This window comes from Sitophilus oryzae, unplaced genomic scaffold, assembly GCF_002938485.1.
Source record: "Sitophilus oryzae breed Bouriz unplaced genomic scaffold, Soryzae_2.0 scaffold_1508_pilon_pilon, whole genome shotgun sequence".
Taxonomy (NCBI): domain Eukaryota; kingdom Metazoa; phylum Arthropoda; class Insecta; order Coleoptera; family Curculionidae; genus Sitophilus; species Sitophilus oryzae.
The window spans coordinates 3,896,905-4,041,083 of record NW_022146179.1 but is presented as its reverse complement, the minus strand read 5'-3'; the positions used below and the strand labels follow the sequence as shown (position 1 = coordinate 4,041,083).

The following is a 144,179-nucleotide window of genomic DNA, read 5'->3' as shown; positions in this document are numbered from 1 at the left end:
CAACAATATTTCCCGGAAACTGGAGCATGAGAGGCTGAAGGAGCGTAAAAAGCGTCCCTGAATTTTGCCAAAGGACCCATCGAAAAAAAGTGCCCGTGCATGTCTGCAAACAATGTAGATATTCGTCGTTGGTAACGTTATAAGTGCTTTTATTGTTTCAATTTTTATTCCGTTTTCTATTCAGTTTGCTTATTGTGATGTAAGAGAATATGTATCAGATATCTTGCAGCTTTCGAATCAAATTCAGCAAATATTCGAATAAAAAGAACAAAAGAGGGAAACTCCACACAAAACCGTTTCCGTAGGTCATTTTGTTTATTGTTTTAAGTATTTCTGTCTTAACGTAACTAAAGATCGTAAAATATAAATATTTTATCAAGTATGAAAAAATTGTCAAACATTCGGTCAGAAATGAATAATTCATTTAAAATAAAAAATTATAAATATCTTTCTTCAATTTGTTTATTTTTACATGTCATTGATTGGCAGGTATTATATTTTATTTTTTTCCATTTAAATATTAATTTCTGAAAATGTTATATATTTTTTTTGGAAAACCATACTACATTCTCCCTTATATTGTATTGTATTGACTAAGAGTGGGTCCCATGGGACCCTCCACTGCGGCCGCGAGGGCCTATTGTGGCTCAGTTTCTACAAGCTCTAATATACAAGAGCATCAAAGTTCACCCTCGAGACCCAGCCTTTTAATATGGGCCGTTATATCTGAGGGCGATATGTCTCCTAGGTCTGATAGGTCTAGCATGGGTTTGCCAAACATCTCAAACCTGGTCCTGCCCCCAGCGGGGCAGGTACACATAACGTGCTTCATTGTTTCGTCATCTTCCATACAGAGTCGGCATTTGGCGTCTTCCACCAGGACATGGAGAGGTGGCATGTTCAGTTACTGTAACTAGAATGTATTTACCAATATATAATCTAAAAATAACATCATAAAATTAAAAACTAATTACATTTTCCAATAAGAACATGTCCCATCCTCTGTAGGTGAGATCTCAGCCGGCAGTGGCCCGTGTAGACTACAGTGAGCGTACGCGCTCTATTCCTACTGGCCTTTAGGAGTTCTCCTGTTCTATGTTTGGATGGCCCTGCTAGGATTTTCTTGGCATGTTCCATTCCGGGACTGTCATTCCAGTCCCGGAACGTCGCACCCCTAACCCATTCACAGAGCCTGTCTCTTGCGAGATAGGAACGCTAAGTGTCGGTTCTGGGCCCACGAATGGCGAGCCTGCACCAATTTTGGCGAGGGAATCAGCACGTTCATTTCCCTCTAGGCCGACATGTCCCGGTATCCATATTAGCGACACTTTGTTATCTTTGTTATCTCCCAGTATATTGAAGAGTTTCTTACAATGAAAAATCGTAATAGACGCGCTTTTCGTTGCCTCAAGTGCTTTCAGCGCGGCTTCACTATCCAAAAATATGCATATTGTTTTCCCGGTGTATTGCTGTTCTTCCAGCAGTTGCACACAGGTTTCAATAGCATATAGCTCAGCTTGGAAAATCGTGGTGTGTTTTCCAAGACTGTGGTAGATCTCAGTCTTTGGACTGCAGCAGTAAATTCCTGCGCCAGATCCTTTTTCATTTTTGGATCCGTCCGTGTACCAACACATTTCCGCATGTAATAAACCGTTTCCCGGCTTATCCCACTCGTCCCTATTCGGAAACAGGACGTTGTAGGTGCGCGTCAAGAGTTGGACTGGTGGTGTGAGATCCGAGACCATTCCCAGAATCACATCCGATTGTAGTTCTCCTACTAGCCGGTTTTGTATGAACATGATTGTTCCTTGGCTTCCTCGTGCTATATTTAGAAACCTATATGTAGCCCATCTCGCCTCTCTTTCCAAAAGAATTTGAAGAAGAGGTAGGTCGAGTAGGGTTTCCATAGCTTTTGACGGCGTGGAATGGAAGGCACCAGTCACCGCTAAGCATGCTTGTCGTTGTAGTTTCGACAATTTATTCTTTGCCGTTGTTTGATTGGCTTCCTGTCACCAGGCAACTGCACCATACGTGATAATAGGTCTGATGGCCGTCACGTATAGCCAGTACATGTTTTTGGGGTTTAATCCCCAGTTTCTACCACAAATTCGGCGGCATGCCCATAGAGCATAGCAAGCCTTTTTTGATATTTTTTCCAGATGAGAGGTCCAGCTAAGTTTTTTGTCCAGGTTTAATCCTAGATACTTAACCTTCTCCGCAAACGGAATTTTCTCACCAAGAAGAATGGGCGGTTTCAGTTTGTCTGTTTTCCTTCTTCTGATGAATGGTATTATCACGGTTTTCTGTGGGTTTACACTTAATTGTTCCAGTGCGCACCAGCCGTGAATTGCATCTAGGACTTCCTGTATTGTTGAGGAGATGTTCTCCTCTTTGTGTCCTTTTACTAGGATTACCAGGTCGTCCGCATATGCTTGTGCTTCAACCTCGTATGCATCGATGATTGCCATCAGGTCGTCCGCTAACAGGGTCCACAGAAGAGGAGAGAGAACTCCTCCTTGAAGGCATCCCCTGCCCGGAACATTCTCCCTACAAAGATGCTAAATATAGGTATTCTTTAAATAGAAAATAGTTGGATTTATTATAGGAAATTATTATGACTTCTTGTTTTATTATTGGAAAATGTAATTAGTTTTTAATTTTATGATGTTATTTTTGGATTATATATTGGTAAATACATTCTAGTTACAGTAACTGAACACGCCACACAAGTTTTATAAAGAAATGGAATTCGTACAACAAAAAAATATGGTTGTAATTAGCAAAAAAATACATTTTCGTACAGTCAATCTGGCATGAAAAAAGGCCTAGACTTCCATCAAATTACCCCCGCTCTCATACTTTTCCAGTCGTAAGTGGCCATCTGGACAAGCTTAAATTCGAAAATTCGTATCTCCCCACCTCACCGTTTTTGAGAAATTAAAAAAAAATTGGATTCGATTTTCTAGCTGAACCGTAGGTCCCACAGAATATTTTATGGAACAAAAAATGAAGGTAATTAAATTCTCTATATATTTATTTCTAACAAATCCCCAAAACCTACGACAAAGTTAGAGGGCGCCAAAGTCACTCAAACGCAGTTTTTTGCATTTTTTTCGGGTGAAACCACTTTTTTACTGACGTAAAATTTTCAAAATTAAATTTACGTTTCGCTGTTTACGAGATATAACGTTACCAATGTCGCGGGCTGCTGCGCGAGTATTCCAGGACGCAGCTACCGCTCGGCCTATTGTCTTGTTCCGTCGGCATTTATACATTCCGTACATGTATACGGCACCTAGCACAATCCCATTCGTGAGATTTGGATTTTAAACCAATTAAACTCCGAGTGCCATACCCGAGTATTGAATGTAAGACAGTGTCATGCGCACTTACGGAATGTACCTGGTAATTATACTTGAAGCAGGAAGTAACGCCTGGCTATACTATTATCTTGCAAGAGTAGCTGGGACTCAGTGACTGAGGTCATCGCTTCGTGAACGAGAGGTCCGTAGTTCAAATCTTACGCCGGACCATAACTTTTTTATATTTTTTTACAACTGTTTTTATTTTTTAAAAAAAGCTGTAGATATTTAATAGCAATCAAATACGGATTGCGAAAAAGTGAAACTAACTTTTTGGTGGGGTTAGATGGATTATTTGGTGGAGTTAGTTGCGTTGGTTAAGATGGTTATTTGGTAGAGTTGATTGCGTTGGTTAGGTTAGCTATTTGGTGGGGTTGGTTTGGTTTTGGTTGTAATGTTCTATAACAAAGCGATAATAGTAATATCTAAGGTACATTCCGTAAGTGCATATGGCACTGTCTTACATTCCATACTCGCGTATGGCACTCAGTGTTTAACTGGTTTAGAATTCAATCTGACCAGTAGGATTGTGCTGGTTCGCATTCCAGCACTAACTAGTCAATCAGCTGACGTCTTTTGGTAATGTATATGTGGGGGTTTTGACGTAACAAGCAAATTTTTGTGTGCGGACTAAAAACTTTGCGGGTTTTACAGCTTTGCTACTGAAAAAAAAATGAAATTATATAGAATTGAATTTTCTTCATTTTTTGTTCTATAAAATTTTCTGTTTAGCCAGAAAATAGAATCCAAGAAATTTTTTGAGTTTCTCAAAAACACTACCTTCAGCGCATATAAACAAATTTCAAAACGATTAGAGAATGTTATAACGATCCCCAGTTCGAGTGAACATCGTAATCCGCGATGGTAAATTGCAGTACCCTATCGACCGTCATTGAATTCATGAAAGTTTGCATAAACATTGTGGGAATGAATGCAATATATCTCGTAAACAGTGAAAATTAAAAAATGTTATACATCAATTTGATAGGTTTTTTTTATGTTTTTTACTTTTAAAAACTTTGCGAGAGTAAAAAAATAGTTTCACCCGGAAGAATGCAAAAAACCGCATTTGAGTTTTAAAGGTTTGTTACTTAGAGAAATGTAAATGTAAAAAAAATTAAGTTTCCTTTTTGCTGCGAAGGCTAATCTTGGGGGCCTAGATTGTCTATGCGGAATCCGAACCGCAGTTCTCTACCATATCATGGTCAATAAATTAACCTAACCTAACTGAACTCATCCCGCCTCGAACTGACGTGAATGAACAGTGTATGTCAATAGATCTTACATTACAAATACTAGACAAATTTTCTTTAAATAAAGTATTTAATGTAACGACGTGAAAAAATTAGTTTACACATTTCAAAAGAACATATATTAAAAAGGGAGCAGACTGTGTTAACAAAAATTTAGCTATTTTTCAAGGGAGATATACTACTGTCGAGATCTATATTAAAAAAAAGAGCTCTGTTATGCAAAAAAGCACTTTACAAAATACTTTGTTTCCTGACTAATACATCTTCGTTAACAGACATAAGAGATAATGAAGAGCAGGTGGCCTAATATAAAGTAATCTACCACGTGCTTTTCATGAATATTTTATTTTTTTTTTATTTTTAATAAATAAACAATATAAAATTATTTAATTAACGGTAATTTTTAACTTATAATACAGTGGTCCCAATATCAAAATTGGATTTCTCGCGAACCACTCGTTCGATTTTGATGATTTTTTTTTAATTGTAAATTAATTCAGAAATTTTTATTCTGAATATATTTTGAGCATATACAGGGCACAACAATAAGACGGAGAAATGCTTCGCAGGCAAAACCGCGATTCATCCGTGAAAAGGACTTTAGTCCATTGTTCAATATCCCAATTCATATGTAAACGCGCAAACTGAAGGCGTGCTCGACGATGTCTTGGAAGTAGCTGGGGTCTTGTGGCAGGCCTCCTTGCAGACAAGCTGTTTTCTTTTAGTTTCCGTCGGATTGTTCTCTCACTGGCTTGAGTTCTATGCAAGGCTTGTAGCAGATGTTCATTCTGAAATGCTGTAATACTACGATTTCTTAAAGTATTCAGGACAATAAAGCGGTCAACGCATTTGTCTTTCGTTTTCTTCCAGAACCCACTCGCCTGGTTAAATTTTCCGTTTCCATAAATATACCGATTCCAGGCATCCTGCCCAAGTAGCCTTTGGACGTTATCTAACGTCGGGTATACGTCGCGTTCAATAAACCCGACGTCGGGTACCAACGTCGGTTCGACCGCCTGACGACCTTTATTTGCACCAAAATGGGGAATACAGATTCCGGTCACCTCGACGTCGGTATCTGACCTAATAGGGAATGTAATTCTACCAATTACCAACGTCATATTACGTTGAATTTTAGTCACTTAAAATTCATCGGTAGGCACTTACGTTACGTTTGGTTTCATATTCGCTACCAAGAATACATAAAAACCTAACCAAACTACCTAATTACAAATGGATTCATAATCACTCCTCGAATATAACTATAAGTGCCTATCTAATTTCATATTATAATAATCCAGACATCAGTTTTGTCAACGGAAGTCACTTTTTTTATATATCTGATTAAAATACTCCGGAAAACAACGAGCGCCTTCAAAATTAGGTAGATTTATGAAATAAAAATATCTATAAAAAAGTAACTCGCAAAATATTTTTTTTTATTTTCTAGCTGGTTTAATCATAAAACTGTACTGTGGTTCCCCTGAAACTCAACCTTATCAATATTATTCTACTAGAAATCGGAATGTGAATATAAATTTTAAAAACAAAAAACGATTTTAAAATGGCTGACAATCGGATACTTGTTAAGAATGGCGGATTTCTGTGTCCGACTTAATATGAACTACCAATATACCAATTCCGACCGGGTCTCCAACATTAGTCGTCTCACACGACCGAAGTCATCAAACCGGACGACCGGCAATCGTATTATGAATTATGACGTATATAATTCCAACGTACGCCACGTAACCTCACTTTGCGTATCAGTGATTTGTGGATCTGTGCAACTATATTTTAGTTTTTGTTTTCTCCTTCAAAAAATGGGTAGCCACTTTTTTAAGATAGTATATATCCAAAATTTAAAAGAATTGGAACCAGTACCTCACATGTGGGAGGAGGATGGGGTCTGCTGGTTTCCTAAGCTAAAAAATGAAATTAAGATGCACCAGTGTAATGCAGCATCTCTTTCGGATAAAAAGCATTCGTGGGTGGAGGCAAGACATCACTACTACTATTATTATTTTGCAAAAGCCTCGACCTCTTTCTGTAAAATTTAGATGAATGTCTAAATGCCTTTTTAGTGTTTTTTTAGGTACAATAAAAAAAATTAAGTTTGTTTACAAAAACTTTTTATTAGGTTATGTTCATGATGTTCATTAGGCCGCAAATGCTACTTAATGGGTTGTATTTATGGACGTAAATAGAGGTTATAAATATGAACATAAAATACAACAAAATATAATTAGACGTTACTTTAGGGATTATCAGTGAGACGTATCCTATTCGGACAAGGGGTAGACGTCGGGCTAGTTCAAGTATATGTACGTCGTGCAAGCCAACGTGGGAACGACGTTGGGAAATTAATAAAAATGGTACGTTGTTATTTTGTACGTTGACAGATCGTTGAATTTACCAACTCGGATCCAACGACGTCGCTTTTAATAGGAAAGCGACGTCACCGGTCGTATCACCAGCACCCGACCTAAATTTGCACGTCGCTTCAGGTCAGATTTAGTTCGAAGTCAGATAGATGCTACTTGGGTGCACTGTTGTTCGAGATATACCCAGGGTATCGGGTATATAACCCGAACTTCGGCCATCCTCAATTAAAGCCACAATACGAGCAACATCCGTCACAAATAATGGCATTTTTTTTTAATTTAACCATCGTTGTTGTCATATTGCAAATACTCATAAATCCGTTTTCCCCTCTATCTATGTGTATAAAACTTTCTGCCTGCGAAGCATTTTTCCGAGACGTTCGTTTTAAAGCAGCCTCCAATACAAACAGAGATAATGTCGTGATTAAAAAAACAAAATGCTCACAAAAGATGAGGCTACAATGCGATTTGATTTAGAAATAGCTACTACAGCTGCCGCACCCTACAGATTGTTATAATGTTCGGGCAAAAAAAATCGTCTTATTGCTGTGCCCTGTATATGCTCAAAATAAATTTGGAATAAAAATTTCTGACGTAGCATTTGTTAAGAAGGAATTAATTTACAATTTAAAAAAAAAATCACCAAAATCTAATGAGTGGTTCACGAGAAATCCAAGTTTGAAATTGGGACTAGTTTTAAGTGGCCGGTTTTTTTTGCCGGTGAGTTTATTTAATAACGGTATTTGGTAGGTGATATTTTTTTACAAATTAGCGTTACCATAATAGTTTTCAGATACCATTTACCCTTTAAGCCTTACGAATGTTTAAGTAAAAGAATTTACCGTTTAACGTTGAATAGGAATAGTGTTTAACACTTCTATATCTAGCCGAACGTTTCTATATTTGGCTCCATAATGTATTCAAATATTTTTCGGTTATATCAGAGAGCTCGCACGTATAATAAAACGTTGTAAACTATCCTCTATGTTCGATATGGCCTGTTCTGTGTCTGTTTTAAATCCCATCAGGCTCCAAAGATATATAATTCAAATGAGTTTATAGCCCAATTTGAATACAGTGAACTGAATGCATATCAATTAGGTCAACTTACCACTTGGATATATTCAAGGCTAATTTTAACGACTCGCTATTAGTAACGATTGTGGGCTGTTTAAAATATATATCTTTAGAAAAATAATATGATTAAAAACAATATTTCTTATTATATCATAAAAGTGTGCCCTTTTTATTTTCAATGGATTTAGAATACCTATGAAAGATGTTAAATATTTCACATTAAACATGTTTTATATTTTATATTTACAATTTATCATAATACGATAACCATTTTTTTATATAAGAGTGGTTTAAACCTATAAAAGCTGGGAAAACACCTCATCGAAAAACAAATGACGACCTAAATAGAAGTAAATTAAAAAATTATATTTATATTAAATTTAATAATAATAAATATATGAATCATAATATACTATGTATACAGAGTGCGTCTTAAATAAGTAAAATATTTTCAGGGCTGGTATATCTCAATAAAAAGCATATTTTCATTAATAATACCCCAGTGCAGTTATGACATTCACCATGTTGAAATTGCAAAAATTTTTAGAAGGCTGCGACCATTGAAAATAGTTAGCCTTAGTAACCTTTATTAACATACTAAAAGTCCCCATTTGCCCGATGTGTGCGTCATCAAAAAAAATCGGCCGCCATCTTGAATTTTCGTACTTTTTTGGAAAAAATGTAAATAACTCGAAAACGGTTTGTTATAGCGAAAAACTTCAAGAGGTAAAAATTAAAGAGAATAAAAAACTCTATTAGAGTCAATAAAAAATAGTTTATTATCCGAACGCAATAACGTATAAAAAAATTTTGAAAATCGAGCAATTTTTAAAAGGAATCACCGAAATGCAAATTACTAATTTTTTAAGCTTATTAACAAATAACATGGATATTTAGCATCAATTCAACTGAAATACAATCCTTGTGACATTTTCAAAAAATATTTTTTATTGGTGGGTTAATAATATTTCAAAATTAACAACAATTGTAAAAGTTATCCTTTACTAAATACATGTGTACTAATAATGTGCGAAAGCAGTCCTTGTCCCGGTCGGGGCTATTTGAACTTAAACCAAGGTCTTATTGTTACCATTTTGTAAACAATTTGTTTTTAAAAATACAGTGACAGTTTGAAAAATTAGGCTACAGGTTGGAAGAAAAAAATAAAATGTAATGTAAACTGGCGACTTTCAAAACGTTGCAAAAAGATCCTCATTTGCGACAAATTACATCCGTTTTTTTAGATCCTGCAGCACTGAGCTAGTCGAAGCTGGAAATACATTCTTATTTTCATTATATGGTCGACATAGGCTAACAAAAGATTGAGATCAGTTGAGGTATTTTAAATATAAAGCCCTTACATCTCGTCAGGTACTTACAGTAAAAATTTTGATTTAGCTACCTTACCTCCAACAACTAACGCAGCTGAAAATCATTATTATAGAACTTATTTATAAATGCAGTATTGGCTAAATAACGGAGAATGGGCAACAGAATGTGGATGGAGTAAAAAAACGGATACCTTAGTTCCAAAAACAATGTCAAACGCAGTGGCACCAGAATTTGTATTGAAAATGATTTACTGTAATTGCAAATCTGGATGTAATAAACTATGTACCATTGCGATAAAAAAAAGTAGTACAAGAATTAGTAGCTCCAAATGGAACTCCTGGTCTATAAGGATATTTGAATTATATTGATTTTTTTTTTGGATTTAGCCAACAACACTGTTTTTTTGTTTATCCCTAATGCATCTGCAATGTCCCTTATGGGAACCCCATCCCTTAATCGCGTAAATATAATCGATTTTTGCTCTGAAGTTAAAGGCATTTTTTAAAAATTACGTGACACTGACACAAGAATATAGACCAGCAGATTAAATCATATTTTGTTGTACTATTTTTTTTTTAATCGCAATGGTACATGTTTAAAATCCAATATGCCATGTTCATGCTTGTGTGGTAACAGTAATGGTATTTCTTGCGAGAACAAACAAATATCGGTCGATGAAGAACAAATCGAATAAAATTGTAAATTTCATTTTTTTTCTAGAGATTTGAAAAGTTAGGTTACAAGTTGACGTTAAGATCGTAGATGATATTTATGTCAAAAACACATTCGCAAGTAGTTATTACATTTTATTTTTTTCTTCCAACCTGAAGCCTAATTTTTCAAACTGTCACTGTATTTTTAAAAACAAGTTGTTTACAAAATGGTAACAAAAAGACCTTGGTTTAAGTGAAAATAGCCCCGACCGGGACAAGGACTGCTTTCGCACATTATTAGTACACATGTATTTAGTACAGGATAACTTTGACAATTTTTATTAATTTTGAAATATTATTAAACCACCAATACATATTTCTTGAAAATGTCACAAGGATTGTATTTCAGTTGAATTGATGCTAAATATCCATGTTATTTGTTAATAAGTTTAAAAAAATAGTAATTTGCATTTCGGTGATTCCTTTTAAAAATTGCTCGATTTTCAAAAAAATTTTGTACGTCACTGCGTTAGGATAATAAACTATTCTTTATTGATTCGGATAGTTTTTTATTCTCTTTAATTTTTACCTCTTGAAGTTTTTCGCTATAACGCGCCGTTTTCGAGTTATTTACATTTTTTCCAAAAAAGTGCCAAAATTCAAGATGGCGGCCGATTTTTTTTGATGACGCACACATTGGACAAATGGGGACTTTTAGTATGTTAATAAGGGTTACTGAGGCTAACTATTTTCAATGGTCGCAGCTTTCTAAAAATTTTTGCATATTCAAAATTATTTGCACTGGCCTATAAGGCCAAAATAACCGAGTCATTTTTCTTTGAACATCTCAAAAAAAGGGATTTTTTGCTTAAATTTTGAGAACCATTGAATCTTTTTTGGGTTTTCTTTCTTATAAATTTAATTGTTACCTCTGTTGCCATATTATCAAAAAATTATGGTTTTTGCCTACCAACAGAAAAAAAATAAAAAAATTGCAAAAAAAAATTCTCGAATAACCCCTCATAATGGTGTTTCTGGTATTAAGACTCACCCCCTATAAAAATCCAATAGGGTAATTGTATATCAGTATTTCCATTTCCTATTAGAAAATTTATAAATGATTATTTTTTTACTTGATGACAAGACTGTCATTTATATTTGTAGGTATCAGGTGGTTGTTGTGTATTTTTTATATCAAATAAATCATATTAAATTGTTTCCCTGTTTTAGACCTGTGAGTAAATTATTACTGGAGGAGAAACAATTTTTCTCAAAATGCGAATTTTTATGGAAAAAGTTTTTCAGTTGTATTTCTTTTCAGCGCAATACATTTTGTCTTTAAAGTTTAAGCTTTTTCGTGCTAATAAATTATAATTTCTTTATTTCTTTTTTATTTGTTCAGATAAACAAAAGTTTTATTATTAAACTGATATAAATATAAAATATAACAATATATTCAGTTTTAGTATTTATTTTTCTGTTAGCGAACCTAAGAGGATTAATTTCTCAACTTTTGCTAATTTTAACAGAAGTATTAGTGAATATTTTTGAAATTTTATAATTAACTTTTATATTGCTACAAAGTCTATTGGACAATATTTGTATACAGAACTTAAATTAAAACAGGAATAAAATAACTATTTTTCTTAGATAGTTAAGTAATAGAGTAACAAAGATAGATAAAGTCTAATTCAATTTGTTCTGTAATCTTTTTAAAAAGGTTATAGCAAACATTCCAGACTCATGCAATTGTAAACTTACCTACTAACAGGTAAAAGAGCCAGTTACATATATGTCCTTTCGATCTTACAATATGAGTGAAAATTTATACAAGAATTATTATGTTACCAATAAAAAAATTCCAGATCTCTTACGAAGAACATAAAAAACAGTACAATTTTTTTTTACTTTAATCTCTATTTTCTAATTTTTTGAAGTATATTCTCCATTTTCTATTTTCAAATGTATTTCAACAAGTTGTTAAAAAAAATAAAAAAAATATAACGCAAAAACATAAGTATACCCGGTGCGTCTCAAAAGTGGCTAACCCCTATTACTTTATTATTTTTTCAGATAAAAAAACGATATTTGGTATGTTAGTATATGACATAAATTAGGATTGATTGAGATATTCAATTGTTTTTGGTCACTTCCTGTTTTACCTGAAATTTCTACAACTTTTGATTTTTAAATGGCACCCTTGGTATTTTTACTTTATTGGATAGAAAATGACACTATGGATAGAATGACCTATCATGTCAACTTTTGACATTTTCACACTAATCTTGAATCAAAGAGCCTTGGAAAAATAGATTTGATCGTCTAATGTTTTTCGTGTCTTTTCCTGGCCGGTTAAAAGATGCCCAAATCGTATTTTTAATCATATCTAAATTTTTTCGAATGGAACGAGGGTGGCTCATTAGCATATTTGAAAATGCATTTTTACGAAAAATTTGGTGCCACACAATCGGTATTTCCACCCATCACGTTATGAACCGCATGTGACAATTTAAAATAAACCATAGATATGCAAAAATGTCAATAGTTGACATATGATATGTAATTTTATTCAGGGTGAGGAATTCTGTCAAATAATATACATGACAAAAATCAAAAGTAAACTAAATCCGGTAAAGGAAATCCAGGAAGTGACCGAAAAAATCTGATTGACGTAATCAATCCTAATTTATGTCACATACTAACATAAAAAATCTCTATACTTTTATTAAAAAATATTTATTGATTCACATAGAGAGAAAGATTTTCTTTTTCGTATCATATTGATGCTTTCAAATTTTATAGGAATTGATATAACATAGTTTTTACGTCTTTATCGAAGAGAAATATCTAACTAGTTATTTCCGCATATTTCATAAGAGAGCGAAATAAATGAACCTTGCATTTCTACAAAGAAGCTATATCTACAAAAATAGCTGCCTGAGAACAACTAACAATACGTTTATCCTACAGCAATTTATTTTTAGTTCAACTGCGCTTAATAAATGTATATTCACGTGGAAAAATTACCAAGAATCTTTTAGAGTGTCTCATTAAAAGCTATGTTATAACATATTTTTTGTTAAAACACTATATATAGTACAGATGGCAACATATTGCATGTATTTTTTTAATAAAAAAATACTGTTGTCTAACAAACCGCTATATTTAAATTGATTATGGAACAGTGTAACCGTATAGCATTGTTACAATGTAGTAACACTAATAAATTCTAAATTAAGCTTTATCGTCTTTGTCCAACGCAATTATTTGATATTGAGATATTGAGCATAACGTCTAACAAGCAGGACACAAAGGAGAATATAGAATTTCGATCTCACTAAAATTTGCCTTTGAACAATTAGTTAAAATATGATGCATACATTACATATGTATAAACAAACAAACAACAAACAAATTAGCGACAGACGATAAAATTTGGACTTTCCAGGTAGGTATATAGTTAAAGTTAGATACAAACATCTAAAAAGCAAAACATGCTATTTTAAAAAATGCAAATATCTTAAAAAATAATTTAATACGCACTTTGCCAACCGGTAAATACTGGAAAATCCAAAACCAAATAGTAAAGTATCTACTACTACTCTAAATAATAAACTAATTGTTAAAAATAAATATTTTGTGCATATTTCAAGTAAAATCTTTTCTTAATTTATATGTATATCTTTAAAACAACTTATTCATAATTGGGTTTCCAAAATTATAATATACTTAATATGTCTAATACTTTAATTTTATATACTTAATATCATATACTATATAAACATTTACCTTCCTTCATCTTTTGGGCACCTAAAGAACGATATATTGTCTGTCATTCTACTTTCACAACCATCCACTGCACAAATATTTCTAGTAGATATTTTATTCACAATTCGAACAAAACAACTAAAACACAATTTTTGGTTCACCCTATGCGTCGGACCGAAAACAAAACTAAAATAAATTTGGAACGCTGTGTACACGTCGAGCAACGGATGTAGACTGACCCAAGTCTACAAGACAGGCGGGGAGCGGCGGGAGGAATTTTGATACGGGCGAAGAGTGGGCCAACTGATATATTTATATTCTTTAAACTGTGGTAAAAGCCTCCATAGTAACAAGTCTAGAACACTTCCTAACAAATACAGGAGTTAGGCAGGGATGTGCCTTAGCGCCTCTTCTATTCAATATATTTATGGCAGCGCTCTCTATTATAGTGGACAGTTAGCTGCCGGAAAGGGGAATGGGCATTAGATACAGATACGACGGCGGTCTGTTGAACATAAAAAGGCTCAGGGCAAAAACACGTACAAAATTCATCACACAACGTTTGTTCAGTACAATACGATATACTGAAAGAGAAAAGACTATAAATACGGGAGAAAAATGAGAAGTTTATTACCTATCCACTTAATCTGGATCGGTCGACAATAGAATTTGTGATATTTACAACATTATGTAATTAATTGATTATCGGTCCTATTATGTAACTGAGGATGTACGTAACTAAGTAATAGAGCATATTTTTTGGTTAGTTTATTTAATGAAGCGTACACACGGCTTTGGTTGCTGATTCTCGTGTGTCAACGTGTTCAGTACAATACGATATATTGAGAGAGATGCTGATGCTCTATTACGTAGACACGTACATCCTTAGTTGCATAATAAGACAGATAATCTATTAATTCAAAACGTACTAAAAAACGCAAATTCTGTTGTTGAACAATGTAATCAGTATGATTACAGATTAAATAATTATGGAGGGGGCATATGAAACATTAAACGATTCATCATTGTGTTAAGTTATACCACGTAATTTAACAAAAGATCAATCATTTAATGTCTCACTTCACACTGGCTCACTCCATTATTATTTAATACTGATTAGAATGGTCGACAATAGAATTTGCACTATTTACTACGTAATACAGCATATTTTTTGGTTAGTTTATTTAATGATATAACCGATAATCTACACACGGCTTTGGGTGCCGATTGTCGTGCACAGAGTCTATAGACTCTGTGATTCTATAAATGAACAAAGAGAAAAGAGCAAGAATTTTCCCAAGCGTATGAAGTTGAGCTCCGGATTAAGTGGATAGGTAATCATTTTCTCTCCCCGACTTACAAGATTGCCATAGCGATTCACTTCTAGACATGTAGGTAAATGATGACTAAAATAAACGACCCAAGATTTTCTCTTGCCGACCAGTATATTATCGTAGTCTTAAAGAAATTAGAATAAAATAAACTATGTTAAATTTATGATTATGATTAAGTGGATAGGTAATAATTTTCTCTCCCCGACTTACAAGATTGCCATAGCGATTTACTTCTAGACATGTAGGTAAATGATGACTAAAATAAACGACCCAAGATTTTCTCTTGCCGACCAGTATATTATCGTAGTCTTAAAGAAATTAGAATAAAATAAACTATGTTAAAAATGTTCATGTATACTACTGAAATGAAGATAATATATTTAAGCTAAATGTAATCTATTACAGTTGTAGTAAAATGAGTAACTAATTGTTGAAAATCCAGATCCAACCCTAGATGCCACATTTTTTGAACGTCTACTTATGCGGTTTCAAATTTTGATGCAAAATCTGGCAATACCGCTCAGAAGAAATGTTTTTTCTCTTTTTAATACATTTGATTTGCCATTAAGCTGCCTACATCACTGTCTTACACGTTAAAATCCTATACACAGAGTTGACCTGTCCCGATGTGTATATTTTTTATTAATGATTTTTATAAACTTCAAAAAATTTTAATAAGTTAATATAAAACAAAAAAGTTTTTTTTAATTTTTATTAAAAAACAATAATTCTATCACTCGGCCGGATAGCCTGGCAGCTGTGGGTATTAACTAAACTGCTACTAACCAACAATTTGTTTTGTGTGATCTGTGGTCTGTTTTTGTTTAAATGTTTCGTTCATTATTCATGTTGCGGATTTATTTTTAAATTAATGTTAATCGTTAGGCAAATTCATAGAATATGTATTTCTTTTGCATAATCAAAATTGCCACTCTAAATTGCTGTCTTTTTTGATGTCACTTGTCCTGTCATTATTCAGTTCATTATTCGAATTCTCAGAAAGTTGTTAACAAAAGTTTAATTTGAAAATAAAATTTTAATCAATCACAATTATATTTCTTTATCATTTACCGGATTAATAATACAGAAGTTAGAGTTAAATTACAAACAATTCATTATTTATCGTGATTTACAGTAATTATATTAAATTATACAAATATTCTTGTTGATTGTAGTTGTTTAGTCTTTCGCGGCTATCGTTTGAAGAAATGTTGTTTTTCGGGTTATTAGGCCGTCGTCGCACTATGGGGTATTTTACCTCAAAACCTGGCCTATAATATTTTTATTTTTTTTGCATTCTTCCGCCTTTTAAAACGTGAGAAAATAAAGAAATTGCTTCAAATTTTAATACATACCTAGCGTTTTTTTATTGACAAGATTAAGTCGAGACTCCCTCGAGTATTGACAATAACATGTCCATACTCGAGGGAGTGATTCCTCAGGTCATTTTATGGAGAAAGTTCCCATAAACATAGGTCCAGAAAAGCATTGAAGATACAGGGTGTTGAAAGTGAAAAACACTACATTTTTATTCAATTAAAAAAAAATTGTAACTGCCAAACTCGCAAAATTAGCAAAATTTCTTATCAAGGCCTTCTAAAGGAATACTTAAGCTACAAAACCACCCAGATTGATATACTTGATAAGGTTCGATTACATACTGAAAGTTTACATAAACATTCTGTTATAAATGAAATAATATGTCTATTATTGAACTAGCAGATTAATATTGTTCTAACTACAAAATAACAGTTATACTAAAGAGTAATACTCCATATTATACTCTAAACTAATATTATAAGATCAATAAAAGATTGCGATTAGTAAGAAAAACTAAGATACTTATTGTTAAGTAAATTTTGTAAAAGCACAGCGATACACAGCCCGTCTATTCCAAGAACAATTTGATTGGCGCGGATTGTAACACGGGGGGACATTGACCACTACCACCCACCCTCGAATACATTGATGTTTATACTAATAATTCCTGGTATCGGTTGGTTAATATCTTGAATTCAGATTTTTGAATATTGGCCAACTTTTTGGGTTAAATACCCCTTAGTGCGTCGGTTGGAATTGGTTCCTGACGTTTCGCTAGCACGAGTGGCTAGCATCTTCAGAGGTGTGTTTGCTCATCAGTCTAGTGTGAGCAATCGGAGTAAACACACCTTTGAAGATGCTAGCCACTCGTGCTAGCGAAACGTCAGGAACCAATTCCAACCGACGACGGCCTAATAACCCGAAAAACTCTGGTGTTCTCCGATGAAAATGCGAGTTACTAACTCTAAATTCTAATTCTGAGCTGGCAAATGAGCTAGATGCTTTACTTAGATCGTTATTTAGAAGCTACAAACCTATCGATGAAAATATGCATGAAAATTTACTTCCTAGCATACAAGGTTGGTACAATATCAAGTTTATTATAGTGATTTTCTTTAGTTTTTTTTGAGCTTATTTTTTGAGGTAGATTATCACGAGATAGCGAGATTAAATTGTTTTACAAAGGGGTAGATCTGCCCCAGATGGCTACACCGCCGCTATCACTTTTCCTCTCGGTAGATCGCACGTCGCAGCCGTCATTCAAAACCGAGAATCACGGCTTTGAATTTTTACTTCCAACGCGCCTAAAGAAGTTTCGCGTCAAAAAATGCGAGGTGCAAATGATTAGAAACGTTGCAGTGTGACCGTATAGGAAAAAATGCAGAAAGTGGAAAAAGTGCGAACGGTAGAAACGTTAGGGAAAGAAAAGCATTTATTCAACGTGTCAAGCCATCCGGTGCAAATGAGTAGCAATGATGAGAACGAATGGTGACATTCGTCAGGTCTGTTCTCTGGTTTAGAGATACCTATCTTGTCTTTGACGATTTCTCGAGAACTATTCACTGCTTTCCGACAGAAAAATTGTGGCACAATTCAAAATTTTGTGATTTTGGTTTTTTCCAACTCTTAGTAATAAAAATTGGCCGACCGTAGCTCCAGCGATAGTGTGTCGATCTGCAGAGCGGAAGGTACTGGGTTCGATCCCCAGCCAGTACGGTCGCTTTAATTATTTAAATAAAAATATTTATTTATCTAAATAGAGCGACCAACGAGCAGCCACCTCAAGGAAAGCAAATGGCAAACCACCTTGAGTATATTTGCCTTGTACAGCCTCTCAAATAGTGCCGTTCGGATTCGGTAATAAACTGTAGGTCCCGTGTACTTGTGAAATACTGACGACACACATCACAAGTACATGCGAGAGGTAGCCGACGCTCTATATAGAGTATGGCACTGTAAGAAGAAGTAATAAAAAAACGCCTTTTTAACGAGCAAAAACGGTCCCAATCAAAATTAAATCATTCACCCCTAGGTGCCATTCGGACCAACTGTCACTTTTTGATTATTGGAGTATGATTAACGTAGAAGACCGTACCAAATTAGTTGGGTCATGGTTGCGTCGTGACATTTGTGTAAGCTTGGATCATACTTTTTTGTGAAAAAAGGTTCTATTCCAAAAAGTGCCAGTTTTGTGATTTTTTTTAGAGTTTTAGAATTTAGAATGAGTGGGAGGGGGATTAATCACTTCGACCTTACAGATCCATTGTGTCCCCCTTTCTTGAATCATAACTCATCATACAGTCCCAGGGCTTTGACAAAAGCCAGTATCTGGGACGGTTTTATAGAGGGTAGTTCACCATCTCCAATATCAGTCGTACCAAAATTCATGGCACGAATGGTTGTCGTCTCGGCGCACTCAGTGATGAGGTGTACTGGTGTTTCCCCATCTTCCCCACAGAATCTGCATTCGCCGTTTCTTCTTAGTTTCAATCTACTATTCTAGGTGTTCATTGAGGAGACAGTGTCCTGTTAAAAACCCCGTGACAATCCAAAGATTGTTCTTACTCAGACCCAGGAAGATCTGTGATTTTTCTTGATCATAAGCCCTCAGAAACTTCTTCGAGTGTCTTAGACCATTGCAAGATTTCCATTCCAGGTTGCGGATGGAATCTTCCAAGTTCTTTAGTTCCGCCTTGAGTTGGTTACCACTTGGACAGTTTTGTGATACAATGGTGATAATTTGAGACCCGCTTTTACTAAAATTATTTTATAATATTTTCGAGCAAGACTGATTTTTCGGTCATTTGCGGCTTTATTTTCAAGAAAAAAGGTCACTTATTTCTTTTTTAATATTAAATACCGTATGATCGAATAAAAACGGCGTCAGCGATGGCTATGAAATGAAGATCGCTGTCATTTTATATGTAAAATTATGTGGGAAATATCATCAATCGTCATTTCATAGCCATCGCTGACGCCGTTATTATTCGATCATGACAATTCACTTTTTAAAGGCAATAGGTATTAAAAATGTACTTAAAACTATACTATCAAACCCCATTTTAAAGATTAGTTAAAAACTGGTTGTGTAAGGAAACATAAGGTCATTCAAAAATTTTCTATAGGCTCTACTGTAAAGTTTATCAATTTTGAGTTGTGCCGCTTTTGTCGGAAAGCAGCGTATTACAAGAATTCCCTTAATTTATAACAAAGTTTTGAAGTTGACATTTCACAAACAGTCTTTTAGGAGGAGTTGGACAATAGTTTTGTGGAATCTCGGATGATCCTATTAAATTTATCGAATTGGAAATTATCTCGAAAAGAGATAGTTTTAGCTTGATAATTTATTTTGAAACTAACTTGAATTAAACTATCTAGTTTAAATTTCTTAAGTCAAGAAGTAATTTGTTTATTTTTATCACTTTATTAAATTGTTTTTGTTAGTTAGACGACAAAACGTTAAACAAATTTTAATATAAATTAAATTATACAAGTACAATTTTGACAAACATTTTAATTGACAATAATTAAAAATGACATAAGTTAAAAATGCAAAACTTTTGTAAATTCTTCTACAATAATTATAAACACTCTGTTATTTTGAACAATATTAATAAATAACGCTTTATTGTACAAAAAACCAAAATAGCTTCATCGACAAAGCATTTACAAAACAAAACAAAAGCACAAAAAATATACAAATAATAAAAAATATCATACAATACAAATCAATTCAAAAAAATTTAAGTCATTAAAATTACAAATAAAACATACATGACATTGCAGAACACAAAAAAAGGCGTATTAATAAAACTTTACAATAGGAAAATTGTAAATGGATATAATCATGTAAGAGTTATAAAATATTAAATACTAGACCTTTAACCAGTGTGTGAGATGATCAAAATTTTAAAATTCAAAATTGTTCATGATTAAACATCAACAAAAAAGTCGTTTACTGCATATAGGGCTCTCTCCAGTAAGTATGATTTCAGAGCTTTGCGAAATGCGGGAAAGAATGAAAGTGATTTGATATTTATTCAAAGGCAGATGATTGTACATTTTTTTGGCATTGTACAGTATTGAGCCTTTAACTAGTTCTGAGCTCGGGGTTAGCAGATAAAGATTGTGCACCGCATTCCTAAGTGGATAGTTGTGAGATTTCCTTTCGGGAATAGCAGATATGTGCTTGCGGATTACGCAAACGGATTCAAAAATGAATAAAGAAGGAAGAGTCAGTATTTTGAAATTTTTAAAGAAATTCTGGCAGTGAGTTCTACTGTTTAGTCCCAATAAATATCGAACTGCTCGATTCTGAAGTTTGAAAATTTTGTCGCGGAGCAAGTACCGCAGAATGGAAGGGCATAACGAAAATGCGATTAAAAAAGGGCATAATAGACTATTCTAAAGGTTGATAAGTTAAGTTCCTTAAAAACTGACCTAATTGACCAGTTCAAACTGACCTTTAACGGGTTGTCTACAAGTCCTAAGATTTTCACAGAGTCCACGACGTCAATAGTGGTGTTACTAAGTACAAAAGTGGTGTTATTAAGTACAGTACTTTTATATAAAAATATATAATTATGGAACCGTAATTAATTATCATATTTTGATACTTTTATTTTCGTTTATAATTTTAGACATTCTATAGTGTATTTCTAAAAGCCTCATAGCACAAGATGTCAAAAGATGGGACCAAATTCAGTCTTCCAATGAAATTCAGACAGTTTTAACACGTTTGTAGATGGACACATCCGGTACGTTAACAATAGAGCAATAAATATATCCAACAAACAAATCTGCATATTTAAGAAAAATTAATCAACTAAGTTATTACACAATTTGCATTTTGATAAAATTAAAACGCGAGTTAATAATAGTAATATTATATAGATTTAGAAAGGCGAGTTGCCGGAAATAATTACTAATCGTAATCTATTCCAAAGAAATTGTAGCGGTCTGAACAAATATGAAAATGAAAACAGCAAAAACATTTCCAACTGCCAATAGGCAAATGAAATGGCTTTGGATATTCCGTTTCAGTCAATATTCACCAACGTTGTACAAAGATTACCCATACGTTATTACTGCTCTATTAATTCTGCGATTGGTCTTTACATAGAGCAAGATCCAATCAGAGTTTCCAGACCTTAGTTATTTCGTTACAAATAAAATGTGTGGGATAATGTAGTATATATATATATATAGGATAATCCGGGCTTGCTGCAAAAGGACTAGGCATATTATAAAACGCCGGTATTTTGAACAAAAGTACAAATTTTTACAAAGAGCGTGTTATCAGTCGTTTTGCTTTTGCATGATTAGGATTTTTACCCTAATCAGAATTAGGCATATTAACCATTAAACAATGACGATATTTATCGTACATTTGTGCAAAAAGACTGCCTGTTATACAAAATACCAAATGTAAACCAGGCAGATTAAAAAATGATCAAAATTTAGTCAGCTATGAGCATAGGCATATTGATTTGCGCTTTTTTTTTAATCCTGAGTAAAATGTTTTGTGCAATTTGCCTAGGCCTCATTAGGCATTTTGAAGAATGACTGAAAACAGATAGGCACTTTGAAAAATTTTCTTGTTTTGTCTAAAATGTCAGTTGGTGAAAATTGCAACTGCATTTTCAATATGTAATTATATTATTTAAATATTTTTTTTACTCTGATCTGAAGTATGAATTATATTATTCTTATACAGGGTTGTTCACCACATACGACACGGAGTATTGTAGCTAAAACTAATTGACACACACCCACACAAAATAAATAATATTACTAGCCCATTTGTATGCTAAAAGAAAACTATTTAAATCTTTATAAAAGAGTATACCATTAATTAAATATACCACCAGTATTTCCGCCCAAATACTAATTAACTACATACTTAATTGTGTTCGTTAATAAATTATTCTAAATAAATGTGGATTTGAATCAGAAATCAATATAATAATAAGTTATGAAAATGAACGCCTCTGTTGTTATAAATAAGCATTTGTCAACAAATTAAATATAATTTTTAAGTTGTTACTTTTTACCACACTGTCTAATACACATACATAATTCAGTTTTTTAGTATTTGGAGCAATTATTATTAATCAACGCAAACAGTCAATTAATGTAGTTTGAATACTGAAATCATATTAATTGGTCCTCTTTAACAAATATTTAAACAGTTTTTTTTTTATTTTTTAATGAAATAAATGAACTATATCGACAATATTAGTATCTGTACTCTTTAAAAATTTGGTACATCTTTAAAAATAATCTAAAATATCAGTATTCCATGGGTATATTGATAAATGAGTTCTAAATTACAAGAAAATGCATTTTCTACGGAAACTTGAAGAGATAGGTAAAAAATGGTATAATACAATTTGATACACAATTAAATTGTGCATCTGATTCGCATAAAATATACAGGGTGTTCCATTTAAATTAAACAAGTTATTGCTGTTTCAAGCTAGTAATTATTTAAAATAAATTTTTAGACACTCTGTATAAGGTAGTAAAGTTTTTATTATTGCAATACAATAACTGATCAATAAATAAATTTCAGTAAATATTTAGTATTAAAAACTTTGATACCCTCGGAGAAATGAAGCCTTAAAATTTATACTGCAATTTCACAAAATTGAAGATATTTCAAAAACGGTAAGGTTTAAGTGTAATAAACCTTAATCAAATTTACCTTTATTTTAATCGTAGAAACTAAAAATGTAATAATATATAGGGTGTTCCATTTAAAAAATAAAACTTTGATATTTTTTATTTATTTGGGACACTCTGTATCTTGTAAAAATATTTTTAAATTGTAGCTCTAATAGTCCTTCAACCAACCCAAAACTTACAATTTGTAAAAATCTAGCCGTTTAGCTACAATACTCCGTATCGTATGTGGTGAACAACCCTGTATAACAACTTGCAAAATGTCATTATCTTCATTTGATAGAAAAGTTTAAACTTTTGGTCGCCCAGGCTCAAATTCTTTTTATAAACGTTATTAAAAATACCAAAAATTATTTTATTTTTCTGTCACAAAGGATGAACCCAATAACAATGTTTTTTCTTCAATTTTTTTTATTGAGCGTTTAGTTAATCCTCTGAGGCTGATGACATTTTCGATAATAATAAAATTACTGATGAGATGACGCAGTGACGCTAACGTCGCTTACTACTGCAGTGCGCAATTGCGCATTACTTCACTTTCATGCCACTTCGCCGCTATTCCAGTTCCACTCCAGTTAATCACCATTCCTATGCCTCACTCCATTCCTTTGCCTCACCAGCGCCACATCACTTTAGTGCGCGCCTTGCCCTAGAGCTCTTTCAGACGAGGATACTGTATGCGAGATTCTGTATACGGGATAGAGAATTACAGTCGAATACTTTCGAGATACTCTTTTGGCATACTTTTTTTCAGGTACAAAATAATATTCTAGTTTAAAACAAATTTCAGTGCGGTGCAGTTGTATTATTGTATTATAAAATGAATATTGAAGAGTGCGTTCTGCTGAGGCATATATATAATAATACAAAGCTTTTTCATTATCGAAAGCGGCACGATCCATGGTTCTCTTATTTATTGTTCGAACTCACTCTCACTACTGAATTATTATTTTCCTATAATAAACCTACAATAAATATTCTATTCGCCTATGAAATCGAACTTTTTGGATCGCAAAATATGCAAGTCTGAACAGGTCCATAAGCTACTATGATAATTCTGAATCCCGGATACTCCTTCGTCGCCGGGCGGCTGAAAATTCCACATTCAAAAATTCGGCCACACGATACTGTATGCGCCGCCGAATGCCATGTGTAAGGTACAATTTAACTACATGCTTTTTCTGTATCTGAGATACGCGCGTCTGGGATACAGCGTCCTCGTCTGAAAGAGTTAGAGCGCTATCACACACGCCTGCAAAATCGGTGCCGGTGCCGTACCTGAAATCGATTGCAATATAAATAAATTAGCTCCTTTACATACCTATACTCTGATCCGATAAAACAATCGGGGATCGGCAAATACAATAGAATTAAATACAAATGTCGGAACGGGTGCCAGTGTGTGTGCAAGCGCTCTTAGTTTTTTGATCACAAAATATACAGGTAATATTGCTTTTGATCAGCATTATACAGGGTGTCGCACTTAAGATGGATACAAGCCAATATCTTGTTTGTTTGTTGAGCGATCTTTTTTATTTTTGGCAGAAGGCTGTATGGCTATAAGATGTACATTTTGCCCAGGGTAAGAAATGCGATACTTCATAGACGTACGTTTTAATGGGATTTGATATTTTTCGAGTCAAGAGTAAACTACCCGTAGGACAGTATTTATTTCAAATCTGATAAATTATATTGAATCCTCCTAACCCAAAATACTTAAGTTCTAATTTTGATAAATATTGATACAGGGTGTGTTATTAAAATAAGACATTTTTATTACTATTTTTGAAGTACTTACGACGTCACTGGATAAACAACTGATTTATTATCAATAACCAATTATCAATTAATAATCGATTTAAGTTTTCAGATAGCTTCCATAATAATTAAGATACGATAGAAAAAACTAAATATTTTCAATTTATTTTGGTTAGGTACTAAAAAAATGTTTTTTAAGTTTGCTAATATAAATGAAAAAATGAGTTACAAAATAATTTAAAACCCCAGTTTTCAATGGAATTTGAAATATGATTTTTATTCGTTTTATTTTAAAAAATCCAAATAGTTGATAAAATTGTGTAGGCTTTCACGGCCGGTTAGTTAGGGCCAAGTTAGTATTGATTATTGCATACCCTCAATATCTAATTCTGCATTACCCCATACATTATAATCGTATTTGTGAGAAAATAAGTAAGGTCTGAGAACCCTGGGACCTTGGACTAATAGGGTGCTTTTTCCGGCTTACTTTAATTTTCCACGAACTTCTAATTTTCCCTTTTAATATTATCCGTCGAACTCGATGCTTAATAGGATGCCTAAATCGAAGTTGTGACTTGGAATTTGATTCGGTAAATACAGAGCCATAAAAAATTTCCCTTTAAAAGAAAGATGGGAAGAAAAAACTGGCTGGATCTGGATATATATGTTATAGCCAGGCTGGAAAATGATAATAAAAATCAAATTTGACATACAGGGACTACTCCAAATTGTAATCAAAATCTTCTGTAGCATATTCTGCAAATAAAAATGTGTAAAAAAATTAAGGTTCACTAATACTTTTTTGGACCACCTTGTAGAAGTACTTTTTTGAGCCACATTTTAAAATATTTGCTTGAAACATCCTAGTACATATTTAGGTTTACACTTAAAGAAAATTCTCTGTATAAAGATAGATAACTTAATAACAATACGCAATTTGTTGCAGGCATGGATCCGTATAGACCCAATTTCAATCAAACGGACTGAATCGAACGCTACACTATTGAACCAGAATAGAATTACACATAGAATGGATTTCGAGGCAATCGAATAAAGGGGAGAGGAAATAGATAGGTGAAAATGGACCAATTAGTTACATTTGATCCCATCTCGTTCGATTCTAATTGGTCGACGATGGACACGTCAAATTGGACCACTACATCCGCGCCACCAAAGAACCAAGTGTTGGTGTGGGACGGTCCGCAAAAAATTCAAATTCCACTGTACTGTATCATATTTATGCTTGCCGTCGTTGGAAACATACTTATTATTTTAACTCTGGTAAGTAATACCTTTTGGCTCATTAACGTATTTGGAAAAATAATTTTCAATTGGTCAACAATTGGCATTTTCCAAATATGTTAATGAGCCAAAATTCAATTTGACTTGAAATACCATCTTGTATACTAATACAGGGTGACTCACGGCTATGGTACTTTAGACATTTATGGAGAACCGGTCATAGGATTTTTTAAAAATTTAGATTTTTGCGTAAGGGCTCTTGCTCCATCTGTCTAAATTATTTTCAGCGTTACAGTGATGCCGCTTCATACTAAAATTGGTAGCATCTTTGTTATTTTAAACAAACACTTGGTATATTATTACATTTTCCGAAATGATGTTTCTATCATAATGGTTCTATTATGCTAACCTGTACCACCAAGAGAAATAATAGCTAATTTATATAGGTAAGTTAATAATAACGTGGATGAAATCTCATTTGGTTTATTTCCTTGTGTTCATAATAGGGTTTGCGATGAAGAAGCTACAGAGAGTTCGCTTAAGTTGCCGCTTAAACGTAAACTTGAGCGGATATTTCTTTATACCGGAGTTAGCGTATCGGCTATAAAAAAAATTCACACAGAAGATAAAAAAAGGCTGAAAACTAACCCCGATAAAATGATATCCAGCTTTGGAAAGAAACGACCACGTGAGACTCTTGTCGAAAAGCTCGACGACTTTTTCGAAGTGGTCAGGAATTTGATAAATAGATTTTATCTCGAATTCAAACTCGTCCCCGCAATTAGAAAGCTTTTGCAAAAATTGCAGGAATAATCGAATTTTCCTTTTGCAAGGAAACGCTTAGGGGGTTATTAAAATCAAATGATTTTTTTTGGCGTAAATGTCAAAATAACAGATAAATATTAATGGAGCGGCCCATTATATTGCAGAGAGAGATATAAATATATACGCGAAATTCGAAAATATAGCCAAGTATTATCTATTTGGATGAAACATATGGGTAGTCAATGACCTAACCTTTAAAAACTGCTGGCGGAGCGATACCATATCTGGTGTAATAGGCAATATTGGATCTACTGGTGAGTAAAATTATGTTTTGTTTGCGCTTCCAAAGTTAATTATTTTCAAGATTTTTTTTTGCTGGAAATAGTTATATCTAAAATTATGTATTATAGAAAAAAATATAGTTAGTACAGATATATAAATAAATATACCTCAAGACTCAGTCTTGATCATCTGCTGATGGCAGACATGGTTAGCGAAACGTGCGTCCAGTGTAAAATTAAAAGTGTTTTGGTGTATTGTACTGGTTTAGTGTTTTATTTTGCTGTGTAACACCAAAGGTTCCAACCCCCAGCTGTAATTATTTCTTCTATTATATTAACAACACAATAATAAAATGATTCAAAATATTTAAGGGAGCTTTAATAAAAGCTTTTAGTTTTATCTGCTAACTCAACAGTAACGATTCAAACATCATAAAGTTTTTTGAAAAAAAATATTAATCTGAGTATTATATTTATGATACACATTATTTTCATATAACACCGTACGCCCATGCTTATTTTTTAGAAAGAAATTGGGCGTGTTTTGTTTACAACTGCGTTCCCCTGCCGATACCCCGTAGCTACAGATCCGTTGGTCACACTATACAGGTTATTGCCGAATCGGAACGGCACTATATGAGGGGCTGTACAAGGCAAATATACTCAAAGTGGTTTTCCATTCCCTTCCTTGAGGTGGCGGCTCGCTGGTCGCTCTATATAGATAAATCAATATTTTTATGTAAATAAATAAAGCGACCGTACTGGCCGAAGATCGAACCCAGTACCATCCATCCCATCTCTCGCACCGCAGATCAACACACTGCAAATATTTATAGGGGTAGTATATTTGGACCCCAGAACAACGTTTATGAGGTTTTTTTTCGGGAAAATATCGAAATTGAAACTTTTTTATTTTTTTAAATTTTATCTTAAAAAACGTAATATCTTATGATATGGCAACATAGGTAGTAGATTACATTTACAAGAAAGAAAATCCGGAAAATATTACGAACATTATCATATAGATATGGTTCTCAAAGTTTAAGCGAAAAATTAGCCCTTCTAACTCTAATATTAAGGTGTTGATATATCCATGTAAATGGTCTAGGGAAACAAACTTGTAACAAAATAACGTCAAATTAATATACGATGTTTAATTAGCCTGAAAGGTAAACAAAGTTGTGAAAAATTCTTACTACGAGGTAATTAGCTTAACAAAAGCACCACACAATTTTCACTATAATATGAATAGACAAAAGTATAAATGTGTTGCATATACTTTAATGCATCTCATATCTATTACATATACACGTACATCAAAAAATCATATTATAATTCATTATAAACTTTACAAAAGAGAAAATAATAGTGTAACTATTTAATATGAAAAACATATTTGCAATAAACAAAAGCACAATACCTATTGTGCGTTCAAACATTTCCTTTCTAATAACGGATTATATAACATTACAGGATTGATATCTACTTAGAGCTCAAAGTAACTGAGTCGACTATTATATTATTATTTATATTCTTCATGAGCAAACGCAGAAAGATTGTCAAAGTTGTAGATGATCTAATAGAGCATTGTAAGCTTAATAATGTTAAGCATGTAAATTTGATGGGTTGACGGAGAAAGACATGTACATATTTTGGCAATCTGAAGTAGAGCCGACAGAATACATATTATGTCAGTGGGACAGCCTTTGAAAGGTGCTATTCTTTGTATTATGCACTGATACGTCACTGACAAAAAGCAATATGAAGGGATCAATCTCCAACTTGTTGACTGTAGAATGTAACTCAAAGGTCCAAAAGAGGACTATATAGTAGACCTAAAAAGGTCGTAGTGGAACCGTTGGATAAACTTGTATAACTAGAAGTCGATTTCTCTACTTGACGTTCATACAAGTTGGTGACGATATACAGGGTGGTCCGAATTGTATTCCGGAAACTTCGGCAGCATATTCTGCAGATAAAAATAAGTAGAAACGTTCGTATAAACGTATATCCTAAAATGCTTAGTTTCGGAGATACAGGGTGTAGAAGTTTCATTTTTATTTCGATTTTTTCCAAATAATTTCTGAAGTAACGTCAATATTTGGATGAAAATTGGTGGATGGGTATTTTTTGACATGAGAAATTTGATTTTGATGTCAATATGACTCTCATTTGTAGGTGGCGCCACCTACATGTGTTTTAACTGTTTTGAAGAGTAATAACTTTTCGTCGGTACCTGTATAAAACTACTGAGTCAAAAAATATACATTTACGACTTTCTTAACATAAAAAAGGTCTCTTGCTAAAAATCGCTACGAGTAATGGTTCTCGAGATATTTGGAATCGAAATTATCAATACCTGTCATCATTGATATAAATCAAACATGTTGACTAAATAGTTATTACACTGAAATCATAAATTTGAAATTATTTTGTGTCAAAAGTTCAAAAGAAACTGTTTAATCATATTTTTTTCGCAGAAAAACTTATTATTAATTTAAAAAAGTGAAAATTTATTATTTCAGTTAAATACTATACTCAACGTGTGCTTATTTTTGTCAATAATGACATGTATTGACTATTTCCATTCTAAATATCTTGAGAACGGTTGCTCGTAGCGATTTTTACCAAGAGATATTTTTGACATATAAAGTCATGGAAATGTATATTTTTTTAGTCAGTGGTTATATACAGGTACGGTCGAAAAGTTATTACTCCTCAAAACAGTTAAAACACATGTATGTGGCGCCCCCTACACACAGGAGTAATTTTGACATTAAAATCAAATTTCTCGTATCACAAAACCCCCAGATACCAATTTTCATCCAAATATTGACGTTACGTCAGAAATTATTTGGAAAAAATCGAAATAAAAATGAAACTTCTTCACCCTGTATCTCCGAAACTAAAAAGCATTTTAGGACATACATTTATACGAACTTTTTTACTTATCTTGATCTGTAGAATATGCTGCCAAAGTTTCCGTAATACAGTTCGGACCACCTTGTATATTAATTCTAATACAATATAATATGTTAATTCTATCAATAACAATCTACCAAATCTATAAAAAGAAATTATATTACCATAGAAAGGCGTTCTGATTTTTAGGACTGAACAATTTCAACTATATTTTTATGTTTTTATTAATTTTCTCGTAAAATAATATAAACAATTTAAAAAAAAAATAATATAAACAATTTATATTCTTCCCTCGCCTTCAAAATGTATCCCCATATGTCACATGTTGTTGAGATTCTAAATTTTTGTTTTTAGAGAAACTTAAATTCTCTTGTCACGTATTTTTCTTCTTATAAAACTTTGAAGCTATTATACATGGAACTATAATATAACTTTTATACTACAAAAACTTTATTCGTGAATCAAATTCTCAGACTTAAAAATGAAGATAAATATCACAGACACATTTTTTTCTTGTGGTCTGTGCGTGATTTACGGACAATTTTATAGTCATTTCGAAATATATAAAATGTGATCGGTGTAAAATTTTACCATTTCGTGTTGGTTAAAGGAACAGTTATAGCTATTAAAATTTAAACCAGAATTCATAAAGAAGTATCATAAAAGTGTAAAAAATAGAGTAACAGAAAATGGTTTTATAACAGTTGTTTCAGTGGTGTTTAAAAATCCTGCTGATAATCTCTTCAGTTTCTTCCCTGGTCGCCTCTTTGGCGAGTTTGTCCACTTTCTGGTTGCTTAATAGCAACAGCTGTGGTCTGGTACCTAGCACAGAGCGGTTCCGCCTTGACGCAGCCAGGACAGTAATTCTTAGCCTTAGTCCTCATATTTTTCGATCTCACTCCTTGCATGGTGAGGCTTCTTAAAGCACCCAAGCTGTCAGAGTATATCACGATATCTCTTTTAATAAGTTAGGTTTTGTCTGGGTTTATGCCCAAACCTTTCATTTTTGACCATTCCGTTAGCTTCTTCAGAGCAGATTCTATTATGTCACTTTTGTCACTGATGGTCTGTAAGTCTTTGCCAACGATCAGTATTACCACGTCCTCTGCAAACAGACCATGCCTTTATCCTGATTCCTTTTTTTTTGTCAAAGAGGTCAGGATTGGTCTCAGGAGGATGGGATTGGTCAGGATACTTGTTGCGTGCCTCTTGTCGCGCGCGTTTTTTGGTTGAGCTGTTTCCCATCTCCGAAGTGATAGTCCTGTTTTCCAGCAATTGTAACACTCAGGTCGATGGTTAAGTGCTCTACCTTTAGTTCCTTCATGGCTCTTTTGATCGCCTCTGTATTTACATTATTGAAGGAACTCTCTAGGTCTAAGAAAGCCACTAATGTGTATTATACTACTATTGGAATTGTCCGCTTTGTATTTTATAAATTAATTTATGGTAACTTCTGTTAGTAAAACTAATTAGATTGATATTGCTAGCGGTATTTTTTGAGGCAGATAACTAACTTACAAATTATATATACAATCTTATACGTATAAATGTTATTTTGGCAATGTTATTCTTATTTTTATTTTAGCGAACGGAATTATATATTTTCCGTCTCTTTCTTTTTCCTCCTTCTTAACTTCCGCATTCACTTACCGAGAGGAATTTTACCTGCCAAAATTAACATACATTTTATAAAATGTTTTCCGATATCCGCATATTTCTACATCCCGGAAATTAAATATCAAATTATATAAAAAGTGAAACATAAAACCGGCAGAGAAGTGGAGACATGTTGTATTTTCATGCTAGTAGTTCAATTTATTTAATCTTTCATTACTAGAAGTTTACGAAAATTAGTAAATTAAGTCATCATTCATTATTTATTAATTATTAAAGTCATAGTATCAAATTGAGCTATTGACTAATGATAAGGTTATAAATTTAAAAATATGAATTAATAAACAAAATGTAGGAGTACGTTTTAAATATACATATAAAAAATTATTCATACTATCCGTAAGCACAGTCAGGCATGCACAAAATATATACAATTCTAAATAAAAATAAACAATATAGACTAAACACACTAAAATAAACAATATAGACTACTAGCTGATATGTGCCCACTTTGCTGTGCATAAAAATTTGGAACGATATATTTTTTATAAATCAAGCAATATTGGTATACAGGGTGAGTCTTTAAAGTGGATAAATTCATTATATCACAGACAGAAATTAAACTTGAATATGTGTCAATTATTATTTTAAAATTCTCATGTACATAAAAATATATAATCTACACAGGAAGCAGATATTTCTACATAAATATTTCTTAAAAGAAGATCGAAGAATAAAATTGTCAGATTTGGAATTACTCCCTGCCATTACCCGCTGACGAGTATTCGACACGCATCAGAAGACTTTTACTCAAGGCGTTTTCTTTCATGAGCTGACTGATAAGCCCGATACGTGATGTTATCTCTCTTCTGCACTCCGGCTATTCAAAAATCTCATTACTTTGTTGCTGTAACATTTTTGCAGAGCGCAGTCATCAGCGCATTGAAGCTCTGTGATGAGGTTTATACGTATTTTTGCCCTGAGTCTTTTTATGTTGAACAGACCGCCACACGGTGGGCAAAAATCAAGAATTTGGTTGCAAAAATTCTTTTATTGTACGATTTCATTCAAATTTGGTAAAAACATTCTATGCCAGTAGCCCGTAAACCCAGTTAGTTTTGGCTGACTTGAGATTGGCTGGGGATGGTGGGGGGATTCATAAAATGGAAAAATCATCTTTTGACTAATACAGCTACCAAAATGCGGTAAGAATATTTTACATTTCACTAATTTTTACGATTTTTGGCAGAGCCAAGATGAAACAGACAAATATTGAGCAATTATTACTCCTCCGGCATATACAGGGTTTGTTAGGTTAGGTATATATATATTGACATCCCCTGTATCTTTTTTATTCGACGTTTTCGAAAAAAGTGTCTTGAATAAAAGTTTAATGGTCTGGAATACATTTTTCAAAACAGTCTTCTTTGCATATACCGGGTGCCTTAGAAATCCTGTGCGTGGCCCAACTTTCTTATTTAAAATTAGTACCCAATTTTTTATTTATTTTTTTTTATTTTCTCCTAAAAATCCTAACTACTTTTATGTAGCATATCCTATACCTAATTTGAAATAAGATAGTTGAACCACGCCCAGATTTTTTGAAGCACCTTGGATATGCGAAATAGAATTTTTTGGCAAATTTATTCAAAACCACTTTCATTTGAGACAGTTTTCGGAAACGTCAAATAAAAAAGATAAAGGGGGTGTCAATGTATAAAAGAAAACTCTAAGTATACTAATCCAGTCGAACTTTTATTCAAGATTGTTTGTCATTTGAATAAGTTGGGTCTCTAATAATACCAGACAATATGTGAACAATATTTTATTATTATATTTTAAATAAGTAACAATATTCTGAGACTTAAACCATGACGATTTCGAAAATAACAGAACTTATACCTATTAAAAATATCTAAATTTTATTTTACCACCTACTATTTATTTACTGATATTTTGTTTTATAACAGCTGGAAGCAATGGTCACGAAGTGCACATTTTTAAATCTGAAAGAAAAATCCATTTCATTTAATTTAAAAAATTAGGTACCTACTGTCAAAATTTGTCAATTTGTCAAAAAATGTCATTTGACATTTATGACATACCTCTTCGGAAATCTTGAGAAAAATGACGTAACTTTTTATTTCAAGTTCTTCTCTAGCTACTATAACAATTAATTTATGAGAAGTATCCACATAAAAGATCTTACTATACACATACGCATGGAGACATACGCTTCCAATAAGTTTAAAGTTGCGATTTTTTGTGATTTTTTTGACTTAACTTTTCTAAGATAGAATATATGCCACTATCAAAAAAACCTTAAATGATTATGTTCTACTTTGACCTTTACCTAGTTTTTATCCAAAAAATCAAAATAAAAGATCCTTTTTTACTTACCTTGACATTAAATTTACCGCAACCGGGAATCTACGTAAAACACATTATGACAATTTCACAATAATTATTGACAGCAAGCTAAGGTCATCCGATTCAATTGTTATAATACTGTGTCACTTGAATGCAACGCCTACTATTTAAAAAATTGTAGAAAAAAGGCAGTTATTGGACACAAATTAACTGAAAATGTATGTTTTGCGCAAAGTTCGTTTTACAGCCCCTCGAAAGAGACTCCGAATAAGGTTTTTTGTTAGTTTTATGTGGTTTCCTCTTAACCAATATGTTTCCAATCTAATGTTATTGCCATAAATGTTAACTGTGGATGTTATTTTTTGCAACTTGGTTTGGACATATTGCCTACTGTGCGCCGTCATACCTGCATCTAAGACCCATTCCATTTTCCTGCACTTTGCTGTCCGCTATAATAGAGAGCTTTGCTCTGCCATAAATATGATTATGGTAAAGAGTAAGGAACTTTATGTTTATAATCGGAATGTTATTCATAATTAAATTGTGTATGATTCACACTTGTCTTTTATTTTGCAACATAAACCAATTAAAAATAGAATAGAATCAATGGCTCAGCTATGGCGAAATACTAGTTCCTGATATATCACCGGATTTAAAAGTCGTTAGGCAATGTGAATATTTGGATGGATTAGCCCCTGGAAATCTTTATCGTGGCATTATTCTATGGCAAAAATTTACTTACGCATTATTCTATGGCAAAAATGTTGTCAAAAATGGCAAAAACATCCGTTTCTCCGTCAAAGATTTAGAATAAGCCCCTTCTAAAACCCGCAAGGATCTCTTGCCATTTAGATTATGATTTATGAATATTTTATTTAATATTTGGTTACCAATATATTTCCCGCCCAAATGCTGAAGTAATAATTTCTCTGGCTATTGTAATGTCCTTCCTAATTTCGTGTTGGCTTTTTTCTGTCCAATAACAATAGTTTTGTCAATTTACCCAGCTATTCAACGTAAAAAATAAATTTTAACGAATTATTAATTATTATTATTAATTTACAGATTATTTAAATGTACCTATTTTTATGCATGTAATTAACACGTTTTAATCTGACGTATTCTAGTTTATCTAACGATCAACTTTTTACTATGTTATTAACTGTTTTTTTTCCTTATGTTAACCCGCGCTTGGGTAAATCCCAAAATGAAATAATTATTTTTAACAAAAATTATAACTTCTACCTTTTCTTAATGAACTGTTCCATCAGTTTCTGTTATAAATCGAGCTAAGATAAAATACAGATCCCCAATCAAAATCGTTAACGTCAAAAGCAAACCAACTAAATTCAATCAAACAAACTTCGAAATTATTTTCCGATATATTTTCTTCGTTTACTTTTTCTGTTTGTGATAGGATAGTCCAATAACTTTGAATTTTATTAACAAAAAAATTAGATATTCGGACCTTGAACGATTTTACAAATAGATGACGAAATTACAGTCTTGTCCATATAGAGGGTGTCCCAATATTCCGTAGACATAGAACTACTGCGTATTTTTGGAATCAAAATAAACTTATTGGACATATTTGGGGACATCAAGTCTTATTTATGTCTAAATTGTTGACACTTTACGTTGTTAATACCAATACATACAATACAAAACAAAATTACTTATACTACATTACTTTTACAAGAGTTGGAGAGGATTTTTTGCATATTTGTTCATAAACTCTTTTGCCGAAAAATTGAAAAGAGGGTGCCAAAACAATCTTAAGAAACATAAAATTCAAGATGGTGGACACTTCTCCTTTAAATAATATAGGGTGAGTCTTAAATAAGTACACAGTAAGTCAATCCGTTCTGTAGCTACGGGGCATCCGTAAAGGGGGAAACAATATTCTCTCGAAGTTTCTCGTAAATAAATTAGACGACGTGTCCCATCAATAAAAATTCCACAAATTTCCAAGTAGCCAATAAAATTAGTGGGCGGAGTCTCTTGCGGTGACATACTTGTCAAGTCCACGTAGAGTCTATACCGCTTCTATTTAGGTAGCGATTTATAATATATATTGCTGTTTATTTAAATGTTTTTTGTCCGCATTCCTTTCATACACATAGATCCAGAAGACGTACTTTATAATATTTTCAGGGGTGGTAGATATCGATATAAGAACCATGTTTTCTCTTTACTGTTTTTCAAATAAGTCCAAAATATCCGAGTTATTTTACTTTGAATAATTAAAAAAATATATATTTTTGCTTAAATTTTGAGAACCACTGAACATTTTCTGGGTTTTCTCTCCTGTAAATTTAATCTACTAACTGTTGTCATATTATCAAAACTATATTTTTAACTGTATTTTTCAATATAAAGAGGCAGTCCTCTACTATAAACACTGCGACCTGTGAGGCCTATTGTGTTTGTCCCTTTTCTATTTCTGCACCCATTATCCTAACCCTTTACTCTGCACCCACTTATGCAGGTCCTTGATAGGGTGGAAGCATAGTTCCTCCGGTTCTAGCCTTGTTTTCCCAAATAAAAAGTGTCACTGGCGATCCAGAGCCTCGCAGTAACATATTATGTGTTCCGCTGTTTCAAGATCATAATTGCAAAGTCTACAACAAAGACTTCCTTGATACAGGTTGTGCTTGTTCAGGTGACACTTGACAGCAATATTTTCTGTCAAGAGGCCTGTTGTAATCCGCACTTTATTCCTGCTAAGCATTAGCAGTTTACGTCCTAAAAAACTCATAGAGATATTCCTGGGATCGAACCATACTACCCCTAAAATATTTTTACTTATTTAAGACACTGTGTATAAGAAGTACTATTTTCGCGACCTAGCTTGGGGGTTCTTTGTCAGGATCGCTTATACCAGGTTCTCTCTTTTAATCAAAACAGCCGTTAGAAAATAAATTTGTTTAGTATAAGATATACAATGGTTTTATAAATATAAAAACCATTCTTGGAAATACCAAGACTTAGAGAGTATGCTGATATGGTACTCACAACAATATCTTCATTAGTTGACGAGCTGACTTCTGACTCTTCAGCTGACTGGCTGGCTGGTTAACTCACCAACTGATTAACCGACTGCCAACTAACAACTCTTTGACTGACTATGAACTGACTAAAAGCTGATTAACCATTGGACTGACTACTTATTGGACTGACTAACCATTGGACTGACTAAACATTGGACTGACAGCAGACTAACCAATAGCTGACTAACAACCTTGACTGTCTTCAGCATACTCTTTTATATTTGTCCCAATCATCAAGAAAACTTTTTATGACGCACCCGTCATAAAAAGTTTTCTTTGTACTTTTCCATCACCGATGTTTAGTACGAGCTTGCCTTGAAACATCACGCTACATCGACCTGACTTTAATTGTTTTAATTAATAATGTTTACTACAAGAACATGTCTAGGTCGATGTATACGTGAACGATTCCCTTGGATCTACATCAAATCGGCTTATTGAAATATAATTTTTACCTAACTGATATAAACCCAAGTATATATTTAAGTCTTGACTCTATGATTTTGTCATCTACTTGTTAAAAATAGAGATTAGCTGCGCCAAAATTTTCGGCTCTCTTTTCTTGATATTTTCGTCAAATTTTAACTAAAGTTCCTGGACTAAGGAAAAGAGAAAGAAAAGACTTGTTGACTCGAGACTAAAAGCGATTACGAAAAGTAACTTTTTTCATTAAATCAAGACGAAATCGAGCTGAAATTATCCGTCGCGTCATGCGAATGTGACCTGAAACAATTTAACGCTAATATTCTTTTTTGCAGGCCCAAAATCGACGGATGAGGACAGTGACAAATCTGTTCCTTCTCAATTTGGCCGTGTCTGATCTTCTGCTCGGCGTACTTTGCATGCCCTTCACCCTGATCGGAGCGCTCCTACGAGATTTCGTGTTTGGCGGGACCATGTGCAAGCTGATACCTTTCCTGCAAGGTAAGTAAATTTAATCTGTGCGAAATGTGTACTTACGTATATGGTACAGGGTGGGCCAAATTCGACGCTTTTAAAGGGAAACACCCTTTTCTATTGGAAATAGATGAAAACTAATATCAGTGTCTGGAGCTCAATTTTTATTAAAAACATGATGATGAAAACCGTACAATGATATCTGTACCGTTTATGAGTTACGGGGTGTTTTCCAAAAATGTGCATTTTTAGCAAATCGCTGTAACTTTTTTGCTATGGAAAATTTTGTATTTTTATGAAAACATTATTTTCAAATCACATTTTTAAGCTCGGATTTAAGTATATTTTTTTTAAATCTATAATTTAAGAGTTATCAACAGATAAATTGACCTTTTATCTGGGACACCCAGTATATTTTTAATTAAATGAAAACAACTTAAAATTAGCTTTCCAAAAATATAGCTGTACTACTATATTTTGTTATAGTCCCCTTCGAAATACAGAATTTTTAAAAGTTCGCCACTTTTAACTAGTAGGCTTTGGATCCCTTATTCGTGATCTGCCCCTAATAAAATATATTTTTCCAGCAAGACGAGGCACCGCCTCAGAACGCAGAAGTTATCAGAAAATCTTTGCAGCCAATTTCTAGAATAATTCAATAGCTAACCGAGATCCCAGCCGTTGGCCATCGAGGCCGCCGGATTAGTGCCTGCTTAGTGGATTTTTATCTTGGCAGAAGAATAAAGTTTCCTATTTTTAAATTGCCTGTATAATTTAGACAACAATTAGAAGTACTTAGCTGTTATGCTAGGGTATCTTTCATCCTTACTGTTGTCAAATATGTTGTTAAATATAATTTAAATAATTATAAAATTCTGCATCTCTCATTGCAAATATTATTTTAATGTTAATTGTTGCTCTCAACTAGATTTTTTTGCAATACAGCCGGGGCCGTTCAAGTGGGCGAATTTTTAATAACTCTATATCTCGAAAGGAATATCAAGTGTGCTATATTTTTGAAAAGGTAATTTTAAGTTATTTTAATTTAATTAAAAATATACCAGGTGTACCAAATAAAATAACAATTTTTTTGTTGATAACTCTTAAACTAAAAAAAAAATTGAAAAAATAAATAATACTTAAACCAATAAATTCTACGTTAAAAAGTGCTTTGAAAATGTTTCCATAAAAATACAAAATTTTCCATAGCAAAAAAATTACAGACCTTCTTAGTTTGAAAAGGTTTTCAGTTTTTAAAATTTTTGTTTCACTGTTATTAAACAAGCTCACAAATAAAACAAAGCTCAAAACTTGGTAGCAAAAAATTTCACCCAGTTAAAAAACAAAAACACTAATCTTAAAAAAAAGCAATGTAGTATACGAAATAGCATATAAGGACTGCGATGCAGTATACATAGGGCAAACGTCGCAATATCTAGAAAATACACTCAGATGCAAAAAAAACAGAAATTTTTGGTTAAATTTAAAGTTTTGTTATTTTTAGCACTATCTTCATGATTTTTTAGCAAGCTGTATATAAATTATATCAATTTTAATTCGAAAACTCAGTTTTTTCTAAACTTTGGTATTTGTCATATTATACAGGGTTAATCGAGGGGTTGTTTTTTCCCTATTTTGAAACACACTGTACAATAATTTCGTGTGTAAATTTTCCTAAAATATATTTTTACGGTCAGAACCATGTCTCCTGAGCATTTTGTTTTTTGATTCATGTCAATACATGACTTGGGTAATTTTTAAGAGTGAAATGAACTTGCCACCAACAATTTGCAATTTTTTCAATTATCATTTCTTCTTGAAGTTATTTTTTTAATATGACAAGGCGGCTTTGGTGATTATTGTAACCTATATACTACTATGAACTGCGCATCATGTTCGAAGTTTGGGAAATGCTTGCCAGGAGGTTACGAAGCGGTACCAGCTTCATTAAATGAACTTCGCTAATGAAGATTGGGAAAACATAACACAATATGGTATATGCAGCCTCAATGACAGTATGAACGTGCCTATACAGGCAGTAATAGCAGCCAAGGGAGACAGTACAAAGTATTAGGGTAGTTTTTACATTTTTTTCTGTTTGTATGATGATGATGTTTTCTTTAATATCGTTAGTTCTGTTATTGATTAATGTTTATTAAAACCCAGGCTTTATCGTTAGTCTTTAACGTTTTTTTTTAATTTAATATAGAGTATCCAATGCAGCATATTATGACGTTATCACAATAGTCACCAAAACGATCTCGTCGTATTAAAAAATTACATCAAAATGTAAAGATAATTGAAAAAAATGCAAATTGATCGTGGTCAGTTCATTTCGCTCTTAAAAATTAACCAAGGCATGTATTGACATGATTCAAAAAACAAAATATTCAGGAGACATGGTTCTGACCGTAAAATTAAATTTTAGGAAAATTTACAAACGAAATTATTGCATAGGGTGTTTTGTTTGGTTTGGACTAATAAAATTAGGATAAAAAACAACCCCTCGATTAACCTCGTATAATATGCCAAATACTAAAGTTTATAAAAAACTGAGTTTACAAATTAAAGTTGATATAACTATGGACAGTTTGCTAAAAAATACATGAAAATAGGGCTAAAAACAACAAAAATATAACACTTTAAATTTGACCAAAAAATTCTCCGTTGCGTTTTTTTTTGCATCTGAGTGTAGAATCAAAGGCTATAAATATGACAAAAAAAATAAAACGGCCTTAACAAAACACAAGACAGTAAAAAAACTTTATTAATAATTTAATATTATTTTTTAATTTAATTACAGAATTTACGAAAATTTTTTTTCAAAATTTTAAAATTTTTAGAAATATTTTTTCATACTTTTAGCTTCAGTGTGTGTATAGCTACCCTATTTACATACGTACTCATTGGGAAATCTCAGTGACATTAGAGCTCAAACCTACACTGTCCGAGAATGTTTGTTATTAGTCACTTATTATTAGACGTCTGGGGACAGAATAGTTTCTAACGAAGCAAATTATTAATTAAACTGGCACGTGTATCGCTAATACAATTACGAGAGAGGTCGAATTGAATTGGTTTTGTATTAACGCCCGTACGATAGCAAAGGTGTTCATTCAAAAACGGTCTCTCTCAAAGAGAATTAACTCTAGCCTTTACCCTAGTTCAACGCACCTTCAATTACTAAACCCATCGGTACGTGGGTTTGACAACTTTTGAAAACGTTTTTTGACTATTAGTAATACTTTTTAAAGCAGCAAAATTTGTAATATTCGTATATGTCAATTTAAAATTGCAAAATGTGCATTAGGGTTAATATACAGGGTGCTCCGAACTGTATTCCGGAAACTTCGATAGCGTATTCTTCAGATAAAAATATGTAAAAAAGTTCTTATAAATGTATGTCCTAAAATGTATGTCGTAAAATGCTTAGTTTCGGAAATACAGGGTGTAGTAGTTTCATTTTTATTTCGATTTTTTCCAAATAATTTCTGAAGTAACGTCAGTATTTGGATGAAAATTGGTGTCGGGGAGTTTTTTGACATGAGAAATTTGATTCATTTTAAAATTTGAAAATATTAATAAACACGCTTTTAGATGTTTCAAAAAAAAAAAAACTAACTTAGTTAGTCATTTTAAGAATTCTTTAAAAACTAACCGTCTGACTACATTTTAAGGATATATAATATATTTGCTATGGAAGTCGATTTAAGGAGGTCACAATAGGGTTAATAAAAAATGTGTTTAGAATCCTCGTTGGTCGTTTACATTATTGTCGTATTTAGCTGATTTTAATATTTCTTACTATTCTAGGTAATTTAAGTAACTATTCTAGGTAATTTAAGCGTCTGCCTTTTATTTCTCTATCTAATAAATTAATTGAGTTTTCATTAACTGTGTGGCTATTTAATATACAATCAGTTGCTAGACCAAAATTTCAAAAAGAGAAAAGAACAATAAGAAATAGCATCATTACTTATTTAGAAGTGTTTGATGTCGGCCGCTAGAAAGTATCAAATTAAATTCTGTAGTAACAAAAAAATAATGTTTTAATTATTGTTACTGAGGTCCGGTTCTATGATGGCCAAAAAGATCTGAACCCTAATTGGCAGTATTAATTGGAGTTTCTGGAACCGTAGTAAAATATTTTCGTTCAATGTGTAGAGTTTGTCAATTAGCAAGCAAGGGATGGTTGTCAAAAGTAAAACCGATTGTAAAAAAATTGAATTTCAAATAAAAAAAATATCAAATTATTAAGTCATAAGAATGTAAACATGAACACAAATAATGAAGACAAGCGAAAAAAAAAAGAAAACACATTGGTAGCTTAAAAATTACATCAAACAACATGAACCAACCTCGAAACCAACTTAACTAAATTTGAAAAAAATAACATTTTTAATTAAAGATGCAAATGCCAATAAAATATAAACTCATAAATTTAGCAATATTATACTAATAAATATTTTGGCTAAAAAAAGTGTGAGTGGTTCCATTTTTTTTAAACGCTGTATATTATTGCATTTTTGGCTTTGTTCTTAATCACTTTACATAGTCCTAAGATATTATTAAATTTGTTTGCTAATTTCAGAGTTATAAATCAATGAAAAAAAAATATTTTACAGCTTTTTAAAAAAATATTATAAATATCAGATATATCTGTAATGTATACTATGTACTTGCTATAGTTGGTTTGTACTTACTTTATTATATACAGGGTAGTCCACTAGTGCGAGGAAGTCAAATAATGTCGTTGTTGGGGAAGATATGAAAAAAAGTTTTATATAGATCGTTATACTTTATAAACGGGCATATACTGAAAATATTTTGTTGTATACTGGCTCGCACAAAAAAAATATGATAAACTTTTAAGTTCTTTTAAATTGCAACGCCAATTTTTCTGTAGATAATTGGATTCTGCACTATTTTTATTTACAGCGCTATGAGGTTTTACCATTTTATTTCTTATTTACTAAAACTTTGGCTATAAACACTACAGGGTGAGTCCGAAAAGTGGTTAAAAACTGGAGTTTATTAAAAGTTAGCTATATTTTTCTAAATACCAATGTTAATGTTATAATAAATTAATATTATAATAATGTTATAATAAAAAAGCTAAACATGCTTCGCATCCACAAATATTTCTTTTCTAGAGTTCGTAGAGCGAAAGACACATTGTTATCCAATTATTAATTTTTATTAAGCATTTTGACGATAGATTATTTTTTTGATATTTTGAGTTTGGTATGTAAAAAAAAGGACTTTTTCAATATATGGGAGAAAAGAGGACAGTACGATCAGAAAGAGGACGTCCTCTGGAATAGTAATAAATAACCAATACATATAATTTAAAAATTAATTGAAACTCTTTGGTTTGGTTAGTAGTTGGTCAGTAGTTACGTATGCGTATCTACATAATTTTGATTAGTTTAACAAGTAAATTTTATAAAATACTAATTTAGTAAAATTAATATAATGTAACTATTTTTCTACATCGACATTTCCAAGCAATTACTTAAAATGATAAAGGACGTTGTTAAAATGATTAAAAAAATCAAACTTTAAAATATAATCGTGTAATACCTTCAGAAATCTTTTGACATATTACTTAGGTTAAATTATTTTCACTGACAAGATAAACTTTTAGCGTATCGAAGTTTTGACTTTTAAAAGTAATTAAATAAATTAAATGATTTATAGATTTTCTCGAATATTTAAGCGACTTTGTTAATATACAGGGTAGTCCGATTTGTATTAGGGAAACTTCGGCAACATATTCTGCAGATAAAAATAAGTAAAAAGTTAATATAAATTTATGTTTACTTTAATAGTCCTAATCTCCGTGTTACCTAGTTGTCCAATCCTCTACGTCGTGGTTTTGGTTTCTATTCCACCTTCCTTTGGTGGAATAGAAACGGTGATATAAGGAATAAAAGTGGTGAGGCAAAGAAATGGTGATTAACTGGCGTGGCACTGGTAACTCAATTACTGTGAATGTATTTATGTGAAACCTTCTGTATTGTGTTTTTTTTGTTGCTTTTTATTTTAGTAATTTTAATAAATGATATTAAGGTATTTGGAACCGAAATTGTATTGCAAATCCACTGAACAAAACAAATATAAAGCATTTCATTTGAAAAACTAAAACTTAAGTGTAAAAATATATTTGACTCACCCTGTATATCTATAAAAATATTTTTGAAATGTGGGCTACCATTACACACATATTTTGTAAAAGGTTTGCAGTGAAAATCTCAAATAGGAATCCTGATACAGACCTTTTTCGAAACACGGAGCCATTTTGTATGTATGCATTTGTATATGTTTGTTTATTTAAATACTAAAGTGAAAGCAACGCAATTTAAATAAAGAAACTTAATGAATGTATTGCATTAAAAAATAAAAAATAGCAATACAATGCAAATGAAATATGAATAATAAGTTTTATAAAAATTCGTTCACAGTAAATGAATTTCGATATTTGTATCCCAAAAGGGCTTAAAGCACTCCACTAAACTAAGGAGAAAAAGAAAAATCTGAAGAAAAACATTGTTATTAAGTTCATTCTTTGTGGCAGAAAACGTATTGAAAAACTACGTATTGAAAAGGCAACGGCAATTCAAAAGCCATGTGGTCATCAGTCGCTTGCCAGTCGAAAATTAAACTTGCCCGGCTGGCACCACTTCACTTACAAAAGACCGCTCCATCGCCACTCCACTCTTATAAGCGCGGCAGCATTTCTTTGCATTGGCTTTAGCAGATCCACTTGGTGCCGTGCCTTGCCTTAGGCAAATGGATATGCTAAAGCCTACGTAAAGAAAGTATGTCGCGCTAATAAGACTGGGTTGGCGATGGAGCGGTCTTTTGTAAGTGGCGTGGCATCAGTCGGGTGCCACTAGTCTCCAACAAGTTTAATTTTCGACTGGCAAGCGGCAGGTGACCACATAAAGTTTCAGTTATAACTGCCTTTTCAATACGTAATTATGTTATTCAAATATTGGTTACTGTGATCTGAAGTGTAAATTGTATTATTCTTAAGAACTTGCAAAATGTCGCTATCTTCATGTGATAGAAAAGTGAAAACTTTTGATCGTCCTGGTTCAACTCCTTTTTATAAACGTTATTAAAAATACCAAACGTTTTATTTTTCTGTCACAAAGGATGAACCCAATAACAATGTTTTTTCTTGATTTTTTTCTCTTATATTGAATGTTTAGTTCATCCTCTGAGGCTCATGATATTTTAGATTTGATAATAATAAAATTGTTGATGAGATGAAGCAATCTCTGGGTGGAAAGCAATATATCTTTCGTTCAGTTCGGACCACCCTGAATATTTTCAATTAGAAATAAAAGTTTTTATAAGAGATAAAAGTATTGTTATGCTTACTGCTTTATTTTAGCCCTTTGTGAACAAAACCTACCATATATGAGTTCGATATTTAAAGGTAACATCTAAAATAAATCTAGTGATTTGTTAGCTTTAACATTCTATTTTAATATCATTATCTAGATATTTTATTTTTGTCAAATGCGTTATTAGACAAAATCTCCAAACTATCTAAAGCTCTAAAATAGACTAGAGTTCACACAGTGATACTTCTGATCGAAACGTTGTTTAAGCAAAATAAATAAAGACAATAGAAGTCTGAAATTATTTTAGTTTCAATACTGAATTATTGTCTACAACATCCAAAAGCTACAACCTATAAGAAATAATCCTATATGACATCAAAATAGCTAATAACCTGTATACGTATGTACTATATATATCGCAATTAACAAAATAGTTGGTAAGTTAAGGCTCTGAAATGGGTTACGGAAATAATTTTCCTGAACGGGTAATATTGTAATTCCGACCCCTATTTTGCCCTACATCGGGGAATTCAAATATAACGCACAGAAGATAGAATCTTTATTAAATTAGTAGCTCTCATAATAGGGTAGTCAATTTATAGACAGTCAAGTTCTGACCATGTGGAAATAGTGTATTCTGATTGTTTAAATTAATTTGTTTAACACAACTAAGTTAATTATTAAATACTAGTTACAAAACTTCATATAAATTTCAGGTTTTCTATAGCGTAAATAAATTACATTTATTTCAAGAACTAGATAAATATTAGAGTTTAAAAACCTAATTTTAAAGCAACTAGCAATTAATTTATAACAATGTTGATAATATATGAAAACATCATCATTTCAAAATTGACACTAAAGCTTATAAACCTGAGTAAATGAAATTTTGGTCAAAATTTTTTTAAATTTGTCTATTTTCGTAGTTTTTTTTAATTGTACTTTTAAGCACAAACAGTTTTATTAAGAATTAAATGTTCGAGTTTTTGTATTGCATTGCTTGAAATTGTATGCTGAAAATATGCACAAGCATTTATACAGTCGAAGCAAAGAGCTTGTAGCTTCCCTGATAAACTATTTTAAACGAGAACATCAAGGATAATAACAGTCCTTTATTATCTCTGACGGCAGTCAGAGAAGTAAGTTGATTGGTAAGCCCCCACATTATACCACTTCCAAATTTATTTCTACGTTAGTTTTTAGTAAATTCTGTAATTATTAGTTTGTGCATTAATGTTATTATACACCCTCTTACTTCTTGTTACCACTTGTGGTTTTGTAAGATGTACATCAATAAATAAATAAATAAATAACCCATAATAACGCTTAGAATAATCTTCATAATGTTGACTAGTTTTTTGCCAATATATAATATCGATATAATAAGTAAAATAAGCTATAAAACAAATAAATCAATTACTAAAATATGAATTATTAAATTAAAAATCTTTTAAAAAAATGATATAATAAATATAATGTTTCCCAATTTTACATTACGATTAATCCCATAAATCCATCAAAATATGGCAGCGCTGTCTCCAAGCTTGTCACTCAAAGTTAATCACGTGCATCGTATTTTTTCCGATTACTTCATGTTCATAATACAATATGATAAAAAAACGGGGTCAGCGATAGCTATGAAATGAAGATCGCTGTCATTTTATATGCAAAAATTATATTAACAAATTTAAATTATATGGAGAATGTATATGGAAAAAAAATTCGACCAGATGAAATATACTATATTGATAATTCTGCATTTTTTCACACCCCTCGTATGACATTAAAAAATCTTATAGAAATTTTTGTGTCTGAATCTAGACACATAGTTAATACTATATTAAACTAGACATGGAAATAATAATGAAAAACTAAAAACAAAATCATGGAAGCTCAAAACAATACGAAAAAAAAATCGATCACCAAGAATTTATTAAAAAGTATCTCAAGTTTAAAAAAGCGCAACACATACTATCTTGATTAATAAGACAAAAAATATCGGCAACAAAAATATGGTAAATATGCAAAATATGGCAACGGAAATTATACATTATGAGACACACTGTACAATACGTGTTTTGCTCGTAAACATGTTTACAATCCCATTGTGTGTTTTCTAAACCTCAAATATATGACGATATATTATGTATATTTTATTTTCACAACAACCATTGCATCTAAGGACAGGTTATATGCGCTTAAAAAAATCGAACAGTTTCTTTATGTAAGTATATATTTATGAAACCTCAAGTATTCTCGAACAAATAGAACATAATATTGTCTATGCAGAGAGGGTTAACAATTTTTTTATATAACTACAATTTACGCTAACTGGCCGTTTATTAATTTACACTGGCAATTTTACTAATTGCCCTAACAATTTAAACAATTATTGTAATATACCGGGTGCGTCTCGAAAGTGCCAAACCCCCTATAACTTTTTTATTTTTTCAGATAAAAAAACGAGATTGGGTATGTTAGTATATGACATAAATTAGAATTAAATGACGTATTCAATTGTTTTTGGTCACTTCCTGTTTCACCGGAAGGAACTACAAGTTTTGATTTTTAAATATCACCCTCGGTTTATTTCTATTTTATTCGATAGAAGAGGACACTCTGATTATAATGACATATCATATGTAAACTTTTACCTAAATTATATATTTGCTTTAAAAAATGTATTTGTATTGTATTGTAATTTCAATCTAGAGTGCCATGGCCGTGTTAAAAACACGAATTTTTAATAAAGAAGCCTTGGAAAACTAGTTTTTCGGGTCTTGTCTCGGGCAGTTAAAAGATGCCCTAATCGTATTTTTAATCATATCTCAATGTTTTCAAATGGAACGAAGGTGGTTTATTAGCAAATTTGGAAAAAAAAAATATTTTTTTAAGAATAATTTGATACCACACACTTGGTAGTTCGAGTCAAATTGTCGTTATGAACTGCATGTTACAATTTGAAATAAACCATATGCGAACATATCAAAAGTTGAAATATATGATATGTCACTCTATTCAGAGTGTCATTTTCTATCAAATAAAGCAGAAATATACCGAGGGTACCATTTAAAAATCAAAAGTTGTAGTTACTTCCGGTATGGAAGTTGGGAAAGGAAGTGACAAAAACAACTGAACATGTCAATCAATCCTAATTTAAGTCATATACGAACTTACCAAATCTAATTGTTTATCTGAAAAAATAAAAAGTTATAGGGGTGAGCCACTTTTGGGATGCACCCGGTATATTACAATAATTGTTTAAATTGTTAGGCCAATTAGTAAAATTGTCAGTATAAATTAATAAACGGTCAGTTAGCGTAAATGGTTGTTACATAAAAAATTGTTAGCCCTCTCTGCGTAGACTGCCGAAACTTTTCGAATACAAGTTGGATCACTCTATACAAGGTGTCCCAGAAATAGGCGCAAGTATTTTAAGGGGTGGTAGATCTCGATAAAAGAAACATATTTTCTCTTTATCGTTTTTCAAATAAGTCCAAAATAACGGTGTTATTTTACTTTGAAAATTTCCAAAAAAAAATAATTTTTTTGCTAAAATTTTGAGAACTACTGGATCTTTTCTGGTTTTTCTTTCTTGTAAATTTAATCTAATACCTATGTTACCATATTATCAAGGAATTATGTTTTTAACTAAAAACTAAAAAAAATTCAAAAATTTTTTTCAAAAAATTTAAATTTTTCAATATTTTATATGAAAAAAACCTCATAGGCGTGTTTCTGGGGTTGAAATATACTACCAGTTAAAATACTTGCACTTATTTCTGGGACACCCTGTATATCACAATCTAAATAAAATATCAAATCAACATCAAATTTCGTTTAACGTTGTGCTTTATACTTTAAATTCTGATTTAATAAAAAATAGATTTTCTTTTGTGCATTATTTATACGTGTTATGAAAATAATACTCTAACGCATCTAAATGAATCAAATATAAAAGAAAAAATCACAATTTTAAGGTAGAACTTAAAACCATTTTTTTTTCAGTGTACCATTTTCAGATGTATAATAATATAAATTACATTAAAATCTGCTTGATGCTGTCGCATTCTTTTATTATGTCGAAAATAAATAATACATTATTTGAATAATAAATTTAATAAGGTTTTCGTTAGGTTTATGTTTAATAATTAAGAATGACTGAAGTAATTGATTTTTACGTTGCTTTCTAAACTCAACACTATATCATTTTATTGAAATTAATATTTTGTTAAAGATTAAAAAGTTCTGGTATATTATATTGACAGTTTTTATAGGGATTTAGACCACGTAATATAAAAATGTTACTACATAACAGTAAGCGCTCAAAAATGCTTATACAGGGTTCGACAATAGTGCATCGGGCATCTGTATCTTCTAAAACATAAAACTTATCCTGCATACGTGACCATCTTAAGCGGGATTTAGTTATCTTGAATTCCGCTACGTATTCCAATAATTCTTCTCTGATTTTTATAGCACTGTTAGGATTTTCCGGGGAGTGCACATGATTTTAGTTTTATCGACGTTTCGAAGTTTCGAATTTTAAGGACCAAAGTCTTGTATGCCCAGGCATATGTGTTCAGCATTTCCTGTAATTGCTGTAATGTTTTTGCAACTAGAGCGCAGTCATCAGCGTATTGAAGTTCTGTGATAAATTTTATGCGTGTTTTTGCCCTGAGTCTCTTTATGTTGAACAGACCGCCGTCATACCTGTACCTGACACCCATTCCCCTTTCCTGCAGTTTGCTGTCCACTATATATGTTGAATAGGAGAGGAGCTAAGGCACATTCCTGCCTAACTCCTGTATTTGTCAGGAAGAGATCGCTCAGTGATCCATGATGTGACACTCTCGACTCGTTGTTATGGAGGCTTTTACACACTGTAAGAAATTTGTTGGGTAGTCCAAAGTTTTGCATAATTGCCCTAAGTGCACCTCTATTTACGGAGTCGAAGGCTTTCGTTAGGTTGATGAATGCAACATAAAGTTTACTCTGCTGTTCTTTTACTTTTTCCTGTAGCTGCCGGACGGAGAATATGAATCAACGGTACCGCGGTTACTGCGAAAGCCCGTTTACAATTATGAGAGGATTTTTTCTATATGTGGGCGAAGGCGGTTTGACATAATTTTTGCGAGAAATTTTCCTCCGATATATAGTAGCGAAATTCCCCGGTAGTTTCCGCAATCTAATGCACTTCCTTTGTTCTTAAATATATTCACTATATTACACTATACTATATCATACTTACGCGTTGCGAAAGTCCTGAGGTACCTCTCCGCTTTCCCATATGACATCGAAGAGAGCCTTAAGGTGGCCAATAAGTACTTTACTTGCACACTTGCTTGGTACCTGGTTTGGCGATTATTCGACAGCTTCACTCTACTCCTCCGAAGGTAAAATTCGATAGAAAGCCTCGCTTTCTAGAAAGTGCTCACCCAACTACTCCCCGCAGCCTCCGTAAAATCCTGCCATCCTGTGTTGCGCAGTGTATTTTCTAGTGTAGTGCTACGCCATGTTGTTCATCCAATGGATCTTGTCTTTTGAAAACTTTCCTTTGAGTTTTTCTCACTCAATCACATGAACATGTATCTTAGCCAACATCTTCGGAAAAGCGGTGAGCGGTTTTGCATTAAGTTGTGAAAGGCCGTTCTGTGTCTTTCAAAAGGTGGCTGACAATCAAGAGCAGTGGATCCTTTATGTCAATACTCACAAGTACTGTCGGGGGGCGTATCCTGTGCCTATTCCATCCGTTACTGAAGGGAAAGCGTGAAAAACCTACAACTTCCACACACTGTATCTACGAAATGAATCATTTTTATTTGCAGAATATTATGCTGCCAAAGTTTCCCAAATACAATTCGCGATAATTAACTTTCCCTCTTATACAGTCTACAATTTACAGGGTCCGGCAATAGTGCGTCGGGCATCTGTAGCTCCTAGAATAAAAAACTTATGAATTTTATTTAAGTGCAAATCTAAAGTTTGCTCTAGGACGTATTCCAGGAAAATATTTTAACTTCTATAGGGTGGCTCAAAAAAGTGTGAGTGGATCGTGATTAATTTTTTAAATGGAACACCCTGTATATTATTGCATTTTTGGCTTCTTTTCAGATCACTTCACATAATGACAGACAAAAATTGACAGAAAATACAATAACTGTCACTGTCATGTATCTACTCATTAAACAACTTTAAGCAATTAAAGCTTTATATATTGTAATTAGTGCTTAATAAAGTTTTGTAAAACTTCTAAAGTGGTAGCCATTTGTAACTTTTGCTGAAAATACGTTTATTATAAATTGAATAGTTATAGTTATAATTCCCTGGATGAGACCAAAAACAAACGAGAGTATGAAACTTTATCGTTTATAATTAATTAATGCACTAACTAGTTTAATCAGCACATGCCACGGAGCTGTTATTAAAAGAGTTTGAAATCTAATAAATAACGAAATTGCTGATGTTGACTCAAAACTACTACAATGTGATGCAGTATGAATTGTAATATGGTTAATTAAATATTAATTCATTTTTAGAGCTACATTTCTTTGGATTTCTGTGTATTTCTGTGGATTTCCTTGGATTTATTTATCAAAAGTGGATTTCTGGTGTACACATTTTGGTCAGGTGTTTACCCCTCGGTTTAAAGTTTGATAATACCGCGTTTTAAATTGTGAATTAATTGGCGAAGGTGCCAGAAAAGTTAGAGTACTAGTAGTTGCATAAATTGTGTTTTATAATCAGTAGGTATAAATTGTGTGTACAGAGTGAAAAAAAAATAAATTCGTTAAGTACTTTAGCGTGAGTTTAAATTAGTGGACCCACGGAATCCTTAACAATATTAATATATATTAGTATCAGTCCATAATAATTATAACCGTTTTTAATACCATATACAGGAAGTAAAATTTTAAATGCTTGAAAAAGTACAAATTAAATCGCGATATGAACACCACTGGGAACCGTCGGACGTGAAAGTCATGAAATTATCATAAATCTGTTTTTTTTGAAGTTTTTATTTTGAAACTCATGCATGTATATTGCGACGGATGCAAATATGTTCAGTTAGAAGTTAAATTGATGTTTGTTTATTTATAGTTGTATATCGATTTTTTAAAATTCATATTTAAATTTGGAGAGTGGACGATATTTCCTGGCCAAGAGAAGGCAGTACCGCGCGTGCAATAAAGATATAAGATAATAATAGTTATTTACGTTTGCACGTGGGGGGATATATTATGTTACTTCAAAATTTCAATATCTAAAAGAATCTGTAATCTTTTTGCGACTTTGCTAAAATATATCAAAAACGTGCAATAAAAAAAAATATTTCTTTCAGTCTTTTTTAAAAAAAATTATAAAAACGAGCCAGCAACAAGACCGGTTAGAAGAAGAGAAGCATTCAGAAGACTTCAATTAATGGAAGGAATAGCTAGATCCTCTTCCTTCGAAGTAACGCCTAACGGCGGTTTCCGCGGGGAGTGCAAGCGCCAGAGAAAGAGGAGGTTTTTAGTCGGTATTGAAACCTGAGTCCGACATACCAGGCCAATCATCTGGCTCTGAGATACGCAAATGTATTTTCTTACCTCTATAAAAAAAAGACAACAATGGATCCAAATACAAGTAGACTATGTAAGGGATACTACACTACGATGGGAAATGGTTTAATAAGCTGGAAATGATGATGATATGTAACATTTATAATTCAAGCGTAATTGTCGAATATTGTTATATTCTCCGATATCAACTATTATATTATTATTATAAATCTATTAACTGCTATCCTAAAGAGTTTAGTTATGAAATTATAATTATCTTTGTGAATCATGCAAGAGTGTATTGCCGATATCGCCGATTGATATTTAATAAAAAAATGATGACCAAACATTTGCTCGTTTCAAATCAATAGCGATTCTATTAATGCGTCCATAATTTTGCCATGTATAGGCCAGACAAGATTTAGCCACAAATTAGGGTTCGATAGTTGTTGATTATAAGCTTTGATAAATATACTTCAGTATATTAGTTATTCGTGAATAGATCTAGTTTTATTTAACAAACATTAAATGTTATTGAATCGGGCAGTTCAGTATAATATTTTTGGAGGTTTGATTCAGACATAATAATATGTATGGAACAAAATTTCATGTCATTTAAACTAACTGTAATTTTATTTTGTTATATTAAAAATTGGTGTTCAACAAAATAAATATTAATAATGAAGCAAGGCTAGGAGCTGGAATGCAGTTTTTAGTCGATTGATTATTTAGTAATAATGTCAAGAGCAAGAATTTAAGTATTTATCATTAAAATAAATCACCCAGTATATTAAATAAAGTATATGTCTATAAACATAATATTTGCACAATAAGAATTAAACTAGAACAAGTTGACGTCATACTAAGATCTGAAGGTGAACTTTGTTTAATTCTTATTGTTGTAAATATCAATATGGGAGAATAATAAAAAAGTAAATCAGAGGTGAGTCGAGGGCTCTCGGGGAGAACGAATGAAGAAGTCATGCTGTTCAGTTGAGTTGAGTTCTCCAAGTATCATAATGACAGTAAAGTAAGTTTATATTTTTTATATATTTTCCCTAAGTATATTTTATTGGTCAAACGGTATTCTGCTTGACATTTCTCCTACCTAAATTAATGTATTTAATTCTTTAATAAATTTATATTTTGTTTTTATATATATTGATTGTTTTAATGATCTTCGATACCTAAAACGTCCCTAGCCGCAACCCTCTAAAACGGGGTCGCGACAATAATATAAATAAATATATAATGCGCACTAATATGTAAAATATAAAGAGATTAATTATCATTTAAACAAAATATATAATTTATGGTTTTGCATTTCCTATAATAGGAGGCTGCAAGTTTAAAGTCCTGGGCCCAAATTCTGAATCTTTGACATAAAAACGTTACTTAAAGCGGAAAGCGAAAAGTATTCAATAAGCAAAACGATCCTTTAAGGTAGCCGTTTTCAAACCGCTTAGCGCAATACGTAAAGACGTAATACTGCCATAATCATCAGAATCTCCCTCGGAATCCCCGTAATTATGGCAGTTATTTTGCACATCGTTATTTTGACTTATCGCAACAGGTCTAACTTATAATAAATAATGTTGTTGTAAAACCAAAATCCATATACATTTGAACCAAATTTTCTTGAATGAATGTCTTGTGTCTATATTAATATGATTAAATTTTCTTAAATTAATTTTTGGGCTAAGCTAAAAAGGAGTTGAAAAAATGTGTCGACGAAATTTTCAAAATACTGAGAATTTTTAATTAATCTACAGCATATTCTGCAGATATATGTAAATAAGTAAAAAAGTTCGTATAAATGTATGTCCTAAATTGCTTAGTTTTGAGATACAGAGTCTAGAAGTTTTGAAGTTTTTTTCACATGAGAAATTTTATTTTGATTTGGCTCCTACTTGTAGAGGGCGCCACCTACATATTTTTTAACTGGTTTGAAGAATAATAACTTTTTGTCCATACCTGTATAAAGCTGCTGAGTAGAAGAATATACATTTACGATGTTTTTTATGTTTAAAAAAGGTCTCTGGGTGAAAATCGCTACGAGTAATGGTTCTCGATATTTGGAATCGAAATTATGAACATCTGTCACCATTGACATAAATTAAACATGTTGACTAAATAGTTATTAGACTGAAATCATAAATTTGAAATGTTTTTGTGTCAAAAGTTTAACAGAAACCTTTTATCATCATTTTTTCAAAAAAAAAATATGATTACCTAATTTAAAAACTAAAAAGTTCCCAAATTTATCATCCCAATCTACTAAACGTTTGTTTTTTGTCAATAATGACGTACTGACTAAAATATCTTGAGAACGGTTGCTCGTAGCGATTTTTACCAAGAGACATTTTTTACATAAAAAATCACAAAAATGTATATTTTTTCACTAAGTGGTTTTTTACAGGTACGAACGAAAAGTTATCACTTTTCAAAACAATACAAATAGGAGTCATATTGACATTAAAATAAAATTTCTCATGTCAAAAAACTCCCAGACAAAAAAAATTAAACTTCGAAAAAAAATCGAAGAAAAAGTCAAATTAAAAATGAAACTTCTACACCCTGTATCTCCGAAACTAAGCATTTTCGGACATAAATGTATACTAACTTTTTTACTTATTTTTATGTGCAGAATATGCTGCTGTAGTTTCCGGAATACAGTTCGGACCACCTTGTATTAAACATCATAAGTACAAATACTACAAAAGTATTATTAATTTGTAAAAGAAAGAAAGATTTCACATGGAAGTTCAATTGCTAAGTCGAGTAACATGCAGTTTGCTAACGTAACATCTAATTCCTGAGAGCTAATGTTATTTTATGACTCAATATAAAATGCTGAAAGCAAATTCACTCTGTTTATAATCTGGGTAGTAAAGTAAGTAATATGTCGTCTATTTGGATTTAACTAAAAGATTAAAAGTAATACTCGAAGGATTAAATTGAACGATAAACATAAAGGACATAAGGTAGTCGTAATTAAATTAGATTTAGTAGATCAACGCTCTAACTGAATTTAAACAGCAAACGAATATTAGTAGCGTTCAGTGGCGCATACACAGGGTGTTTCAATAAACATGTGCCCTCGCTTGTGGGGAGATTCCTCACGTGAAAATTAGATTTATTTTTCATATTTACATTAGTCCGATTCTGTTGTTTCGTAGCTACAGGAGATTAAAATTTTCATGTTTTTTGATTTATTATAATTTTCTTCCAAGTGCTTTTAGCGATTCCAATGAAATTTGGAGGGTAAAGGTTACTATTAAATTAAAATAAAATTTAATAGCAACTTTCCCCAGCAAATTCTTGATCGATATGTTATTTCCAGATTGACAATCTCACCTTTAAATTTTATATGAAACTGATTATTGAATATTAAACATATCTGTATATTGATCCATCAATAACTTACCGAATATCAGTGTAAGAAGTTCTTTGAAGTGTTTAAGTCTTTCTTTCTCTGGTCCATTTAGATTTTTATTATTTCCAAATTAAAAAAAAATATATTGCAGAGCTAACCTCTTTATCATTATACGAGAATATTTAAAGTTTTCATTCATTGGAGTCAAAATTTGGTAAATTGGGTATCGAGTAAGGGAAGAGTCGCTGCTATAATATTAATAATACTCTATCAATAATACTCTTAGGAAGGTGTAACAAGGTAATTAAAAACTTGTGCTTACCTTAAAATCTCTTTTAAACTACGCATAAACAGAACATTTATATAGAGCTTCCGAATGATAAAACAATAATGGCTGCTAACACATACCACTCCTAGAAAAGAGAGAGGAGAGAGGACACATAAGATATACTTGGTCGATGTATCTACGCTGAGGCTATCCGCGCGTGCGCATACCTTCATTTCATGAAGGTATGCCTAGAATGTAGAAACAACAGTACACTATTACAAAGTGTCTATATAGATATTTATATTATGTGTATACGTCACATTTTTACAAGGTGTGTACTATAGGCACAACTATGATACGAAGTATCACACATACATATGACTTATACATTGTATGTCTCATATACCGACGTCAGATTTCATCATTTTAATAATTATTTGTTACGTTCCAAAAAACTCTTTAGAACCTTGAGTGCATACGGTATACAACTAGTAAACACTCTGTCACACAATTCTATCAATATAAACCTGCGTGTATCTCATACGTATATGTTAGAACTAGATGAACACTTAGGTTCACTTTAACATATTTTGTTTCTCATATGTCTCCCTTTGTAGAAACGTAATTTCATTTGGACGTGCTGTATGGGTTGCGTATTTAGATCCTCTGGCTTACGAGTAATAAAATAAAAACCGAAAAATAATTCAAATTTTGGCGCCATTTTACTCCAAGCGGAAGCGTTTTGAGTATGGTTTATAATACAAACTATCATTATTTCGGTTAGTTCTATTGAGATACCTGCAGTTATTCTAGTAAAATCTGAACCACCCTATAGATTAAAAAACTGGCTTAACAGAAAAATTCGGCCTGTTGTGTGCTTTGCTCATCCAACTCAGACCCGATTTACAAATATCAAATGACAAGCCTACACGACCCATTTTTTCATACAACCCGACTAAATCGACTCAACTTTCTAACTGAATTGGCCCATGTATAGACGGTTAGAGAAAAATGTTGCTATAAAAGATTATATTATTTCCCCTCATGTCAATCGATAGATATGACATCACACAACGCAAGGGCTCTTCGATCTTTGAACTATTACGATTGATAAACATGGAAGATATTTCCAGAACTTTCGTTCGTATATATGGGTGTTTCTCCAGAGAGGTTGATTTGACGTCTCTGTATTTTATTTATTTACCTATCAAAAGTATATATTTTTTGCACAGGAGTAAGAGTAAAGGCTTAACCGTTTAAACTGAATAAAATGTATGTATCTTTTGTGCAGCATGAACAAATTATATAAATTTTTTGTATTTATGTATTTATATATTTTTATATGAAGAAAATTTATTATTTATTTAAAAATGAAATTAATGTTTATGAAAAGGCTTATCTTTATTATTTTTAATTTTGGTATAAATACTATTGTATATTTTTGGGATTTATGTATTTTTTGTATTTGTATTTTTTAATATTTTGCAAATTTACGAAAAATAATAAATAAATGTGTTCATAAATGTAGCTTGCCTATCTTTTGTCTACTTAAAAGGATTTCAGGAGTAAGGTAGCAATTTGTTACTTTTGTTTAATAACATACTCCAGATTTCTTAAAAAAAAAAAATGGGTATTTCGCCATTGTAAGAAAATCTACAAAATAAAGTATTTATTTTTGTAAACACTGCTGCTTTAATCCAACTATAGGATTTTTTGAACAGACGAATCCGCCACAGAGAAATTGTAACATTTATGGAGAAACACCCATCTAACGAAAATAATATATTTTAATTAATTCAATACATTTTTTTTTCTATACATCTAAAGTATTACCGCTCAAATACTTCAGACGCAATTTCCTCCATAGACGAATTTTTCTTTAAATTCTCACAAATATCACGATAAAATCTTTTCATAAATATTTATCGATTTAATAAATGTTTTTTTTTTTCTGCTGCGTGACACTGTTCTCTATAGTTAGCTTAGTAATAATCACTGCTTCGGTATGTTTATTTGTTGTAGATAGTTTTTGCAATAAAATATAAACAATACGTATACAACTTAAATGCTGATAGAAAAAGCAAACATACCTTTAATTACAATTTACAAATACAAAATATATATATATATATATATATATATCGGTCTAGAACGTCTTGCGACGTTGTCCGATGCCTAACTTCCACGTCTTCCGATCGTTCTTTTGTCCCTAGTTGCTCTTGTGACACCGCTCATTGCTCTTGTGACACCCTCCTTCCAAGTCTTCTTACGTCTTCCACGTTTTCTTCGATGTTGGAGTATCCATTGCATAATTTGTTTTGGAAGTCGGGTGTCATCCATCCTCTGGACATGTCCGTACCACATAAGTTGTTGGCGTTCGATGTCGGTTGCCAAAGATCCCTCTATTCTTATTCTCTGTCGGATTTCTTCGTTTCGGACTCTATCTCTTCGGGAAATTCCTAAGGTTCTTCTATAGGCATCCATTTCTACCGCTTCCAGTTTTCTTCGGTTGGCTTCCGTGATTCGCCAAGTCTCTGCGCCATATAGTAGACTGCTCTTTACCAAATACAAAAGTAGACTTATTAATTTAAATAATAAATTCAGTTTAATGGATTTGATTAATTGCAAAAAAAATACGCAGACACAAAACATAGACACTTTGATCCTTACCAACTCGAGACGGGACATTGAAAAGTCACAGAAAAATGTCGCAAAAATGTCGCAGAAATGTATTGGATATGTCGCAATTTTGTCGTAAAACATGAATGTTTCTGTCTTGTCGTTGTTTTGTCTGCTTGGCCTGGACCCGGCATAATAATTGATCTCCACTACAAATCAGTGACATACTAGATATTACAGAAAAAAATAAGCGCAAAATAGCATTTTCAATTATAGAAAGATATTGAAAGATATAGACAAACTGTCAAATCGAGTGGTATCAATGCAGAATGTAGAATGGGAGAGTGGTATCAATGTAGAATGTAGAATGAGTAGGAGAGGATTAATCACTGCTACCTTATAGATATATTAGCTTTGTTCGGGTTCTTGTTATTACCGATTCTGAACCGTCCTAGAACTGTGATGCGTATGCGCAGAAGGAAATATGAAGACATTATTTCATTTGCGCATGCGCTGCAGAGTTCTAGGACGGTTCAGAATCGGTAATAACAAGAACCCGAAAAAAGCTATCGTGTCCCCCTTCCTTGACTTATAACTCTTCTTACAGTCCCAGGGCTTTGACAAAAGCCATTATCTGGGACGGTTTTATAGAGGGAAATTTATCTCCGATATCAGTTGTACCTAAGTTTATGGCACGAATGGTAGTCATCTCGCCGCACTCAGTGATAAAGTGTTCTGGTGTTTCCCCATTTTCCCCACAGAATTTGCATTTGCCGTTTTTGCTTAGCTTCAATCTACCGATGGGTTCATTGAGGAGACAGTGTCCTGTTAAAAACCCCGTGACAAACCGAAGGTTGTTTTTACTCAAATCTAGGTAAGTCTTTGATTTTTCTTGTTCTTAAGTCCTTCGAAACTTCTTCGAGTATCTTAGACCGTTGGAGGATTCCCATTTTAGATTACGGATGGAACCTTCCAAGTTCTTGAGTTCCGCTTTTAGTTGGTTTCCGCTTGGGAAGCAGAACGGTTCTGGTCCAGTTAGTGGAGATCCAGCTGAGTTCCAGTTCTGATCCAGTTCGCTCGTTTTCTAGCTAGATCATTTGCTTTCCATTACCTTCTATCCCTTGGTCAGCTGACACCCAGAGTAGGAAGACTTGGTTTTCTTTGCCTAATTTGTTCAGCTTCTCTGTGCATTATTTGACAAACTTCGAATTGATTGATACTGAATTGACCGCGTTTAACGCTGCTTGACTATCAGATAAGATGGATATTTATTGTTTCCGATAGTTTCTATCTAAGATAAATTTTACGCATCTTTTCATAGTAGAATCTTCGTAGATTTCTGCCTGTAAGATGCTAATGTAGGTGCCCGTTAGTTCGGAGTATTTAGTTCTTGCAATGTCTGTCCCTGCCTTGGTTTTGAAAGCATCAGTATACCAAGTTATGGTATGGTCTTTTAACTGCTGAGCAAGCATTTCTCCCTTCCAATTATTTTTATTGCTCAATACTACATTGGGGTGTTTCTCAAAGTTGTACATCCTTGGTATGTCATCCACAAGGAGTTGAAGGAGTGGTATTTCGTTTTTAAGGGTGTTCCAAGCCCCTGATCTATTAAGTGTAAAACCACTTGAAGTGTTCAGGGGAAAACGTGTACTCTTCCGTAAAATTAGTAAAATAGCGCTTATATAGTTTTCCCTCTGCACCCTTCACGTATATTCATAACTTCTTATGTTTACAACATTTTTTCAAATATTACTGAAATTGATAAAATTAAATATTTTAAATAAAAAAGTTAGACGACTTTGGAATAACAACTATTTATAAATATATTTCTAGTTAATATTTTTCTATATATGAAATATCAAAAACCAAATTTATGCAAAGCTATAGTTTGGATATTTATCAACGTCTTTGAGATAATATATTAAAAATAGCTACCTACACGGTTATTATATATAGATATCTGATATGCCCGCCATTTACTAGTCAAATCAAATCAGAGGGAAGTCGCTATCCATGCGTCTTGAAAGTTTTCAAAAGAGTCAATATTTGTATTTATATCAGGTAGATTTTTCCGGATTTTTCTGCTTTAATTCCATATTTTTTTCTGATAAAAGCAAGTTTTAACAAATAAATAGAAAAGAAAATAATAATACAGGATCCGGATGTAGGATTGTTACGCTCATCGTATTTTTAAGAAAAATCTAACTTTTACATATATTTATGAAGAGGAGGATACAATTTTAACAGGGTGCCTATCCTAATTATAATAATAATAATAACTGATTTTAGAGACGACATTAGGCTCATAACATTTTTTGATAATTTATATATCAATTTAAAACTATTTTTATCCTGTGAATGATGTTATAAGTGTGCCTATCAAAAAGTTTCCGCAAATGTGGGTTACTACGGTCCAAAATTTTTCCTACGGGCTCGGTAACAGTGCGTCGGGCATCTGTAGCTCCTATAATAAAAACTTAGGATTTTTGTGCCAACCTAAAGTATGTGCTGGGATGTATTTCAGAAAAATATTTTAATTTCTACAAGGTGGCTCCAAAAAATGTGTTTAGATCGGGATGATTTTTTTAAGTGAAACACCCTGAATATTATTTGTTTGTTAGATGAAGAATTAAAAAAATAATATTTTTTGGAAGTTTTTATTACATAATATGGCTCTTTCAACGATGAAACGCAACCAGACAATTAATATTGACCCAGATTTTCAAATACTTTAAATACAGGGTGAGTTTTCTAGGATGTTCTCTATGGGTATCTCAGACACTACTGGAGATAGAGAGTCAGTTAAATGGGGAAAGAATTGCAGTTTTGTGGGGTTATAAATATGCGCTTTTCAAATTTTCGAAAAAGTTCATGTCTTACTAGATATTTCGAAAAAAAACCAATTTTGGCTATTTTAAAAATTGTCCCTAATTCCATTATAATCTATTTTAGACAAAAAGTTTTCAGATAAAAGTTGTAGATAATCACATCCCTAATGAGACTGTGCTCTCCGATTTTTTCTAAAGCCTGTCATTTTTGAAATATGACACAAATATATGTTTTTTTAAATGGAAACCATAGTTGGCCATGGCTTCATAAATAGCGCCATTTTTTAAGCTTTTCGGCGATATAAGCTATAATATGTTTCTTTCACAAATTACTGAGTTATAGCCAATTCTTATATTTCTTGACTAATTTCACTTAGTTAGCCATGGAAACAAGTTCAATTGTCGTTGCTCTCAGAAATGTGAACTTGTCACATCCAATCTTTGTAAATTAAAATAAACAAAAATTGTAAATATATTTTTTTTTAAATGAAGAAAAGCGTGTAGGATTATTTGTTCAACTTTTCTTGACCATACAAGATACGTTAACCAGTGAAAGTTACTTACGTTTTTTAGAGAACGGTTTCCAATGGTGTTCTAATTTTGTTATGATTTATAACATAAAAAGACAAAATATATTATTAAAGGGCTCGTTACAATTTACATTACACAAACTAAAACTTAAAAAAAATAATCAATACATACACAAGTTATTTTAGAAAATGTTCAAAAAATCCGCAATTGTTTTGAGTACATAAATGCATCTATTTAAAACTGAATTTCTAGCTATCGTCACAGCACGACCGGTCTCCTTAATTAAACTTCTCCTGTTCCGCCTCTTCGAGTGCCTCTCATAAGTTCATAAGTTCTTGTGTTAACCATACCGCATAAAAAAAATCTAAAATGGATAGGTCAGGTGACCGAGGAGACCCATGCAATTGGTCCACCTCTTTCTATCCCTGAATCTACATAATTATGATAATGAAATAATTTTTAACATTTCTTATATTATGGGGGGGGGGTTTGGTGTGTCATAATGAAAGTCATGTTGGAACCACTCTATTAATGAGCGAGTATTTAAATTTTTTTCGACAGACAATAACAGAAAAAAGGCAGATGACGTCCCATACCAATCTATTTATTTCACTAAAAAAAGTTTATAATATTTTTTAAGTTAACTATGGATGAGTTTATATATAAATCCGTTATGCGTCGTATCTTGTTGTTTTTAAAAAGTTTTATTGGTTTATTCAAATAAATGACAGATCTTATTTCAATATTATTGGATGAACGACAAACGGACGCCGATGCGTATGAACTCGCCTTAAGATTTTTGAGGCTTGTCAATGTCTTGCCAAATTATAGGTTATAAATTTGTTTCAAATTATGTCAAATTACCTGCGTTTCAGAAGATTATGAACATTTGTGATTTGTTTTTGCATTTTGGTTCGTGTTATTGCGTGTTTTTTGTGTCTTTTGAAGTTAAGTGGAGAAAAAATCGAGAGAAAATGAACTATAGACCCAGAGTTTATAGTTAATATTTTGTGTCCAGTCCAAAGGTGTCCAGACGGAGAGTTTTACATACCAGTAAAGTTACCATCAGTAAAGTTTGTATACCATCTCGTATTTGGTATTTAGTACTAAAAAAGGGAGTAGCTGTAAAATAACGACATCACACAATATGTAAATAATAGATTACAGTACTGCAGAAAGATAATGTCAAAAGGTACTGGTTAAAAAAATAAAGTTAGTCAACTGAAGGTATACAATTCAGTACGTAAATGTTATTATTAATTCAATATTTTTGTTTTATTTATGTTGTGTTTTATTTATTCCTGTGCAATATTAAAAAACATTTATTTGTGCAAAAGTCATATTGATAAATATAATAATAAATGCAGGAAGTTCTTTAAAGCCTGAAAGTAAGAAAAATTTATTTTTATATTTTGTTGGTATGCGCTGTTTTGTTTAAAATACACCCTTGTTTGTTTTGTATTAACCCATATCGTAATTTTTTAATATCGAAATAAAATAACTGGATTAGATTTTTTTTAATTTTATAGTTTTTTTTTTCACAGTATTTTGAAGTAATCATTTGTCACTCAAATTTTAAACACATGTTGTTTTTATTAAAGGAGCCACATATACCCGAGGCACTGTTGCCGGGCCCGTCGGAAAAACCCGTTTAGCAACCCCTATTTGCTGCTTTTTGGGAGGCACCCTTATAGCATCATGCACAGAATAAAATTAGCTTTAATTTGACATATAAATTTGATCAAAAAAAATTATGAGCGTAATGTCTCTAAAATTAGTTATTATTATTATTTCAATTTACATTTTTTTTCGGAATTTTCGGTGAGCGAGTCCGACCGTAACCACCGTAATAACAAGGCCGAACAGCTGTGACGTAAAAATCTCGTGACGTCACCAACTGGAGGCCCAACTCTATTGAGCAGCGTTGATAATTACCCGATAAAAGTTTAAATTGTGGATCTTTTTTCACTCACCAGATATATTTCGAAGTTTTAAAATGCCTAGTATATAAAAATAGTTTTAATAGAATACGGAAAAAATCATAACAAGTCAATAAATATTTATCTCTCACTTTTTATCAATCAAATTTAATAAAGGAATATTTTAAGTTCACAATAATAGTGTATAATATGAGGAAAAAACATTTTTACATATTTTTATATAGTTTTTAAGAGTAACATGTAGTAGTAACTGATCAAATTATTAGTCATGCTTGTTATTTACTAAATTCTTTAAAATGCGATGAAAATAATAAAAAATTTCTAACTTTTATCTGTGTTCAATATTAAAGTTATTAACTTGAGTTGAGTAACAGGTTGAGCTTGAAGTAATAAAATATTGTTTTAATGAGTAAATTATGAGGTATGTTTTACTAGAGAACTTGCAAACTGATCCTCTTGACAGTAGGTTTGGAAAATATAGACAGTTAGCCGGGAGTCAGTACAGTATTTGTGTTCGACATCTATATGAAGGCGAAAAGAAACTTAAGATTCAGTCATTAATGTCCCTAAAAATAATTTAACATTTTCAGAAAACACTGATATTGAACAAAATTCACTTATAAAAAACCTTACTAAAGGCAGTCTTGGGTTTCCAAAAGATGAAATGACTAATATAGTTTTATTTGAATATATAATTTTTAACAAAGTCGTGCAAAGCCATGAGGAATTTCGCAAAATTCATAATAAAAAAATATTTTTATCAAAAATATCTTTGGATTACATTAAAAGTAATAACACCATTATTAAAATTTCCGCAATGTACTATTTATAATGCTAAGTTATTGTAAAAATTGTCATATATTCTATTAGAAATACACGTCTGAAAAACTACTCTTGTTAAAAAATAACAATAGACTTGGAAAAGGAAATAAAAGAAACTTAGACACACTTACAGCATAAATAAATACAATGACGATGGATAATGTGAGATGGGATATCCATCTGATGTTTTTCAAATTTTATGTTTAATTATTATTTATTAAAAATTCGGTGCAATTAAAGTTTATATCCATTATATACGTATAAAGTGTATTAAATGCAATCAAAGTTTAGGCCTCCAGTTGATGACGTCACGAATAAGCGGTCCGGCCTTGTTATTACGGTGGTTACGGTCCGACTCGCACTGTCCGTTTTTTTTAAAATTATATTCAACCTTTGTTAATGTTATTTAAAACTAATAGATTAATTAATTTAATAATAATTATTCTTAATTTGTAGGTTTAACTTGATACAATGTTATTTTAACAAAACGTCAACGGTTTTTGTTGATGTATCTGTTTTAAAAAAAACTAAAGTGTTAATAATAAGCGCGAATATCTGCATTTAAATAATTTTAATATTTTTTTTTCTTTATTCTCTGTATTTTTTTTGCTTCGAAAGAGATAAACTTTCCGAAACGTTAAGCATTTGTTTGTCCGTTAGGCAAATTTATTCATTTATAAGCCACTGCTGACAATTAGTCTCCGTTCGATTAACTCAGCAGTGTTTACAAAAAATAACTATTTTATTTTGCAGATTTTCTTGCAGTGGCGAAATATCCATATAGGATTTTTTTGGACAGATGAATCCGCCACATAGGTATACACATTTTTTTAATAGGTATTATATTCATTCCCATCAATAAACATTTTAGAAATTATTAGTTTATAACCATTATATTTTTTTTCAATTTTAAACAAATCAGGAAATATATTTTCTGGGCGAAAATATTATATGTTTTTTTCACTAAACGCTTTCGTCTGATGTTAACCGTAACAGGAAAATGATTTTGCATATTTCCTTCGACCAAATTGACAGCTGAAAAGGCGCACCTGTAAAAAGGAAAAAAATCGAAATGGAAGATAATCCACTGTCACTGTCAGAACAAATTTAAGTACATAAAAAATTCATACATACAAAATCCTAAAATTAAAAAATATAAATATTTATTCAAAATAAACTTTATTTGAATTACTTGTTTAATATAGAAAGAAAAATATCAATTACTTCGAATTATTATTATTGTAAACTTTAATATTCTGGTGATTTTTCAATTGATATTTTTTTACTATTTTTAAGTTGGTGTTCAGTAGACTTAATTATGAGGTCTTATGGTACAGGTATAAGGAAATATCTGAAAACTATACATCAATTTGTAATTTAAATTGTAAAAAATACAGTTTTTATATGGAAACTTGGTGGTTTCTATACTATAGGCAATTAATTGCAAATTTAAGTTTACGAGAATCCAAAATATAAAAAAAAATTCTCAGAGGGTTAGAGATAAAATATGATTTCCGATTGAAAAATGGTACATAGATACTTTCATGGGATTTTACATTCGATTTAAAGTTTTCTCTTGTGAGTTATATCATTTTTTGTGTAGACAATACTGTGTGGTCAAGAAATTTATAATTCAGAAGGATTTCAAAAATGGCAGAAGTAATAAGTCTTATATTGGAAATTTTGTTAGGATTTGTCTAACGGTCAAATTCGAAAGCGGCTTGATCATCTATTTCTTTTTAATTATAAAGCATATCGATTGATAAAACTAATAGATTAATTAATTTTAACTTGTTCGACGAGCGGTAAATTTCTGCCTAATATACAGGGTTAGTCTTAAATAAGTACAAATATTTTCAGGGCCGATAGATATCCAACGAGAGAAGTTGAATTAAAGCGACCGGTCCTTCTGCGAAAATAGGTAATAATTCAGGTTTAAAAAGATGTAACTCAAAACAATGGCGGATTTTTTGAACATTTTGTAAAATAACTGAAAGTGTATGCAGTGATATTATTTTTTTAAGTTTTTAGTTTGTGTAATGTAAATTCTAAAGAACCGTTTAGTAATATATTCTGACTTTTTATAAGTTATAAATCATAACAGAATAAGAATGCCATGCAATCTAAGTGAAATTAGTCAAGAAAGATAAGATTTGGCTATAACTAAGTATAACTTTTCTTGAAAATCGTTCTCTAAAAAACATAACATTCAACGTATCCTCAACAATGGTCCACGTATCAACAAACCGATAACACCGGTCAACGTATCCTCGAAAATGTATGGTCAAGAAAAGTTGACCCAATAATCTTACACGCTTTTCTTCATTTGAAAAATTCATATTTACAATTTTTGTTTATTTTAATTTACAAAGTTTGAATATAACAGCTTCAAATTTATGAGAGCAAAGACGATTAAACTTGTTTCCATGGCTAACTAAATGAAATTATTTAAAAATGATTGAATTGGCTATAACTCGATAATTTTTTGAAGAAAACATATTATAGCTTATATCGATGAAAAGCTTAAAAAATGGCGCTTTTTATAAAGTCATGGCAGTAAATTTCCATTTAAAAAAACATATGTTTGTGTCATATGTCAAAAATGACAGGCTTTAGAAAAAAACGAAGGACACAATCTCATTAAGTAGGTATGTGATTATCTACAACTTTTATCTGAAAACTTTTTGTCTAAAATAGCTTATAATGAAATTAGGGATAATTTTTAAAAGAGCAAAAATTTGTTTTTTTCGAAATATCTAGTAATCCATGAACTTTTTCAACAATCTGAAAGGCGCATATTTATTACCCCACAGAACTGCAATTCTTTCGCCATTTAACCGACTCTCTCTGTCCAATAGTTTCCGAGATACCCATAGAGAACATCGTAGGAAACTCACCCTGTATATAGAATGATATTTGGAAGTTAGTAGAGATTACTTGGAATTGCATAGCCAACAATGAAAAAAAATAGGTCCGATTACAAGAAGACTTTTTAAATATGTAAGGGAGGTTACCATAACTGTAATTGGTTGATTAAACTGAAAATAATAATAATGAAAGCAAGCTTTTCGTTAGAAGGAAGTGAAAAGTAATAATTATCTACCTATACTATTGGTATACTACCTATATTTAAATATTTTATATGGGAAAAGCAGTTTCATCAGTTAAATTAGATTTTCATTATTTTATTATATTTTTTGTCACACAAACTATAGATTAGAGCGCCTAGACATCATATTAGAAAGGCCGTTTGAATATTTTATCTAGCTAATTTTGTGTTGGATTAAGTTAACTACTCTGTTTATTAAGCTCGAGTTAAGCCCCGTGGAATTTAGTAAAAGCCCTTTTAGGCTAGTTATACATCCCTCTTATTAGAGCTATTATTAGAGCTATAAGTTTACTTAATTGCATTTATAATGATTTTGTTGCTGGTAATAATATCCTTATTTATTAATTTTACCAAATTTCCTGTATTACTATAGTCATCAATTCGAAGTTTTCTTGGGGAATGTTAAATAAAATTACATTAAATGGTATTTTTTTAGCATTAGAAGTTATAAAAAAGATGGAATGTTTTTTTATAAGAATTTTGTTTTGGAAAAATATTCCAAACAACTAATACTATGCGACGGAGCTGATCGCCGCGCCGGCGGTGAGCAATGGGTCGTAAGCTAGTGAAAATTAAACTGTGATACTTACGTCTTTATAAGATACTGAGTACCACTAAGTTTTTCATTTTCTTTCGAAAAGTTCTAAGTTGAAAACTGAGAAATCAACTCAGAATATAGGTATTACTTATTTTAGGAAATACGCAAATGAAACGCTGAGATAAGCTAATAACTAAGTATAATTAATAATTAAATGTAAAATAGAATAAAGTAAGAATATAAAAAATTTGATGTTTGAAAATATTTGTTGGTAAATTGTATGTCAAAATAAAACACTCTTATTAATGGTAGTTAAAATCTGCACGCTTCTGAATAATATTTTTAAAAGAATTATTCCGCGGCGATCTTGCATGCTACCAAAATGTAGGGACTCTTTATATTCAAAAAAACGTACTAAATTTCCCTTTATGTGAATAGGAGAAATATGCATAACATGTGTAAAATTAATCAAAGTGATTAAGCAATTAAATATATAATATGCCTGAAGGGCTTAATGACTTCAAATGAACTTAAATTATACAGGGTTGTGCATCACATACGACACGGAATATTGTAGCTAAACGATTTGATTTTTACAAATTGTAAGTTTTGGGTTCGTTGAAGGACTATTAGAGCTACAATTTAAAAATATGTTTACAAGATGCAGTGTCCCTAATAATTAAAAAAATCAAAGTTGTGTTAAATGGAACACCCAGTATATTATTACATATTTAGTTTCTACGATTAAAATAAAGGTAAATTTGATTAAGGTTTATTACACTTAAACCTTACCGTTTTTGAAATATTTTCAATTTTGTGAAATTGCGGAATAAATTTTAAGGCTTCATTTCTCCGAGGGTATCAAAGTTTTTAATGCTAAATATTTACTGAAATTTATTTATTGATCAGTTATTGTGTTGCAATAATAAAAATTTTACCATCTTATACCGAGTCTCTAAATATTTATTTTAAATAATTATTAGCTTTAAACGGCAATAACTTGTTTAATTTAAATGGGACACCCTGTATATTTTATGAGAATCAGATGCACAATTTAATTGTCTATCAAATTGTATTATACCATTTTTTACCTATCTCTTCAAGTTTCCGTAGAAAATGAATTTTCTTGTAATTTAGAACTCATTTATCAATGTACTCATGAAATACTGACATTTTAGATTATTTTTAAATATGTACTAAATTTTTAAAGAGTACAGATACTAATATTGTCGATATAGTTCGTTTATTTCATTAAAAAATAAAAAAGAACTGTTCAAATATTTGTTAAAGAGGATCAATTAATATGATTCCAGTAATCAAACTACATTAATTGACTGTTTGCGTTGATTAATAATAATTGCTCTAAATACTAAAAATCTGAATTATGTATGTGTATTAGACAGTGTGGTAAAAAAATGGTACCAAACACCTTAAAAATGATATTTCATTTTTTGACAAATGCTTATTTTTAACAACAGAGTCGTTCATTTTCATAACTTGTTATTATATTGATTTCTGATTCAAATCCACGTTTATTTAGAATAATTTATTAACGAACATAATTAAGTATGTAATTAATTAGTATTTGGGCGGAAATACTGGTGGTATATTTATATTTAATTAATGGTATACCCTTTTATAAAGATTTAAATATTACTAGCCTGTACATTTTGTACATTTGTTGTTTTAAAAACAATTTAAAACGTCAATATTCCATGGGTATATTAATAAATGAGGTCTAAATTATAAGAAAATGCGTTTTCTACGAAAACTTGAAGGGATAGGTAAAAAATGGTATAATAAAATTTTATAGACAATTAAATTGTGCATCTGATTCTCATAAAATATACAGGGTGTTCCATTTAAATTAAACAAGTTATTGCCGTTTAAAGCTAGTAATTATTTAAAATAAATTTTTCGACACTCTGTATAAGGTAGTATAATTTTTATTATTGCAACACAATCACTGATCAATAAATAAACTTCAGTAAATATTTAGTATTAAAAAATTTGATACCCTCGGAGAAATGAAGCCTTAAAATTTATACTGCAATTTCACAAAATTGAAAATATTTCAAAAACGCTAAAGTTTAAGTGTAATAAACCTTAATCAAATTTACCTTTATTTTAATCGTAGAAATTAAAAATGCAATAATATACAGGGTGTTTTATTTAAAAAAATACAACTTTGATATTTTTTATTTATTTGGGACACTCGGTATCTTGTAAAAATATTTTTAAATTGTAGCTCTAATAGTCCTTCAACGAACCTAAAACTTACAATTTGTAAAAATCTAATCGTTTAGCTACAATACTCCATGTCGTATGTGGTGAACAACCCTGTAGATATAAAATCAAATGATCAGACCTTTTTTTTATCCGTTTTGGTCACAAGCTGGTTGTGGTGAACTACTACCGGAACTGGATCGTGGTATAAGATGTTTCTGGACAGACAGGATCGAAAAGTTAGTTGGATTCAGAAGATTCCTTCGTTATTCCCGGCGTGAAATGTAGGGACAAACGTTGACCAATTGTCACGTGCAAAAAATGGCACCAGAAAATGCTACCATAAAATAAAATGCGTATCATAAAATAAAACCCTATACAAAGAAAAAAAGGTATTAGGAAACGTTACTTGACGTATCGTTTAAATTAAGAGTCTTACTTCTGCTCAGAGGGTTTTCCCAAACAAATTGGCAAAATACCAACAAACGCCGATAGCTCTATCGGATTCAGAACTTTAGCCACCAATATGGCGATGAAGGTAGGCACGAGGTATGTCTATACCTATACCGTCAGAAATAAAGTGACGAACAAACTTCGACCGGACTCAAAAATCTCGCCAGAAATAAACTTGAAGAAAAAATAAAAGATAATATCAATACTTAGAATGTCATCTCGGTGACTCTTATATCTAGGAGATTCAAACTGAGGGAGAGGAAACTCAAACTCACAGTTTTGTATAAAAAATTTTATTTAAAATTTTTACTATTAAAAAAATAAGCAACATGTTTCGGGAATCAGAATCCCATCTTCAGGCCCGGAAGATAAAAATATTATAATTAAAAAACAATCAAAGTAAGTCAAGCATATTTGTCAAACGAACAAAGTCAAGTAACAAAACAATAACATACGGTAAAAAAAGTCATAAAAGTTAATTTTGACAAAAACTGTGAGTTTGAACAAGACTTAACAGCCTTGAGTCTTGAGTCTCCTGTAATTCAGTAGAGTATTTTAACTAATTATGTTCTCGCATTGGGTCGCTTAACGCTTATTAGTTAAAATAGAGTTACCGGGGTACCTTAGACGGCACATTGGCAGTTTACAGGATATCAATTATTAATGATATTTTTTGTTGTTCCGTTAATCATTTTTTAGTATTTGTTCGGTATTTTATTAGTATTCATTTTACAAATTTAATTTCGCGCATAATTTTTTTCTTCATAATAAATTAATGTTCGCCCGCTACGCCATTGCGCCTCGGGCAGGAAACTACGACTCCGAGTGTAACTTCAATATAGTCCGCCGCAGACTCAACTGGTTATTTTCTGTATTGCGATATCCGAAGAAATTAAAAGACTTTTTATCCACGAGAAAGTGCAAGAACGTTCAAGGAGCTGACTTGGAAATAAGGTAGGCGAACATCTGCAATTATTCTTTTTGTTACGTTAATTGTATTTAACTTTTAATTTACCTAAATATTACTTCTTACTTTCTTAAACTAAATCAAACACCAGAACCAGCCCTAATGGATTTAGAACCCATTTAAATTTAAATATAAAATAAAACAGTATTGATACATTATTTTTAAAAAATTGTTATCCGTCTTCTTTAACTTACGTTACTAGCTGGGTATTATCGTAAATGTCCTCTATACAACAATGCCCGTAATAGATTAAGTTTTCTGAATGACATAACATATTTTTTGACGAAAAATCATATCAAAAATGAGAAATCTTTAATTCATTCTGCTCTGCAACTCTAATTCTTAACATTAAATTAAAAATAAATCATTGAATGTTGAAATTATGATATTTGTGTCTAAAGTAATATGCCAGTTTTATTAAAAACTCTGTATATTAACACGACATTATCCTGAAATAAGGTAATGAAGCATGGATGTAGTAAATTTAGAATATAATCTCTACTGCAGCAACGTCTGGAGACTGATATACCTACACACACGCAAATGTTAAGTGCTTCAACTCAGAAACAAGCATCGACTTAAATTTCGTGTATGGGTAGTTCTACGATAAGAGGTAATTTATGCGGCTATCCGTTTAAAATCTTATTTTTTATTCTCTATGTTTTTGTACTCTTTTGCAATCAATGATATTATCTTAATATACTGTACTAAATAACGATTAAATGCCCAATTCAAGCACATTTTTGAAATTCATTTAAAAATCTAAAAAATGTTCTACCCTGATCTGTCTCCTTGTCATAATTTTATTATTTTCATAATTAGTAAAATATACTTAAATATTATTAAGAATAAGTATAAAAATACAAATTTAACAGTAAAAGAAGGTGATAAGTACATGTGAACTTCAGTGAGAATTACTAACTAAATACGCAGAGAAGATTCAGGCATTCCATTTTGGGGGTTCACAAATAAGTCTGCACACGCTTGTAAATTACGTGAAAAAAGAATAAGCATCAGGTGAAGTAAAGACTACATCTCGTCAAAAAAGTCCTATAGCTATTTCGCCACTAGCAGATACTACAAGAAAATCTACAAAATAAAATACCTAGCTACTTCTTGTAAACACTCTTCCGTTAACAAACTTGTCAGCAGTGATTTACTAATAAATTTCCCCAACGGACAAAAAATGCTTAACTTTTCGGGAAGTATATCTCTTCCCGTCGTTGCGTCGGAAGCAAAAAAAAACAGAAAGAAACCAAGAAAAAAAAATTAAATATCTAAATACAAATATTCAAGAACATTTTAGTTTTTTTCAACAGATACGCCTATAAAAACCCTTGACGTTCTGGTAAAATTACATAAAAGACTACATGGCTACTGTTCGATGTCACAAAATTTGTTCTATTTTGGAGCTACGCATAACAAATATACGTTTTATATTTTTGTTACTCTTTATCAGAATTATACCCAACCCTTAAACACTTTACTTCTAGTTACCACGAAGCTGTTAAAGTACTTTAAAGGGGCTCCTGATGGTGTCTGTGCTGTTTGCAAGAGATCAGAAAACCGATTGGTCACTAGAAGCAAGAATATAGGCATCTATAAGTAATTTTTCAGATGTTGTTTTTCTTCTTCTTCTTGTAATAGGACGAGGTCCTGTCAATCCTGTCAATTATTGTCCTTTTCTGATGTTAATGTCCAGCTGTCATACCAACGTTGTAGGGACGACCAACTGGGCGTCTTCTCTTTGGCTTTTGTGTTTTGGCACACTTGGCAATTCGATCTGGACCCATCCTGTCTACGAGGTCTTCCAACAGCGGCGCTTTGCTCTTACCCATGATACCCATGATACAATAAACGACTCATGGCCCTTACCTATCATGTACGGATCATGGTGCTTACCCATCTGACAACGACCTGGTACTTCCAACTCTCTTAGGGTGTCTGTGTTGGGTATTCTGTCGAGCAGTGTAGTCCCTTTTATTGTTAGTAATATTTTCATCTCTGTTCTCATTTTGCTTTGCATGTTTCTGGGCTCTTGAAGTCAGTATGTGTCTTATACAGGTCTTATAAATTCGGGTCTTACTCTCTGCCCACATGTATTTATTTTTTCATATTACATCATGTAAATACCCTAATATTCTAGAGGCTTTTCTGCTGCTCGATGTTTCTATCCCTAAATAGTTTTCAGATGATATTTAGAGCAACTAAACAGAGAAATCATTGTTTTCTTTATTGATGACAAAAGTATCTTGGAGAAAGAAGGTGTGCTTGCTAGTACTAAAAAATATATAAAGACTTTTCCCCGTAATTTGCGTGTGCTTAACGTGTCACTAAATATTGGAGATCCAAAAACATTGCTTTTATTATGAAAATGTAAATTGTATTCATTTCAAATTTGGTATCATTACATACTCATAAATTAAATTTAAATAAAAATTTGGGATTATTAATTTTATTCATGATTTTATAGAATCAAATTCTCTACCCTTCTCTACAACCTAATCTTACCCTGCCCGATGTACCTACCCTGGCCTTCTGTGTAAATGTACATAATCGAGACAAAAATCGTAATATAAGTGTTTAATGAAAAAACTCCAACTGTTCCTCTTTGTCGTATTCTACGATTTTTGAATCATCTTATATCGTAGAATTACCCGTAAACAAAACAAAACTAGATTAACTGCAGTACTCACGGAGGACTTGATGTCTGCAATGAGATGCTCCTAATTAGCAAACTGACTAGTGAGTGAATCGTGGTTCATCATCTTATAGATAACGCTGTGTAATTAAAATTTGTTACCAAATAAAAAATTAATTAAGATTTGTTATAATAAAGAAATAAGTTAAAAAGAAGGGAAAAATAATATAATGCAGGATGTAAATTTTGATTGACTATATAAGTGTTCAAATTTATATAATAAAATGGCAGTTAGTGCCACCACAGTAACGACTTTGTTACCACCCGGTACTCCTCTACGTATACTTTTATCGTAGTTGCAAGCTTAAAGAATATCATATAAATTTAGAACTGTTCAAAACGTTTGTTGTTGTGTTTTCCTCAAAAAACCTATTTTTGAGGAAAACCTATTATTTTTTATCTATTTTTAAATTTAAACTGAACAAGTAATAATACAATCTGATCAAAAAAAAAGACGTCAGCGATGGTTATTAAATGAAAATAGCTGTTATTTTATATGTAAAATTCTATGGGGAATGTCATTGATCGTCGTTTCCAAGCCAGCTGGACGCCGTAATTTTTTCCGATCATACTGTACAAAACCGGGCAAATGCCAACATATCTATAATTTTGTCATTGTTATAATATATTTTTTTAACGTCAGACTTTTACCTAATGCGAACAAGGCTTAACTTACAAAAAATCATTTTGGAGACATTAACCGTACTATGACGTAGTAGTTAGTGTAGGTAGTACATCAAATTAGCTGTATTATACCGGGTGCGTCTCGAAAGTGGCTCACCCCTATATCTTTTTTATTTTTTAACATAAAAAAACGAGATTTGGTATGTTAGTATATCACATAAATTAGGATTAATTGACATATTCAATCGTTTTTGGTCACTTCTTTTAAATGGGACCCTCGGTATATATCAACTTTTTCGATAGAAAATGACACTCTGAATAGAATGACATATCATATGTCAACTTTTGACACTTTCGCTTGAAAAAAAATGGTATTTTAAATTTCAATCTAGAGTGCCATGGCTGTTTAAAACACTAATTTTTAACCAACGAGCCTTGGAAAAATAGATTTTATTGTCTAATATTTATCGAGTCTTGTCCTGGCCGGTTAAAAGGTGCCTACATCGAGTTTTTAATCATATCCTAATTTTTTCAAATGGAACGAGGGTGGCTCATTAGCATATTTAGAAAAAGCATTTTTTTACGAATAATTTGATACCACACACTTGGTATTTCGAGTCAAATTGTCATTATGAACCGCATGTTACAATTTTAAATAAATCATAAATATGCGAAAATGTAAAAAGGTGACATATATATCATTCTGTTCAGAATGTCATTTTCTATCAAATAAAGTAAAAAAAAATACTGAGGGTGTAATTTTAAAAATCAAAAGTTGTAGTAATTTCCGGTGAAACAGGAAGTGACCAAAAATAATTGAATACCTCAATCAATCCTAAATTATGTCATATACTAACATGCTATAATAGTTTTTTCAATACTTCTTATATTCATATTTATACATATTATTATTTTCTTTCACTTGAACTCAATTATTACATTTTAAAATTACATTTGACAATGATAAAACTATTGGCTGGTATTTACCATTACGCAGACCTTTAAAATCTCTATTTACATGTTTACTGTAAAAACCAAGAAAGAAGCCAATATTTTGACATTTCACAATTTTCGTAGGATTTCCTATGTTCCATAACCAGGTATATTAAGGGAAAAAAGAAACATTTTTATGTTTGTCCTAAACTTTATATCGATGGCCATAAATAAAGTTTTTATCTCCTTTGCCTGCTTCTGGGATGTGTGCATGCTGATATAGGTTTTCTTAAAGGAGGTTAAGGCAACATATGCATTTTATGTCAAAACAGTGGCACCAAGAGGCCACCTTTCAGAAACAGGAAATGCGAAAAATAAGAAATATATCGTGCGAAAAGAAACGCATATCTTTATTTCGGTGAGGATACTATATCATTCTCAAGGACGAAATAAGAATTTTGGTTAGAAAAACTCTGAAACTGACTTCAGACAATAAATAATGCTGCAACATATTCTGTATACGGCTCTTTATTGTACAGTATGTCCCCGGATTGTCTTTACAAGACTTACTTTAGACGTCTTTACAAGACTTACTTTACTTTTTTATAAAAAAGTCTCAAAATTTTTCCAATATACTAACCTATACCAATCTCTAATAGTTCTCTAATAGTTGTTGAGATAAAAAATAAAACATGTGTAACGTTGACAAAAATATGAACTTAAATAAGCATTGGTTAAATCATAATTTCGCTATATTGAAAGATAAAATTTGGTTTATAGGTTAAGGAAAGTCGATATATTCGATCTGTCTAAGACATCTTTTGGACTAAAAGATGTTACCCGTCCAGTTGTGGACATTCGTTAAAAATGGAAAACTATAAATTAAAACGAATACAAATTGATAAAAAAAAGCAAATTTATCTATTTTAGAAGCCTACATTGGCAAAAAACTGAATTCAATGACCTTTACTGGCAAAAAGTGAAAAACTGACATCCAATGGCAAATTGAAAAAATATATCCATCCGAATCAGAAATGCTCTTTATTATTATATTTGCTGGCTGTCATGCCGGCGCATGTCAAATGCACAGGACGATCGCAAACATTGCAATAAATGGAATTTGGGGCGATCAATTTTTTTGGCATAACAGCCAAATAAATAAAACAGTTATAACGTTTCGTCAATGGCTTGGTTGGTGGTGTTTACTGCAATTTCTTTTAGACAGAAAGGAACAGAAGGCAGGAGAGACAGAAGCTCGTTTGGCTTTTCGTTACAGCAATTAATGGAAGAGAGCATTAAAATTGAGGCCACCAGATCAAAAACGACCTAATCCACAAACTAGCAAATTTGTGCTGCATTATATTTATTTTCTGAAATTTAGTTTGTATCTAAATAAGAATAAAAGTTTTAAGCTACAAAACTTGCTTCGTTAATAGTTTCATACAATTATTAAAATTGGCATTTTTTTAGTAATCAACATTTATTATACATATACTTATGTCTAAATTTTAGTTAGGTCCTTAGGCAAATATTTCCGCAAAATATCAAAATATTGTTCGAAAATTAAAAGATTATGTGTGCTGTCAAAAAATAAGCAGGAATGCCCACAACCGGCGAGTGCTCACAACTGCCCAAGTTTGCCCTATAAATATAATTGCTTTAAATAGCCGATTACACACGTTTATTTTTCTATATTGTGACAATTTTGCTTTCCAAAATGTAGGTCTTGCCCATGACACAATAAACGGAATATAAGATATGGAGCATGTTGTTGGCGCAAATTAACAGAAAATGACTGCCCGGCTAAAGTCATGCACGTGGAGAACCGAATGAGTCTTCCCTACACTGCAGAAATTTCGAGCCACTGAACGCTACTAATCTCACCCGGAAACAATTCAGATTGATCGACGCCAGACGCTCAGCGAACGCGACGCAAACGCGACCCGAAACTTGACACTCTCAGCCTATACGTACCTTTAGGAATTTTCTATAGTTCCTTGGAATTACATACAATATTGGATTTCAAACTTTGCCGGTAACATATAGTGTACCATTACAGTTGAGGGTTGGAACCTTTGGTGTTACATAGCAAAATAAAACACTAGCTAAAATGTTAGCATCATCAGCAGATGATTATAAACTAAAAGTCTTTTAATGTGTTGACGCGCGTTTTGCTAACCATGTTAGCATCATCAGCAGATGATTATAAACTAAAAGTCTTTTAGTTTACAATCATCTGCTGATGATGCTAACATGGTTAGCGAAACGCGCGTCCAGTGTAAAAGTAAAAGTGTTTTGGTGTATTGTGGTGATTTAGTGTTTTGTTTTGATATAGTGTACCAGATAAATTCATTTTAAAATAACTTCGTATTATACCGTATGATCGAAAAACAAACAGCGTCAACGATGGCTATGAAATGAAGATCACTGTCTTTTTATATGTAAAATTACATGGGGAATAACTTAGCGATGATACGGTATAACTTACTAACAAACAAGTTTAAGCATAAAAAAATATCTGGAGATAGAAGCAGTCGTGGGAGTGAGACATAATAGTCTAGAATCATATACTAAATTGTATTTAAACCCTTCTACAATGAAGTACAGGGAGTTTTGATATAATTTGAATATCGAACGGATAGTTGAGGAACTAACTTGCAGCAGCTAGAAACTTCTCTGCTCTGTCATTGTTCAAATAGTTATGGTCTATTATCCTTGACCACGAACTTAACGGAGGCTGATCGGCATGAATATTAAGTCTTGGATCAAATCCTGTTAATTAGTTTTGTAATTTTGTGTGCTTCAGTTTTATTTTATGAATTTAGGACTATTATAATAGAACCATTGATATACGCGTTAAAAAAATGACTAAGCATTTTTACAGGCGCAAAATAGTATAATATAGATATTTATACAGACCGGGCCACCGTAGTAGTAACATAGGCAGAACCGGACGAATTAGCGTATACCCGTCCGCCGGATAAAAGGCAGGCGAAAAAATGCGACAAAATAAAAATAGGTCGATATCTGATAAGAATGTTTCAGAATTTGTATTTATTCGTGTTTTAATAGCCAAAATGAATACGTAGATTCTCGCGACAGTTCTCGTGTAAAATTCATTTTTTAAGTAAAATAATGGATGTTTATGAAGTTCGTGAGATAATTCAAATTGTAAAATGGTATTTCCAAAATAGGTCTTATCGGGATATACAAACAATTCTTCCACAAACTTTTATAAACAGGCCAATTCCATCTTTATCTACTATATCAAGAGTTATTAATAATTTTGAAACACATGGGTTGCGTGTCCCCACAAAAACACAAAAAGCCTGATGTGTTGATTAATGAAGAATATGAGTTAAAGCAAGTATTCGTTTGTGCTACCGCGGATCAAAATCCCAAATTGCTGAGGTGGTCGCTCTGCCCACAATGCCCGTATTGTTTAAGAATATTTGAATAATAATTTTCCCAACCGTTTAATTAGTGGATATGGAACTATTTTGTGGCCCGCTAGATCACCAGATCTTTCTCCCAATTATTTCTTTTTGTGGGGTTATGTAAAATCGAAAGTGTATAGTCATAATAGGGCTAATAATCTGGATGAGTTTCAAGTAAAAATACGAGAGGCTTTCCAAACTATTAGTCCTAATATGTTAGCCAATGTCAGACGGGGATTTTACGACCGCCTCTGTCTAGCACAAGAAGGTGATCTTTTTGAACACTTGTTATAACTTTTTTTTATTTGAAGTAATATTATAGTTTTTTTTGGGTTTAGATAATTTATTTATTTTTAGTTTTCGTTTGTAAACACACTCAAATAATAAATATTTAAGTATTTTTATTTTAAATGTTACCTTAAGTGAAGGTAAACACTTAAAATGAAAATAATAAATACACGGCACTCCTCGCGTCATATTCCTAGTCTGTCACGACCGACCCGTCCAAGCACAACAGCAACTGCGTACTGCCTGACCAGCCGACTAGCCGGCAGTGACTCTCGAGTACGAACGCAAAACGGGTAAACGTAAATTCGTCCGGCAACTTGCTATGTTACTAGTAGCCTGGTCTTCTCTGTATAAGCCTAAATAATATTTTGTATAATATAGGGTATCCCAGAAATAAGTGCAAGTATTTTAACTGGTAGTATAGTTCAACTCCAGAAAAATTTATTTTGCGAATCATTTTTCATTTATTTATCATTGTAGATTTTCCTAGATATTTTCATTTGCATGGTTTAATCTGAGTAGATCTTTACTATTATTAATCTGAGTAGATCTTTACTATTTACTATTATATAAAATCTAGGTGACTGACGTTACAACATAGCTGTCTAATGTGTCCAACTTACAACTAAACAACTAGTTATCATTTTGTGTCAGTTAAAACAAAAAAAAATCTCAGAAATTTGCCGAAAATGCAAACTTATCAGAGAGAATTGACATAATATTGGTGAATGCACAATGCATTCACCAACTAATAGAATGCTCCTCTTTTTATCTAGTTTATGGTTCCAGTTTTTTTATGGGTATATGTTAAAAACAGTGTTTACAAAACTCGACCAACTATTGTCGATAACATGAGAGAAATTATTTTAGCTGCTTTTCGAGATAGAACTCCACATATAAAATTTCATTAAAATGAAAAGATCCTTTTGAAAATACAATGATTTTATACAGTTAACAGGAAAGGAAGCATTTTGAGCATATAATTTCATCTAGCTAATTTTAATTCTCTAATAAATAAAATATGTTTTAAACTTGTATCTTTTTATTACCGTTGAGTATCTACTCTACAATATTTATTTTTTTGTTAAATTAACAAAAAGTATATCACAGCCACCCTAGATTTTTTCAAATAATAAATATCTACTGACGCAAGATCATAAAAATTAAAATATCTACGAAAATCTTTGTCTGAGGGGTAGGCAGCCTTAATAATATTTTGAAGATATATAAATTCCCCATTGAACACCGGAATAATTTCTGGGTGTTCCATTTAAAATAAAGGAGTAACTTTCTTTTAAAAGTGACTAATGTTCCATATTAATTTTGTCTCACTCCAAACTTTTCGGGTCAAATTTCAATTTGGGTTAACATACAATTGTTAATGTAATTAAATATCAGGCTACACAAGGTCAACTAAAATTTAGGTAGCTGTTATGGAAATTTAAAATTTACTCTTCATTTTCACAAAATATGAAATATGTCAAAATCCTTAGATTTTAAGTATATGCTTCTTTTAACTCACCTTTATTTTTTTCCTAGAATACGAAAATCAATTAATATATAGGGTGTTCCATTAGAAACAAACACAACTTCGATGTGCAATTTTTTTAAGGCAACACTCTGTATAATTCTATATATTTTTATAAAATGTTTCAGTTAACCTACATATGCTGCCAAAATTTCATTTCGATATAAACTACCGTTCTCCTTGGAGCTTCCGCGGCGTATGAGGGGCGCCACCCTGTATGTTCAAGCGAGTTGACTGTGGAGATAAGAGTGTAAGCATTGATGCTGAAAAACTAACTCATCTAAGATTTGCCGATAATATAATATTGACATCAATCTGCATTAACGAAGCAAAAGATATGGTCGAGAGACTTAATGCTGCATCTGTTGGTGTGGGTCTAAAAATAAATAGATCTAAGATCTAAGAGTCAGTTTATGACAAACATGTTGGTGGGCGAGGGTGTGTACATTGGGGGAGGAAATATTGAACAAGTGAGTTCCTACAAGTATCTAGGACACCAAGTACATATTGGCAGAGACAACCATATTGACAGAAACAACCAAAAAAAAGTCAAAAAACTGACATTCCAATCTGTCTGAAGCGGAATTTCAGTTAACCGTCCATTTACGGTTAATCTAACTTAATTAATCAAACTGACCATGTGTTTCTTTTATGTATTTCTCATACTTATTCATTTTATATCTTTGTGACTATCTATGTTATTGCTACAGAATGTCAAAATGTTAGCAATGATGAAGGCTTTGGGATAAAAATTTGTTTTTTGAAGGTTAACCCTTAACTGGTCCGGTAATAGATATGTATCATAAACGGTCCGGCGTAGTCTGTAGGACTACGCCTTCTGAAAAGTTTAAAAAACACACAAAAACTAAAAAATAACAAATTTTTATTTCATTATATATTATATTATGTATTATTGAACTAATCTAGACAAAAGTGGGTTCAGTTAATATAAACTTTAAGAAAATATAGTACAAAATAAAATAACATACATATAAATTTGATAAAAAATCAATTAGGTTTTTACTAAGCTCTAAAAAGTAAAACCAAATTACTATTTCGTACTACGGATTCGTACATTCTAGGCATTAAAAATAACTAGGACATAACATTGTCTTTAACTAGGATAAGAACTCTATGGGATAACAATATCTCCGTGGGCATGTTCTGGTTATACAGGAATTGGAAGTATTCTACCATTGTAAACTGTACTTCTCGTGGAATATTTGACATTGTCAAACGCATTTGTCTGGCAGCATGTCATATTGTCACTGTCACAGTCCTCATCATATCATTTTAATAGAGTTTCTTCATAACTAGAGTCTCCTAAACGCACTCTTTTCGAAGGCCCTGCGATATTTTACAAAAGTTTGTCACACACAAAATCTTACACAAACGGTCCGGCGTCGTCTGCGAGACTACGGCTTAAGTAACTTCTGCCAGAACTTTTAAAAAACTAATCCAGTTTGGGCATAAATATGGCTATCAGTTGTTGACCGCGAAGGGGAAGATTAGCTGGAACGCCAATCCTGTAGGCGGTCCCAGTAACTAATAAGAATGAGTTAATTATTTGGCGTAGTCTGTCAGACGACGCCGGACCAGTTAAGGGTTAAAGACCACGCAGTAAAGTGGCTTTTCTCCTTATTGGTCCTTTGACTTAATTTAAAAAAGAACAAACCAGAACTTAAGACCCAAGAAACCTAAAATAAAAAATACATTTTAAGATTCAAGAACTCTGTCTCACTCAAAATATAATTTTTATGTATATTTTTCATTTTTTCAAATTAAAAACAATATATTTTATCGATATTTTGTAGATCTTTACAAATGTTTAGTATATTATTCATCATCAGATATAAGATTAGTTACCTTCACCTCAAATAGTCTACCGTACCTAATACTGTAAAATAATTACCTCTCCTTGGCCTAAATAGATTACGGGTCCAGACAAGAATTATGTCTGACTTAAATCAATTTCAACCTAAGACAAAAAGGAAAACAAGTTTTAAAACAACGTGAAATCTATTACAGAAGTAACGTCAAATAAATCATCTTGCAAGATGGAGCATGAATTTTATGCTGGAACGAAGAACTCGCTTTTCAGTAAGATAAAATATGAAAGATACGAAATGAACAGGTACATATACAGGGTGTTTCAACTAATTTGTGTCATCTCTCGTGGGGAAATTCTTCACGTAAAAAAAATTATTTTTTATATCAACATAGGAACCAATTATTCTATGTTTCGGAGTTAAAAGTGGTTAAAATCTTTATTTTTTTCTCGATTTATTATAATTTTCTTTAGTGTTTCAAACGAAACTTTGAGGACAAAAGTTATTATAAGTGCCACATATTTTAAACCTAAAAATGTAGTGTCACTGGAATATTTTTCTAAAAAAACATGTGCGCCACTGAATTTTTTGTTTTTAGCAAAATTGTATATGTTGTTTAATACCTATTAAAAGTCGTATCCTGATAATTTGTCGATTTCTATCTCCCTGATAAACACCATTTTTTTAATAATAATTAGTAAAATTAAAATAAATTATTTATTTTATCTAATTAATGAATAAATATAATATAGATTCAGAAGAAATAGAATAATTCAAAATAATAAATAATAATAATAAAAATGTTTATTCAAATTAATAAATTACAAAGTATATAACACTTCATATACAATAGAAAATAAACATAGAATCCTCTTACGGTAAATCCTTGTCTGAGGTTTCATTACTACAATAATAAGTACAAAGTTATTATATCCATAATTCTAAAACAATATCTAAAAGTATAAAATTAATTTATTTCACACTAATGTACACAAATAAATAATAGTATTTTTCAAAAGACCTATTTTTGAAAAGGTGTACTTTAAAACTGTGCATTTTCGCATGTATGTTTATCTTCTTACAGTGCCATATTCTATATAGAGCGTCGGTTATTTCTCGCATGTACTTGTGATGTGTGTCATCAGTGTTTCACAAGTACACGGGACCTACAGTTTTTCGCCGAATCCGAATGGCACTATTTGAGAGGCTGTAAAAGGCAAATATACTCAAGGTGGTTTGCCATTGCCTTCCTTGAGGTGACTGCTCGTTGGTTGCTCTATTTAGATATATAAATATTTTTATTCAAATAAATAAAGCGACCGTACTGGCTGGGGATCGAACCCAGTACCTTCCGCTCCGCAAATCGACACACTACCGCTGGAGCTACGACCGGCCACTATATGTTTATAGGAACTTTTTCTCAAATTTTTTGATAAGGAATCAATATGTACTTATTTAATACTTTGACCAGTTAATGACATTAGAAAAAAAAACAAAAAATAATTTAAAACTTGGATTAAGAAAAATTAATAAAATTGCCGTAATCTCATCAAGGAAACAGAAATAGAAACATTTTTGGATCTTAGTTCTGAAATACCCTGTATATTTCAAAATAATTTCAAGAATGTGCAGATTGCCTCCCCTCATATACCCATAAAATACTTATTTTGTTTCTACATCTTTTCCTGTGCGTATAATCAACCGAGGCGAATGAAGTGTGCCACCCTGTATGCCGTATTTGTAGTAGTTAGCTAATGAGATTTTCGTTTACACGGCAGTATAACATATTAATAATTAATACCCTAGATATCATAATGTCACAATATATGATAGGCATTTCTTTCATTTCAGTATTGAGTTTTTATTTAGCATCACAAAAATCAGAATACAATTTCTACCAATATTTCTTTATCAAAATATTGAATATTGTAAATAATCTAGTAATGGAAAGTTTAATTCCAACCAATATTTCTTTATCAAAATATTGAATATTGCAAATAATCTAGTAAAGTAACGTTTAATTTGTACAAGTATTGTATACAGTTATACTAGTTCACATACCAATTTTTGAGTTCACTCTTTAAAGACTGAAGTAATTGCTAGATTAAAGTCAATAAACTCAGAGATATATCTCAGTAATAAATTTGGAAATAAGAAAAGTTCTTGAACGGAGAATAAACTTGTGGTCAGCCATAAACATTTTACGACTTGTTTGACATGACATATTCGTTTTCTCAATAATGGAGGAATGAGAGAATATTTTTTTTACATAAATTGTTTTTATCTAAACGTATTTAATTTTTATTTTAAACTAAAATTTTGATATGCAACACTCTCACTTACATAATTGGTCTTACAAAATCGGTGTTCTTTAAATTCTAGTAACTTTTAACCTTAAAATTTTCTTCGAATAGCTAAAAGCACTTAGAAGAAAATTATCATAAATCGAAGGGAATAGAAAGCTTTAACCCCCTGTAGCTACGAAGCAAGCAAAATTGGACCTATTTAGGACCCACGAGAGGCATATGTTTTTGACATTCAACAGAAAATGATAAATATTGAATTGCAGTTAAAGAAAACCCCACCTGGAATTCATTCATATTATATTCCTCTAGATATAATATAATTTTTAATATAAAATGAAAAATATTTTTACTTCTCCTTCTCGTTTTGAAAACCCAAGTACCAGGAAAATTTCTTTATATAATCCTTGTTAAAAAGACTTATACAAGGATATAATGTAACACCTACGCGTCACAGTACAATAGCTGCATGCATATAAAGTAGTATACTGAGAAAATTTCAACTAGGTTTGGGTGCGTTACATCAAAGTTTGCAACGAGTTGATGTAAATTTCCGAGAAGCCTTTGATTAGCTTCCTACGTGAAATAGAATTTTTTAACATTAATTTACTTTCTGAATATAAAATACTCTCAAATGATAGTCTTTATATACAGGATAGCCAGAATATTAATCGGAAGAGGTATGATTAAATTTTAGATTTTTTTTTAAATTGCACACCCCATTTAAATGTGCCATTCTGTATATTATTCCTCTTTTGGATGCAGAACTAAAAATTGAACATTTTTTATATTTAAAGTATTCCTAAATTTTTAACGGTTTCGCAGATAATTCGCGATTTTATATTACATATGTCATTTCCAACAGTAAATTTTTATCACTCTTATGATTTTTGTCTGGTATTTTACCGTCGAAAACCCAATATGTAATATAATACAGCGAATATCTTCAATATCTTCAAGACTGCTAATACCTCAGTCAAAATAAACAAAAAAAGGGGGGTTAAATAACAATAACTCGCCTAGAGCTGAAAATTGGTACAGGTTTTAAATACACTATTATAAATGATATCTGAAAAATCCCCACCCCTCCCACGTTTGCTAAAAAAATTATTCAAGGTCAAAAGTCGGAGAAAGAGTCGGAGTCGGAGAAAAAGTCGGAGAAAGTTTAGGAGAAAAAAGCAAAAAAACATATTTTTGACTTTTTACCTTGAATAATTTTTTTAGCAGACGTGGGAGGGGGGGGGGATTTTTCAGATATCATTTATAATAGCGTATTTAAGACATGTACCAATTTTCAGCTCTATGCGAATTATTGTTAATTGAAATGTCTATTTTGTCTGGAGTATAAAAATTTTGGAACAATTTGAATACAAAAAATGTTCATTTATTTATTATCTGACAAACGAATCTAAAACACCAAGAGGAATTTGGCCAAAAATGTCGATGTTGTCACGTTTAAGCATAGAAAAGCAAAATTGCTCGATATTACCTATAAATTAAATATATTTTAGTTCATTTCAGCATACATAATTATATAATATATGCTAATTTTATACCCCTCCCTATATGCAACTTTATACCCCTCCCTAGGAATAGTAGAAACACTCACTACTATTGAAAAATCCGGTGACGCTGTTATTGTATTGTGTTTAATGCCTCTAACTTGATTTATGCTTATTGGTAATTAATACACGCGGTTTAACAAATATTACTTCTAAATCTAATATTTGGCAAATGAAAAAACAAAATGTAGGTACAATTAAAGTAAAGTAATACCACAGGTAATACTATAGACTTTACTGGAAATATAAAATTCCTGTATATTTTTATAAAACACCACACGATCCTGGATATTTTATGAATGAAATCGGTCATATGATTTTAGAAAATTGCGATACCTTTACTGTTAAAAAATGTCTATATCTATGTGGCGGATTCATCTCTCCAAAAAATCATATATGGGTATTTCGCCACTGCAAGAGAATCTACAAAATAAAATTATTATAGTTAGTTAGTTATAGTTATTTTTTGTAAACCTTTTTCAATAGATTTTAATGGAATTAGGAACAATTTTTAAAGCCAAAATATGTTTTTTTCAAAATATCTACAAAGCCATGAACTTTTTCAAAAATCTGAAAGGCGCATATTTATGACCCCACAAAACTGCAAATCTTTCCCCATTTAACGACTCTCTAACTCCAGTAGTTTTCGAGATACCCATAGGGAACATCGTAGGAAACTCACCCTGTATATACCTTAAGGTAGTCGTTAAATTTTTTTCCGGCGCCCCAAAAAATCCTCCCTTTTGACAAAAACTACGGGGAACATTTTTTTGGTTTTAAACAAAAAGAACACGTGCTGACGGCCAACTGATATTTTCTGTAAAGTGGCTATTGAAGAGGCAATTTCAGTTGGCCGTCGAAACGTTTTCTTTTTGTTTAAAACCAAAAAAATATCCGCCTAGTTGAAATTGAATTGACTCTTAAAAGATTGAAGTAACTGCTAGATTACAGGCAATAAACTGACAATATATTCCAGTAATAAATTTGGAAATAAGAAAAGTTCTTGAACGGAGAGCAAACTTGTTGTCAGCCATAAACATTTTACGATTTGATTATTTCGTTTACTGTCAGTTCCTCTATTTATTTTCCTTTTTATTATTTGAAAATTATCCAAAATAGATACAATCAGATAAGTTTATAGAGCTTAGTAGAACTTGAATCTCCGACAAAAATAAAATTAAAAGAAGATATTACAAAGCTATTATTTTGGAGTTATTACTGCTAAAGTCCAAAAAAGTTTCTTTTATATTACGTCTTTACAACTAACGAACTAACTTAATAATTAATTGACATTAATATCACTGTTAATACGAATTTCCATCAAATATACAGGGTTATTCGCCTCATTCCATACGAAGTATTATAGCCTAACTATTAGATTTTTACAAATTGTAAGTTTTGAGTTCGTTGTAGTTCGACTATTAGAGCTACAATTTAAAAATAGTTGCAACAGTTACAGAGTGCCGCAAATAAAAAATAGCTTGTTGTATTTATTGTTAAATGCTAGTGTATGTATTAATACTGTATATCACTATATCTTTAGTTTTTACGATTAAAATAAAGGTAAATTTGATTAAAGGTTTTCCGGACTTTAATCTTACCGTTTTTGAAGTATTTACGATTTGTGAAAATGTATTTGACAAATCCATATTTATAGCAACAGATACGTTCATATTCATAACTTATTAAATTTATTGGTTTCTGATTCAAATCCACATTCATTTAGAATAATTTATTAACTAACAGAATTAAGTATGCAATTAACTAATATTTGGGCGGAAATAATGGCGGTACCTATATTTAATTAACGGTATACTTTTTTACAAAGATTTAAATATTTTTTTCGTAAACAAATAGCTAGCAATATTATAGTATTTAGCATCTGTACCTATATTAAATTTGTTACTTTAAAAAAAACTAAAATGTCAATATTCCATGGGTATATTATAGAGAAATGAGTCCAAGATTATAAGAAAATGCATTTTCTACGAAAACTTGAAGAGATAGGAAAAGATGGTATATCAATTTGATAGACAAATAAATTGTGTATCTGATTCACATAAAATATAGGGGGTGTTTATATTTAAATTAACGAAATGATTGTCATTTAAATCTAGTAATTACTTTAAACAAATTTTTAGAGCCTCTGTATAAGGTTGTGTGTTGTTTTTATTACTGCAACAAAAAATTTAGAAAATAGAATATAACTTCGGTTTTAAAAACTTAAATATGCATGGAGAAATGAAGTTTTAAAATTACTACTGCATTTCTACAAAATCGTGAATATTTCAAAAACTGTAAAATTTAAGTGAGATAAACACTAATCAAAGTTATCTTTATTTTAATTGTAGAAATTAAAAATGTAATAATATACAGGGTTCTATTAAAAAAAACACTTACAATAAAATCTAATCGTTTGGCTAAATTGTTCCGTATCGTATGAGGTGGACAACCTTGTATAGAGTAATTCTAAACCTTTTTACAAAGATACAAAATTTAAAGCTTTTAATATACAAAGAGCACTAATTTCGTAGTTATTATTGTAAAATGTAAATAAATAATTTTTGAAATACTATTTTTAAGTAGACAGTGAATTTCTAACTGCCTTACAAAGAAAATTTTAATCAAATAAATCTCTAGATAGAGTCCAAAATAGATCAAATATATACTAGTACCAAATATATACTAGTATACTCGGTCAAAAATTATATTACACTGATTAAAGTTTAAAAGGTGGTTTGTGTTCCAGTGCAAATCGAACAATGCTTTTATATCTAAATGGTTGATTGTCTGCCACTTCAAATATTATTCTGTATGTCCTAGGTTCAGAGATAGACAAATGACCGTTATCTGATAGGATTGGCATGGATTGTCTAATTACCAATACTATTCAATACTATTATCAAAGCGGCAACGCTACACCTTTTATTAGCGGTTTAACTCCAGTTGTTATGGAAAGTCTCTTGTTTAGACTAACACTGCCACTATAATTACCCTAATGGAGTACGTCTTCTATCATACTATTATGAATGAAGACAGATAAAAAAATTGTGTGTCACTATGTGCCCATATTTGAAGTAAAACTTCTTACTAATAGCTATTAAATTAAAGGAATTGAAGGACATGTTTGAAAAAGTCTAGTTTGAAATGTTGAAAAAGTAATAAAACTTAATAAACAATTTGATTCACTTTCTTCAAATTTGCATTAAAATAACCGTCTGTCTGTCTGTATTTTATAGTAATTATGTACAGCCTATAGTATCTAATTAATAAAAATAGTTTTATACGCGTAAAATGAGACACTTATCGTAATTCCAAGCCGTAGGTGTAGGCTGTGTTTTACTCCCGTCGCACAAGGGAATCAGTTAGAGACATCAGTAACTGATGTCTTTAACTGATTCCAACTGTTGGGATCGTCGAGAGCGTTATCCTGTAGTCCGTCCCCAATTATACCAAAATTGACACACATTTTTCTTAAATATCAAATTCTTAGTCACATTCTGGTAAAGATGTAAACGAAAATTGGGTTTGCTGGACAGAAATGACGACAAATGCAACTGCGACGCCTTTCAGGACATGGAACATCTTCTTCAATGTCCTACGTGCTCCGACAGATGTACCCTCGAAGACCTATGGCTGGCTAAACGGGAAGCATTGGACGTAGCCTATTACTGGGTTAATAAACAATATTATAATCCGGATATGAAAAAGTAAAGTAAAATAAGTTTTTAGGGCAATTTTCCATTAGGGCAATCTTTGTTTCGATTATTTGCTTTTGGTAGATTTTCATTCGGCATTTCACATTTAACTTTATATTTTAAATGCAATAAATATTTTGAAGTGAAATTCCTTTACGCGCGCTGGAAGTAAACATTCAAGGCTGTGAAACACGAGCTAGTGGTAACGAAAAGTGGTAACGGCCTAGAAATACGTAGTAAGACGCCGTGAATTTCTGAGCAGTCCACTTGTTTATGAAAAATATTGATATCTTAATACAAATTTTGTGAAAGTGAATGAAATTATATATTAATTTTTTATTTTAGGTGTAAAAAACGATTTGCTACACATAAAACTATATCAAATAAATATGTGTAAAAAAATATTTTTCACACATAAAAAAATATTTGTTATAATTCATTACTTTTTCAACATTTCAAACTACACTTTTTCAGAAAGGGCCTTCAAATTCTTTAATTTAATAACTGTTAGTAAGAGGTTTTACTGAAAATATGCGCTCATAGTGCACACAGAGTTTTTTTGTACAGTTTTATATATTATTTCATCAAGTTGTATAAATGCACATCAAATAAAAAACTTAAAAATTTTCATCTAATGCTGAAGATAACATGACCTGGATATTGTAGTTCCAAATTTTAATATATTTTATCGTTCCTTTGGAAACCAAAATATTTCCAGTCAGTGATGGGAGTGTAACAGAATTGGGTCAAAATTAAGGGTTTATTACAAAAGGCACCAACGCATTCTTTATTAGAAATTGTCTTGTCCAATTTTGTGAATGAAACTCTTTGTTGGTGACGCCAATTTTAAATCAGGAGATAACAGATATTGTTTTTCAATTAATAAAAAAGCTACAGAATTCTCAAAAAAAGTTAAGGTAAGGTTTACATTGTAAATTATACAGAGTTTCGATCTAAAAAATTTAAAATGAGATTAATGAACTATTTAATACATTTCTTCTAAACAATATTTTACAGTTTTGAAGTAATATGGCGCATAAATTGATGTGTTATAACTAGTGGTAAGTGGTCAAAAATTAGTAATAAAACTAATTTTAGATACAAAAATTTATCATGCTTAGTTGTTTAAGTTAAATGATTTTATTAAATTATAAAAAATTAATAATTGTTCATTTGAATTATTTTTGGATTAACGCTAAACTAAACGAAGATTCCGATAAATGAATACTTAGCAAAAAAATATATATGTATATAAATGTCTATAATCATGAATGTTTAAGAGGTTTTTTCTTACAAAATTTTATTGCCTTATAATGTCTTACTTCGAAATAGAAATTGATATATTTATCTATTTTTCGAATTAAACTATTTACACCCTTGAAAAAGGAAATAAAATTTCTGAAAGCTTGGCGTATGTAAAATTTTTTAATTTTTGCCTTCAGACCGCTATCCCCAAGTATTTTCTTCTTAGCAATAAATATATATTTTTTTAATTAATATTAACACTATCTGTAATGTAGAGCTAATAAATGTATATTAACAATATGGAAATTGTAAGCGTGCTTAGCGTAAATAATAGTGTTTGTGGCTAGCTAACAGCTGCAAAGGTTAAAAGGTTAAAGTTTTTCACCTTTATAGCTTTTATATTTTTTCAGAGAAAAGAACGAGATTTGGTATGTTAGTTTTTGGTTTCACCGGAAATGACTGCAACTTGATTTTTAAACGACACCCTCGGTCTCTTTTTCTTTTCTATTTGTAAAATGCATTTTACAAATATGCTAATGAGCCAAACCAAACAGGAAGTGACAAAAATCAATTGAATCCTAATTTCTGTCATACACTAATATACCAAATAACGTTTATTATCTGAAAAAATAAAAAAGTTATAGGGGTGAGCCACTTTTGAGACTCAACCGGTATTAATGTAGTTTTCCGTCTATGACCTTTTCTTTTATTATTGTATTTTATATTATGTACTAATTTTCTATACACTATGGTAGGTGAAAATTTAAGATGCTTGTTATTAAAATTGTATAATAAATGTTATGCTTTATTTATAATTTTGCAGTATATGATACACTTTTATTTTTAATTATAACAGAAAAATTAAAATATACTGAAAAATAGTTTGTACTAGACTATGCTAATGTCAAAGTTGAAGAGATAAATCATACTTTAAATTATTAATTTTTAGTAGATGATCTTTTGTGTAGGAAATTTTACAATACCGGGTGCGTCTCAAAAGTGGCTCACACCTATAACTGTTTTATTTTTTCAAATAAAAAAAAAGAGATTTGGTATGTTAGTATATGACATAAATTAGGATTGAGTGACGCATTCAACTGTTTTTGGTCACTTCCTGTTTCACCAGAAATGACCAAAACTTTTGATTTTTAAATGGCACCCTAGGTATTTTTTTACGTTCTTCGAATAAATTATTAGAAAATTACATTCTGAATAGAATGGCATATCATATGTCAAACTTTTGACATTCTCGCTTAATAAAAAAATGTTTTTTAAATTTTAATCTAGAGTGTTATGGCTTAGTTAAAAACACTAATTTTTAATCAAGGAGCCTTGGAAAAATAGATTTGATCATCTAATGTTTTAGTGTCTTGTCCTGGCCGCTTAAAAGAAGTCCAAACCGTATTTTTAATCTTATCTCAATTTTTTCAAATGGAACGAGGCTGGCTCATTAGCATATTTGGAAAAAGCATTTTTTACGAATAATTTGCTACCACACACTTGGAATTTCGAGTCAAATTGTCGTTATGAAACGTATGTTACAATTTCAAATAAACCATATGCGAAAATGTAAAAAGTTGACAGCTGGTATGTAATTCTATTCAGAGTGGCATTTTCTATCAAATATAGTAAAAAAAAGACCTAGAGTGCCATTTAAAAATCAAAAGTAGTAGTTATTTCCGGTGAAACAGGAAGTGACTAAAAACAATTGAATACGTCAATCAATCCTAATAATTTATGTCATATATTAACATACCAAATCTCGTTTTTTTATCTAAAAAAATAAAAAAGTTATCGGGGTGAGCCACTTTTGAGACGCACCCGGTATATAAACAGAAACAGCACTATTTTTGACTATTACTAACAGGGTTTCAGTAATGGAAATATCAATTTAATATTTTAAGGCTTATTATTTGAAAATTGGTTGGTCAGGTATTGTTTTTTGCTTGTTTACAGAAGGAGCTTCATCCAGCCACCTCGATATCTAGGTTTCTCGCACCTAATTTAGTTTAATTGTTTTTTATATTATTTGTAAGTTCTTTCCTTTTATATATGTATATTTTGTTCTTTTAGTTTAATGTAAATTCTAATTTCACGCCCGATTATTAAAAATTCGATCTACACTTGGTAAGTATGCAGAGTTAGATGTAAGTGATCCTAAGTCCACTGGTTGTTTAATGAATAAGATGCTGTGGTATTGCTGAAAATAGTAATATGTCTACTAGAGAAAGTTTTCAATATGTGCTTAATTTCACTAATACATTTTAAATTGGGGTTATCTAATATATCAATTCTGTACCGTTAATATGTAATTTATGTTCATATGAGCTTTCTGTCAGATAAAAATTAAATCTCTATAATTAATAGGACATTTTAACCTAGGCAAGACATAGATTTTACTAATCTAGCTCGAATTTATATATAGGTCACTGTAAGGCCATACAGTCATTTTGTAAAATTAATATTTTAAAGCGTTTGTCCTTTCAAGTAAAGTACCGTAATATTAGAGCATAGAATAGCGAAATTAGTCATTTCAATCATATTATTTTACAAAACTCATATTACGTTAGCATATGTTTTATGTACGTATAGTAAGGGGCACCAAAAAAAATACATACTTTGAATAGTAGGAATAGTAGTTACAAAAAAAATTGCAAAAAAATTAAATGTTGATTATTTTGAATAAAATAACCAGCGTGCCTTAGATCTACATATGTTGTATGCCATACGAAAGTTACAATGTATTTAAAGTGATTTAAATGTATTTTTTCACTCATGGAAAAAAGTGTAAAAAACCTCTGTCGGCGTAACATGCATGTAATTGGAAATACCGACAAAATAACAGCAGATATGTTGTTTATATTAAAAAAATAAACAAAAAATTGTTAAAAAAGTATCCAAATATTTATTAAAACAGAAAATTAGTTTGAATATTTACAGTAGTCGCACGTTCAGGCGTACGTTTCGGCGTCATATCCGACCTGTGTATCCGACACAGAGTGCACTCATGATTCGCATATGAGGCACTGATCCCATTATTCTCCAACTGTACTTTTCCTCCGCTGAAAAAAAAACATAATAGCATACTTTGGAGTTTTCTTATTACCGATTCTGAACCGTCCTATAACGCGTGATACGCAAGCGCAGAAGGAAATATGAAAATAGTATTTCATTTGCTCATGCCGTGCAGAGTTCTAGAACGGTTCAGAATCGGAAATAACAAGAACCCGAACAAAGCTACAGTTTCTTCTGGCTCTCTATTTAAATCAAACTCTGGAGCGAGATCTGGGGCGCTATTCTGTACAATCGTCGGTATCGGCAAGTTACCGACAGCTATCGGTACGTACGGCCAATGAGCGTCGTGTTGGTTGTTGTTGTCATTGTTACCGATCGGCCCTATGACAGATATCGCAAATTTGTACCGACGACTCTCGGTATCTCTACCGTGAGGTTGACAAGGGCACAAGTCGGTACAAATTTGCGATATCTGCCATAGGACCGATCGGTAACTATGGCAACAACAATTAACACATTTTTACTATATACAAATACGTATCGAGAGCTGTCGTAACTTACCGATACCGACGATTTTACAGAATAGCGCCCCTGGGGAGGTCGAAATAATTCAGCTTGAATTAGATTCACTATTTGTTCTCGTCTTCTGATTTTTGGTCATGATACCCTATATCTCTTACAATTTATACCAGATTAAGACAAATCTGTTGACACCGGACACCTTATATGTTAAAATCCATCAAGCAGGTTGAGCTACAGTGCGCACCAAAGAAATTTATATACATTATTGAATCGAAAAGCAGCGTGTATGAACATAATTTGGACTGTTCGAAATTTCCATCAGTTATAGTATTCGAAATTAGCAACATAAAGACCTACGCCATAATCCCTAAAAAATATACAGGGTGGTCCGAATTGTATTCCGGAAACTTCGGCAGCATATTCTCCAGATAAAAGTAAGTAAAAAAGTTTGTATAAATGTATGTCCTAAAATGCTTAGTTTCAGAGATACAGGGTGTAGAAGTTTCATTTTTATTTCGATATTTTCAAAATAATTTCTGAAGTAACGTCAATATTGGGATGAAAATTGGTGTCTGGGTGTTTTTTGACATGAGAATTTTGATTTTGATGTCAATATGACTCCTACTAGTAGAGGGCGCCACCTACATGTGTTTAACTGTTTTGAAGCGTAATAACTTTTTGTCCGTACCTGTATAAAACTACCGAGCAAAAAAATCTACATTTTCAACATTTTTTAAGTAAAAAATATCTCTTTGTAAAAATCGGTACCAGCAACCGTTCTTAAGATATTTAGAATGGAAATAGTCAATACATGTCATTATTGACGAAAAATACACACGTTGAGAAGATAGTTATTTCACTGAAATAATAAATTTGCGAAATTTTTATTTTTTTTAAATTAATCATAATTTTTTCTGCAAAAAATGATGATAAAACAGTTTCTGTTGAACTTTTGACACAAAAACATTTCATATTTATGATTTCAATCTAATAACTATTTAGTCAACATGTTTAATTTATGTCAATGATGACAGGTATTGATAAGTTCGATTCCAAATATCTCGAAAACCATTACTCGTAGCGATTTTTATCAAGAGACCTTTGTCACGTAAAAAACGTCGTAAATGTATATTTTTTTACTCAGTAGTTTTATACAGGTACGGACAAAAAGTTATTACTCTTCAAACCAGTTAAAAAATATGTAGTTGGCGCCCTCTATTAACAGGACTCATATTGACATCAAAATCAAATTTCTCATGTCAAAAAACTCCCAGACAGCAATTTTCATCCAAATATTGACGTTACTTCAGAAATTATTTGTTAAAAATCGAAATAAAAACGAAACTTCTACACCCTGTATCTCCCGAAACTCAGCATTTTAGGACATACATTTATACGAACTTTTTTACTTATTTCTATCAGCAGAATATGCTGCCGAAGTTTCCGGAATACAATTCGGACCACCCTGTATATGTACATTAACATATCGAAAAAACGCATTTAACAAATTAAAATATAAACCAACACTTACCTAAAGACCCAATCAAAGTTAAATTAAATCAAAAACCGGGGCAATGATTGCCGATTTAAATTCCACTAAAACAGCAAAACGTCACAATTATTTGTTCACATATTTTTGCTCCGTACTATAAATTATATTAAGTGCAACATCTGTTGTAGCCGAACTAGTAGTTTACATTATTTTTAAGCAGATAGCGCCACGCATAGCTTCAATAAGTTAGTATTCCAAATTACCAACAGTATAGTGATATACAGGTTGTCCCAGAAATAAGTGTAAATATCTTAACTGGTAGTATAGTTCAACCCCAGGAACACGCTTATGAGGTATTTTTGCAAAAAAAAATGTTGAAAATTTAAAATTTTTCTTGACATTTTCCGGGAAATTTGAAAAAACTTTTTAATGCCACTTGTTAATTCACCTGAGATTTCTCTACGGTGTATCTAAACCTTGCAGTGTTGCAACCTCCTATGTTATCCACATTCTACATAGTTCTACATTTATAAATTCATAGACAAATTTCTACTCAAAAATTGGGAATGTTAAATTTAATCTTTTATCAGTGCTCATTATTAATAATTATTATAGAAAAAAAAACATTATTTTTAGTACTTACCCTTTCAATGAAAACTTAAAAAAACCACCGAAAATTAACTAAAAGGCTGAAATATTACGTTTATGACGTTTACGAAAATGATTCATCATATTATTCACAACCAGGTCACAAAAAAGAAATTCCTAAAATGTTTATCGTAATTTAGAATTCAATATATCGAACACAGCCCAACAAATAGTCGATTAATTTCTATTTTGTCTGTTTTATTTCATGTTTCTCTGTTTTATTTCAACCACTGATTTACAAAACACCTTGAAAAGCGCACATTACTTTGAATACCGTCTCTTATCGCCACTTTACGAACTACTTTCAATCTAAGAAAATACATGTTTCACTCAACAATTTTAAATACGTATTTTGTTTTTTCGCTATTTCTTCGATGTATTTCGACAGACCAACCGTCGCGCGTCGGCCAAGAGTGCCACGTGTGAACTGGTACTTTGAGCCGCGCCGTCGTGGCGGGCTTGCGTCAGACGATGAGGTTAAGCAACGTTGCCGTAGTTACAACAATTTCAAATTCAAGACATTTGAAGCAATCAAATTCGTATTAAATTTTAAAAATAAAACAGAGAAACATGAAAAGAAACAAACAACAAAAATGAATTGATTATTCGTCGGGTTGTTTTCGATATATTGAATTCTGAATTACGATAAACATTTTAGAAATTTCTTTTTTGTGACCTTATCAATAATCAATTCATTTGTGTTTTGTTTCTTTCCTTTCATGTTTTTCTGTTTTATTTTTAAAACTTAATAAGGATTTGATTGCTTCGAGTGTCTTGAATTTGAAATTGTTGAAACTGCGGCAACCTCGCATGACGCAAGCTCGACACGCCGGCGCGACGAAGGAGCAGTGAGCAGTTACCAACCAGTGATGCGCGACTGTCTTGGCCGACGGTTGGGCTGTCAACGGAATTGTCGAAATACATCGAAAAAATAGCGAAAAAACAAAATACGTATTTAAAATTGTTGAGTGAAACATGTATTTTCTTAGATTGAAAGTAGTTCGTAAAGTGACGGTAAGAGACAATAATTCTCAACATTTATTCATTCAGAAAGGTAGTATTCAAAGGAATGTGTAATGTGTACTTTTCAAGGTGTTTTGTAAATCAGTGGTTCAAATTGTGATGAAGCCTATATGAAAATAATGTGTTAAGTTAAAAATGGGGACTGTTATTTTAGCAGTTTTTATAATAGCATGTACAAGTAAAGCAGCACAATGAAGTGTATTTTAATTAAGTGTGTATCGAAAAAGAGAACTGTCGCAGTTACATCGATCTGTCATAAGTATCTTTTTTAATGTTGGGTAAGTTTTTTAATTTAACTTTTTTAACTTTTAAACATTTAACTTTTAATTTATTTTATGTAATAATATCACAATCTTAAAAATGTAATGCATCTCTGCAAACTCCTCAGGTGTTGTGATTTTATGACTTACTTTTAAACATATACTTTCTTGTCCATATGGCAACACAGTGCGTCGAATTAACTGAAATCCGGGCTTGATCCGGGTAATTGGATGTAGTTGGCAATATCTGCCGGCGGTTCTCAAAATGTTGCGATTATTTTTTTAAATTTTCAAAGTTAAATAACTCGGTTATTTTCAATTTATTTTAAAAATGGTAAAGAGAAAATATGTTTATTTTGACCAGATCTACCACTCCTTAAAATATCTGCACTCATTTCTGGGACACCCTGTATAATTATCCCCATATTATCCCGCTGTTTCGGGATCTTTGTCGCAGAGTCTGCAGCAAAAACTTCCTTAATACAGGTTGAGCTTGTTCAGGTAATACTTTACAGCCACGTATCCTGTCAAGAGGCCTGTTATAATCCGCACTTTATTCCTGCTAAGCATTAGCATTCTTTTGCGGTTTTAGAGCTAGTTGGATAAGGCCTAGTTGTGCCTGTGCCCTTGTCTGCATAGTTTTAGTGCACTACGGGCCAAACTCTAGACCAAGATAGAATTCGGATGATCCTTGCCTCGCTACTGTGGCCCGGCACCCAGAATAATTTAATTTTGTTCCTTCGTACCAGAGCTCCCAGTTCACCTAGGTATTCCCAGACGATCTAGTTTCAATCTTAAACTTACGAATGGGCATCTATTTAAAAGGAAAAATCCATAGGAACAAGAACAAATAAAAGACATCTAGACATTTTCATTCGTTCTTTCGTAGATCTTTGTCATGCCAATGCATTTATTTCCTTTAACGCCAGAAAATTCGCAATTCTCTACAGTTTCCCAGGAATTGCACGTTTCCTTAACGACGAGATTTTTCCGTATAATCTCCGGAAAATCTCAGATAAAATCATTTTACAGGGAAGCTAACCCTAGAATTTAGTTACGGAGAAACAACGTAGGTATTATCCTAACGAGAGTCGTTATTTCTTTTAAGTAAATTTGAAATAAAACAATAAAAATACTCCTTTTATTTTTTATGGTGTGATTTGGTACTCTGTAGAGAGTTGATTAATAAATAAATCAATATAAAATACCGACGATGTTTTTTTTTTCTCTAAAATTAGTATTATATATTTAGAAATATTTATTAATAAGAAAATAAGCCTTACCTATAAAAAAGAAAAGTTTTAATACAAGAAGCCGAACTTTAAGTCTATCTGGGAGTTCCTTATGAAAATTATATTTTTGCATTTCATAATTAATTAAAACTCTTAAATTAATATTTTTTAGGTTTCCGTGCCTCGAAAGGAAAACAAGCATCTCTTATAGGATCACTTTGTGGTCTATCAAGACCCTTTATTTTGGGAACGAGTGGTAGCGAGTGTGGAAAAATCTAACTTCTAAATTAACACAAAAAAAAAGATACGGCCGTTTATGCCGGAAAAAAATCGCATATTTGGGCGTCCTAAAAATCAAAACGTGTTTCTATGGGAATATAATTTCGTTTCCGTTTTTTGACAGATTTTTATCACAAAACATGAAACACGGGTCATGAAATGGTGTAAAAATTGAGAAAATTTTATCCAATTAAACACAATGTATCGCGCTTTTTTTTTACTTTAATTCAATCGTTATTGTTTTCAAAATATATTATTAGATATTTTTATATCTTGTGAATGTATAATGATAAAATAAGCTCCGTAAAGACTGACAAATCATATATATATATATATATATATATATATATATATATATATATATTATATATATATATATATATATATATATATATATATATATATATATATATATATATATATATATATATATATATATATATATATATATATATATATATATATATATATATATATATATATATATATATATATATATATATATATATATATATATATATATATATATATATATATATATATATATATATATATATATATATATATATATATATATATATATATATATATATATATATATATATATATATATATATATATATATATATATATATATATATATATATATATATATATATATATATATATATATATATATATATATATATATATATATATATATATATATATATATATATATATATATATATATATATATATATATATATATATATATATATATATATATATATATATATATATATATATATATATATATATATATATATATATATATATATATATATATATATATATATATATATATATATATATATATATATATATATATATATATATATATATATATATATATATATATATATATATATATATATATATATATATATATATATATATATATATATATATATATATATATATATGTTCCCGTCATCCCTTCGTGGGACATAGGGCTTCTAAGAGATGTTTCCATCTGATCCTATTCTGAGCTGTCTGTTTGATCTCTCCCCATGTTTTCCCGACCTCTTGTGCTTCAGAGGTTACTGTTCTTCTCCAGGTATTCCTTGGTCTTCCCCTGGCACGTCTTCCCTGTGGATTCCATTCAAGTGCCTGTCTAGCGATATCTCTGTGGGGTCTGCGCAAAATGTGCCCAATCCAGCCCCACTTTCTATTCTTAATTTCGATATCTATTCGATTTTGTGATGTTCTTCTCTACAGTTTTTCGTTGTTAATTTGATTGGGCCAGAAAATTCTCAATATTCTTCGAAGACACTTGTTAACAAACACCTGTAGGCGATCCATGAGACCACGCGTAACCTTCCATGTTTCGCATCCATAAAGCGAAATAGATTTGACATTGCTATTGAAGAGCTGGACTTTAGTTTTTTTGCTAGATATAGAGGAGTTCCACACAGGTGTAAGCATGCCAAAAGCACGTTGTGCCTTCAAAATCCTTTCCTCTATATCTTTCTCTGTGCCCCCATCGCTGTGAACCATACTTCCCAGGTACTGAAATTCTCTTTCGATGGCTCGGTTGGAGAGGTATAGATCTTGGTTGTTGGGAGTATTTGACCTCATTTCTTTGGTTTTCGCCACGTTGATTTGAAGACAGACATTATTAGCTTCCTCTTGGAGTCTAAGAAGTTTTTGAGACATATCCGAATGTGAATGGGAAAAGATGTCCAAGATAATCCAGGTCTTCTAGCCTGCTTAAGAGTCCCCATTGTATCCCTGGATACAATGGACCGACTTTACTCTACATTCTTTAATTTTTGTTAAATTAACAAAAGATATATAAAGCCACCCCATAGATTTTTCAAATAATAAAGGTCTACTGGCGCAAAATCATAAAAATTAAAATACCTAGGAAATCTTTGTCTGAGGGGTAGGCAACTTTAATAATATGTTGAAGATATATAAATTCTGCATTGAATACCGGAATAATATACTGGGTGTTCCATTTAAAATAAACGAGTAACTTGCTTTTAAAAGTGACTAATGTTGCATATTAATTTTGTCTCACCCTGTATAACTTTTCAGATCAAATTTCAATTTGGTTTAACATACAATGGTTACTGTAATTAAATATAAGGCTATACAAGGTCAACTAAAATTTAGGTTTCTGTTATCGAAATTTAAAATTTACTCTTCATTCTCACAAAATGTGAAATATATCAAAATCCTTAGATTTTAGGTATATGCTTCTTTAATAAAACTCACCTTTTTCTTGAACCGAAAATCAATATAACCCTATATTATATATAGGGTGTTCCATAAGAAAAAAACACAACTTTGATGTGTAACTTTTTCTGGGGACACCCTGTATAATTCTATATATTTTTATAAAATGCTTTCAGTTAACCTACATATGCTGCCAAAATTTCATTTCGGGATACAATGGATAACATTATGCTCCTTCCTTAATCTTTTTATTCAAGGTCATTATTTTATTAGGTCATTTCCGATGAACCAAGAAGTGTAGTAGTACGTAAATCAATCCTGATTTATTCATATACTAACGTACTAACGGTCATAATGTTTTTTTCTTTTTTCACGAAATCTTGTTTTTCTATCTAAAAAAATAAAAATAGTTGTAGGGGTGAGCCACTTTTGAGAAACAACGGGTGGATATTTCCTAGATTCAATATCGTAACGTAGCAAAAACGTCTGACTTATCTTATTATTAAAAGAAAATATCTATTTAACAAATCTCCCTACATTGTCCTAATTTTGAAAACCTATACTTATTATTATAATACTGTATTTATCTAATTCCCAGAAAAAAAACTCAAATTTTTAAGTTTAAAACGAATTCAAAATATTTCAGCTTTATACAATTTGCACTTATAAGTATCATTGCGGAAAAACAATTTGTTGGTTAGTTAAAGAGTATTTGATTGTTAACATGTTTAACGGCTATTTTTTTTTCTTTTGCAGCTTGTACTGTGTCTGTGGGTGCCTGGACCCTTGTGGCAATTTCAGTGGAGCGGTATTACGCCATATGTCATCCTCTGCGTTCACTAACTTGGCAAACGCCCAGTCATGCCTACAAGACCATCCTGGCAATATGGATTGGTAGTATTATATGCATGATGCCGATAGCACTACTAAGTCAACTAAAACCGACTAAGCGAGGTAAGAAAAGTAGTGAAATGTTTTAAAACAACAACTAAATAATAATAAGCAGCATAGCTGTAAATATAATACACAGTTACGTGACAAATCCTGTAAAATAGAAACTCCTTTTGTACGTTGTAATGTTCAATAGGAATTTAAAATTATTTCGGAATTTACAAAACATTTTTTTAATCACCCTTGGGCAATTTAGTATAACAATCTAGTATAAAAACTTTGTTTTAGACCTAATTTGCTACCGTTAAAAAATACGAACACTAATCCGATGATGGTAATCTTGATTCTGTTGGTTCTGTTTAGCACATAACACTTTTCACTACATCAGTTTTAATGGTTTTATCTTTTTATTCATTTCTTCTTCTTGTTACTAAGCATACATACATCATTTACTTCTAAGTCCTTATTATATTGCCATTTCGAATGTACCACGTACTACAATACCTCGTAGTACCTTGTTTTGAAATCTTTGGATAATATTTTGCTTGCTTTGTTTGCCACAACCCCAGAGTTAAATACTATAAGTCCATATTGGTTTCAGGACTTATTTATAAACCAAAGCTTATATTATATTATTGACAGGTTTCAATGTCGCCCTACTAACCAGTACGTTCTTGTACTTTAATTTGGATTCTTCACATGTGATTTCCTGTTGAATTTAGTATCAAGTGCCATGCCAATATATATATAACTATATTTTTGTAAGAAACTCCTTGTTGATTCATATACCCTGCTGGCAAGCGAAACCTTGGGTCGGCGTTTACAGGTATAGGAGTGAATCGCTATGGCAATCTAGTAAATCTTTATTCAGTACATCTTATTTTGCTAAGTGTGTTGACCGTACTCTTCGTACACACGAAAATTGACACCCAAGGCCAGAAATACCAGCCCTAGTATAATATCTTCTACTCGATACGTCTATTAGTGAAATCGATATGCACTGATTGTTTTCATTCAACATAAGGCGCCGTTTTGATGTCCAGCGTTGTATTTTTGCAACAGCAGTCTCTAAATTTTCGGCTGACGTAGTATTGTTGTTTCCGGTCACTAGAATTGCAGCATCATCTGCAAATGTAACAGTAACAGTAATTTCATTGAATGTAGGCAGATCGCTGGTGCATCATAGATAAATGACCGGTCCTAATACACTTCTTTGCGGTATGCCTGCTTAAATTTTTCTCAGGTTAGAGTAGGTATCATCTTGCTTAATCCTGAAGTGGTGTTCGGATATGTGTAATCTTCAGATTTCTGAATATAAAAAAGGAAACAGTATTTTGAGTTTATGGTTCAAGTCTTCATGCCAAACTTTATCGAACGCTTGTGCGACATCTAGAAATATTACCAAACATACCTTCTTCTCTTCTAATGATTTCGCAATTACACTGGCGATTCTGAGGATCCGCTTGGTCAATCGTGGAATGTTAATTTCCAAAGCCAAATTGATGTTTGGGGATGATGAATTAATTTTTTCAATTGATTTTTGCTTTCTCAGTAATAGTTTTCGGACAATTGTCTTGATACTGTCGGCAGTAATGATATTGGTCGATCATGAGGTGGCTTTCCTGGCTTAAGGATCATTATTACTTCAGCCACTTTCCAAAGTTGTAGTATATATTTGAATCTAAACGAAGAATTGACTTGAGATTTTGATCAATGCTTTTCTTGGTAGCTCTTTTAAAATTTATACAGTGATAAGGTCATAATATGGTTCTTTTTTTGTTTTGTTCTTGTTTAATTTTAGCAGGAGTGACAAGCGGAAATGTTTTACTATTCTGTCCGCTAACGTAGGGAATGTAATATCTTCTTATGCTGTATTAGGTTGTAATACTTCTTCAAAGTGGTCAGCAAATTTTTCTGCTTTTTCTTCGTTGTTTCTGACCCACCCTCCATTCTCTTTTATATTAGAGGAGTTTGGATAATAGGTCTATTCAAAGAACAAATTAACAAAGAAATAAAAAGTAAAGCTTAATAAGATAAAAAAATACGCAAATGATAAAAAGGTTACAAATTACCTTAAAAATGTTTTTTTCTTTACAGGTAATCACAAATGTCGTGAGGACTGGTCATCGCTAGAATTCGAGAAAGCGTACAATATATTTCTGGATATCATACTGATGGTGTTACCTTTGGCTGTGCTGGCATTAACATATTCCTTGATTATTTGTACACTTTGGAAAGGAATAAAAACAGAGAGGGCTATCAAGAGTCAGGGTGAGTTATCTTAAAGTAAATATATATTATATTTATATTATATTATATATTTATATTATTTTATCTCAAGTTCATTTACTTGAAATGTAAATTTACTTATCAGGTTGAAAGTATTAAATTGATACGATAATTACGATAATAAATAAACGATAAAATGACTACGATAATTTTAAAATTCAAATAATTTTTGTTCTTACAAAAACTTACAAATTACCCCTATTTGTAACTCAAAAATATCTGGACCCAATTTTAATAATTTCTGATTTGCTGAATATCTTTTTCAAATTTTTAATTTTAAGAATAAAGCTCGATCTTCATGCATCCATTGTCCTACGATACGTTGATACGATATTAAATTTATTGGTAGAATTTAAAGACTTCGATTGGTTAGAAAATAACGCAGTTTTTAAATTTATTGCATTTTCATGCCTCCGTGTATCGGATATACGTTTTTGTTATTTTATATTTTGGTTTCCATAACGATTTTGCTATTTTACTTATATTTTTATTAAGGTTAGATGAAATTTGTCAAAAAAGTGTCAAAACGTCCGTTATCGTATGAACAGGTCCGTTGACGGACTGAAGTAAAATATTTACGGATGAAAAGTGGCGCGAAATCGCTATGACCAATCAGAGCACCGTCGGACCATCGTATCAACGTATAACGGATGCATGAAAATCAAGCTTAACTATTAAGAGTCCTTTTCACTAGTCCGAAAAAGTAACAAAGTAAGCTTTCGGCATTTAATGTTTTATGTAAAACTGACAAGGTATTTTGACCCAAATGAAGGGGGAAATTAAAGATAAAGGATTATACCATATCATATACTAAGGGCTGGCAAAGGTTAGCCTTGGGTCGAGATTTCCATATGTAAGAAGAGTATAATGCGTTTATAATGTACTGAACAAAGAGAGGACAGTAAACACGTTGCCAAACGTATGAAATAAACCGAGAAACTGTGCACATCGCTAGGAGACGGGGAAGGGGATATAGCAGATTTGTCGCAGTTGACCGGTCGATCCAATCAATACCTCTGTCAGTACTTAAAGTTCTAGAGAAAGGTGTACGTCATGCGTTCAGCTTCTCGATTTAATTACGTCTCGTGATACTTAATTGGTTCATTTATTAACAAGTCGTTGTAATTTTCCCTATAGCTTGAATTTTTTTAAGTACAAGCTAGATACACTTGCATTTTTGGTTAAAATAAGTGGAATTGAGTGGGTGTTCGATAGTGGTCGCGCTATTAGAACTCAAAAATCGATATCTCGAAATCTATTAGAAATAATAGATTGTAGTTTTCTTTTCTTTCTTTCTTTCTTTTCAAGAAGTTTGTTAATATTTCTGCTGTATTTTCTTTGTAGACATTATGTGAAAATCTTTATCAATAAAAAAATGACACGATTGCTGAAAATTGCTATCCTCTAAATATAAATGGATGAATTGTTTACAATTTTTGAATGGAAAAAACAACCTTATCGAATTTTTCTTATGTAAACATATTGTAAAATATCCGATCTTGAAAACAAAAAAAAGTTTCAATATCTAAAGTGGTTCTTGAGTTATGGCCTTGTGTTAAAAAGTTGAGTTTTTAAATTACCGCGATTACTGATGTTTTCTCGTTTTAAAAAAATGACACCCTAACGATATCCTTATAATTCCATTTCGGATGCTCAGAAACATGTCTGATTTTATCTAGCTATCTATTGAAAAAAAGTCTTTTAAAAATAAGCGGTTTGCGATCGTGATTTTACTTTACTTGATAGGGAAAGGCGTATCAGCAACGCCGCAACAGCACACCGTCGCGCGTCGCGTCGATCCCTATGCGATTTACTTCCACACATGTAAATGCCGACCCAAAAGTAACAGTTGCCAGCACGGTATATGTATTATAGCATACACACACACATTTTTAGACAGCTTCTTTATTTTTAGGATTTTCATGGTCAAATAATAAAAAAATACTAACAAAATATTCCTTATATTTGGACTAAATTTTCTCGAAAATAAAGATATAATTCAATATTCCGTCGCAATACGGGAATAGATTGAAGTAAAAATAAAACAAACCATTTTATTAATAATAACACTTACCAAATTTTATTATTATATATTTACCAGGTTTATTAATTATCGTTAATCTTAATTCTTTTAAACCTGGATCTTTTGACATTATTTTTTTGCAGTACTAAAATCAATTATTTAGCTATCGTGTGATGTCGATAGTTTACAGCTACTCTAGTTTTTAGTATATGTTTAGTACGATGCTTGTACCATATACGAGATGTACTTATATTTATTGGTGTATAAGACTTTCTGCCGGGGCAGCGAGTATTAACTATAATCTGTGCTCTGGTTCTACAGTTAATTTTCCCTCGATTTTTCCTCCACTTGACTTCAATAGACACAAAACACACCTAATAACACGAATCAAAATGCATCATTTCCCAAAAACGCAGGGTATTTGACATAAGTTGACAAAGAATTATAACCTAAAATTTGGTAAGACTGACAAGCCTCAAAAATCTAAAGGCGAGTTCATACGCATCGGCGTCCGTTTGTCGTTCATCGTTCCGTCAAACCAATAAAATTGAAATATGATCTGTCATTTTTGAAATAAACCAATAAAACTGGTTAAAACAACACGAGAGGACGCATGACCGATTTATATTTGAACCCATCCATAGTTAACTTAAAATATTAGAAATTTATTTTTGGTAAAATAAGTAGATTGGTATGGGACGTCATCTGCTTTTCTTCTGTCATCGTCTGTCGAAATCTTACCTGAGAAAAAATAATACGTATGTTAAAAGGAAAAAATGTATTGTTTTACCTTTTTTATGAAAATAACTATAGAATATATTATATTTAATAGAAAACAAATTTCTTGCAGTATAGGTATACAATAAAATTATATAAGTATTCTTGCCACTTAACTGCTGATATAGAAATTTAATTCTACGCTGTGTTTGTCATAATGTGGATCAACCTGCTCTCACTACCGGTTTCGGAGCCCTACTCCATCATCAGGTGAGCTTGGGCAGATCCACAAAATGACAACCACAGCGCAGAGATAGTTAATTCCGACATGTCGGAAAGTGTCGGTTAGATATTTATATTTACATTTATATTTACATTATGACAAACACAGGGTAGAATTAAATTTCTATATCAGCAGTTAAGTGGCAAGAATGCTTATATAATTTTATTATATACCTATACTTCAAGAAATTGGTTTTCTATTTTATAATTTGGCTTGCCTGAAAAAAAGCCTTTTACCATCCTTTTACTATTGATAGTGCACCTCGGTGGTACGAAAGTACTACCATTGCACGCAGGCCGCTATCTCCCGTTCGGGACTTAATACCTAACCGACACTTTCCGATAAGTCGGAATTAACTATCGCTGCACTGTGGTTGTCATTTTGTGGTTCTGCCCAAGCTCACCTGATGATGGAGTAGCGCTCCGAAACCGGTAGTGAGAGCAGGTTGATCCACATTATGACAAACACAGCGTAGAATTAAATTTCTATATCAGCAGTTAAGTGGCAAGAATACTTATATAATTTTATTATATTTAATGAGAGAGCTCATGACAATATATTTTGCTATCAAATGAAAAAAAGTCAGTGACCCCCCTTTTTTTCGAAGTCCCTGATGAATCAGGGACGTAACTTTTACTCTCAAAGTTTCGTTCGAATCACTTGGAAGAAAATTATAATAAACCGAAAAAAAAATGTCTTTAACCTCTTGTCGCTACGAAACAGATCTCGAAGCCGAATCGGATCTATATTGATATGGAATATAATTCTTATTTTTACGTGAGGAATCCCCCAACTAGAGAGGGCAAATGTTTTTTGAAGCACCCTATATCTGATTTGAACTGAGTCTCATAACGAATAGCGGCAGTATTTTAACGCACCGTCTGTAATGTTACTTTACATTAATACTAAACTATTCGTCTAAACAAACTATGCCCGTTATTTTACGGTAATATTTTGTAGGAAACCCAAGCTCTAGACGCTATTTAATTTAAATCCATACCCGGTTGTAGCTTTAATATTACTTACATAAATTAATAAAACGTTTTATGTTTGTTACAGCCCGGCGTATGTCGTCTAAGTTTTTGTTTTCTAAGATCGTATATAACACACTGTTCTCACAGGTCCTTTTAAGATGAAACAAAATGAATTTCCATGCAAACAGCTGCGAAAGAACTTAAATCCTTTACATGCTCCTGGCATTTGCATAAGAAATAGCGCAAAGCAAACGTTCAGAAATTACATTTCTTGCTTTTTCCATCGAAAGGTACGGGACTTTAATCTTTGCAAATTATATTCCGAATTTAAATCAGGTTTTATTTCATTTGTCAAAAAAATTAAGTGAAAATTGCTCTATTCTGTAAAATACAATTTATTGCATCTCTTTTGGCATACAAGGCAATCAAGAATGATTCACTCGCTTGTAAGCAATAAATTTAAAGGTGCGTATTCATTATCCGCACGAACGAACGAACGAACGAACGAATGTTTGCTAGTGATATGGACGGGGACCGCACGATAGGACCGCACGAGAAGACCGCACGCATTTCTTCATTCGCGCGCCAGTTCAAATCGTCAAGATATTGTTATAAACCTGTTTTTTTTTGTTTATATACCGTCATTGAATTATCGCTAAGCAATTTACTATGGAGCAGTGCATAAGGAGTCGGGCTAGGAAGCGAGAGACCGGAGTTCGAATCTCGGCCGGAACATCACTTTTTTTTTTTTAAATACTGTTGTATTCTATAGTTTATTTTTGTAGTATAAGAAAAAGAACTATTTATTCTGTTATTTTTTAATCTCCGTTATTAATATAAATTGATTGTTAGTACAATACCTCATTTAATATAAAATAATATTCTACTTTTTGAAATGTATCGGGCCCTAATTGTACCTAAAAGTAATATATTTTTAGTGATATACCATATTGTAAACTATTTAATATTTCAGTCGCTTTAAAAGTTAATTTGCATTGAATAATTGCCTACCATTAAAGGAAATTTGAGCTATATAACCCTTGATGGGCATATTCTGGGTATGCAAATACTTCCTTTAAATTTTGGGTGTAGTTCAACCGATTTATTCTCAAAACCAGAAACATCTACATATAAAAAGAAGCACAGGTCACTAATTATAATAAACTTCACCCTTGGTATTACTTCCACTAATTATAATAAACTTCACCCTTGGAATTACTTCTATCACAATTACAATACGTTCATCTGCATTGGCATTTTCTACTTTTCGATGGGAAACAATAAACTTCCCAACATTTTTTAAATGATGTAACAATTCCTCTTGTGGTTACTTTTCCATAGATATCCTCATCTCTGTCCTCATGTGAATTCAGAGGCAATAAAAATGAAAATTATTTACCATAAACATCGCAAACTAAAAACCTAATAAACAATTATATACCAAATAAATTTAGTATTTTTACCTATTATCGTCCAAATCCGTGTTAATAGATAATTATTATTTTTAAATATATTTTTGGAACTGCTGGTTTTAGTAATTATTAAATTATGGTATGGTATGGTAATGATGAACTGCTGGTTTTAGTAATTATTAAATTAAACGAACTAAAAAGTCTTAAAAATAAACAATTCTTAACCATAACCTCAAAAATGCAGATCTCCTGTCAACTTTCTTTATTTTTTATTTATTCATTATTTTCTTAGTGACGTCACAGGTGGTATGCGCGAACTGAACGAAATTGGAGCCGCTATCGATCATACCTTGTATTCTTTGTACCATGACGTCTAAACGCCTTTGATGTACCGACTCGAAGCGGATGGTCGAGCGCACGAACGAACGAACGGCCGCATGCGTTCGGTCCCCGTCTAAATATACCGCACTTTCATTCGTTCGTTCGTTCGTTCGTTCGTTCGTTCGTTCGTTCGGATAATGAATACGCACCTTAAATCTGAAACCGCACGCAGGCGAACGCCTTTGATGTACCAACTCGAAGCGGATGGTGGAGCGCACGACCGAACGAACGGCCGCATGCGTTCGGTCCCCGTCTAAATATACCGCACTTTCATTCGTTCGTTCGTTCGTTCGTTCGTTCGGATAATGAATACGCACCTTATGAAGTTAAAATATTTGTCGGCTGTTATCACATTTATATCTCGGTATGATTTTATCTAATAATAGGGAAAAAATAAAAAACTGAAAGGCCGAGGACTTTCCTATTAATAAAGAGCTCATATTTGAAGAGAATTTTTTTGGGGTGTCTGTGAACCATTTTTTCAGAGTATCAAGTGAAGACCCACCCTACTATACAGGGTTGTTCACCACATACGACACGGAGTATTGTAGCTAAACGATTAGATTTTTGCAAGTTGTAAGTTTTGGGTGCAAGGACTATTAGAACTACAATTTAAAAATATTTTTACAAGATAGACAGTGTCCCAAAAAATATTATAGTTGTATTTTTTTAAATGGAACACTCTGTATATTATTCTATTTTTAGATTATACGATTGAAATAAAGGTAAATTTGATTAACGTTTATCACACTTAAACGTTACCGTTCTTGAAATATTTTCAATTTTGTGAAATTGCAGTAAGAAATTTAATGCTTCATTTCTCCAAGGGTTTCAAAGTTTTTAACACTAAATATTTACTGAAGATATTTTATTGATCAGATAGTGTACAATGCAATAATAAAAATTATACAACCTTATACAGAGTGTCCAAAAATTTATATTAAATAATTACTAGCTTAAAACGGAAATAACTTGTTTAATAATTTATCAAATTGTATTATACTATTTTTACCTTCAGCACAGAATATCTAGCTACGGAACAGAAGCCTCGTTACACGTATGAAATCGTAGGTGGTATCAAAAGGAGATAGGCTTTTAAAGCCTGTCTCCAAATCAGATATTTTGATTCGGTAGTTTCGCTACTACATAATAGAGGGCGATAAATTTAAAAGAAAACAGTTTTCTACAAACAAAATTTAAAATAATTTTAGGCAGTGTTGCCATTTTGTAATTCATATTGTAATACTTCCTTATAAAGCCTACCTTCAAATTTGCTACAACGTATTAAAATAGATCAGAGCTCTTTTTTCAAACGTTTAGTTAACTTGCCATGTTAGTTGGAGTTAACTCTTACGAACTGAATTACAATCACTTTGTGACGTTTGATTGTAATTGAATTTCCTGGCGTTCGATTGGACTTATACTTCGTAGAGTAAGTATCTTCGGTGATATTGTAATATTATGGTACTATGATGCATATAAAGTGGTAGCTTAAGTACCATACTACGATACCACTTCCTGACGTTCGATTGGGCTCATATTTGATTATGATTATACTTGCGTATTTTTGATGACATTGTAATATTATGGTACCATGAAGTACATCAAGAGGTACCATAATGTAGTACCATATTACGATACCATTTCCTGGCGTTCGATTGGTCTTAAACTTTGTATACTACGTGTGTTCGGTGACATTGTAATATGATGGTACTTTGATGCATATAAAGTGGTACCTTCTATAGTACAGTACGTCTGTCCGTTCTGTGGCTACGGGGTATCCGTGAGAGGGGAAACGATATTCTCTCGATGTTTTTCGTAAAAAATTAGACGACGCGTCCCATCAATAAAAATTCGACAAATTTGCAAGTAGCCAATAAAATGAGTGGGTGGAGCGATTTGCGGTGACGTACTCGTCAAGTCGACGTATAAAATATATTGCGTTTATTTAAATGTTTTTTGTCCGCATTCCTTTCATAGACACAGATCCAGCAGACGAACTGTACCATATTATGATATCACTTCCTAACGCTCGATTGGGCTGATATTTGATTATACTTGCGTATTTTTTATGACATTGCAATATTATGGTACCATAAAGCATATCAAGGGGTACCATAATGTAGTACCATATTACGATACCATTTTCTGGAGTTCGATTGGGCTTAAACTTTGTATGCTACGTGTGTTCGGTGACATTGTAATATGATGGTACTTTGATGCATATAAAGTGGTACCTTCTAAAGTACCATATTATGATATCACTTCCTAACGTTCGATTGGGCTGATATTTGATTATACTTGCGTATTTAATATTATGGTATCATGAAGCATATCAAAGGTACCATAATGTAGTACCATATTACGATACCATTTCCTGGTGCTCGATTGGGCTTAAACTTTGTATGCTACGTATTTTCGGTGACACTGTAATATGATGGTACTATAATACATATAAAGTGGTACCTTTTATAGTACCATATTATGATACCACTTCCTGACGTTTGATTGGACTCATATTTGATTATACTTGCGTATTTTTGATGACATTGCAATGTTATGGTACCATGAAGCATATCAAGAGGTACCATAATGTAGTACCATATTACGATACCATTTCTTGGCGTTCGATTGGGCTTAAACTTGGTATACTACGTATCTTCGATGACATTGTAATATGATGGTACCCCACTATCAGCTCTGCGAAATAGGAGAAGTAGTTTTTCAATTAACCTTTATGGTAGGTAAATTAAATAAAATAACCTGTTATAAACTTAAATAAAGTCCATAAACTAATGTCGATTTTGGAAATAGATACTAAGTGTCACTAGAAAATGTCATGGCGACACCAGCCATCTTGATTACAATTGTATTGAAAAATTGCTTTTTATTCAAAATCTAAGCCGGATAGGTATAAGAAACCCTAATAGAGTTTGAAAGAGCATTTTAACCTGCTTCGGCCTATTTAAAAAAATACATAGTGTTGCATTTAAAATAACGAAGTTTTTATGTAAAATAAATATTTAAAATAGACAAGAAATTTTTGATACCCCTGTATACATTTAAGGAAGCAATCAAATTTTTTAATAAAGTTTATTTCTCTGGCTTGAAAGTCAGCACAAGAATTAATTCTGAAAAGTAATGTACAAGGTGTTGACAAACTTTTTTATTATAGCATGCATGTTTAAATATCTTTAAATATCTCAAAAACCAAATCTTTTAAACATATTAAACCCTTATAATAAATGCCTTATTTTATGTCCAACAATTCTAAAATGAAATAAAATACCGGGTGTGTGTTCCATAGAAAAAAATATAACTTTGGTATGGATCTTAGTTCTGACACACCCTGTACATTTCAGAATAATTTTATATTATGCACATTGCCTTCCCACATATACCCATAAAATATTTTGTTTCTACATTTCTGTTTTCGCATAATCAACCGAGGCGAATGAGGTGCGCCACCCTGTATACCGCGCGAGTACTGGACGCATTCGGATTTTATCAAAATTTTACTTTTAAATGTATTTTGAATGGTGTTTTATTAAAACACTGTATTATTCAGATTTAAATAATATCTCAAATCCATTCTATGAAAACAACTATGTAAAACATGCTTTCTCCATCGGTCAGCTATAAAATTCCGGGTTTATTGGATAAAGTTACGTGACAAGATTTAAATTTCTAATAAATATTGTTTACGGCTGTACATGCTAGTGCAGTAGAGAAACACAAATAATAGTTATTTATGTAGCAACTCTGCAAAGTGAGTAGTATTGTACTCTATTGTACGTGTGTGTTTTATTATAACAGACGCGTTCAATAGAGACAGTTTTCTGATTTGTCACATTATATATTTCAAGGACAAATCTAGAATATCAGATAGCAAAGGAGTATATATAGGTATATATTTTCTATTTTAAGATTTCCAATTTATATGAATTGTTGGAAGTATATCGACTTAAGCTTGCTACTCACACGACAATCTACAGAGGCCAATCAGCAAAATTCCTGTAGATTAGTCCGATGGAACGTTTATTTATTTTTATATGTTTAAGCTAATTGTCTTATATCGTATTAGGTAATTAAAATCAGGTCATCATCATCATCATCACGCAGCCCCCTTTCACGTCCATAGTTGAACATAGGCCTCCTCCAAACGTCTCCAGTTCTCGCGGTTTTAAGCTGTTGCAATCCAGTTAGTTGTTATTCGTTTCAGGTCGTCGGTCCATCGGGTGGGAGGTTTGCCTTGGCTATGCTTGTCGGCTCTTGGTCTCCACTTTATAAGTCTTTGGTTAAATGCCTTTCTTTTCAGGTGTACTGGGATATTTGCTCTAAAGATGTCCCTCATTTTTCCGTAAGCCGCCCATCCCAAGGTAATTCGTCTAGCCAGTTCACAGGTTTGGTTATCTCTGCTTATTTTGATCTCATGGCCCAAGTATACATATTTGTGGACTAATTCTATTCTGTTGTTGTGAATTTGTATGTGTTCGCTGGGCACAAATTAAAATCAGGTAGTAATTGTTAATTTGACTGCATTTAATGCCATTTTAACATTTTTGGTCGGTTAGTCAAATTTGTTTTTCTAAAAAATGCACAGAGAAGCTGGATTCAATTTGGACCCTACGTAGTAGTGTTTACAAGAATACCTTTTTAATTTGTATATTTCTCTTTCATTGGCGAAAAAAACATTAATTTTTAATAAAATGTAAATAAAGAAATACCTAATAATATTGTTAAGTTCAATCTTTTGGTGTCTGAACAAAGCCATTATGGTATTTCGCAAAGGATCAGAAACATTGCTAAATGAGGAAAATGCATGTTTTTAAATAATGGTTTTAAAAAATAGTTCATATAATTACAAATTGAACAAAAAAAAAATCGTTGATATCGGTTAAGAAATGCCTCTAATATAAAATAATTAAATATTGTTAATTTAAATGGCCGGGCAAACGCTCTATACCGAGCCTTGCCGCTGTGACGTCACCCGCCGTTCTTCTGCGTTGGGTGGAGCCAGACGCGTGTTTATTTTACACAGTTTGCTTTTAAACGCTGTTGAATCCGAGTCAAAATTTTAGTTATTTGTGTTAATTAATACATAATTAGTAATTAGTGATATTTATAAATAGTAATGGATGAGCGAAAACAGAAAAAAATGGTCCAAGGCCATAAGAAGAGTTGAAAAGAAAAACGTTAAATTATCCTCTATTTTTACGATTTATTGTTGTGAAGATTATTTTGATGTAAGTTCATATATTTATGTATATTGTCTTACATAGGTATATGAAATTTGAATGTACATGGTTATTCATTATATTTTGACACCCACATACAGCCTTAACTGCAAGTAGAAGAAAACATTAAATAAAAAAGTTCCATGGTTTTTCATATACTCTCTTTAAAAATTAATTCTATTTATACAGGGTGTCTCAAAGAAGGTGGTCCAGAAAATTTTAGGTATTTTTCGCTTTTCAACTGTCAATATTTCGTAAACATTTGAAGATAGGTATAGGATATTATACATGAAATATATCTAGAATACCTAGAAATTTCCGAAGAATCCAAAAATATATAGGGTGTTTCACTTAAATAAGTAACTTAATTTTGGCGTTTGCTTATGGGACACCTTGTATAATATTTTCATTACTGATAAACAATGTATTTCCTATAATTTCGTAAAAAAAATATTTAAAAATAACAAGAGTAAGGGAGTGTCAATATATAAAAAAAACTTTCTTTTTCACGCTATGCTCTGGAGATATTTTTCCACGTACTAAACAAATATTTTTGTCTCTTTTCACTTCTACATAACCTACATCTCCATACGTCTCCCTACCTGATCTGAAAAATAAGTTTATAACATTAATTTATAACTATATAAAAGTTCGTAACAGTAGGTACCTACTTATACTTAAATAAGCATCAGTACTACAAAGAATAAATGTTACATACCTCTCTGTTTTTTTCCTCGTAATTCAGCACCAATAAATTGGGAATTTGTATTTATAAAAGCAGCCAACATAAAAGCATCGACTTTTGGCAAGTTATCTGATGATGTGCTTTTACAAACCCGGAATCTGCCATTACTTAAAAAATTCTCAGAACACACAACACATACAAATAATAACTGCACAAGAAAGCATAAAAAGCTCCTTCAATCAACGCTAAAAGCAACAAAAATGTCTTGGTACGCCACCTAAATACGTACATAAACGGAACACGTCTGGCTGCTGCTGGTCATCGGGCGTCGACGAGAACGGCGGGTGACGTCAGACCAATAGAATATCGTTTCAATTCGCGAGGCGTCGTTTGCGTTATCCATAGTATTTTAATGGCCCGTTTTATAAAATTGTGGTACTGCTTTCAAGAAAAAAGTTTTTTTTGCATTTACATATATTTATTCTAATAAATTGAACAGTTTCTGGCGAAAAATAAAATATATGCATCTTCCTCATTGAAAAATGTCATCATCATTTCCAATTTATTTAACCATTTCCAGTTATGGTGTAGCCTCCCTCACATATTTAGATCATCTCTTTATAGATGGGCCCATTGCTGTCTATTGTCGACTATGCGGGCTTAAGTTATCCCTACTAATTTCCTAATATCATAGTTCCATCTCAGGTTCGATCTTCCTCTCGGTCTCTTAATCCCTCTTGTGTGCCATGATGAAATTTTTGTCGTCCATCTGTTTTCCTTTCTTCTTACAAGGTGTCCTGTCCATAGCCATTTAAGGAATTTGACTCTGTGGATGACATCTTTTACCTTTATCTTGTGTCGTATACACTCTATTCTTTTACGGTCTCTCTTGGCTATTCCCAGCATATTTCGTTGCATTGCGACCTGCAGTTTCCTTATGATGCCCGTTTTAACTGTTCGGGTTTTGCATGCATAGGTCATGACTGGCAGTACACATTGGTCAATAAGAATATTTTCTTCTTTAGATAGAGTGCCATTTTAGCACCTCCTTATTGAATACATAATAAATATCTTTTGCACACAGAGTTACAGCGATTTATTAGGCGAGCTGGTGTAATAAGTCCAAAAGCTTGCCTAGTAGCCTTGTGCGATTCTTCTCTCGTCCCAATAGTTCTTCTCTTACATATAAGGTCTTTTAATTTTCCCCATAAAAAATTCGAAAGAAGTTAAATCACATAGCTGGTGGTTAAATCGCTAGCTGGCCAAGATATGGGGTTCCTTGTTCCAATCCGATTCTCTCTAAATTCTTCATTTAATGACGTTTTAATTGTAATTGGTAAAACTAATATAGAATGTTGATTTATATTCTTAAAAGTTTTTAATTTTGCAGATAAATAATGATATAGAATATTACATTATGATAAAAAATATTTAGGCAACTACAAAATTAAGGCCCGCTTCGATACAAAGATAAAAACCCTAATATTTATATCATTGTTAGAAATAAATACCCATAACTTTATATTGTTGCAAAGGGTTAACATCAGCATTTTTTTAAGTTCATAGCCAACTATGGTTTTCATTTAACTAATTATATTTTTTATTATTTCTGACAAAAAGAGCAAGTATAGAAAAAAACTGACTACGCCACTGGATTGTGCTTAAAGAAGTTCCTTAAGAACGTCTTAAAAAGTTATGGGCAATTTTCAAAATGGTAAAAAAAATCAAAAAGACCCCGTATCTCAGTTGGCAGCGCAAATATCAACAGGTGGTTTATGCCATTAAACGTGTTTCAGAAATTGAGCCCATGACATCTACGTCGGTTTTGCTCTATCTAGTCAGGAAATAGGTTTTCCCTGTTAAAACAGACCAATTTCGACCACCCTGTACATTACTTTCGTTTTTGAGAAATTTTGAGACTCACTTTATTGCTGGCTGTGTTTAGTTCATTAATTTGTGCTTCAGGACTATTGGTAATTAGGACAATGCCATCAGCGAATTTTAGATGCTTAACATATTCTCCATTTATTTTTAATCCTTTGTTGATCCAGTCCAGTTGACGGATGATTTCTTTCAATAATATGTAATATGTAAAAAGTATTATATTTTATACTAGTCATAGCTGGTAACTGACGTTTACTACATTATTTCTGTTTCGGAAATGACTGCGAGTTGTGTCTAGAGGGCCTAATTTATTTTATTGTTATTTCCTTAACGAAAATGTTGGCTCTTAACATGGGAGAATAACAAGAAATCGCTTTTAAGGGTGAATAATCGAGTTGGGGGATCGACTGGGGTAGGACGCTCTTACAGGATCGGTTCCGCTTGGCGAAGTCCAATGTGTTGCGACTATACTCTGGGAAATTTATGGACGCATACAGCTGACCGTCCAAACCTAACAAGAAATTCATTGTGTTCTTCCGTGTGTCTCAATAAAGTTAACTGAATGTAACTAAGCTGAATTGATTCGTTACTGGCTTATAGTTGGTATACCGGGTGAAAACGAAATCGAGGCAAAATCGTGAAAGCTGTTTTTACGGATGAAAGTAGATATTTTAGCAGATTTTAAGGTGGTTTTTATAAGTATACAAGCTATAGAGTCAACAGAAGTGAACGTTTTGTTTTGGTTGGCAGGGCCGGATCTACCTACGGGCTGTTTGGGCTGCAGCCCAGGGCCCCGAGGTTACGTCATTTTATTGAAAAACAGTAGACCCATAGGTGGAAACTGTTGAATCGTGAAATAAAATTAAAATTCAGGTTAAAAGTTTAAACCAGACAAGATGGCCTTGCCACTATGATGCTGTCAAAGCCTTAAAAAATAATTATGATGACATTATGAACATTTTCAAAAGTTTCAGCGAAAATGAGGTTGAGAAAGTTGATTTCCGGAAAGAGGCACGAAATTTATTCAATAAAATGACGAAACTCGAGACTGCAATTTTGATTATCTTTTGGGAAGAAGTTTTGGAGAGATTTCATTTAGTTAATAAAAAAATACAGAGCCCTGGTTTAGACATTTGTGAAGGCAACAAGTTAATTGTTTCTTTAAAAGACTTTGTGAGCAACAAACGACATCAATCAGATCAAATGTTACAGGAATACGACGAAAAAGCTACAAAATTAAGTACTAGTGTAATAATAGATTACAATTACATAAACAAGAGATGCATTATCCCAAAATTTTCAGATAAGTCTACAGGTGAATTCTCAGTATACGGCGCAGAAAGATTTAAAGAGACACGTTAAAAGTTGCGTTGGATAAGCTGATTATGGATTTAAATAAAAGGAGACAAGTCTATGAGACATATAGCAAAAAATTCAAATTTTTTTGGATTTGCAAGACAAAAATATCGAAATATATTATAAAATATATTTTAACGAACATCCCGCAATCCATAGAAATCCCGCGAACATTCGTTTAGTCGTTAATCATGTCTTTATCGTCCTCGAAGAACTACGCAATTTTAGTGATGAGTAGTGCGACTCTTTAAACACTTCATTAATAAACAATAACCAAAGAAAAACACAAAAAAGGGAATTTATTCAAAGAAAACACACATAGTCACTGATAAATGCGAGCGGAATGCGCGCGGGGTCTTCACCGGCCGAATCGCTGCGCGTGAGCCGCGCTTTCTTGGCGCAGCCCGCCATTATATACGTACCATAACAGCGCTTTCAGATGGAGCGGACCGTCCGCTATGGACTGTTCTTCGTGTTTTTTCAAGATAGCAGTCGGACGAACTTCGTCGAACGGAGCACACGCCACCCATGTGAAATTGTTCATATAAACTCATGGTACTTGCTCGAAGTTGCTGACGCTCCATCGCGGACGGTCCGCTCCATCTGAAAGCGCTGTAAGTTGTCAGCCTATGATTTTATCAATGTCAAATTGAATTTCCTCAAACCCTTAGGTTTATCTCTATTCGAACAAGTTTTAAAGTATATTAAATGCCTTTCGAGCACTCTAGCCGTACAGTACGTCTGCTGGATCTGTGTCTATGAAAGGAATGCGGACAAAAAACATTTAAATAAACAACAATATATTTTATACGTCGACTTGACGAGTACCTCACCACAAATCGCTCCGCCCACTCATTTTATTTGCCAGTTTCAAATTTGTCGAATTTTTATTGATGGGACGCGTCGTCTAATTTTTTACGAAAAACATCGAGAGAATATCGTTTCCCCTCTCACGGATACCCCGTAGCTACAGAACGGACAGACGTACTGTATGTACTATAACATAGTATTGTATACAGCGCAACAAATTGCATTTAACATTAAACTCATTTGACTGACTCATGGTATGTTGACCGTTGCCAGGTTTTGCATTTTTATCTGTTCAGTTTTATTTTAAAAATAGAAGCAGTTTTTCTTAAAGTAGTAAAAAATGGCTTATCCAAAATTGTTCAAATTTGGTAAGTGTATTCAACATACGCAGCCATTTAAAAAAACCTGTTTACGACTTGGCTGTTAATTCAACAGGGGAGTTTTGAATTCAACAATATTTGAACAGTTAAAAATTAACATGGGATTTCCTATCTTTCCAATGCCGCTACATTACCCGGTATACAGAATTTTATGATGAATTCAATTCTGTACAGAAAAATGGGGATTTCAGTTAAAATAACTTACAGCTTTATCATTACTTTTTTGGGCCACACCTTTATGAAGCATGCAACATTTATATAAAGCTTTGTTTCATATCTTCTTGAACAACGACAATATTGAATAATGAGCCGCACTGCATACAGAGTGATGACAATTTCGATGCTCAACAATGGCATCTCGCAAACTACGAGAGATATGGATTCGATTAAATGAGACAAAGTTAGACAAATGCCTGTGACGAAAACCCCGTATTATATGTATATGTATTCCAATATCTTCGGAACTATTGAATCTATTGCAACGTAAGTTAGTAGTTTTATGTTTTTGACCTAGACCAATTAAATGCCGTTAGAGGAAATTGTCTAAACCTTCTAAGCACAATAACAATGAAGTTCTTATTTTCTTATGGCTGCTATTTGGAATTTTTGGACATTAGATAGAGCGACAAGAAACTTATATGGTCATATCCAAATTTGGCTATTAATATACATGTCTCCGAATTGTGTTATTATTGACAAAAAATAGTTAATCCCGTTTATACTTTTCCAAATTTCCAAACCGTTTTAGATAAAACTAAAAAAACATGAAAATATGGTTGACTTTTATAATATATAATATAATTTCTATTTATTCTTTGATAAGTGGTTATCTATGATGGCTATTATTAATTTTGATTAACATTATATTTTTACGGTTGCTAAAGTATCACAACTACTAATAGTAACTGCAAAATTACATTTTATAAACGTAATAATTTTACAGTAAACACTTCTAATATGAAAAATATTCATGGGAGTGTCATAAAACAAATTAAAACTTTACCTTTTGATGTTGAAAGCGTAGATGTCAATCTCTGTTTTCAGTTCAAAAACAAACCGGTATTTTTTCGACCCAGCAGGTCCAAATTTAATTAAACTATTTCGTTACAAGTTCTCAGTACAACATTACAACATTGGTTACCTGACTCGATTATTTCGATAATATAATCGGTATATTTATTAAGAGTCGTAATAGGTGAAATCCATTTTCACTTCTGCGTACAAACAACTCTATTGTTAAAATTGCAATTCTAAGTTCGATTAAAAACATTAATTCGTGCTGATGAAGAATGCGACAATTTTTTAATTGATCAACTCGTTTTTGTTATTTTTTTCATTTACCATTTCCATTATATAAAATAATGCCTTTCTAATGTTATTTTATACTCACAGATGTTTAAATTGAGAACTAAACAATACGAAATTGTAGTAGATAGTAAAAATACCTGTTTTTAAACGGACCTTATCTGTCTATCTATTTTTCTCAATCAGAGGGCGATACTGACTACGAGTACCGTTACGGTTAAGGTCCTGGGTCCGGTTAATGTCGACATTACCAGGTTAATGTCGAGAATAACACACAACAATACAACCAAAAACATAACCAACCCCAAACATTAACCTGTTAATGTCGACATTAACCGGACATCGGACTTTAACCGTAACATATATCCCAATGTCAAAATATCTTCGAGTTATGCTCCCCGTTTAATCTAGTCTAACCTCCATATAACATGTTCACGTTGTCTTTAATTGAATTATTTATACACATCGGGACAGGTCAACTCTGTGTATAGGATTTTAACGTGTAAGACAGTGATGTAGGCAGCTTAATGGCAAATCAAATGTATTAAAAAGAGAAAAAAGTTGGGTGGGTATGGGTGGGAACATTTCTTCTGAGCGGTATTGCCAGATTTTGCATCAAAATTTCAAACCGCATAAGTAGACGTTTCAAAAAAATGTGGCATCTAGGGTTGGATCTGGATTTTCAACAATTAGTTACTCATTTTACTACAACTGTAATAGATTACATTTAGCTTAAATATATTATCTTCATTTCAGTAGTATACATGAACATTTTTAACATAGTTTATTTTATTCTAATTTCTTTAAGACTACGATAATATACTGGTCGGCAAGAGAAAATCTTGGGTCGTTTATTTTAGTTATCATTTACCTACATGTCTAGAAGTGAATCGCTATGGCAATCTTGTAAGTCGGGGAGAGAAAATTATTACCTATCCACTTAATCCGGAGCTCAACTTCATACGCTTGGGAAAATTCTTGCTCTTTTCTCTTTGTTCATTTATACAATCACAGAGTCTATAGACTCTGTGCACGACAATCGGCACCCAAAGCCGTGTGTACATTATCGGTTATATCATTAAATAAACTAACCAAAAAATATGCTGTATTACGTAGTAAATGGTGCAAATTCTATTGTCGACCATTCTAATCAGTATTAAATAATAATGGAGTGAGCCAGTGTGAAGTGAGACATTAAATGATTGATCTTTTGTTAAATTACATTGGTATAACTTAACACAATGATGAATCGTTTAATGTTTCATATACACCTCCATAATTATTTAATCTGTAATCATACTGATTACATTGTTCAACAACAGAATTTGCGCTTTTAGTACGTTTTGGAATTAATAGATTATCTGTCTTATTATGCAACTAAGGATGTACGTGTCTACGTAATAGTGCATCAGCATCTCTCTCAATATATCGTATTGTACTGAACACGTTGACACACGAGAATCAGCAACCAAAGCCGTGTGTACGCTTCATTAAATAAACTAACAAAAAATATGCTCTATTACTTAGTTACGTACATCCTCAGTTACATAATAGGACCGATAATCAATTAATTACATAATGTTGTAAATATCACAAATTCTATTGTCGACCGATCCGGATTAAGTGGATAGGTAATAAACTTCTCATTTTTCTCCCGTATTTTATAGTCTTTTCTCTTTCAGTATATCGTATTGTACTGAACAAACGTTGACTTTATTCTTCATACACACGACAATCGGCATACAAAGCCGTACGTTGTACGTTTTATTAAATAAATTAACCTTTTTGTTTATTTATTGGTTCGTTTATGCTTTATTTAATGATTGATATTATTTTGTCAAGTTATACCACCAAGTGCTATAAACTAGTACAAAATTAAAAAACTTAATTTTAAGTAAAGTTCTTTGAAATATATCTGTATTACTATTATGAATGAAAACTCTTATCCATTTTTAATTTGGAATTATATTAATTGCCATGTGTCATGTTTTTATTATTATTGTCAATTTTCTGCGGATAGCTGATAAATTAATCTATTGTCAATTCAATATGATTATATTATGATGTTCAAATACCATTTTGTTATTCATAAAAACGGCCTTTTTATTACTTCTCTGTCATACTGATCCATCAATAAATATTTCTTACGTGTTGCAGCAGACCAGCAAAATTTATTAATTTTATGGTCCTTTATATTTACTCATCCCTGATTCCATCCAATTATGGCCGCTGATGAAGCGGGAGGTAGACGTTCGCTTTCGGTCATAGGCGTACTGAAAACTAAAATTTCTTATCCTCGTATTCAGAATTATAAATAGCAATAAAAAGGATAAAGATAAGTAAAACTTTATACTGATAAGTTTGCTGTACCAATATTAAAAAAATTGGTAGTAGGAAATATTATTTCATAATATTATGACATGATAATGTTATAATGTAATACTATAAAGTAAAGTAAAAGATTTGAAGTTAACATCTCCTTTTTGCTGCCAGGGCTAATTTGGACGGGGCCTACTTTGTTTACGCGGAATCCGAACAGCGGTCCTCGGTCAATGACCGAGCAAGTGTCTAAATCGACTCTTACTCACGAGATATCCGATCTCATCCGGCCTTGAACCGGCGTGAATGAGCAGTGTGTGTCAAAATATTTTACACTTTTGCCTTTATTGGACAACAGCACGATACAGAGTTTCGAACTGGTCACCCGTCTATCCACTAGTATCGCCTTACGTCGCTTAACTTCGGTGTTCTAATGGGAACCGGTGTTTCGACGTAGCTGGACCGTTGGTTGCCCGTAATACTATAGCTACAACCGTTATAACACTAGTTATACCACCCCGCATAAATTCAGTATTATTATAAATAAGTAATTTATTTCACACCCCTTAAAGTGTAGCACAATTAGAATCATAAAAACGATGCCACTTAAAGTTACATAATGTTTATAATGTTAATTTTAAAGGTCGTTTTACATAAAAATTGTTTATCTGTTTTTATTTATGATACAAAACCCGCTTGATCATAAAACTTTTTGATCATGTCGATGAGTTTTTTTTACATTGAGTATGTATGGGGCTTAAGAAGCAGCGTGGTGAAGGCGTTGTTCCACTGTTCGCATCTTAAACATTGTCAGCTGCCATAAAAAAATTATTATTAAAATTCTAATAAATTAAATTTTACAGAATTCATAAGCAAAATTTTAAACTAAAATTGGCTGTAATACTAAATCTAAATGAAAATAAAATATTAGTACGCCTATGACTCAAGAGTTTGGTTTGGTTTGGTGGCGACACGTGCGAAGAGATATGCATGGCTTCCACATTTCGAGAGGCGGGGTGAGACAAATCAAGTGGTGGGAGAGAATATGGCCGTAGATGCCAGGTCTAGGAAATATTCCCTAACATTAAGGTTTCTATCCAGGAAATACCTTTTAGAAAGCATATTTTTGGACACAATTTAGTGTGTGTATTTAATTTGTTTTCTCAAACTTGGCATTTCTAAAAAGTATCATCAGATAAATATTTTAAAAGAATATTTTTGTTGGTTGATTGACCGTGCCAACAAGGCTTCAGGAAATTTTCAAAACTTCATCTGGCAACACTGACAGTATCGAAGTCCTAGAACGGTAGACAGAAATCAAATCAGTCGGATTTTGAAAGGGGTTGGGTGTACATCATTCTACAATATATTTACGATTTTGAAGGTTATCCATACATCTCGAGACGTTTAATCTTTTAACAATAAAAATAATTAAACGTCCGGTTGTATCTATACTGCTCATGTTTTTGTTGCTGTTTCAGCATAAGTTAAAACAAGCATTAAAAAAATGACTAAAAATCAACTTTAAAAAAGGACAATTAGCAAAATAATTATAAAAAATTAAATCAAAGGTTCAAAAATACCTCCCTGTTGTGCTTCGCAATAGCCAAGACGGTTATAAAACTCTGACCTAACTTTAGCTAACATAACAGCGGGGATATTTTCTAACGACTGAACGATTTTTAATCGCAGCTCGTCAATATTCATGGGTCGTTCATGGTTATGGCCATAAATGGAGTTTTTTACATATCCCCACAGAAAGAAGTCATTGGGCGACAAATCAGGAGAACGTGGTGGCCAATTAATTGTGCCTTGTGTGGAAATTAGCCGATTGGGAAATGTGGTTTGAAGGAACAGATTTACGTTCCGCGCGTTATGCGCAGGACAGCCATCCTGCTGAAACCACACTTCCTCAAAATTGATTGGCAAATTTCGAACTGCTGGTACAATTTGGTTTTGTAGCATATCCAAATATTTGGCAGCTGTTAACATACCATCAATAAAAAAAGGCCCAATGATATGATTTTGCAGCATGCCAGCCCAAACATTTAGTTTTTGTGGATATTGTGTCCGCAGTGCCATACTAAGGTGCTTATTTTCTCGAGACCAATAACGTACTATCGAAGGATTGTGGTAGCCATGTAAGGGAAACGAACTTTCATCTGAGAATAATATATTTTCCAAAAATAAATTATTCCGATCGGCTCTTTCTCTTACAGCCTCGCAAAACTCCAGACGTCTGTTACAATTTGCGGGAAAAATTTCTTGCGTGGTACTGATTTTGTAGGACTTATATCCATGCTTTTTTAAAACTCTGCGCACCGTTCGAGCATTGCAACCAACTTGTTCGGCTATATTTCGGCTTGAACAAGGTTCGCTTGTTTCGACCGCGGCACAAATATTAATTTCCTTGTCGGGAATCACCTTCTCTGCGCCTTCCTTATTGTCACAATTTCTGCACGCCGCAATGCAGCCTGTTTGCTCAAATTTATGAACAATGTTGCGTACAGTTGTGGCATAAGGCACAGGGCGATCTTGAAAGGTGAACACATAACGCCCAATGACCTCTTCCACACTTGAGGAAATGTAAAACCATTTAACGATATGCACCTTCTCTTCGGTCGTATAAATAGCCATTTTTGAAACACTTAACGTACACACCGAAACAGCTAGGCGAAAAGAATGATGCAAAAATAGTTTGGATCTCAGGTGATCTATTTCCTTTCCCCACCTTTTCATCTACATAAAGGTGCGTATTCACTATCCGAACGAACGAATGCTACTATCCAACGAGCGAACGTCCAGTCTTGTTCGCGCGGTTCTATAATTCTCATTCGTTTGCGAACGTCTTTGATATACCGAATGGAAACAGATGAGGGAGCGAACCGAATGGCGAACGGCCGCATGCATTCGGTTTGCTGTCCAAATATACCGAATTTCATTCCTTTGTTCTTTCGGATAGTGAATACGAACCTTAACATAAAGCACCGCCCCTCTCAATGCGTTCTCCCACCATGCTTATGCTTTACTTGCCCACACCCGTAAAAACCGGCAACACTGTATCGGTCGCACCGGCTTCTCGCCGGCCCCTTTTGATGCTGTCTCTCTGTCTGTCAACCGGTCATTTATATTATTCTCTGTCTTACACGTTAAAATCCTATACACAGTAATCAAATGACCAGGTCGGTATATATATATATATATATATATATATATATATATATATATATATATATATATATATATATATATATATATATATATATATATATATATATATATATATATATATATATATATATATATATATATATATATATATATATATATATATATATATATATATATATATATATATATATATATATATATATATATATATATATATATATATATATATATATATATATATATATATATATATATATCTTGGAAGTATTGGTAAAGAAACGAAAAGAAGTCATTATTTAAAAGTTAAGTAAGTTACTATTTTCAACTTCAGTTGTTTCACATGGATATTACATACATCATTACATCATTATTATTAGCTGTTTCCGATTTTAATTTTCTGTTGGGTTTTGTTGGTTTACATTTAGTTAGTTCACGGTGTTCTTAGTATTGTTTTAGTTAATTCAGCTATTTAGTTTAAGTTTCTTAGTTTTCTTAGTTAGTTTCTTATATATATATATATATATATACATATATATATATATATATATATATATATATATATATATATATATATATATATATATATATATATATATATATATATATATATATATATTATTATTATTTTCTATTTCCTTTTTAGCCTGCTAGGCACAAAAATTGATATGTAAATATGCAGGGTGCGTTTCAAAAAACATGTGCCATCTCTCGTAGGGTGATTTCTCACGTAAAAAATGAGATTTATTTTTCATATCAATATAGGTCCGATTCTGCTATGTTTCGTAGCTACAGGGTGTTAAAATCATAATATATTTTGCATTGATTATAATTTTCTTCCCACTACTTTCAGCTTTTCGAATGAAAGTTACTATAAATACGACATATTCTAAAGCTAAAAAGTCTTGTCATATTCACCAGGGACGTGAGTATGGGTTATCAGTGAAAATTTTTCTAAAAAAAAAAACAGGTACGCCAGTGTTGTTTTCGCGACCTACAATCATCACTTTAGTTTTTTGTTGAATTGATGCGAAGACCGAACTATCTCCTGGTAGTTTCCAATCATGTTAGAATTGTTTGCAGTTCTAGTTGGTTATTGGTTTGCGGTTACCAATACTGTATAATGAGCAAAACGTAGGTTTGACATTTTGTAGCCATTCAATGATACAACGTCTGCCCACTCCTCCAGTACAATCCTCATAATATATTTGCTATAAATGTAAAACAGCATTGGGTACAGTACGCAGCCCTGATCTACATTTTTTCTTATCTAACATGTAATAACTAGATATCTTTAAAATTGGTCCAGCCATTTTTGAGTTGTAAATTACTTTGTTTTATGTGTTTTTTTTCTGATATTGTTTCAGCTCCTTCCTCATCGGTGGACATGTATGTCCACCTTCAAGGCACCTCCACCACGACCTGGAGCTCCCGAAATAGAGCAACCGTCCGTCAACAGTCTCAATGGAAACCTGGAAGAAACTGCTCCGACGATGCCAATTCTCTGGTCAGCTCCAACGGGTCTCGCAAAATAATCACCGGTCTAAGAAAGACCAACGCGGAGCGTAGCCTATGCAACAAAAAGCGGGTCATCAGGATGCTCTGCGTGGTGGTAATGGAGTTTTTTGTCTGCTGGACACCGCTCTACATCATAAACACTATAGCATTGTTCGATAAAGAATTTGTTTACAAAAATATCGGCTACACTGGCATTGGATTTTTTCAACTTCTGGCCTACTCGTCCAGCTGCTGCAATCCTATCACTTACTGTTTCATGAATTGCGGATTTAGGAAGAGTTTCGTAAAATTGTTCAGATGCTTCAAATCAAATCCGGACAACAGAAATTTTCAGCTCGAAGGCAGCGACGGACAGATGGACTTGAAATTCGTGCACAACCGTTGCGCCGATTTTACTTAAAAAGTGACACTATTAAGTAAAATCGGCGCATTTGACTCATTTAATATCTATCCAAAATTTAATTGGTCAATTTTTGAAAAAAGTCTCAGTTTTTCGCAACCGCAAGAGAAATTTACAAAATATTTTTTATTTGAAACTATGTAACAAAAGGATAAAAAATGATGGAATGTACTGGGTGAATCAGCGATAAAGTTTAATCTTATCGGTTTTACCTCGTTATGTAATTGATTCAAGTAATGTCAATGTCGTCTGATTTCCTAGCGACGCGACGTCTGGCGTCCGCAGACTGCCGTGCACTGGGCCCGAATTCTGGAACTTCGACATATAAACGTTACGCTTTTAAAGCGGTAAGCGAAAGTATTCGATTAGCAAAACACCAAACAGTCGATTTTAGTATTCTCGTTGCCGTGCGAATCGCTTTCTGGATACGTGTTGAGCACATATTGACAGCATCGCAATTTCTCAGGTATCTAATATAGTCAAATGTGGATAGAACAAACCAAACCACAGACCACACTTCTTAGCATTTTCGATGTTATGAACAATATTTCTAGCTCTCTCTCTCTCTCTCTCTCTCTCTCTCTCTCTCTCTCTCTCTATCTTTATTCCTACAAGAGGAATGTAGTGGTCAGGTGATGTGTAAGGTTTGTCTTCATAATTCCCTGTCTTGTGCTTCATGTACAAGCGTGTGCAGTGGCTTGTGGGTGATCTTTGATAGCTGGTCTATCCATCGGAAGGGCAAGCGGCCTCTTAGTCTTCTTCCCGGAACATTGCCCTGTATAATGAGTTTTTCCATACACTCAGTATCCTTCCTCATAACGTAACCGAAATATTTAAGTATACGTGACTGTATAGAAGTTGAGAGGCGTTCTGTGATGTTCAGTTCTTGGATTATGGATTCATTGGTTTGCCGGGCAGTCCAGGGAATTCTGAGCATTCGTCGCCAACAGTACATCTCAGTTGCGTCAATTTTTTTCATTTCTGACTGTCTCATCGTCCAGGACTCGGAGCCATACATTAATATAGGAAATATTAGGCAGTGAACAAGCTTTTTTTTAAGTGTTTAGATATGTTTTTGTCTCGCCATATCGTTGAGAGTTTTCGCACTGCCACTCTTGTCATTTCACATCTTCTTCTTATTTCCCTTTCTAACGATTCCGTGTTGTTTATAAGTGACGCAAGATATATATATATATATATATATATATATATATATATATTATATATATATATATATATATATATATATATATATATATATATATATATATATATATATATATATATATATATATATATATATATATATATATATATTGACTTACAACCTCAAAACGACCAATGCTCACACATCAGGTTTGTTGTTGTTTTGCCTGTCGATAATCATAATTTTTGTTTTAGAGGGATTCATTTCAAGTCCAAGTTTCTCGCTTTTGTCTTCAACCAATTTTAGAAGCTGCAGTAACTCTTCCTCGTTTCCCGCTAGAAGGACCGTATCGTCTGCAAATCTGATGTTGGTAATTTTGTGACCATTAATTGTTATCCCTCTTTGCCAATGTTCCAATGCCCTTCTCATGATATATTCAGTATATACATATATTGAATAACTGAGGAGATAGTATGCACCCCTGCCTAACACCACAGGTAGGCTGGAAGTCTTCCGAAGTAACGCCATTGATGGTAATTCTACTTTTGGTATTTACATAGAGATTCTGGATCAATGAAATCAAATGAAGAGGCACGCCCATTTTTTTAAGAACCATCCATAGTTTTGACCATTTGACTTTGTCAAAAGCTTTTCGATGGTCTGTGAAAGAAATATAGAGCGGATTGCTAAATTCTCGGGCCTTTTCGATAATGACGGACATTCAAAATTTGTTCACGTGTTCCTCGACCTCTTGTGAATACTGCTTGCTCTGGAGGGATTTGTGGTTGAATATACGGTTTTACCCTTTCGTTAATGATATGAAGAAGAATCTTACTGGCATGTGAAATTAGCGCAATGGTACGAAAGTTGTCGCATTTGGCTGGAGATCCTTTTTTGTGGATGGTTATTATGGAACAATCGGTCCAATCTGATGGCCATTGGTGAGTATGTCATATCATATTACATAACTTGTGCAAGATGTCCACACCAAAATCTCCCGACGCTTGGAGCATTTCGGCCGTGATGTGATCTGGTCCCGGGGCTTTATGATGTTTTAGGTTTTTTATTGCTGCTTCAATTTCCGACTTCAGTATGTCTGGTTTTTCATTAATTATATCACTGTGGAAAGAGCAACTAGGCTGAGGATCTTTTTCTTTATACAGTGCTCAGTATGTTCAGCCATCGTCCCACTATTTCTATAATTTCGGTTTTAAGTTGTCCTCGTTCGTCTTCTATTGCCCATGTTTTTGGCTTGAATTCTCTTGTGAGGTACTTTATCTTTTTAAATAGATCCCCTGGTTGATTTGTGAAAGCGTGAGATTCTATTTCCTACCATATTTTTTCATAGTAGTTGTTCTTGTCGATGGTGCAACTGTGTTTGATCTCTGTATTTATTTTTCTATATTTATCTTTTTCTAGCTACCAAGTCGTAAATTATCAATCACCTTATTGAGGAATTTTTAGAAGAAGAAGTAGATTTCAGTAAAGAGCAAGAGCACACACAAAATCACAATGTTTTCTATTTTTACTGACAGTTCAACAAGCAAAACGATGCTTCAAGTTGCTTTAATGCCGTTTTCGAATCGCTTAGCGCAATCAATAGATAAGCGCGTCAGATGAGAATACCCAAATCGGTAGTTAAGTGCGCGCTAAGCGAAAATTAACGTCATATACGCTGAGCGTCTAAAAGGGCACAGCGTTTTCTAAGTTACAGAATTCTATTTTTTTTTTAATATCTCTGATGGTATATTTGATACACGTCTTCCATGCATTGAAATGGGTTATTGATATATGATACAAAAAAATATTGTTTTATTTCTTAATTTCCTTCAAGCCGATGCAGAAATTATCTTCAGACAACAGTCACCGCATCATATTTTCAGGGATTTAACCCTGAAATAAACTGACTTAAATTTTCTTAAGCATAAACTATGCGTCGCGTCGGACGAAAAAATTAAGAGATAAAAATTGTTGAGAAATGAATGGAGATTTAGAAAACAATTTTTATTATAAGAGAAGTCAGTGGTATACCATTCTTTTCGGCAAAAATAATCAATGTAATCAACGGTACACGTACATATGGACGGCACTGGTTGAAATAAATAAAATTCTTTGTACACCAAAAGAGGTATTTTGATGCATAGAAGACGTGTATCAAGTTTCATAAAGAAATCTGTAATAAAATTAGTTATTACAGTCAACAATTCAATATAATTTTGGATCACGTGTATTATATGTATATAAAAGTATATTTAATGGATTTATAATAAAATAATATTAATGTTTAGTATTAAGTTATAATAATATCGGATACATAGACATATTGGTTTCGAAACATGACATACTCATCCAGCTCAGGCAATTCTATACTACTATTTAATAAAATGCGGATTTCGAAAAAGTTTTTTTAAAATTCCTCAATTACTTTAAGTCGAAAACAGAGTAGAGAACAGAAATTTTCAAATGAAAGGCATTATCATTTCAGATGGATCTGAAATTCCTGTAACAACCATTATGCCGATTTGCTTTAAAGTGAAGCTTTAAAGCAAAATCGGTGTAAATTACTTATTTAGTATCAATGTTAAATTTAATGTCACTGTAATAGTCTCAATGTTTAAAATATACAATGAATGTTAAAAAAGATATTGCTTTACAACTACCCGTCTCTTAAATAATTCTTAAGACTGGTTTTCATAAGTCAAATAAACTGATCAAGTCACACGAATTCAACAGACTTGAAAGAGTATTCCGTGGGTACACATTTGATATCGAAAATCTTCTGCTAGTTGCTTCAAAATGGTGGTAGCGCGTAAGGCAGTACTTTAAACTGCGAAAATTTAAGCAGTATAATGGATAGAATAATAAAGGATCCGGCTGTATGATTGTTACGCTTATCGTACTTTTAATCAAGATCCAATTTTTAAGTATATTTATGAATAGGAGGATACACTTTCCACAGGGTGCCTATCAAAAACCTGCCGCAACTAGGGGTTGGCAGGTTTCAAAGTTTTACCTACGAGCCCGGCAACAGTGCGTCGGGCATCTGTAGTTCCTATAATAAAAAACTTAGGAATATTGTATAAGTGCCAAACTAAAGTATATACTAGGAAGTATTTCAGGAAAATATTTTAACTTCTACATGATGGCTCAAAAAAGTGTGAGTGGATCGGTATATGTCTTTTTAAATTGTACATAGAAATACTTGTATATTAGTCTCTCATTACCCCTGTATATTATTGCATTTTTGGCTTCCTTTCTGATCACTTTACATAATCTTAACAGGTTATCACAACCAAACATTCTAAAATATAATTTTCCTTCTTTTTTGAAAAATCTTTGAGACGCGACAACCCCTAATTGCGGCAGGTTTGGGTTTTTTAGATACCCTGTGAAAAGTGTATTCTCCTATTCATAAATATACGTAAAAAATAGGTCTAAAAATACTATGCGCTTAACAATCATTCAGCCGGAATTTAGACTAGAATGTTTTTTGCGTAAATAAACTAGACGTAAAAAAAAAATAGGTCAGAAAGTAGATCATTCGCAGAACTACTTAGGTATGGTGCATAATTTAATATCTAAGCTACCTACAGTTAGAAAACCATAGAGATTGCAAAAAAATTAAGGAGGAATGTAAAGCATTTAATTTTTTTTTTTTGAAAAAGTTGCACTCAGAAGTCAAAATGAACAGACATCAATGTATAACGCTATTTCTCGTCAAGCTAGAAATTACTACATTTTCCTTAATTTTGTATTTCGGATTCTGTATGTTCCATGTACATTCGTATCTTGCATAAAAAAATCATAAAATTTTCTTCTGACCTGCTTTGACTTAACCACTTAAACATCAAAAGCCACTTAAACATCAAAAGTTAAAATGTAGTCAACTGTGACCTAATAATATATAAACTCATGCACAAAATTGATATGATTTGTCGAGTTTAAACAATCATAATATTATAATGATGCGAAATGAACTCAAATGACTTAATCAGTTAACTTGACTCATATACCCGCGACATTTATTCCCGAATAAATTCTTCTTCCTGAAAAAAAATATTTAATATTTATGTTTAAAAGACAAAATGTAATTAGAGATTGTACAAAAAATCTATGAAGAACTATGAAATTTAATGTAAATAATACATTTGAATATTTATTATAAATTATTATTTATTACGTTTGATTATTTACCAAATACTTTTGCATTGTACTTTTCCATCTATTGCCCTATACTATTCCAGATATTTGCAGAAAAAAAAATTGTGGGTGTTTGGGAAGGCTCGAAAAGAAGGCTCGGAAACAATGTTTTTGCGACGTTTCGCGACTTTATTGTCGCCTCTTCATGGCGATTCCAACCGCCAACACTACTGAATGTTTATAGGCATATGGTTTAATATAAATATGTTTTGGTGCCTGGAAGCCTTTCGAGCCTTCCCAAACACCTACTTTTTTTTTCTGCGTACCAACTACTGGGAACTAACAATAATCATTCCAGATATTTTTATAAAATTACCCAGATGCTTTAAATCTGATTCAGATAACAGGAATTTTACCTAGCAAATTTTAGTAAAACTGGGGTATTTTGCTTAATTTTTATAGTAATAAAATATAAATGTCATTGTAACAGTTTTAATGTTGTAAGAGCAAATCAATGTTCAAAAGAATACTACTTCTTATAAATAATACAATCTATCGTTAAAAAATTATTTATTTTTCATTCACAAAATATAGTTACAGTTGTCCAAAAGACCTATAAAGGCGTAGATTGACTTAAGCCGAGCGCTGTATTGTAAGGGTACGTCCATAGTGCACCGGCTTCCTGCTTCCCGCTTTATCATTGCAGACTAGCGGTGTAAGATAGAGGAGCAACAGTGAACTACTTTTCCCCGCTTTTATAGCAATGAATTATTGTTTCCTTTTGTCGTTTGCCCGCTTCGCCCGCTCAACAGTTTTATCACAGATACCGTTTTTGAAACCAATTCAACTCCCTCGGCCCCACCACACATTTAATCTACCCTGCTCGGCTCATTTCTAAACTTCCAATAAAAGTTATGCTTTAACACAATTCATTCAATTAAAAATTAATAGATTTTAATCATAACCATCATATGTACATCTTCTTCTTACTGTGCCTTGTCAGTTCCCCCTGACATGAGGTTGGCAATCAGGATGGCGAGCTGATCCCTGTTTTCAGCCACTCTAAATAATTGTTCGGCGCTATGTATGCCTGTCCATTCCCGGAATGCCACAACCAAGAGATCTATTTTCTTCCTACACGCCTGCAGCCCTCTATTTTGCCCTTCATTATAAGTTATAGGATCCGGTAACGTTTCCTCTAAGAACATGGCCGAGGTATAACAGCTTTCGGCATTTAACTGTTGTCAAAAGTTCCAGAACAGCATTTGCCCTTTTTAAGACTGCTTTCATTTCTCATGATATTCTTAGCATTCGTCTATGTAACAACATTGTAACCACAAATGCTTCCAGACGGTTCATTGTGGCAGTTTTGAATGCCCAGATTCCAGCTCCGTATAATAGCGCAGACCGGATGTAACATTTAATCATTCTTTGTCTCAGCTTTAAGTTCAGACTATCGTTACAAAACAGTGATCTCATCTTCTGGAATATTATACGAGCCGATTCAATCCTGCATCTAATTTCCCTATCCGGGTCAAGTTGTTCGGTGATGTGGTATCCAAGGTATTTAAAATTGGATACTGGCTCAACGTTTTGTCCATTTATTTGTAGTGACGCGTTGAGGTATGCCCGGTGGCTGAAGACCATGAACTTTGTCTTAGAAACATTTATATTCAGGCCATTTTCCTGTCCCATTGCATTAACAGAATCTATGAGATTTTGCATATCCAGGCACAAAATAGCCGTATCTTAAGCATAGCGAATGGTGTTAATCAGTTCACCGCTGATTTTGACCCCGAATTCTTTTTCATATAAAGCCTCTTTAAAGACTTTGTCCTAATATAGGTTGAAAAACAGGGGAGACAGGACTCATTCCTGTCGAACGCCGCGTTGGATTTGACGTTCGTCTGTAACTCTTTCATTGACTCGAACGACTGCGGTAGTACCTACCGCAGTACCTAGTAGATGTAGGTAGTAAATAAGAGTCATATTGACATCGAAATCTTTTTCTGGTGTTAAAAAATACGATATCATTTTTTATCCAAATATCGACTTTAGTTATCTGGAAAAAAATACCAATAAAAATTGCACTTCTACACCCTGTATCCCACAAACGAAGCATTTTAAGACATACATTTAAACGAATTTTTTACTTATTTATGTCTGCACAATATGCTGCCGAAGTGTCCCAAATATAATTTGGACCACCCTGTATATATTTTAATCACTTTTTTAAAAAAACCATTATGCAAGTAATTAATTTCAATTGTTTTCATGTTGAATTCTATGGTATATTAAATAATCTTACAATGGTGTCATCCATCTATTCGTTTACTCATATTACTGCTGAAATTATTCTATTATTTTACCATGAATTGCGTATATCTATTGACCTAGCTACACCCCCGCTAAACATCGCGGGTGGGGGGGGGCATACCATCAGGCCCCGACTGACCGGAAAAGAATTTATGTATTGAGCCCAGAGGTCCAATGGCTGAAAGTTACGAGTAAGCCCAACATGTTCAGTTACGCTAGTGAAATGCTTTAAATCCAATGGAAATAACAAATATTTTCAACTTGAACAGAGCACCTGTCAAATGAACTTCTACTTCGTGCTCAATCTACCCTCGATTTAATTTGAAATATTTAAGTAAAATTGGTGCGTTTACTTTTTTTACTAACTGTGTGCATTAATGTTAATATAACAGTTTTCATGTTTTAAAAGTAAAGTCAATGTTCAAAAGAATATTGCTTTTTATAAATAGTGCAAACGGCCTACGAAATGACCCTAATTCTCTTGCAAATTAATTTTCCTGAAAAAAAAAAAGAATTTAATATATATTTTTAAAATATAAACTATTTTTGAAGATGTACCTCAAAGAATCCATAAAATATTTTTTTAAGAACTATAAGGTGAGAAATAACTTTTTGCATTATCTTCTATATGTAATGAAGTGATATTGTTATATGTAGTAATTAAAAATTATATATAAAATCCGAGGGGTGTCTCACTGTTGGAATTATATGTACATTTTCTTGGCAGTCGCATCAGTCGACTATAATTATATGGCAGACGCAGGCAGTCTTCTTCGCAGTCATTGGCAGTAGCTTGGCAGTAAAATTCTATTTTGGCAGTACATGCACATTTTTTATCCAAGTCAGACACCCCTCGATAAGGTTTATAAAAACATATTTTAAACAAGCTATTTTTGTCAAAAAGACCTTTAAAAGCACTATTCTTTTAATTCTGTATCATTTCTAAATTATAGGAAAATCAATATAAGTTGGTGTGCATGCCGCGCCGTCAAAATATTTAACGAACGCCTGCTAGAGATCACGATTCGTTCAATTGAATCGTGGCCAGTACATAAAATTTGAACGAACGAGTCGTGACAAAAGTCGTAGGAATGAATCGGAGCAAAATGTGGCTCATCTGTTTCTAGTTTCGCTAAAAAAGTCGTGAGAATTGATTCATTGCTTACGATACGCTTAGTGCCGTCTTTTTTTTATAAGAAAAAGTTTCCTTTTCATTATAAGAAAAAAAAAAGATGCGCTCTAAGTTTCAAACGAATTAATATCTAAACATTTAATTTGGTTATAGTTTCGACATCTTTGATGACGTGTAGGCCAATTTTAACTGATTTTTCTATAGATAACAATTCTATATGTTAATTTTATTATACTCATAGCTAAGGTTATAATAATAGTAACGGGTACACTGTTATTGATGTCTTCTACCAGTAGCCTACTCATCCAGCTGCTTGCAATTCTATTAATAATTGTTAACTAAATTGCCAATTTTGAGAGGATATTGTATAATTATTCGCTTAATATCCAATCTGGAATAACGGATATTATCCGCTAGAAAGCAGCAACTGTCAGATGGACTTGAAATTCATGCAACTATGTTGCTCCGATTTTACTTAAAAAGTAAAATGGGCTTATTCTATTTATTTAATATCTATGTGAAATTTAATGTCATTATAACAGATTCAATGTTCATTCACTCAAATAAAATCAATGTATAAAAGAATATTGTTTTTTTTAATAGCACAACCTATTGTTTGAAATCACCCTTTGAACGTTAATCGTTTTTTTTTGGTTGAATCAAGGGATAACTATTTTTGAAAAATAAAAAATGAAATAGCTGAAAAATATAAAATTCAATGCTTTTTTTTATTAAATACCAATTTTGATATTTTTTTATAACCTTGTTATATTTTTAGATAAAAATGAGTGCCTAGTATTGCTCACATAATAAACTCTTCAACAATACACCGAAAAAAATATGCAATTTGTTGCCTACACAAAATTGCATAATATTGTTGATTGAAAGAATTGTGAAAACACGCAACCTAATGGGAGAATTCGTGACAAGGCTGATCTGATTTCCCCTTACGTCTCAAGTGTTGTACGGTGAAGACACCAATAGCTCTACGGTCAACGCGTAAAACACTTATTAGACAGTTAAAGCAAGGCACAATACGTATACGTATCTCTCGACACGTAACGCAGAAACCTACGTTACGTCTGTCGTAGCGTTGTCGTGTAAACAAGAGTTAAAGCAAGTATTTTGACGTACGTAACGCAAATGGTACATTTGTAATTCTAAATTATTTTGTGAAACAATTTATTTTAAAACTGAAAATGTATATCTATTATTCCAACGATTCCATATTAAATTTATAAAAGTTCGAAACATGAAGAAAATTATAAATGGAAATTATTTTATTACAGAAAGTAGTCCTTACAACTTAAAATGCTCTTAGTAATAAAAAATTTTGAAAAATAGAGACAGTTTTATGATTATTTATTAGATTCCATCTTTTAGAATCCTCACATGGATTTTAGCTAAGAACTAGCATTTAATTAAATAGATTCCAAAATGAGTTTATTATGATGCTTAATATTTTCATATAATTTATTGTAATAAAATAGGCCCAGTTCTGTTACACTGGCCCCAAAATTTATGAAATAACTTAATTACTAGCCAGTTGTGGAAACGAGTTGTTTGTGAATTTGTACGTTCGGCATCATTCGGGTGAAAATCGAAACTCCTTCGGCTCGATGCGTTTGCGTTTTGTACGTACGTCAAGGCACGTAAAGATACGTATCACGTTTCCGTAAACACAAGTGAATTTCTCATTGCGCAAGCGTACATGTCAAACGATACGTTTACGTTTACGTCTTTGACCGTGCTTTAACTATCTATTTTCTCTAATTTGGCCGGCGAAGGCATATCGAAGACGGTGTGGATCTGAAAGCGAGAGTGTTGCCATATTAAAATTTGTAATATCTGTAATACGTTTGACGAAAATATCGTTTTTTTTGTGTTATATATAACAACAAAAATAAAAATTCTTTTATAGATATTGAATATGTCGTATGATCGAAAAAAGTCTTTTAATTGGCTTGAAAATGACGATTGTTGACATTTACCATAATATTTTACATATGAAATAACAGCGATCTTCATTTTCAAGCCAACTCTGATACCGTTCTTTGTTTAATCATTTAATATTATAATAAATAATTTAATGATAAAAAGTCCGTATTATTAACGTACTGTACCCAAAATCCGTAAATCTACGGATTAATCAGTAGTTCTGGCAACACCGTCTCTGGCAACCACTCTGTCAGCATCATTAGTATTGAGTAATAAAAAGGATTGGAAGAAAGAAACGATTACTCAGCATATAAAAGACCATACCATCACGTGGTATACTGATGCTTCCAAAACCAAAGCAGGGACAGGGATAGGAGTATTTGAGCCGAAAACTGAATACTCCGAACCAATGGGCACCTACCCCAGTATCCTTCAGGCAGAAATTTGCGCTATCGAAAGATGCGTACAATTTATCTTAGATAGGAACTATCGAAAACAGGAAATTGCCATCCTATCCGATAGTCAAGCAGCACTTAACGCGATCAACTCAGTAACCATCAATTCGAAGTTGGTCAAAGAATGCCTAGAGAAGCTCAACAAATTAGGCAAAGAAAATAAAGTCCTCCTACTCTGTGTGCCTGCTCACCAAGGGATAGAAGGCAATGAAAAAGCAAATGATCTAGCTAGAAAAGGAGCGAACACTCCACTCACTGGACCAGAACCGTTCACGGAATTTTTTTAATTTCCGTGAAAATACAGTTCACGATGATAAAAAAAAATCTGGTAAATTTTTAGTTGTTAATATTAATATTAAGAGATGCCTCATCGTAATTTCTTGGAAGCAAGTTTTATTTGGAATTTTATTGCGTTCTACCAAGTCAGCGTATTGTAAAAATCTATACATACTTTTGTAACAAATTGAATGGTCTTCAGAAAAGGTCTGATATGATTTTTCATTCAATCCATTCAACTTCAAATTGTATATGATAATTTCCACAATTTTTTATATTTTATCACGAAATAATGACATAAAATAAAAAACATAAAATTTCCTATTTTTCATAAACTTCATCCAGGTATAGGATGTAAAAGTTGCCGTACGTAAGGCACCATATAGCATTTTTATCCGATGAGCTTAAGAGCTCATCGGATATATCGTAAATAAGAGTCGATTTAGATACTCACCAAGTCGGTAGGTCATTGACAATTATATAGCCAGAGATCGCGGTTCGGATTCCGCATAAAGAAACTAAGCACCGTCCAAAGACGTTAACCTAAAACATTTTACTTTTTAAACAGCAAAATCCAATTTTGTCAATAGAAATTGTATTAAGCATAAAATTCTGCACACTATTTTTACTCTAAGCACTAACTTGGTTAAAAACAGCATATCTGAAAAGTTGTTTAAACCTGGAGTGAATATATCTTTATTAGCGCATTTTTCTTAAGCGCAAAAGTTAACAAGCAACAGAATTAACCTTGAAAGGAAATGTTTATTTATAAATTCTGCATCTAAAAGAAAACTAATATACAGACTAAAAAAAATAACAAAACTAATATGCATGCGTTTAAACAAAAAAAAATATAGAATTTTTAATCTTGCGGTGTTGGCCACTGCATACATGCAAAATATCCTGTGTAACATACTCTCATTATCTATCTAAGTCTGACAAAAAAAACCGAATATTTTATATATCTGCAACAAAAACGACGATATTGGACTTTCTATTACTAAAAGGCCACCCAGTATATATGAAATATAAACAGAAGGAAAAAATTAATCGGCAAGCCCTCGACAAAACCGTATACACCAGTGTACACCAGTGCAGATACGCACACTCACACAACCACACCTACACTAGTGCACACTGATGTAACTGCCTTCAGGCTTCATCAGTACGGTAAGGAATCAGGAAGCGAAGAAACCGATTCCAAAACACAAAAAACCCAGGAAGCAAACGATGCAAAGAGGCCACGTGTACAACCCAGGAGA

General features: G+C 32.1%; 1 protein-coding gene across 1 annotated transcript; it reads left to right on the top strand.

Annotated features, from left to right (window-relative positions):
- The first annotated feature begins 26,005 nt into the window (after nucleotides 1–26,005).
- LOC115878305 (cholecystokinin receptor-like) lies at nucleotides 26,006–131,513 on the top strand. The gene is made up of 5 exons (XM_030894762.1): nucleotides 26,006–26,206; nucleotides 37,928–38,093; nucleotides 104,238–104,435; nucleotides 106,470–106,643; nucleotides 130,963–131,513. Exons 1-5 carry the CDS (start codon nucleotides 26,006–26,008, stop codon nucleotides 131,511–131,513), a joined length of 1,290 nt encoding a protein of 429 aa, XP_030750622.1.
- Nucleotides 131,514–144,179: the final 12,666 nt, after the last annotated feature.

Excerpts from the sequence above, each read along its gene's own strand:
- LOC115878305 (XM_030894762.1), top strand. The coding sequence starts at position 26,006 with ATGGACCAATTAGTTACATTTGATCCCATCTCGTTCGATTCTAATTGG. Across the intron at positions 38,094-104,237 it reads GCTGATACCTTTCCTGCAAG|CTTGTACTGTGTCTGTGGGT; the intron begins GTAAGTAAATTT and ends TTTCTTTTGCAG. Across the intron at positions 106,644-130,962 it reads GAGGGCTATCAAGAGTCAGG|CTCCTTCCTCATCGGTGGAC; the intron begins GTGAGTTATCTT and ends ATATTGTTTCAG.